Below are 137,011 nucleotides of genomic sequence, written 5' to 3'. Positions count from 1 at the left end.
GAGAGTTCATGCCTTTGGCCAGCATCTCCTCCTTCCCCAATTCCAGCCCCAGGTGACCACCACTCTGCACTTTCTCTAAACACTGGTCTCTATGCCTACCCCTCTCTACATTTTTGCAAGAGCTATTTGCAACATACACCTTTACTTGATGTCAGTTAACCCACAAGCAGCCTCACTTCATTTGGCTGTCCCAACTTCGTGTCGCTGTCCCATGATCCATCAATATTATTTTTGTTTTAGAAACTCAGTATCTTAACAGTGATTAAAAATAAGAAAAACGACACCGTGTATATTTACCTTCAAGTCTAGAAATAATTTTCTGTGTGCAGACCCAGGTCCAAAGAGCTTCCTTCAGCACTTCTCGTGCGAGTCTGCAGGTGATGAATTTATTCAGTTTGAAAGTCTTTCCTTTCTGAGATTTCTTCTGGGTATATTCTGGGAAGCCAGTTTCTTCCTTTGAGCACCTCAGAGGCATTGCTCCACTCTCTCTGGTTCCCAGTTTCTGATGAGACAGCTGCTAGAATTCCCACTTTTGTTTCTTTGCAATGTGTGCCTATAAATAATGTTTTTTAGCAGTTTGAAAATGTGTCCTGGAGTTTTCTGCTGTGGGCAGGTTTGTTATTTACCCTGCTTGGGGCTCTCTGAGAAAGCTTGCATCTGCAGTTTTTTTGTTTTTCATCATGCTGTCATCCTTTCAAACTGCCGGGTACTGCCCCTGGGTACTGCTGGGTACTGCCCCACACTGCAGGCACCCTGTTCTTTGGGCTTCCGCCCCGTCCCTCGCTTTGGGTGGTCCCAGCGCCGCCTCCCTCAGCTGAGGCCAGTACACGCCCTTGTCACACAGCGCCATCACATTTGTCCAAGGTGTCCTTGTCACCATGATCGGGTCTCCTAGGTCTTTCAAAGCAGCTCCCCCCACCACTCCACTGAGGGCCCATCTGTTCCACATGGTTTCCGAGGGCCTTCAACACATTAACCCTAATGACTCAGAATCTCCACTTGGCAGTTTCAACATTCAGGTCATCGGACTCTGGCTCTGCTGCCCTGTCTCTGGCAGGAAGCTGTTTTTACTTGCTCTTTTGTGAGTCCTGTGCTTTTCTTACCGAACACCAGATCTGTGTAGGACGCCAGAGACTGAGATACGAAGTTTCCATGCCTGGCACTGGCCAGCCTTTCTCTGCCCGGCCCTCAGTGAGGGGCCGAGTTGCTGAGTCACTGGCTGAGTTGGCTGGGTGGTTGTTGCTGGGATCACCCTGGGGCCCCTGGCTTCACCCGCCCTCGGGGTCATGCTCTCAGGTGGGAACGGCTCCCCAGTTGCTGTGTGCCTTCCTGCCTCCCTCAACAGTGCACAGTGTGTCACTCAGCGCTTCCCCCCATGGGGTCCTGTCTCGGCTGCTCGCCACCACACCCCCCCAGAGCAGGAGCCCTCAGCGTCCCGCCTGCTGGAGCCTCAGGGCCACACTGACCCTGCTTCTGCTTGGAGTCCACAGATGCATGGACCATCTCTACTGCATGGAGCATCACTTTGGCCCCCAAGCTGACAACGTCCTCCTGCAGACTTGTTTTGACTAGTTGCTACTTTAGTAACAGTGAACTAAATAAAGCACGATTTTGAAAAAAATGTACAAGTGAACTTACTTATGAAACAGAAATAAGAGTCACAGATGTAGCAAACAAAGAAGGATAAACTAGGAGATTGGGACTGACATATACACACTCCTGGACAACTGATAAGGACTTACTGTAGAACACAGGGAGCTCTACTCAAACTCTGTAACGGCCTACATGGAAAGATAATCTAGAGAGTGGGTATATGCGTATGTATAACTGATTCACTTTGCTGTACAGCAGAAACCAGCATGACACTGTAAATCAGCCACATTCCAATAAAAAAGCAAGTAAGAATTTAAAAAATTATAAATACATGAGAAACCCCCAAACTCATGGGGCCCCCGATTTGGTGGCGTTTCCAGGGATTCCACGGTCTGAAGCAGGAAGACAAGGTGCCGCACCCCCATACGTCCCGTGTGGACAGGCAGCCCTACTGACACGTTTGGGCATGTTAAGTCCACCTGCCCACACTGGCAGCACATGGCTCCCAGTTAAAGCGAGACCTGCAGGAGCACAAGCGTGCTGCACGACCACTGAGCCTTAGGGCGCATCAAGAATCCAGCAGGGACCCCGGGGCACCAGCACAGGTGCTACGAGCACACTGACCTCATCCCCCTTGAGGGTCCATCCTCCTCCACAGGAAGAGCCCCTGCTCGGGCCGAGCACGACGCGGACCCAGCAACCACACGGCCCGAGCGCCCTGCACACATGAGTGCGAGTGTGCGGCCGTGGACACGCACGGGCAGCGGGCGTGGTGGCTCCAGCATCCACACGCACCCTGTGACCAGGGTCCTGAGGGGCATCCCGAAAGACAGCAACAAAGGGAAGTCCTCACTCCAAGCAGAACTGAGTACTGTATCTCATCACCCACCTTGTCAGGAACGAGACTGGCCACAGGTACTGACCTATGTGGACGCCTGGGGCAGCGCCAACAGCTCGCTGGACTGTTAAAAGACTCAGAAGGAACAGGATTAAAAGGCCAGAGACAGAAGATGTGGGTGAGGACAGACCTCTCAGGTCAGGAACAGATTGTGCTCACCAAGCCCGACAGGACACTCACCAGGTGGATGAACCTGCCTGTTGTGGGTGCTGACGGCTCACTGCCCCCACGCCATTGCTCCAAGGGCCCACAAACAAAGGAGCCGTCAAAATGGGGTAGTGGGGGGCTACTGGAACAGGCTCCATGTCAGGCCCCGGGCCGAGCTCACCAGTCAATCCCGTGGGATGCCTGCCCAGCCCAGCTCCCAAACCAGCTCTGCAGCCTGGAGGTCACCTCCCCTATCACAGCAGCAGGTGGCCACCTGCTGGCTGGCCAACCACACAGGGGTCAGCATGTCTTTGTGGGATGGACCCATCTTCTGGACTCGGCTCCGCCTGCCCTGCCTGTCCAAACTCCCTAGGTCCCGACACTCCAAGAGCCCGACTGCTGAAGGCACGACTTCCAGGACAATTTAACACTTTTAACCAGACCACGGTCAGAGCGCACAGACCTCGGAACAGAGGGCGAAAGCTGGGGCAGGAGTGGAACACTACAGCTTTATACCAACAACCCCGTTGCAGGTCTTCATTCCCGGCCTGGACAACTCTGGATTGAAGGTCTAAGACCCTGGGGCCAGTTGGGGGCGGGGCGGTGCCTTTCTGCAGGGATACAGCAGTGGTCCTGGTTAACGTGGAGAGACTGGGGGGTAAGGCACGGACGGCTACTCTGGACCCCGTGGACTTCCTGGCGCTTCCTATTTCCGCGTGAGGGAACTCAAGAAGACTGCACCTCAGGCATCTTGAAAGGGACGCTTCAGAAATGAAGGGTGGATGGGCTAGAGGGGCCACAGCCCATGACAAGCGCAGAGTCAAACAGCACTGACCAGGCTAGGGATCTCCTCTGCTCACTGACTCACACCTGCCACCTGCTCAACAGCAGGGTGGCCCCCCACCACATCCCAGGTCCTGTGCTCAAAGTCTCCAAGGAGTCCTGCATTCAAAGCCCCTCAGGTGACATTAAATTCAAAATCTGACGGACCACATGGCCCTGAGCCCCAGGCTCAAGTCACCATCATGGCCAGGATGAGGAGACGCAAACGACACGGACTTCCTGGCCCAAGGCAGGTCAGGGCTGGAGCAAATGAAGGGGCTCGGGAGGGCTCGCAGAAATGGGAGACCACCAGTCTTCAGAATAAAATGTAGCTTTATTACGACACAGGAAAGACTACAAGCCATTAGGGAGGAGAGGAGCCTAATAGTCCCTCAGAACAGCAAGGAAAGGGACATGGAGACATCCCCATGATAAAACCCACAGCACGATCACTGGCATCTTGTTCTTATGATTTTGCTGTCAAAGTTACAGTAAATCAGTTACCTGAACTGTCAAAAGAACGGCAATTGGATACGATGGGAGCATCTACACCAAGCAAGCTACGACAGCACGAGTGTACACACGGCAGAAGGGCAAGTCCCAGGCGCTCTGGTGCAGGCAGGAGGGCCTCCACTCCCCAACTCAGGACACCCCAGAGAGAGCCAATGTCTCAGAGACAGTCACTTTGATACATGAGTGTAGGAGGAGGGGTCACCCAGGAGTCCTCCGTGGTCCGGACGTCAGCGCGAGTGGTTGTGAGAAACGGGAAGCTATTTCCAGCAGCTGCATCAGGAGCTGAGAGAAAGGACTCCCAAACGCAGCCTCTGTTCCTGCCATCACAGCAGGACCTCGGCACAGCCGAAGCACCACGCCCACCCCGCCTCCACCCCACGTGGCTCTAACAGTCAAGGGGCGATCTTGTCAGCAGACACAGAGGTAAGTGCTCAGAAGACCAGGCCAGAGGGAGTAAAGAGCATTAATCCGGATATAAAAATTCAAAAATAACATTTAGAAAAGAGAAACCTGGCTTCACTGTCTCCCCATCCAGGAGCTATGGACATGAGTGCAGGACCCAGAAGGGGTGCAGGGAGGGACAGAGTGACCCAACAGAAACCCAAAGCCAGAATATCCACTCCGTCCCCACTTAACACAGAGGCCCCAGGCCCAAAGCTCCATAGTCACCTCCAGCCCAGGGCCCAGCCCGCAAGGCCTCTGCCCAGAGCCCTCAGAGCAGGCATAGTGCACGGGCCACGCACGGTGGTTTCTGAGAACGGGTGCCCACCGCATGTCTGATGATGCTCACGGCTGTTTCAAAATAAGCCGAGCAACTTGTGTTCCTGGAATACAGAAACACAACCAAGTGACCCTGGCAGGCGCTTGGGCTGTATCGGTCGGGTATGCTGTCTCGACCTAGGAAGCCCAGCCAGCACCTTCCACCCTGCACAGCAACCACGCTGCTCCTGGACCTAAGCAGCTGATGAGCTGGACCCAGACCACTGCCCGTTGGCTGAGAACTATGCTCACACCTTTACAGAGTGAAAAAGGTTAACACCCTGTGACATGGGAAAAGTATGTGATATTCGTATTCCCACGCTCCTGTAAACTTCTCCTGAACACAGCTCCATCTGTCTATGTGTCAGCTGTGAAAGAGACCACCTGGCCCTCTGCGGAAGGTCCGCGGACCTAGCTGCAGGGAATGTGTTCCTCTCCAGGAAGTAGCCCTCACAGTTCAGGACAGATGGGCGTGTCCCCGTCTCCAGGCTGGACTCTCAGAATGGACAGTCTAAGTCAGGGTGCGGACAGACGGGTGCATCTGCCCCTTCAGCCCGTCCCACCGGCTCTGTCCGGTCGTCCTTCCTGCTGCAAGAGAAACAAGCAGAACGGAAAGCAGAGACCACCCTGCAAGGTCCCCCGATGCCATCCAACACGTCCACTGCCCAGCAGCGACTGGGAGAGCTCGTGGGCCAGGTGGCCAGGAAGGAGACACAGGAGAGAAGCAGTGAAACCACCAGATACACTTGAGTTACTTAAAGACAGAGACCCTACCCTGCCCAGGCCGCTCCTCACCCGCGGCTCTGACTTGGACACGGAGGTCCCTGGGGAGGAGGAGTGGGGGCAACAAAAGCAGCACCAGTGAAGAAGCAAGACCCACTCTCCAGAATCAAGGGACAACGATCTAAGGTTCAGTCTGAACTCGGTGATTCATTCACATTACCATCACTGCATTCATGAAATTCACGATCATGGAGGAAAGAGAAAGAGAGAATAAGAAAACGCCTATTTCTAGAAAACAGGGAGGTCCTTCCGCATGCAGGACAACGCTGGCGTCTGCAGGACAGACAAGCTGGAGGCTGCGCGGGGCTGTCAGCTCCGCAGGCTCCGGGCCCTGGATCCCCGCTATGCAAACTCAAGACCTCAAATTCACCAAGAAAGAGATCGCGAGGCCTGCGTCTCCCCTCGGCCCGCTCTGAGCCCCCAGCCTGGAGCCGCTGGCACTCCAAGGGGCATGGGAGACACGCGGGCACTGCCTCCTTTGCCCCCAAGCCCTGGGCCCACCTCCTGCCAAGTGTCTGCACAGCGTGGCCCTGGGCGTGCGGGGGCTCCCGCGGAGCTACTCGTACTCCAAGAACTGCTTGTGGTAGAACAGCAAGTACCTGTGGAAGAGAAGACAAGCTCACCTCCCACCCGGGGTGGCTGTGGGGGACCTGTCCCCGCAGAGCTGAGGGCCCCAGCCCACGCCCCAGCCTGAGACCGCCCTCCCTTGGCTGGGGGTCCCTCTCTGAAGAATGCCTGCCCTAGGTCCCACCCACCCAGCCCTCTCAGGGCCACCACGGAATCTCAAGGCTGCCCCACTGCCTGGAACTCCAAGCCCAAATGCTGTCAGGGTCACAGCAGGTCATCTAGGCAGAAGCCTCCCAGATGGGCACAGGGGAGCTGCAGTCAGGGGACCTTGGACCTGCGGGACGCACCCCTCGCTATCCAGCACATCCGCGATGCTGGCCTTGGTGATGATGGCGTCATCACATTTGAACCACTGGTCCTTGTGCTGTCGGATGAAGCTGGTGTAGTGGCCGCTCTCCAGGGTCCCCTGGTGGTTGACCACCGCAAACAACGAGTACCTGATGGAATAGCAGCAGGGACACAGAGATCACTCAACCCTGTCACCACCCAGGACCACAGTCCCCATAGGCAGCAGCCCAAGAATGAATGCTGACGGGGAAGGGTAAGGGGACAGGCCGCCTGGGAGACACTGGAGCGGCTGCAGCCTCCCCTCAGCCACCAGTAGGAAGGATGAGAAAGGAGGACAGGGCCTAGTCAAGGTGCTGGGAAGGTCAGGCTCCTGCAAAAGGAGGTGAGCTTAAATGCAGGTAGGGGGAGGCCCTGCCCTCACAGAGGAGGGGTTGCAGCACTATAGGAAGCCAGCCAGTGACCAGAAGACACACAGCCTGGCCACCCCCTCCCCATGGCCAGCCACACACACACACACAGTCTCCCAGGCAATGCAGGTGGGGCCTCCCTAAGGCCCAGGGCCCACTCTCACTCAAGACGCTGGCCCGCCCGCCAGGTGGAGCCACTCACTTGTTGTCATTGTTGAGACTGTCTGTCGGCTGCTGGTACTGTCCGTTCATCCTGCTCTCTTTGCTGTAAGGACAGCAGCACACTCAGCCTCGATCAAAACGTTAACTGATCACCCTCACCAGGGACTTGCGAGCCATGACTATGTGGCTTCCACGCATCTGGTTCTCCCAAAAACTCTGCCTCAGGCAGAGACGGCCTCCAGCTTACAATGAGGAAACAGGCCCAGGCTGGCCAAGTGGACCATCCACACCGAGGCACAGAGCTGGAGTCAGCCAGGACCCATGGTTCCCCCAACCCATCCTGTCTCCCCACTCCACCCCTTGCCAGGGGGTCAGCCTCACTGGACCCTCCGGCCTACATGGGCTCAGGTCTTTGCTGCTTCGACACCCCCCACAGTCGTCCACCACAGCAGCCCTCGTCTGGCACACTAGTAAGGGTCTGGGTGTTTTACGAAGGTAAATTTTAAGTGGTCCAGAAAACAAAGACTTGAAAACAAAGCAAATGACATCTGCAGCTGCAGAACCACCCTGCTGATTTGTATCCCACCCCAATGCGTGCGGCTGAAATGCTGTCGACGGGCAGACAGCCCCAGTCTCTGCCAGTGCTATGACAGCTAGTTGGAGGCCAGCCTCTCTCACACGGGGAGGGGTCAGGGGCTTCCATGACATCAGGGCTCACGGGGCCTCACCAGGGACCTGGCACCACCCCCGCCCGACTATGGACAGAGGACAAACCTGGAGGCCATGAAGGGGGTCATGTCCAGCTCCAGGGGAAAGGACACGTAGGTGGTGATCTTACGCCGGAGTTTGGCTGAGTGTTCAAACCGCTGCAGGAATGGAGGGATGGGGGAGACGGGTTAGGGCTCCTCCCATCGTGTCTCTGGGGCTTCTAACATGCCTTCCTGTGTTTTCTTAAGTGCCCTGATTCTGCCCAGAGCCAGAGCTCAGAAGTCACAGGACAAACCCCATGGGGCTTAGCCCACCACCCCTGAAACAATGGGCCTGACGACACGTGTCGACATGACATAGTGTGTGGCAGGAAAAACGGAGCCCACGCCCCATGCCCTGTGCCCCCTGCCAGATAGGAGACTTCCCCACAAAGAGGGACACTGGACCACTAGCGAGGCAGGGCTGGGGTTCTGGGTTGTCTTACACCTTTAAAGGTCACAAAATGGAAGAATAAGCAACATAGACCATTAAGAAATGCCCAAGAAGAGCAAACCCAGCAGCCCTGCTGCTATTTTTTCTCAGCTCATCACACAGGACTCACGCTTGTTACTAGCCCTTCACAGAAGGCCTGCTGACCCCAGGATTAGACCTTAGTGCAAAGGGTCTTTGCTTTTAAGTAAATCAGAAAACTTGGGGTGAGGATGGAAGAATTTGGAGGGAAGGAGCGGTAAACCCCTAACCACCCTGACCCAGAGTAACTTGCTCTCAGTTACAAAATAACTCCTTTTTGACTCACAGCAAACCTCCCGACAACAGACACAGCAGCCACTTACAGGAGGCACTGGCCTATGTGCGCCAGAGGCCAGGCGGGCACTGCACACCCACCTCGGGCCCGGGACGCACTCAGGGAACTCACTTTGAGGTGGAAGCAGGCCACAATGGGCAGCTTTTTCATGGTGAGCTGCTTGGTGGACTCTTGGTAGCTATGGCAACCACTGCATTTGATCTTGGCACTACTTCCTAAGTGCTCTGGTCTGGTAAATCTGCAACATGTCAAAAACATGCACTTTTAGTTTAAAAAAAAAATGAGAACGCTAAGAGAGGAAAGAGAAAAGTTTTTTTTTATCATTTTCAGTGGGTTCATTTTGTTCCTAAACACATGCACAACTAAGGATGCTTATGACATTACAATGAAAAAAAAAAAAGTTACTTCTTCCTCTTCTCTATCATAAAGAATTCTCATCCTAAGTAATGATTTTCTAACTACTGTAAGACACAGCAGTCAAATTACTCCCTGAAAACTGAAAACCAGCATTCACACAAAACTGTATGTGAGTGGTTACTAACTGCAGCTTTATTTGTAAGGGCCAAGAAAAACCTGGAAACAACACAGATGTCCTTCAGCAAATGAATGGTTAATCCATGCACACTGCAGAATACTACTGAGCAATTAAAGGGAAGCAACTGGTGATACACACAACCTGGATGAGCCTCCAGAGAATTAGAGTGGAAAAGTCAACCCTGAGAGATTAAATGATGTACAATTCCACTGATACAACATTCTTAAAATGTGCCCCCTCAGCTCCTATGTGGGAATGTGGGGCCTGGGGAGGTCTGGCTTTCTCAGGACTCCCCCCAAGCAGCCACAAGGAGGGCCCCCCTGCCCATGAGGCATGGCCACCTCACCTGCGCAGGCAGTCGGTGAGGGTCGTGGTTCCTGACACATGGCTCTCCCCATTTACCACACTGCTCTCGCTTCCAGGGCTCAGTGGCCAGAAGGGGGTGGAAGAGCCAGGGAGGTCCAGGCTGATGTCCCAGAAGGGGTCGATGGTGGTGGAAACCCCACTAGGAGCAAGCAGGGGCACATGTGAGCAAGGACGGCTCTGTGGGCAGCAGAGCGACAAGGCCCCAGAATCCTTGGGTGGGGAGAGCACTTACTGGCACACCTGGCAGGTGACATCAGACTGCAGCCCTCCTGTGAAAATCTGGTCTATGATACAGTTGCAGTGGTTCGGGTTGTTGGCCTTCTTCCCATTATCGTCACCTGGGGAGACCACGGCTCTGTGACCCTGGGCCCCAAGGCAGCTTGCCATCAAGCCGCTGAGCCTAGGGACAAGGTCGGTCCCCTAGGGCAGGTTGCGGCAGGAGGGCCTGGACCTGCCGTATGTTCTGTTTTCTCCTCTTGTTTCTCCCTAAGAAGACCTGCCTGCCATCTATCTGACACTGAATGTATCTCACGTCCAGTAACTGATCCAGGAGCAGCCCTGTCCTCACCCCTGCTGGGCCCTCACTTTCGCAGTCCACACCCCTGCAGAGCCCACCCTGGAAGGTCGACCCCTGCAGCCCCACCTTTGCAGTGCCGGTGCAGGACATCCAGGGCCGCGATGAGGAACTCGTGTGCATCCTGCTGCTCATAGCCTGCCAGGTGCCGGGCGTGCGTCCACACTAGGTGCAGCAGCTTGTACGGGATGTGGGGGGACCGGTGCCCCGAGTAGAACTGTGCAGAGAGAAGGCGCGGCATCCTCGTCAGGAGCAACACAGAGGCCCCGTGTGCACACCCGACGCATGGGCCAAGGTGGTCGTCTCCTCTCCTTCTCACGCAAACTGTGTTTTTATTTGGAGTCTGCACATAAGTTTTCTCCATTCCCACCATCCGTTTTCTAGAAATATGTCAAAGTGATGAACTGTGGCAAACTTTCATCGAAACAGAGAGGAGGGCATGCCAACCCACTCCAGTACTCTCGCCTGGAGAATTCCACTGGCACAGGAGCCTGGTGGGCTACAGTCCAAGGGTCTGCAAAAAGTTGGACACAATGAAGCGACTAACACTTTTACTTTGGTCAAATGTGAAAAAATGTAAAAAAAAAAAGCTGTTCTGTGTAAACTGTACCCCCATAAACCGGAGCCTAAAAAGCAATGTGACAAGATGAACTGACCACCAACAGTGCCTGAATGAGACCCCCACCAGACTATTCCAGCCCAATGATACCACTCAGCTTGTTCACTCCTGTAATGCCAGCCACTGCTGGCAGGCTGCAGGAACATGGGGACTGGATGGGCCAGGCCAGGGATCACGAGACTTCTAAAAAGGGCCAAACAGTGAATAACTCCAGCACCGCAGTCAGGCAGGCTCCAGGCAGCCGGGGTGCAACAGGGAAAATGAGAGGATGCCATCAAAGGCCTGGGGCCAACACCTGAAGACACCTGGGTCCTTACAGCACCCGAGGAGCAGGACCCTGTCCTACAGTCAGCCCCTGAGCCTGGAGGGTCAGCTCGCGAGCCCATCAGGGACAGGGACCTCTGGTGACACAGTCAGCAAGGCTGGCAACGAGACCCACCGCCCTGTGGACAAAGCGGCAGGTGACGGATGGGGGCTGGGGGTGGTAAGGGGGCCAGCGTCCGCTGCTCACACCCCGACTATGGCAGCAGTGAGCCTCTGAGAATGACGCCGAGTCTCTCAGCTGGAGACCCTCTTGGGAAGAACACGTGGTTTCACAACAGGGGCGTATATGAGATGCCCACCACAGGGGAGGTGACAGAAGCCCCCTCTGACCCCTCCCTGCCCCGCACCTCCTGGAACAGGGAGGACATCTCGCAGACCAGGCAGGAGCTGGGGCTCTGCATCTCACAGCGGTGCCGGTCAGACAGGAAGAAGTCGCGCAGCAGGGGCGTGTGCGTGAGCGCCTGCACGATGCAGTTCATGAAGCACGTGTTCCCCAGGTTGATGAGGCCGCGCAGACCTGGCGGCAGAGGGCTAGGTCAGCCGGCATCAGGACCCCGCCAGCCCACGGCCCCGCTCGTGTGAGAAGAACGGAGCCTCTTTCCAAGGCTTGTCCTCCTCTTACAGGAAAAGGCCCTGAGGAGTGCTGACCCCAGCATTTGGCCTCCAACTTCAGCATCAACCATTCTGGCAGAATTGCCTGAAGGCCTCCAGTAACAAGGGCACAGGTCAGAGAGAAGTCTCCCTGACAAGCTGGCAGCTACACCGCGTCCCCTGCAGTCTCGGCAGGGCCAGGGAGACTGCTCACACTCACACGTGCTTCCTGAAGAGCCCCACCCGTGGGCTCTGCTCTGCTCGGCACACCCCTAAGGCCCCACCGGGCATGCGGCCACCCACCGATGGTGCAGTTGGACGTGATCTTCCGCCGCTTGGGGTTGTGTTTCAGCAGCTCGAGCTCCCGTTTGGTCGGCTCCCACGTTGAAAACTTCTCCCCGACACCTAAGCGGTGGAGGGTGCTGTTAGCTACACTGCGTGTGTGAACCAGTGTGATGGTGGCAGTTTATTAGGCTGTGTTTCAAAGACGGGTTAATGCAGGGTCCTTCTAAGACCCTGTTCCAGACACTTCAAGGAGCGTCCTTCAGAGAATGTGCCCTGAGTAAGCCACATTCCCGGAGGAGAGGAGAGCAGGACCTGTTCAGAAGGGTGTCAGCGGTCCTGAGACCTGCATCTCCTCGGCCTTAATCTCTGAGTAGAGGGACTAGGGCTGAACCCCTCGGGGCAGTCGCAGGCCTGTGAGGACTCAGGCAAAAGCATGGGTCCAGGAAACTGTGGGCACCGCACTGCCTCCCTGGGCCCCTCCAGAGCTTGCAGGAGGGACCAGGCAGGTATGGGGGCTCCTCCCCTCTACCCCTGTGCCCGGAGAGAAGAGGGGCAGGGGATGCAGCCTAAGACACAACCAGGCTCACAGAGCTCCGGAAAGCCAAACCTTGCATCTTCCAAGCTTTCCGCTGCTCCTCTTTGGCAATGATCTCTATGTCTTTGTCATAAATGTAGTCCTGACACAAAAAGCAGTAGATGCCTCCGTACATGAGCTCGATGGCTGAAACAAAGGGGAGAAGAAGCAAAAATTAAAGATGGAAAGGCACAAACACACACGTAAGCTTTCTAGGCAGCACTTCTCTAACCAGAAAATCCCACTGTTACCAAAGGCTGTGCCCCCGCTTCAGACAGTGTGTCCAAAGCAGGTGAGGCAAGTGAATTCTCCCTGGAAGCTCCCGCAAGGGTTGAGCAATCTGAGGGAGAAAGAGGTGCCATGTCCGTACTTTACAAAAGACCCAGCCCCTCGGGGCACCAGGACCCTCTGCCTTTCCTGTGAAACAAGGGAAACTTACATTCCTATCAGCCCACAGAGACTCCCGGGACCAGAGCTCTGTGACCCGCCCAGCAGCCCTCACTGTGCCAAGATACAGGCAGCACAGCCGCCAACCCTGACCCGTGACACAGACACACACAGACACACAGACATACACACACACAGAGACACACACACACACAGACACACACACACACAGACACACACACACACACATGCTCTTCCGTAAACATGTAAACCTGGAGCCCCTGAAGGGGACAAACACACACCCCCTCTTCCGTAATTTTCCGTAAACACAGAAACCTGGAACACACACACACACATTCTCTCTCCCCCGTAAATATGTAAACCTGGAGCCCCTGAGCCGCGCGCACACATACACACACACTCTCCCTCTTCTGTAAACATGTACACCTGAGGCACCTGAAGAGCGTGCACGCGCGCGCGTGCACACACACATACACACGCACACGCTCTTCCGTAAACCGCATTCTAACACAGCAATGGGCGGGATCTTGCTCCTGTTCTGTGCTTTTGTCTCTTAAAACAAACTTTCTAAAACTGACTCATTCTGGCAAAAGTAGAGGCAGAGCTTATCAAGCAGGCTGATAACGTGAACAAATACCACGTTTCTAAAGTGACTTTTGTAGACGACACTGGGTTTCAGTAAGATTCTTCAGTCTTTTAAGCGTAAAAGTGTTCCCACTTTTGCACAGCCCTCCTAACCACAGAGACTCTCAGCCCACATGTGAGAGCCCTACGTGGGTCTGGTCTGAGAGTCATACTGCACGACCCTTGTAACCACAGAGACTTGCAGCCCACATGTGAGACCCTACATGGTCTCGCCTGAGAGTGAGATGGAATGAAGCACGAAGTTCTCTACCACACACCAGAGGATCCTACCCCCCACCATGACCATCAGCCCTTCTCTCTGGTCCCTCCAGGTGAGATCCCACTGCTGACTGCTGGCCCTACTGGGCGGCCACCCACCCATAGCCTATGAAGCACCATCAGTGTCATTGGCTCTCCTTCCGAAAAGGCCAGTTAACACCTCGTCCTGGGCTGCCCCTCCCCCGCCTGGTTCAAGCTCTCAGCTAGAGATGAAGCACGACCTCTGGAAATGACTGAGTTCGGATGCCATCTCTACACCGGAAGACTGGGTCACAGGAAGCTGTGTTGTAGGAAAGGACTTGTGGCCTGGACCTTGTGAAAGTGAGTTCCTTACAGGAATCCTCACCACCTCACCATCGTTTGACAGAAAACACAATTCTCAAGGAGAGAAAAACTTAGTGACAGCAGTCAGAAAATAAAGACTAGAGCAAAACTCAGCTTCATGTTAACCCCATCTTGATGCCAGCACCTCCAGCCTCTCCATGAACAAACAAGGCAAATCCCTCACAGACAGCGCTAAACTCACCCAGTGCCCCCAACCCCATAATGACACCAATAAAGCTGCATGGAAGGCCTTTGCAGATTTCTGTCTAATCTAACACCTAACCATGCTTTTCAGAAGGAAAGACAAGTCTCCGACGCGCAGGAAACGCACTCTTCAGAGAAAGTCGTCCTTTAGGGTCACACAGCTCTACGTGACCTCAGGCAAGCGGGACAGTAACACTTGGGGGCTCAGTTTCTCTCCCCTCCCCACAGGAGTTCCCAGGAGAGCACAGACCACTCCAGATAAGGGCAGGCTCCGGGGAGAGCGGACGGTCAAAGAGGCGAGTCGGGAAGATGACCCCAAAGCCCCGAGGCGTGCGTCAGGAGGGTCTCACCCAGGTTGTGCCTCTTGGACTTGGCGTGCTCGTGAATGTGCTTCTTCGTGAAACAGCCGAAGAAGACGCAGTGCAGGCAGGAGTGCAGCCGGTTCAGGTGGAGGCCACACACGTGACAGACGCACGACTTCGCCTACAAGTCAGAAGAGAGAATTGGGAGCCCGGGTTCTCAGAGGCACCGGAGCAAGGTGACTCCGACAGGTGCAGCTCGAGAGGAAGTGGGAGCCTGGGCTTCCTCTCAAGGTCTCTCCACCTAAAAGATCTTTTCCTTAATCTTGTCAGTTGACCCAAAAGGCACGTAGGTCACTTAGCTCAGACTGGCTTCTCGAAAGAGGACTCAGCCCAGTCTCAACCACCAATCCGAAGCCACTCAGACCAAGCATGTGAAACTTCAGGAGCAGAAAAGGTCTTTCTGCACCCGAGGGCCCCTCCACCCGCAGGGCACCCGTAACCAGCACACCGTTTCAAGTTTGATATTCCACAGAGACCTCAGCAAATCTATAATCAATCAACAGGGATATGAATCAAAGCAATACACAGAAACAAGAAAAAGAATGGTTTGTGGGTGAGAACTATACCACAGAAACCTGAAGTTTTATAACCTCAGCAATCATGAGCACAGTGGTAAACAATTCTCTTCCACCCAAGTATCTCTCCCCTCCCAGCAGGAAGCCCTGCTCCAGGGCAATTCCATAGGAGTAGGAGGTTCAAGGGAGAGACTTCTGAAATGTTGCAATACAAGAAAAAGTAATTGTATCTATTTATTCTGCCAAAGATCAATCTAAGGAATTAACTAATTCTAATTGTTCTCAGTAACACAAGGGAAGTTTTAAGTTACATAATGGTTGCTTGATGTGTAACAATGAAGGCTTCCCAGTAGTCTGGAAGTTTTCCTTTTATAAAAATAAGGTTAGGAACAGACTTCTGGAATCTGTTTACTGCTCCCAATGGCTACAGATGTAAAGAAAAGATTAAAAGGTGTTCCTTGTTTTTATCACTCTGGATACATTAAATGCATGACCATGGTTTTATTAAAAAAAAAAAAAAAACTCTTCTATGACCTTAATAAACACAAAATCCAATTGTTTATATAATAATAATAAAAAAAACCTCAAGACCAACATGACTCTTAAAATATAAGCATATCAGGTTAAGTACATAATTTTAACACATTATTTCCCCTTAAAACACACACAAGTTTTAAGAACAGATAAAAATTTAACCCCTGAATTTTAAATCCAAATCTGCATCACCTGTTCTTTTGCAGCACCTCCCAAAAGAAAAATCTGCTGAAAGAAAAAAGGCATCAAGAATTTTAGCTACACTAAAAGGGAACTAACTACAAGAATTAAACACAGGCAGATGGGCTACAACTAGAAAGAAACTGGTCACATCCTTAAACTATGAAGATCAGGGCAAGAAGGCCTGAGGTAACAAATACACACACACAATTTGACTAAGTCTTTTTCACACACAAAAAGCCCATGCTCAGGACTCATTGTAAGACCCTGATTCAGATTTTACAACTGGGGCTCCACTGGCAGGCAGTCCCAAGCACGAATCCATTTCTCATAAACACCAAGGATTTGCCCTGAGTAAACAATTCTTGGATTAACTGGTGCTCCGCAAATAAAAACAAACACAAACTGCACCTCTTACAAGCCACTGACTCCAGCTGATGCTGATGGGCCTGAGAAGGAATGGGAGCTGCTTTTGGAATTCCGTGAGGAAATTCTCGGAGAAGGGAATGGCACCCCACTCCAGTACTCTTGCCTGGAAAGTCCCATGGATGGAAGAGCCTGGTAGGCTGCAGTCCATGGGGTCGCTAAGAATTGGACACGACTGAAGCGACTTAACAGCAGCAGCAGTAGCAGAGGAAATTCTGGCCCAATTTGAGAATAAAAATGAGTAACAAAAGGAATGGATTATACACCCAACAACAAAAAATACCCAAGTCCACTCTGAAATTATACCAACACACACACTGCACAGTCTTTTGGTGGTGTTACATAAATGTAACAATGTTTCTAATACCACCATCTGAACAGGACTGCAACAGCTGTGGGCCACCAACATTTCACAATGGTTCATTCATAGTACACAGGCTAGGCTACTTGGCTACTGTAAGACAACCAATTGCTGCTTCTTTGTTACCAATACAGAATTGCTACTAAGAACCTCTTCTGCTCATTATCTTTTCATTTTTTATGTCCAGTTCCACCCCCTCATCAGCCTATAATTTAATCAGCCACACCTGTGTAATGATTTGATCACTGCCTGTTAATTGTGACTACATAATAAAGCCTCCATAAAACCCCTAAATAATGGTGTTCAGAGCGCTTCTGGGGAGGTGAATGGATCTCTGTGCTGGGGGATGCACCCCAAACCCACTGGGACACAAGCTCCTCTGCTCTGGGTCCCCCAGATCTCACTCCAAGTATCTCTTCATCCGGCTGCTAATCTGTGTTCTTCATAATAACCTTTACAATAAACATGTAAAACTGAGTAATGTTTCCCTGAGCTTTGTGAGCCACAGGAGGGGAGCAGAGTCTTATGACTGGAGACTCAAGTGGGGGTGTCCGCTGGAACCTGCAAAATCAGACACTAACTCCAGGTGGGCACAGTCAGACTAGGCCAGGTTTGTGTGACACCCAGTTGGTGTTGGTACAGACTGGACAATTACTTGGTGGTGCTGGAAAGCATGTCCAAATAATTTAGTGGGATCACAAACTTCAGAGTCAGACTGACTTAATTTCAAAGCCCAAACTTGGCATTTAATCTGCAACCTTGAACAGGCCAGGAGACTTAACTACCAAGGCTACCTAAAAAGTGTAACCTGAGTTCCAAAATCAACATGTAATACTGTGAGAGATGTTTTATAAGATGAAAAACACTATGTAAATACAAAGTAGTAGTATTAGAAATGAGAAATTTGTGAACCCAAGAGATGTGGGACCACACAAAGTCAAAGGCCACACACCTCGGCAGAAGCAAGACTCAGGCAAACACCCACCCCCCCACCTCAGTACTGACCACCTCAATCAGTCCTTAATTCACTTTTTGATCACCTTCCCCACTGTCAATTACAAGTGCCTCCAGGGAGCCACTGGATTCTCCTAGAACCTCATGTAACCTGCTGGTCCCACTTCATTCCCTAGAACCTTCAACAGGTGATGAAAGTGACTGACAGGCCCACTGCCAAAGGAGCTGCCAAGGTTAAGATGAGGCAGGTCAGCTCAGTCCCTAGAAACCAAGTTCTCTTATTTGTACCTCACCTCTCAAAATCTGCTGGACACCTGCCCCCTTAAGTATGGGTGCTCAAGACAGTAAAACCTTCAGGAAAGACACAGCACCACTCCAGATCTTGCCAGAGGATCAAGCTCAGGTCTGATGGAGCCTCTGAGTTGGCTGCCAGCTTACAGGAAATAGAACAAAACATGGAACCTAAGCCTGCAGCCAGCAAATCCAGACCCAGGAATGATCCTGGCAAAGCCTGGAGCTCTTCAGCAGGTCCCTGTGGGAATGAGAGGGTCAAGGAGACGGAGACACAACAGCCACACTGGGACAGCACCCAGGGAGGATGGGCGGTGGCGGGGGGAGGCGCTCTGACCCTGCACCGGCCACACAAAGCTCGGACCTTCACAAACAGGGCTCAGGATTCCCCGCAAACCTGGAACCACAGCTGTGAACCCTGAGAACACATCAGAGAAATCCAAACTGAGACACATCCTACAAGATACCTGATTAATACTCCAATACTTCTCAAAACCACTGCGGTCATTAAAAACAAACAAAAGGCAAACCTGAAAAACCATCACAATCCAGAGGAGCTGAGGGCAGAAAATAGGGGAGAGGAAAGACAAAAGGACTTCCCTGGTGGCCCAGTGATTAGGACTCCACTGCAGGGGGTGCAGGTTCAATCCCTAGTCCGGGAACTACGATCCCACAAGCAGAGGTGACAGAGGAGCCTGAGGAGACATGGACTAAATATCTCCTGAGACAGGATGAGAGAAGAACTAATCAGAGCTGAATAAAGTATGATCTTTAATTAATAATAATATATCAAGCTTGTGCATTAGTTGTGACAAAATGTACCAAAGAAATGTAAAAACTTCACCATCAGCGAGATACAGGACCTCTCTGTATTATCATTTTTTAAAAAATATTCGCCTACATTTTGGTTTTCCTAAATAGATAATCATATCTGTAAACAATAGGATTTTTGTTTCAGCCCCAACTCCCAATTCGTTATAACTTTTTGTTCCCATATATTGTCTAGAACTTCCATTGTCACTGCTGTTATTTAGTTGCTAAGTCGTGTCCAACTCCGCAACCCCTGGACTGGGGCCCACCAGGCTCCTCTGTCCATGGATTTCCCAGGGAAGAATGAATACTGGAGTTGCCATTTCCTTCTCCATCTGCATTACTTCTGGTAACTTTTCTGTAAATCTAAAATCTGAATCTAAAACTACTGTTATTTATTAATCTGCATAGAACTAAACACACACACACAAATAAGCAAAAGTGGAAACCAGGAAAATCAGGAATAAAGTTGTGGATTGTATCCATGTGGGCAACTGGTTTTAACAGTGAATTAGTCTTGCTAAATGTTACCATAAGGATAAACCCCAAAGGTTCTCTATTTTTCACTACAGCAGGTTAATCTACATTACCTCAAAAGGAACAATGTTTTCATTTTAGATCTTTTACTTGGAACTGCCTGTCTCCTGCTCCCTGTGAGTGCTGCAGTGCTCAGGTGTAATAACCTAATTCGTCAATAAATAAAGCACAAGTTAATTCCTCAAAGCAAGAAGTTCTGAAAAAGAAAACCTGATACCTAAAAGAACGGACATATCCAAACAATGAACTAAAAACCAAAACTGAATGGACAGGAGACAGCTGTCTGCAGCATTCTCACCATCATCCAAGTGCCTGGTCGAAAAAGACTAATCACTGCAGTCAGTAACACTGGACATTTAACAGCTAAATCTACCATCTATCTACCAGATGCTGTATGCTGTCACTCCAGGTATTTTGTCTAAGCCAGTGACAGCAGAACTGTTACTAAAGATGATTTCTACTAAAAAGTTCAAACATAAGAGATTCATTCAGATCTCCGACTCTAGAATTGAAGCAACACTGATTAAAAGAGGTGACCAGTAAGAACCCTAAACCTTTTTCTAAAATACACAGTCAAATAACACTGACTCAAGATAAATAAGACCATTTTCCATCTTAAATGCCTCCCTCAACCAAAGGCTTGAACCATGCTTCTAAAATATTGACTACCCAGAAACAAAAAGACAACGTCTCCAGCCCCCTTTCTCAAAAAACCTCTCAGAGATTTCCAACCCAAAGGATTAGGAATGCTGTCACCAAATGTTGCACTGAGAAGACTGCAAAAGTAGTTTGCCATCCCCCAGATTACTGTCCAAACTACACCAGAATCAGTAATGGCCCAAGAGTGCTGATGCTTCCTCACCTGTGGTGAAGTATTTCAGTAAAAACACTTATTATGACTACAAAAAGGGCTGTGTTTTTTGAGGACAAGTTGCTGGAAAACTTCAGAATCGCAGAAACAGTTCAGAGAGAGAGAAATCACTGCTTAAGAAACACTACCTGTCCCCCCACCCAATGTCTATATATTTAAATATAAAACAGACGGGGCTAACTCATAACCACCAGGGGAACTGAAAATCTCTGCTGTCCTCATTGCTGGTTTCCGTCCGTCTTCACATACGATCCCTCAAACGGCAAGAACCACGCCAGAAAAGCACAGCAGCACGGAGTCCTCAATTCTCAAATCTGATCGAGCCCACCAAGAGAAGAAGCAGAGTTTGGATACAGAAGTCATAACCCACCTCTACTTAAAGGAGGGTTTGAACTCCTGTAGTTGTTACACTATAGCTTAGACTTCCCCTGTAGCTTCTTTGAGCAACTTCAATGAAGTTTAACTTAGGTTTAAGTATTTTATAGGCAACTTTTCAGTGTTAAAACCAAGCTACTAAGCTTGCACCTCTTCTGAGAAACCTCTGCAAATTACCAAACGGACATTACTGTTTCTCAAACCAAACAGGATTCTAGAAGTACAGGGAGTCCCCAAAATTCAGGGAATAATGGATGGAGGACACAAGGATTCCCTGGCGGTATACGACCCTAATGCACGGCAGCAGGACAGACCCGAGTTCTGAAAGAGGCTAATACCTCACTTCTTATCTCTCTGCAGCTCAAGTTCTCACTAGCGAGTAATACAGACGTGTGTCAACAATTTTCAAACTAAGCAATTAACATTAGAAGATTAATCCAAGTCACATGTAACAACAACAAAAATGAATCTTTCCTCAGGAAATTCGGCAAAGTTAACGAGGGGTTAAACTTTACTCCTTGAAGCGATAGTTAAAAATTACACATCTTAACCAACAACATGGAACAGTAAGTAACAAATTATCGCCTTTACAACAGAACCAACCAAGTGATTTATTTTAAAGGCACACAACTCCATAAACAAGAACCTCATTCCCATCCTAGTAGAAGCCTGTTTTATCTCCGATTTCAGTTCATCCAAACAGTTCTTCCCAACACCCACACTGATAAAAAGAAAGAAAACTGGTGCTTAACATTCCCTACGTGCTCAGCAGATGTTAGTTTTACCATAAAAAATGTTATTCAAGGTGGACATTGCCTAACAGCGCCTGCCCTCGGGCTGCGAACTGCAAAATCGCCATACACGGAACAACATACTTTCTTCAGGTAGGAGAGGGAATAACGCCATTTTCTAATTTCCAAATAGCTAAGAAGCCCAAAGGCAGGACACCGAGTACAGCTCCCTGGGGGAGGCGCCCGCGTCAGATAGGAAGCACCTCGGCCCCCAGTGCCGTCAGACGGGCCCCCTTTACACGGCTCCTGCGCAGCGACAGGTGACCTGCAAATCCCCTCATGCCAAGAGCGACGCGACTCGAAGCGCAGAGCCAGCGGCGCTCCGCATCCGCGCTCGCGCACACCTGGAGGGAGGGGCCGCATCCTGGAACGTCCCTGAGGACCTGGGCCGGGGGCGCCCCGCGCTGAAATGGGGGGGGGGGGGGGTCTTGTGGACCCCGCGACCCGAGGGAGCCCCGCGCTTAAGTGGAAGAGTGGGGGTCCCTGCTGATCTGGGCCGGGGAGGCGCCCCACGCTGAAATGAGGTGGGGTGGGCGTCCTTGCGGACTCTGGCCCGCGCTTACGTGGAGGGGCGGGAGTCCCCGCTGATCTGGGCCTGGGAGGCGCCCCGCGCTGAAATGGCGGGGTTAGGTGTCTTGTGGACCGTGCGTCCTGAGGGCGCCCGGCGTTGAAGTGGGGGGGGGGGGGGCGTCCTTGTGGACTCTGAGCCCCGCGCTGAAATGGGGGGAGGGTGTCCTTGGGAACTCTGCGCCCAGAGCTGAAATGAGTGGCGCGCGTCTCTGCACACCCCAGGCGCGTGGCGGCTGTACTCGCGTCCCGGGGACCCCGCCCGACCTCTAGTCCCCGGCCCAGCGACCCCCAAGTACCCTCCTGGACCGCGGAGAATTAGCTCAGCGTGGGCGGCACAGGCCGCACCCTCCGCGGCTGCGTCCCCGCCCCGCCCCCACCGGAGGGTCCCCCAGGACACGCCCCGAGCGGCGACGTCGGAGACCCTCCCCCTCCCACCCGGCAGCCCCGGGAAAGACCGCCCCCAACGCCCGCCCGCGCCCACCCCGCCCCCGCCGCCTGCGGCCGGCGGGGGAGGGGACGGCGGAGGCGCGACCCCCGCCTCGGAGCCGCGCTGCCGGGGCGCACCTTGCGCTTGCGGGCCTCCGCCGAGCCGCTCCACACGAAGCACTGGTAGATGGCGCGCAGGTTCTGCTTCCAGTTGTCCACCTTGAAGCTGCCCAGGTGCGCGCAGCCCGGCGGCGTCACCACGAGCTCCGCGTCCATGGCCTCGCCGTCCGGCTCGGGCCGGGGCGCTGACGGGGACGAGGACGACGCCAGCGCGGCGCGAGGCTGCAGGCGGCCCGGCTGATGGACGGGCCCAGGACAAAGCAGAGCAGCGCGACTGAGTGGCGGGCACCGCCCGCGAGGCGTTTGCAGGTCGCCGAGGCCGGGGCGGCGCTACGTCATCGCGGCCGGCGCGCGTGCGCTAGGCGAGCCCCTCCCCCACGGGCTGGCCCGGCGGGGGTGGGGCTGCGGAGGCCCCGCCCCGTCCCCCCGCCATTGGTCGGCGGAGGAGACTTCTGACGGGAATTGGTGACTTCCCGCCGTCCGAGGAGGGGCGCGGGCGGAGGGGAGACTGGGCTGGTTTGCGCCGGCTGGGCTGCCGCAGGGACTGGCGGGCAGGGGAGGGCGGTTGCTGGGCGGGGCCTGGTAGCGGTCCGCTGAGCCGGATCCGGTGAGTTCGGACTGGAGCTCCATGTAGTCAGGGCTTCCGGGTAGGAAGCAGAGCATCACACACTCGCGGACTCGGTCCGGTTGGACCACGCCTCACCATCCCGCTGGGCAGCACGTTCGCAGCCCGGGGAGCGCGAGTCCCGCGACCTCCGAGCGGTCCTGTCCACCTGCGGGCCGGCCCCGCTGGTACGGGAGTTCCGTGAGGGCAGGTACGGGTTTCTCGGGGCCGGTCAAATGCGCCCCGCGCAGGCCCGCATCCCGAGAGAAAAGACAGAAATAAAAGATGCTGTCTGGCAGCTGGAGCTCGGGGCCCGGCGGCATGGGCCACCTGCCCGCCGCCTGCTCGGCGAGGCCTTCCTTCCAGCCTGTTGGACATTACGACCCCCTGCCCCCCGCCGCAATCCTTCATCTCCTTACCCAGAGAACTTACTCACTTTAAAAAAAAAATTAACTATTTAGCTCAGTAGCACGAAAACTCCATGATGGTAATTATTTTTCTGTTTTATTAAAGTCTGTATCCAGCAGTGCCCACTGGTTATATGGAGGTCTTAAAAAATAAATGTATAATTAGCTAATTAACCTAAAGAAACTTTTATAGGAGAAACTAATGCAGTCATTCTCAGACTAAAACACGAGTGAAGGCACATTACGGCTATGTTAAAGGAGTGTCATCTAAAAAAAGTGAACTCTGAAATTTTAAGTTAAGAATTACAAATTCTATGGGATTCATCTCTATTAATGTTGCATATGATGAGTATTCCAGTATTGTTGTTCTTACGAAAATGACTCGGTTTCAAGAATATGCCCTTAGAATTCAGGCCCCTAATATCAAGCACATTTTTTATGAATTTGGTCATCCAAACATGGGAGAATTTCTATGCTCTCTACTTGAATTATAAGTAATGATTTCAAATGCCCTGTAATCAGAACAGCCTTATACATAAATAAAAGTAAAGTACAGTATATCCTTGGAAAGCAATTCCAAACTGAGTCACAGTTAACACTGTTTAACACAACTTTTTCTTTTCCTAATGGGAAAAAAGCTGAGAACATGCTAACTGACCATTAACAGGCAAATGAATGACTCAGTAAACTGTTGACTAGACTTTGTAGGGAACGCTACGCAGCTGTTAAAATGGATGACGTAGGTCTCTTAAGTGCTAGTATCGACGTTGTGCTGGGCTCTGTCTGTCAGACGCCCCTGGCTCTGCGACCCCAAGGACTGCAGTGCGCCAGGCTTCTCTAGCCATGGGAGTTCCCAGGCAAGAATACTGAAGGGGATTGCCATTTCCTTCTGCAGAGGATCTTCACCACTTAGATGGAACCTGCATTGGCAGGCAGGTTCTTTCCGTACTGAGCCATCTGGGAAGCTGATAATAACAACACTCATATGGAAATTATATAAGATACATGAATAAAGCAAGTTGCAGAAAAATACAAGTAGTATGGTAATATTTATTGAAAAATAAGACTGTATGTAGGTGTATATTAAAGGGCTGGAAGAAACAAACAAACCCATCAATCATAGTTAATATCTGGTGAGGGAGAACTTCACCTGTAATATTTGAGTTATTTTATAATAAGAATTAATTATATATTATTTCATACTTAAAAATCACTAATGGGGCTTCCCTGATGGTCCAGTGGCTGACTCTACTTCCAATGCAGAGGACTGAGGTCCATCTGTTGTTAGGGAACTAGATCTCATGTGCCTGCAACTGAAAGATCCTGCCAAATAAATATTTTTTTTAATAATTTAAGGCATTTATTTTTAAAAAGTAAACTAATAAATAGGCATATGTTTATTTTTGATCATATTTGTGTATATTAATCAATTCTGGTGTTCTTGGTTGCTCTTTTCCTCAGCTATTTTAGATAGAAAAAGTGGTGGTGATTAATATCTTGAAATGTTAAAATTTCTCCAAATCATGTTACGAGTTTCTAACCATAATTGTGTTAATAAAGTCATTCCAAAAGTATTATTTGGTTTTCAGTTTGAAATTAGTACTGCCCACTATATTCAAACACTAAAACTGTGGTGTCAGGGGAAAAGTTTTTCTAGATGCTACTGTCAGCTTCTGTCCTGAGCAGTTTGAATGATCACAATTTCTTAATCAGCAGAGTTCATACTCTTCATCTAAACTCTCAAACCCACTGTTAAATAATAATCCTAGGAGAGTTGGACATTTTCTGTCATGCATGTGGGAAAAGGAAAGGGGCCAATGATCCTTGTGGTGAGATGTAACAGATAAATCCTATTAAGAATACACAGATTTCAATTACCAGACTCCCCCAGAGCCACAAACTATCAACTAATATAACCCTGTAGAAATAACGTCCTTTCTGTAGTTTTTTTTTTTTTTTTGCTTTTGCAGAATGTGGCAACAATTTCTAAAGATTCTGTGTTTAAATAACACTTGCAAGAAAAATTTATTTTCATCACAAACAAGTTATAGTCACACCAGTCCCAATTTTGCATCAGAGGATGGGATCTTATGACCACTCTCAACTCACCATCCTATCAAAATAATTATTTTAAATTGTGATTATAACAAACTGTTTAAAGATTACATTATTTAAGATCGGTTATTTTAAATAGATTATTTTAAAACATATTTTATTATTTATTTATTTGGCTGTGCCAGGTCTTGGTTGCAGCATGCCAGATCTTTGAACACCGTTGTGGCTTGCAAGATCTTTAATTGCAGCATCAGAACACTTATAGGCAGCATGTGGGATCTGGTTCCCTGACCAAGGCCACCTGCATTGGAAGCATGGAGTTCTAGCCATAGGATCACCAGGGAAGTCCCTAAGTAGATTAATTTAAATATTTTATGGTGCAGAATATTCTCTTTAACACTTACATCTTCAATTCTTTCTGAAGCTCCCTTTGTTAATATTTAAGATTTCCAGTTTTTAAGGCTTCGCTCTGAAATAGCCTCCTACTCAACATCACATGCAAAGAACATATCTATAAAGTGCCTTTTTGCTTGCAGAAATGGAGCAAAGACTGAATATGGATCTTCCTTAATACTGACATGAAACTGAGGAGTGTATTGATTTTTCTTCTTTGAAATTAAGCTATCCTGTATTTAACTTTCTTTGGGAAAACATACACGATAGTAATAACCTCTTATATTTCTTGATACAACCACTTTACCATCCACACTTTTGTGTAATTGTCACAACAGCCCTGTGAAATAGGCATTAATTTCCCATGAGGGGCCCTGTTTAGGCTCCGAGCATTTGTGGCAGAACGAGGATTGGCAGTCTGGTTTTGTCAGCCTTTGAGGACGGCGGTGATACAAATAGTAATGGCAACAACGAACGTTTATTGCATACTTACTCTGTACCTGGGCTTCCCAGGTGGGTCTAGTGGTAAAGAACCCGCCTGCCAAGGCAGGAGACACAAGAGACACAGGTTCAATCCCTGGGTAGGGAAGATCCCCTGGAGTAGGGCATGGCAACCCACTCTGGTATTCTTGCCTGGAGAATCCCATGGACAGAGGAGCCTGGCGGGCTACAGTCCATAGGGTCGCAAAGAGTTGGACACAACTGAAGCGACTTAGCACACACTTTGTACAAAGCAGTGTTCCATTAATATAAACACCCTCCCGACAGATCAATGAAGTGGTTACGGAAACTAGCTCTATCTTAATACTGATGCACTACTCTTAAGCCTGCCACACTAAAAGATGTTTATACTACAAAAAGTAAAAAGGTTTACATTTCTAAAAACCTTGGATTCTGAGACACGCCAAGATAAAGAAGCCTCCCCAAATTCTTGAAGCACAAACACCAAAAACCTGGCATCACAGACAAACCGTGTCCTGATTTTTATGAATAAGACAGGAATATCTGGTTTTCATAAAAAAGACTACACTGCTAAGTCACTTCAGTCATGTCCGACTCTGTGCGACCCCATAGATGGCAGCCCATCAGGCTCCTCCATCCCTGGGATTCTCCAGGCAAGAACATGAGTGGGTTGCCATTTCCTTCTCCAATGCATGAAAGTGAAAAGCGAAAGTGAAGTCGCTTCAGTCGTGTCCAACTCTTAGCAACCCCATGGACTGCAGCCTACCAGGCTCCTCCATCCATGGGATTTTCCAGGCAAGAGTACTGGAGTGGGGTGCCATTGCCTTCTCCAAAAAAAGACTACACTACCCCATCAGATTTTAGTGTATATAATAATTTGAACTCTATACAGTATCCCTGTTCATCTGCCAGTTTTTCTGGAAACCAGACTTTGTATGCATTACATGAAAGTAATATAGGCATTACCTCACTCATTGCTCAAAATTTGTACACAAGGAGACTTCCCTGGTGACCCAGTGGTTGACTCCACACTTCCTTTGCAGGTTTGATTCCGGGTCAGGGAACTAAGATCTTGCATTTCCCACGTCGGCCAAAAAAACAACCTCGTACACAGGGTTTTTTCCTTCAACCATTATCTTAGTCCAGAAACTGAACACAGAACAGCTAGGTAACTTGCCTGGGGTTGCCCAGCCGGAACAGGGCACTAGGCAATCTTTTCTCTAAGCTCACTCAGACCCTCTCTGCCACCTTCCAGCCATTGCTTGACTGGTAAGCCCCTGCTTTTTTTTGGTTGCTCCATGAGGCTTGGAGGATCTTAGTTCCCGAACCAGGGATGGAACCCATACAGTGGAAGCGCAGAGTCCTAACCAGTAGGAAGCCAGGGAAGTCCCTAGCTCCTACTTTTTTTTTCTAGCTCTGTCCTAGCCACTGGGAACACAGAGGATAAAAAATGCAGTCACTGTCCATAGAAGTTTAGTTTTAAGTGGGGGCCATCTGACAATTCGACAGTGGTTATCAGGCCTGGTGGAGACATAACAGAGGGGTGCACAGAGGCCGTACAGGTCCAAGTGATGGACAGCTCACCCAGTCATAGAGGTCAGGGTGGGTCCCTGGGACCAAGTCTTGAAAAACAAATAAGATTATCCAGATAGGGAAAGAGAGGGTGGGAGGAGCGCCCATGAAAGCCACTGCAGTTATCTATTTCTGTATGACAAATCCTCACGGTCAGCGGGGCTGGCCAGCACATCCTCTCTCAGGATCTCTCATGATTTCACAGAGGAGGCTGGCCCTGCGTTCATCCTTGAAACATTGGATAGTTGACAGCACCTGGAGCCACACATAGGGTTACCAGAACCTTTCATGCAGCCTGGACATCCTCAGCTGGGTTCCAAGAGTAAGCGTCCCGAAGGGTCGCTTACCAGGACACAGCTATCCCACCTTCACCTGGAAGTGAATGGCCTCATTTTGCAGTCACAAGTCCTCCCAGGTTTGAGGGAAGAGTCTGCCTCTCTCTCTTTTTTTTAATTGAAGGATAATTGCTTTACAGAATTTTGTTGTTTCCTGTCAAACATGAATCAACATGAATCCGCCAAAGGTGAAGAGTCTGCTTCTCAGTGGTGGTTATATCAACATCACTTCATCAGAGGATGTAGGATGGGCGATATCTTTGTGGCCATTTTGGAAAATACAATCTTCTCAGAAGGTCTGTAAGAGCCCCGAGTACTGGAGAGATGATGCTGTGTCTCTTCCCACCACTGAAAGGTAACCCAAATACAACTCTAGGCCACAGTACAGGTGCACTGCGGTTCAGTAAAGTATTGGCTCTCCCATAATAACTCCTATTCCATCCTGGGGGTTGGGGGATGGATATCAACCGTCAAACACCTTATGTATTTTTTTCCCTTGCTTTCTTTTTTTTGGGGGATCCCTGCTTTGCTGGTGCCCAAACTACATGTTAGGTGCTCCAGTGTGGGGGAATGGTATTCCAGGTAGAAGGAGGGGCACAGGAAAAGACAAGAAGTAAAAGAGCATGGGTAAGTTCACTTGAGCGAGTGGAGAGGTGATGGTGGGAGGCTGAGAAGGGGCAGATGATGAGGGCCTGGAGCACCAATGACAGCAGCATGCATTCCTCTCCTGAGCACTTTTCATACAGTAACTCATTTAAGTCAACATTCCTGTGAGGTATGTTATATGAGTATTTCATCTTACAAATGAGGAAACTGGTTAAACAATTTCTTCAGGCCTATACCACTAGTAGGAGGCAGAAATATGATTTAAGCCTAGGAAGTCTGGCCCCAGAACCTGAGCCTTTTAATACAATATATTTATTTATTTGGCTGCACCAGGTCTTACTTGCAATTGGATCTTCAGTCTTCATTGTGGCATACAGGATCTTTTAGCTGCAGCATGTAGGATCTTTCACTGTGTGGATCACAATAAACTGTGGAAAATTCTGAAAGAGATGGGAATACCACACCACCTGACCTGCCTCTTGAGAAATCTGTATGCAGGTCAGGAAGCAACAGTTAGAACTGGACATGGAACAACAGACTGGTTCCAAATAGGAAAAGGAGTACGTCAAGGCTGTATATTGTCACCCTGCTTATTTAACTTATACGCAGAGTACATCATGAGAAACGCTGGGCTGGATGAAGCACGAGCTGGAATTAAGATAGCCAGGAGAAATATCAATAACCTCAGATATGCAGATGATACCACCATATGGCAGAAAGTGAAGAACTAAAGAGCCTCTTGATGAAAGTGAAAGAGGAAAGTGAAAAAATTGGCTTAAAGCTCAAGATTCAGAAAACTAAGATCATGGCATCTAGTCCCATCACTTCATGGCAGATAGATGGGGAAACAGTGGCTCACTTTATTTTCTTGGGTTCCAAAATCGCTGCAGATGGTGACTGCAGTCATGAAATTAAAAGATGCTTACTCCTTGGAAGGAAGGTTATAACCAACCTAGACAGCATACTAAAAAGCAGAGACATTACTCTGCCAACAAAGGTCCATCTAGTCAAAGCTATGGTTTTTCCAGTAATCATATATGGATGTGAGAGTTAGACTATAAAGAAAGCTGAGTGCAGAAGAATTGATGCTTTTGAACTGTGGTGTTGGAGAAGACTCTTGAGAGTCCCTTGGACTGCAAGGAGGTCCAACCAGTCCATCCTAAAGGAGATTAGTCCTGAGTGTTCATTGGAAGGACTGATGTTGAAGCTGAAACTCCAATACTTTGGCCACCTGATGCAAAGAGCTGACTCATTTGAAAAGACCCTGATGCTGGGAAAGATTGAAGGCAGGAGAAGGGGACCACAGAGGATGAGATGGTTGGATGGCATCACTGACTCAATAGACATGAGTTTGGGTAAACTCTAGGAGTTTGTGATGGACAGGGAGGCCTGGCATGCTTTGATTCATGGGGTCGAAAAGAGTCGGACACAACTGAGTGCCTGGACTGAACTGAACTGTGGGATCTTTAGTTGTGGCATGTGGGATCTAGTTCCCTGACCAGGGATTCCCAGCCTCCTGCACTGGGAGCACAGAGTCTTAGCCCCTGGACCACCAGGGAAGTCCCAGAACCTACTCCTTTAACCACAATATTATATCACTAACCAACGGAATTTGCACTTCAGACTGAAAATGATAGGGAGTAATTTATTGAAAAACGAGACTTGATTATAACAAAAGCAGAGAATTCACACTGAAACCTCCTGGCCTAGTTTTGGAGGATATGGGAAGACTGACTCGAAGAAATGTTCCATCTTTCACATTTTTGGGGTGTAATGTGCACAGTTGTAATACACAATTGGTGAAATGCACTAAACTTGAAGTGCAGCTTGAAGGACTTTTCCATGTGTGTTCACTTGTACAGCCAGCCCCGCATCAAGCTGGAAAGGAATTCCCACGCTCAAGTCTCTCTCAAGACGCTCCCCACTTCTCTGGCCCCTGTCGCCTCCATCACATGCTCCTGGACTTCATGAAGTGATGCCCTGTGTGTCTGTGAAAGACCCCTGTCACCTGGTCGGCTGTTCACCCATGACCTGTGTTGTGCCTGTCACCGAACCCTGAGTAGGTATGGAGTGAGCTGGGGAGCTAGAAGATTCCTGATATGCTTTATTTGTGGGTGGCTGGGGCAGCAGCCAGGGACTTCCGCACGACCTTATACAGCTCTGCAAACAAAAGTGGCAGCTCTCTGAAGAGTTATGTAATGGTGCGCAGGTGCTGTATTCTGTACGAGTTCACTTGATACGATAGTATGCTAAGTCATTCTCTACAGGAAATGAGGTGGGAACCTGCCACCTACTGCCGCAATCTTGGTGTAGTAACATTTCTCTACCTTCCACCCATTCAGCGTCTCTCACCTCACAGTCTACGTGCAGTCTGTCTTCCACAATACCCCCTTGGTGAGTCAAACCAGCCCCCCTACAGCAGCCCACTACCGGGATGCCGGCTCTTCCACCAACGCACACTAAAGTCAGCGCCAGGTGCTGGATGATCCGGTCCACAGCTCCTGCAGGGCACCTCCAGTGAGCTGCTGTCCTTTCTCCATTTCCTGCATCATACCTTGCAAGCCCATTTTCATGTTCTTACAGTTATCTGGCATATACACACAACACTCAGTGCCTAACAGTGCACATACCCTGCCTTGAGCGACTTAGAAAATCTAGGGCCATTTAGTTCTGTAAAACCATTTTCCTCATTTGATATACTTCTTAATCTGACAGTGTTAGTGCTTGATGCATGTAATTCAAAGCACAGGCAATGTGCAATATACTATGGCCACTCCTTGGTGTACAAATAAGACCAGTGGGTAATACCACCATGGTGTCTGTTTTACCCTAAATTGTGTACAGACCGTGTCCCAGTTGGTGGTGTGGTGTGGAAAGGTTGTATACACCAAGGCAGGCAGGTACAGTTGGCCTCATGTACATCACCCTGTTTAGTTCCTAGGCAAGTATGGTCATCCATATGGCTCACACATCCACAAGGTCCCACAGGGAACAGGAACAACGCTATTACCCGAATGACGCCCTTGGACGATGCTAATGTTAACACAGAGGGTTAGGGGGGTCCAACCTGCTGGGCCAACCTGTCTCTCCTTTCCACACAAAGGAGACCATGGTCTGTACTTCAACACTTCCAGCAGGTAGCCAGGAGAGCCTGCCCCACGTCACATGATCCCCCCGGGATGGGATATATTCTGCCGCTTCTTCACATCCTGCACGGAAGAGCACCTTGTGTCATTCCATTCAGCTGTCACTGAGTCTGGTTGAAAGAAGGTTAACTTCCAAGTCCAATTTGCGAGCGTCAGGGGTTGGATCTGCCAGGGAAGTCCCATGGCAGCACCAACAAGCTGACACATTTTGTACTTCTGCATAAGTGTGGGTCCAATCTATGACTAGATTGCCATGACACACCTTTGGACAAAGACATTAAGAGTACCAACACAGGTAACTCAATTATTCAGACACAGGCAAGTTTCTTATCCTGGGAGAGAACAGTTCCTGGCATCAGGGACATATACATACCCTTGCAGGAATTTTCCCAATTTCCAAAGGTAAGGACACAGCCTTAACCTCAACTGTCTGCTTGCCATTTCCATCGGTTCCTGCACTAGGGCCTGGAAACTGCTCAGATTTACCATAGATGAGGCTACATTCGGCACTGTTTTCAACCAAGGCCATTACTCTCTCTGTATGTTACTCTAAGACCAGTGAACTGCAAGTTCTACATGGCACCTCCAGTCCCCGCTTACTCCTTTTGGGCAAGAACCTTGGCCTAAGCCCTATTCAAATTGGAAACGGGCATCCAAAGAGGCATCCTTAGAAGTTAGTAATCTTCTAACTGTACCGCTCATGTCTCTTGCATGGGCATGTCCCACACTTGGTGAACTGCTGTCACCAGTGGTCTCAGTTGCCTCCATAATTCTAGGAGCGCAGCATTTGGCTGCTTATCAATTTTATTCCTGTCAACTCCCACTGCAAACAAATTGGCCCACATTTGCATCCATGTGACCCAGATAGGGCCCCCTTAGGGGTCTTCACATCACTGGTACCTTTTGCCTGGCACTCTCCCTCTCCCCTCCGCCTTTCCTAGACTTGTTACAATTGAGGCCACTTCATAGATGGGGCACCCCACAGAAGGCACAAGAACTGAAGTCAGTGATCGAAAAGAGTTGGACAGGGCATTGTCCAAAATGGCATTTTGCATGCCGCTTGTAAATTGTTCATCATCCGAGCTCTTTGTGTTCAGGTTAAACACACAGGTTCAGGTTAGACTCTTTCATGCCTAATTCCCTTACGACCTGAGTCAATTTGGCAAATGTATGCCGTTTACTTAAACAGTATCTGGGAGTTCCCACATTAGTCCAAACTGGATGGTTGATCCATTCCATCAGGGAGTGTGTTTGGTTGGGAGGCCCCTGCATATGCTGCCTTGTGTTATGCAATTTCTGCTGCAATAAGGGGTGAGTGGTCATAGATGCCAAACACTCTATTTCATCCCCTGTGCAGATAATACTGTCTACCCCAGTGTCCCAGAGTTATGACACTAAATGACCACCACCCCGCGCCTCTGTCGAATGCTTCACCCAAATAGAACAACTCTGCTTGAGTAATGGCTGATGGGTCATAAATTCAGTCATATTAGGGGCCCCTTGGGATGATCCCCTTGAGACAAAGGTTGTTTATGTTTCATCTTCTGCTATACCTTGCTGTCTGAGGCACTGGGTTCATCAAGGCCACACATCTTTTGCTCCAGCAAAAGTTCGTATGCACTGTTCTAGCTTTTCTGCCTGTCTCTGCAACTCAAAACCTGTGCAGCATCACGCAGGGCATTGTCCATATTCACTTTCAGGGCAGTCAAGAATATCCAGCCCAAGGTGCCAGCAGCAGTACCTGCCACTGTATCAAGTAGATGGAAACTCACGGCCTGCAACACTTTTCACTTTTTCAAGGGTAGGAGGTGACCCATCCTCTGCCTCCCAGCCTTCTAATGGGGCCCACGCCAGGAGGACCATGGCCACCTGGTACCACATGCTGAGTGGTGGCCACTGGCTTCCTCCATCCATTGAAGCCTCTGGCTCTGCTACCTGCTGGGAATCCTGCCAACTACACCAATTGTCATGCTGATCACTGAACCCCAGGTAGGTAAAACATGAGTTGGGAGGCTGGAAGAAGACTTCAGATATGCTTTATTTGTGGATGGCTGGTGCAGCAGCCAGGGACTTCCTTACAGTCTTATATAGCTGAGAACAAAAGTGGCGGCTCTCCAAGGGTTATATAATGGTGTACATGAGTTGTAATCTATACGAGTTCATTTGTTACTTAGGTGTGTTGAGTCATTGCCTACAGGAAATGAATTTTGCAATAATAAGTTCATGATCTGAGCCACAGTCAGGTCCTAGTCTTGTTTTTGCTGACTGTATAGACCTTCTCCATCTTCGGCTGCAAAGAATATAATCAATCTGATTTCAATATTGACTATCTGGTAGTGTCCATGTGTAGAGTCCTCTCTTGTGTTGTTAGAAGAGGGTGTTTGCTATGATCCGTGCATTCTCTTGGCAAAACTCTATTAGCCTTTGTCCTGCTTCATTCTGTATTCCAAGGCCAAACTTGTCTGTTACTCCAGATATCTCTTGACTTCCTACTTTTGTGTTCCAGTCCCTTATGATGAAAAGGAAATCTTTTTTGGTGTTATTTCTAGAAGGTCTTGTAGGTCATCATAGAACCATTCAATATCAGCTTCTTCAGCATTAGTGGTTGGGGCATAGACTTGGATTACTGTGATCCTGAATGGTTTGCCTTGGAAATGAACAGAGATCATTCTGTCATTTTTGAGACTGCACAAAGTACTGCATTTCAGACTTTTTGTTGACTATGAGGGATTTCTTCTAAGGGGTTTTTGCCAACAGTAGTGGATATAATGGTCATCTGAATTTAATTCACCCATTCCGGTCCATTTTAGTTCACTGATTATTAAAATGTTGATGTTCACTCTTGCCATCTCCTGTTTGACCACTTCCAATTTACCTTGATTCATGGACCTAACATTCCAGGTTCCTATGCAATATTGTTCTTTACAGCACTGGACTTTACTTTCACCACCAGACACATCCACAACTGGGCGTTATTTCCACCTTGGCTCAGCCTCTTCATTCCTTCTGGAGCTGTTTCTCCACTCTTTTCCAGTAGCATATTGGGCACCTACCAACCTAGCGAGGTCATCTTTCGTGTCAGATATTTTTGCCTTTTCATACTGTTCACAGGGTTCTCAAGGCAAGGATGCTAAAATGGTTTGTCATTCCCTTCTCCAGTGGACTATGTTTTGTCAGAACTCTCCACCGTGACCCATCTGTCTTGGGTGGCCCTACAAGGCATGGCTCATAGTTTCATTGAGTTAGACAAGGCTGTGATCCATGTGATCAATTTGTTTAGTGTTCTGTGATTGTGGTTTTCATTCTGTCTGCCCTCTGATGGAAGAGGATAAGAGGTTTATGGAAACTTCCTGATGGGAAGGACTGGCTGTGGGGAAAACTGAGTCTTACTCTGGTGCTCAGGGCCATGCTCAGTAAATCTTTAATCCAATTACTCCTTTAATCCAAAACAAGACCAGGAGCTGACTGTGGCTCAGATCATGAACTCCTTATAGCAAAATTCAGATTTAAATTGAAGAAAGTAGGGAAAACCCACTAGGCCATTCAGGTATGACCTAAATCAAATCCCTAATGATTATACAGTGAAAGTGACAAATAGATTCAAAGGACTAGACCTGATAGACAGAGTGCCTGAAGAACTATGGATGGAGGTTCGTAACATTGTACAGGAGGCAGTGATCAAAGCCATTCCCAAGAAAAATAAATGCAAAAAGGCAAGATGGTTATCTGTGAAGAAAAGGAGAGAAATGAAAGGCAAAGGAGAAAAGGAAAGATATACCCACCTGAAGGCAGATTTCCAAATAGCAAGGAGAGATAAGAAAGCCTTCTTCAGTGATCAGTGCAAAGAAATAGAGGAAAAAAACAGAATGGGAAAGACTAGAGATCTCTTCAAGAAAATTAGAGATACCACGGAAATATTTCATGCAAAGATGGGCACAATAAAGGACAGAAACAGTATAGACCTAACAGAAACAGAAGATATCAAGAACAGGTGGCAAGAATACACAGAACTATACAAAAAAGATCTTAAAGACCCAGACAACCATGATGGTATGATCACCCACCTAGAGCCACACATCCTGGAGTGTGAAGTCAAGTGGGCCTTAGGAAGTATCACTATGAACAAAGTTAGTGGAGGTGATGAATTCCAGCTGAGCTTTTTTCAGATCCTAAAAGATGATGCTGTAAAAGTGCTGCACTCAATATGCAAGCAAATTTGGAAAACTCAGCAGTGGCCAGGACTGGAAAAGGCCAGTTTTCATTCCAGTCCCCAAAAAAAGTAATGCCAAAGAATTTTCAAACAACCATGCAATTGCACTCTCATATGCTAGCAAAGTAATGCTCACAATTCTCCAAGCTAGGCTTCAACAGTATGTGAACTGAGAACTTTCAGATGTTCAAGCTGGATTTAGAAAAGGCAGAGGAACCAGAAATCAAATTGCCAACATCTGTTGGATCATAGAAAAAACAAGAGAATTCCAGAAAAAAAATCTATTTCTGCTTTATTGACTTTGCCAAAGTCTTGATTGTGTGGATCACAACAAACTGTGGAAAATTCTTAAAGAGACGGAAATACTAGACTACCTTACCTGTCTGAGAAATCTGTATGCAAGTCAAGAAGTAATAGAACTGGACATGGAACAATGGACTGTTTCCAAATTGGGAGAGTAGGTCAAGGCTGCATATTGTCACCCTGCTTATTTAACTTATATTCAGAGTACATCATGTGAAATTCTGGGCTGGATGAAGCACAAGCTGGAATCAAGATTGCTGGGAGAAATATCAATAACCTCAGATATGCAGATGACACCACCCTTATAGCAGAAAGCAAAGAAAAACTAAAGAGCCTCTTGATGAAAGTGAAAGAGGAGAGTGAAAAAGCTGGCTTCAAACTCAACATTCAAAAAACTAAGATCATGGCATCCAGTCCCATCACTTCATGGCAAATAGATGGGGAAACAATGGAAACAGTGAGAGACTTTATTTTCTTTGGCTCTAAAATTACAGATGATGACTGCAACCATGAAATTAAGAGATGCTTGCTCCTTGGAAGAAAAGCTATGACAAACCTAGACAGCATATTAAAAAGCAGAGACATTACTTTGCCAAGAAATGTCCATATTGTCAAAGGTATGGTTTTTCTAGTAGTCATGTATGGATGTGAGTTAGACCATAAAGAAGGCTGAGGGCTGAAGGATAGATGCTTTTGAACAGTGGTTTAGAGAAGACTCTTAAAAATTCCTTGGACTGTAAGGAGATCAAACTATAACAGGAGGGAAAGAGACAGGGCACAACTTTTGAAAGAATGACACAGCCGAAGGACACAACATAAACTAATTACAATCAAATGGGACCAAGATGGCAGACGAGACTAGACCTTGATCTTCAATCAGCAAGTGAAATGACACACCCAGAGGTGCCCTGACAGTTCCAAAGCACTGTCAAAAGACCAAGGAGTGGGCAGTGGCCCAAATCCTGGCAATCTCCACCTCTTCCCAAAAATAGTTGGAATAATTCTCCCACTCATTAGCATATGAAGTTACCCAGCCTATAAAAACTAACCATGCCACATTTGGCGGCTGCACGGGCCCTCTGTGACGGCCCACACTTTGTCTGTTGAGTGTGCTTCTGTGTGAATCTGAATAAATCCACTTCTTACCTTTCACTTTGTCTCTCACTATATTCTTTCTGTGATGAGACATCAAGAACCTGAGCATTCAGTTCAGTTCAGTTCAGTTGCTCAGTCTTGTCTAACTCCTTGCAACCCCATGAACTGCAGCTTGCCAGGCCTCCCTGTCCATTACCAACTCCCAGAGTCCACCCAAACCCATGTCTATTGAGTCGGTGATGCCATCCAACCATCTGATCCTCTGTCGTCCCCTTCTCCTCCTCCCTTCAATCTTTCCCAACATCAGAGTCTTTTCAAATGAGTCAGCTCTTCGCATCAGGTGGCCAAAGTATTGGAGTTTCAGCTTCAACATCAGTCCTTCCAATGAACACCTAGGACTGATCTCCTTGCAGTCCAAGGGACTCTCAAGAGTCTTCTCCAATACCACAGTTCAAAAGTATCAATTCTTCAGTGCTCAGCTTTCTTTATAGTCCAGCTCTCACATCCATACTTGACCACTGGAAAAACCATAGCCTTGACTATTATTAGGCCCTGAAACCAGATACTGTGGGTTTTGGCTGGGTTCAAGTCCCAAGCAGAGTTTTGGCTGGGTTCAGGTCCCAAACTAGGTTTTGGATGGGTTCAAGTCCCAAGTAGGATTTTGGTTGGTTTCCAGTCCCAGCACATGGGTTCAAGTCCCACTAGGAGATAAAAGTTTCAAAACCAGTCAATTCTAAAGGAAGTCAGTCCTGAATATTCACTGGGAAGACTGGTGCTGAAACTGAAGCTCCAGTACTTTGGTCACCTGAAGAGGCCAGTCATTAGAAAAGACCCTGATGCTGGGAAAGATTGAAGGCAGGAGAAGGGCATGACAGGATGAGATGGTTGGTGTCATGGTCTGGGTGCACGTTGGAAAAGAATTTCCAGACATGAGACAGAATGAGAGGGGAAAAAAGTTTATTAGACTGGGAGAGGCTGTTAGAACAGTGGGCCAGCTAAAGGGAGAATGTTGAACAGGGGTCCTTAGCCCACCTTTATACCCAGGGTACAAGGAGTGGGATTGGGGTCTTGTGGGTCTTTTGCTGATTGGATGAGGCATGTATACTGGGTGGGGGAAGAGTAGGGCAAATACCTTCTCCCTATGGGGTAGGAGAGTGATTATACAGTTCCACTAATAGTTACAACATGGGGGAGGGTCTGGTTTTTCTGTTCCTATATTCCAAGACCCTATTTGGTTTTATAGGCTCTTTCCTCCTTGGGTCACCGCAGTTGTGTTGCAGGAAGGGGGACCCCTTCCAGGGCCCGAAACTGGGTTCTTGTCTAACACTCGGAAATGAATTGTCCGAGGAGACACATCTGCTGACAAAGCAAGAGATTTTATTGGGAAAGGGCACCTGGGTGGAGAGCAGTAGGGTAAGGGGCCCAGGAGAACTGCTCTGTCGTGTGGCTCACAGTCTTGTGTTTTATGGTGATTGGAAAATTTCCGGGTGGTCTTTGGCCAATCACTCTAATTCAGAGGCTTTCCTGGTGGCGCGCGCATTGCTCAGCCAAGATGGATGCTACTGAGAGGGATTCTGGGAAGTGGACGGACAAGCAGTGTCTCCTTTTAACCTTTCCCGAACTCTTCGGGTTGGTGGTGGCTTATTAGTTCTATATTCCTTATGAGGATCTCCTGTCATAAAACAACTCATGCGGTGCCTGACCAGGGTGAGCGGTTTCAATCAGTGTGCTTCCCCTAACAGTTGGATGGCATCAGAGACTCAACAGACGTGAGTTTGAGCAAGCACTGGGAGATGGTGAAAGACAGATAAGCCTGACGTACTGCAGTCCATGGAGTCGCAAAGAGTCGGACACAACTGTGCGACTGAACAACAACAGGAAATGAGGTGGAGCCTGACTGCCGCCATCTTGGTCCGGTAACAGTTCCCTTTCAGTTCAGTTCAGTCGCTCAGTCGTGTCCGACTCTTTGCAACTCGACAACGGGCCATTCACCCTTGCCGTCGATTTCCTGACAGCCCATTGAAAGATCATACCTCAACTGCCTGTTGGTGAATGATCTGGGCCGTTCCTGGGTTTGGGCGATTACGACTGGGGCAGTCAGGCTCATAGCGGCACTTCTGTTGGTGGGTTACAGGGTAGGATAACCCTTTAGCATCAAATCCTGAGACTTTCCCATAGAAAACGGGCGCGAGACACCGACCCCGAAAAGCCGGGCCCCTCCCTGGTTTCAGGGACCCATTGTCCCACCTCGTGGGTCGGGATCTCCTGTCTGTCACAGCTCCCAGCCGACGTGTCACCAGGACGCCGGAAGTGGTCGCAGGCTGCTGACGTCCTACTGCCCGCCTACCTGCGAAGCATTCTGGACGTGAAGTCTCCTGTGGGGCAGAGTGACCTAGAGGGACGGGTGGTCTCTCGGCGATGCCGGCTGAGAAGGGCAATGTTTCTTTCCCCTACAGTGAGGGAAGAGGGTTTTGTGGGGATGAAGGAGCAGGAAGAAAGCAGCAGCATCATGGCACCCAGTGCTGGGAAGGTCAGCCAACTGCCCTCCTTAGCGCTTTCGGAGCCCTGGCCTCGGAGCCTGATTGGCCCAGTCGCCAGGAGACTTCTTGATTGACAGTTGGGAGCCCTGACGGAAGGGCGATTCCTGAGGGCCATCGGTGGATCCGGGCCTTTGCCCAGTCCTACGGTGCTTCCCCAACCTCCCGCTCTAGTTTACGTCTCTGGTACTAGAACCCTTGCGAGCACCCGCTCGGAGGGCCTACCTCTTTAGTTGAGGGGCAGGCTTTGCATCTCCCCGCTTTCAATGTCAGTTGAAAAAGAAAAGTGAGTAACTCGTGGGATTTCAAAAATGCGACATCTGAGCAACAATAGCAGAGAACTGTACTGCATAGGGAACTATATTCAGTATCCTGGGACTAATAATGGAACAGAATGTTAAAAAAGTATGTATGTGTATCACTGAGTCACTTTGCAGTACAGCAGTAATTAACACAACATTTTAAATAGCCCATATCCTGGTGGCTCAGACCATAAAGAATCTGCCTGCAATGTGGGAGATGGGGGTTCGATCCCTGGGTTGGGAAGATCCTCTGGAGGAGGAAATGGCAACCCACTCCAGTATTCTTGCGTGGACAAAAACATGGACAGAGGAGCCTGGTGGGTCCATGGGGTTGCAAAGAATCAGACATGACTGAGCAACTAACTTTCACTTTATACAACTTTAAAAAATTAAGAACAAAACAAAAAAGAAAAATAACAGTAACATCCCATTCCCCAACAATTACCAGGAGGACGGTATCCATTTCACACAGAACCAGAAACCCAGAGGGAGGAAAGAGTCAGAATTTGAGAATTCCAGGCTGCAAGCATTTTCTGGTCCCTCAGTTATAAGGCTTACCACCTTCAGTCTGCATTCAGTAATACACCAGTTTAACATTTGGACCCCAAAGTGCCTTACAACCTCAAAATAACTAACCATCGTCCATATTCCCTTTGTAGATTAGTAGTCCCGAGGCAGGAGGCAGAGGAACCTCCAGGGTAAAGCAACTGGAGATTCATTCCCTCTGGACTGAAACTCTAAGACAGTAATAGCAGGACAATTAAGGGAGGAGGCTGGGCCATACCCAGACCACATATCTCTCATTACCGAAATTCAGAGACCTCCCCAACCACAAGTGGGCAGAAAGCCTCCAGATTGCAGGCCAAAGGGGGAGCTATGTCAGGGAATACCCAGACATGTCTGTGGTAGGATCCATTTTGGCTAAGAGAGATGTGTGCTCACATGGAAGGATCCTGAGATATATCAAATATAGACTGTGAACCAGGCAAATCAAAATTATTGGCCAAAGGAAAACTGGAAGAAATGTCCCATATAAGTGATTCAAACTGCCAAGAGGGCGCAACTCAGGGACTCTCCTTCTGAGTCTGCCCTTGCCTATGCACACGTACTGTACTTTTTTTCCTCTTAGTAAACACTTTACTTGCTTCACTACTTTCTGTCTTTGTGGAAATTCTTTTCTGCAAAACCAAAGGGCCAGGGCACTTGTCCCTGATCACTGGTCTAGTGGCTAGGATCTGGAGCTTTCACCTATGGGATCCAGCCCAATTTCTGGTTGGGAACTCAAGCTTTGCTCCAAGCCCTTGCAGGCTGAGGCCACTCAAGATCAGTCTTATGACTTCATAAATCAGAACCTGAATTACAAGGGGGGAAATTAACTATTCATAACCTCAAATTTATGATGATGCTTTCAAGTTTCATGTCTTAGGAGTTCCCTGGTGGTTCAGTGGCTAAGACTCCCTGCTCCCAATGCAGGGGGCCTGGGTTCCATCCCTGGTCAGGGAACTAGATCCCACATGCCACAAGTAAAGAATCCACATGTTGCAGTGAAGATCTTGTGTGCCACAAGAACCAGTGCAGCCAAATAAATATATTACAAAATAAAGTTTTATGTCATAAACTTTCCTCAATAAAAGGCTATTAATAGGAGGGAGAGAAAGGATAAATAGGCAGAGCACAGAGAAATTTTAAGGCAGTAAAAATATCTGATATTATAATCATGGATATACATCATTATACGTTTGTCCAAACGCTCAGAATATAGAACAAGAGTGAACGCTCAAGTAAAGTGAGCACTTGGGGTGATTATGATGTGTCAGTATTGTTTCATTCTTGGTAGAAAGGGTACCATCTGATGAGTGATGTTGATAATGGGGGAGGCAATGCATGTGTGGGTTCCCAGGTGGCTTAGTGGTAAAGAATACATCCGCCAATGTAGGAGACAGAAGAGATGCAGGTTCAATCCCCGGGTTGGGAAGATCCCCTGGAAGAGGAAATGGCAACCCACTCCATTATTCTTGCCTGGGAAATCCCATGGTCAGAGAAGCCTGGTGGGCTACAGTCCACGGGGTCACAAAGAGCTAACCATGACTGAGCCACTGAGCACGCAATGCATGTGTACGGGCAGGAAGTGTATGGGAAATCTACCTTCCCAAACTGCAATTTTTAAAAAGTCATTAAAAAGAAACGGTTTTTAACACTTAATTTGTGCCAAAAAGGGTAAGGTAGAGAAACACAGTTCCCACCCTCAAGAACCTGCCAGTTGGACTTCCCTGCTGGTCCAGTGGTTAAGAATCCACCCACCAGTGTGGGAAGGGAAATGGGTTTGATCCCTGATCTGGGAAAATTCCACATGCCATGGAGCAACTAAGCCTGTGAGTCACAACTATTTAGCCCAAGGTCTAGAGCCCATGGGGACTTCCCTGGTGGCTCAGACGGTAAACCGTCTGCCTGCAATGCGGGCGATGCGGGTTTGATTCCTGGGTTGGGAAGATCCCTGAAGAAGGAAATGGCAATCCACTCCAGTACTCTTGCCTGGAAAATCCCATGGACGGAGGAGCCTGATAGGCTACAGTCCATGGGGTCGTAAAGAGTCGGACACGACTGAGTGACTTCACTTCACTAGAGCCCATGAGCTGCAACTACAGAGCCCATGTGCCTCGACTACTGAAGACCATGTGCCTAGGGCCTGTGCTCCTGATATTCTGCAGTTAGCTGTTACTATCCACAGCTGTGTCTTTCACATTTAGGTCTACAATCTGTGGTGCCCTGTACCAGGTGTGAGGTCTTGTACCAAGGCCACAGATGCAGAGCTCCACAGCAAGGTCATCTCCGGAACTGACTAAGTCCCACTGTAACTGTTGCCAAGAACCCCCATAGGCTTTACTGGCCACCTCCCTGACCCCATATTAGGTAAAAATACCCACCCAGCTACTCACCCTATAGTGCCTTAACCAATCACCTAATGCCACCCTTCCAGCAGGAATTTTTCTCTCAAGTCTATAAAAATTGGCTACAAACCCATGAAAGGGGCTTCCCAAGCTCAGTGGTAAGGAATCTGCCAGCCAGTGCAGGAGACGCAGCAGATGCAGGTTCAATCCCTGGGTTGGGAAGATACCTTGGAGGAGGAAAGGGCACCCCACTTTGGTATTCTTGCCTGGAAAATTCCGTGGACAGAGAAGCCTGGTGGGCTACAGTCCTTGGGGTCCCCTAGAGGTGGACATGACTAAGCACTACTAACCCACGGAAAGGGTCTTTTCTCCCAGATCTGTCGGGATGTTGGCCCACTGTTCTAACACATCTCCTGCTCTAAGAAACTCTATTCTCCTCTCATTCTGCCTCATATCTGGAAATTATTTTCCAACCCTTGCACAGACCATGACACAACGCATTTTGGACTTATTTTCTTGCATGAAGTAGGGGTTCATCCCCCAACCCTGACAACCACATTCAACAGATCAAGCTCTTTTTCTTGCTAAGAACTTTCCTATTGCATTACTGGGACTCTTTTGTGAGAAAACACGTGACTACATACCCCCGGGTCTGTTTCTGGCCTCTCTCTACTTTCCCATTGATTTTTTAATTTATCTTTCAGCCAATATCACATGGCTTTAATCACTAAGGCTTTATACTACCTAGCATACATTCTCAAGACTTTCCAGGTGGCGCTAGTGGTAAAGAATACACCTGCCAATGCGGGACACGCAAGAGAGACGACTCCATCCCTGGGTCGGGAAGATCCCCTGGAGAAGGAACTGGCAACCCGCTCCAGTATTCTTGCCTGGAGAATCCATACAGTCCATAGGGTCGCAAAGTGTCGGACACGAGTAAGCCGACTGAGCACACACATTCCCCAACTCTGTGTTCCCTGCCCTCCCTTCCCCCCACGCCAGCAGAGTGCACGAAACTCACACCGTGACTTTCTTAATTTCCCTCCGGAATGTGGAAGTAAGGCCTGTACACCAGAGGACAGTTCAGACCACCCCTGTCCCGCAGCGCCTCCCTGTGGCTTGAGGGGCGCATGCGCAGTCCCACGGCCGTGATTGGACGGAGCCGTATCACCGGGCGAGGGAAAAATACGTCACGGGCTGTTGGCGTTGACGCGTCATGGTCTCCGCAGCAACCAGGTAGGGCTGCAAGCGGGGGAACTTCGGTGGCTACTGGGGTCCAGCTCTAAACTGAGGCGCGCGGCGGATCCCGATTCGAGCACGTCGCGCCCTCTTGAGGGGAACGAAGCGATGTGGAGGCTGAGCGGATCCGGAGGGGCGCCCGCGCCGGAGTTCGGGCCCGGCGGTTTTTGGTGCAGAGCCTCTCCTTTGCTACTCTGAGCCTCGGTTTGAATGTGAAAGTCGCTCAGTCCGACTCTTTGCGATCCCATGGACTATACAGTCCACGGAATTCTCCAGGCCTGAGTATTGGGGTTGGTAGCCTTTCCCTTCTCCAAGGAATCTTCCCAACCCAAGGATCGAACCCAGGTCTCCCGCATTGCAGGCGGATTCTTTACCACTGAGCCGCAAGGGAGCCTCGATTGGCTCGGCTACAAGTGGGTGTAGGCGGGCGGCTGATCCGGTTACCCAGGTTTCCCCGATTCCGCGCAAGGCATGGCCAGGGCTTGAGGCACCTGGCCCGTGCAGAGTTAGGGCAGCAGGTACCCTTGTTCGGAGGCAGAGCAGGTTGGTGCCTGCTTCGCGCCCGCGGGACGGCCACGGCGTCTCAGGCTCTTGCGGCCCATTCTCTGCCGTCCCCAAGTTGTGCGGCTTGGACTTGTGTTCTGATGTGCAGAATGCCCACCTATGAGTTTGTCGAGAAGTGTGATGAGGTTGCACGTAGATGGTACACGATCCAGGAAGTGCTTTTGATATCTCCAACCCGTGTGTGTGGAAAACAGAGAAAATCAGTTTTTAGATCTAAGGGAGGACGGAAACAAAGTTAAATGGGGTGTACTGAGAAAAATGGAATGCCACAGAAAGGGTGAAGCTGGTGACCCTGGGCTCTAGAACTGGAGGACACCAGAGCAAAGGGACATTTTGTCATTAAGACATGGAGTTTCCTACTAGGAAGGAACGGCAGTTGTCCTAAAAGTGAAAGCCAATTGTACCAACTACATGTGGCACAGAACAGACTCAACAAATGGTACCCATAGAACCCTATTTTTAGTTTGTTTTGCTGTAGTGGTTTGAGTTGACAAGTTACTTTTAAAATAACTTTTGACCTTCATATACACATATGTTTAGTGAACATAATACTTGGTTCTCTTAATGGAATTACCAGGAAGTGCTTTTCACATCTTCCAACCTGTATGCCGGGAAAACAGAAAGTCAGTTGTTAGAAAAATGGCAGATAGAAAAAAGGATCCTCAACGTGGTGATACAGGGATTGCTAAGTCGTGTCCGAGTCGTGTCTGACTCTTCGTGACCCCATGAAGTGCAGCCGGCCAGGCTCCTCTCTGTCCATGGAATTTCCCAGGCAAGAATACTGGAGTGGGTTTCCAGTTCCTTCTCCAGGGGTTCTTATGGACACAGGGATAGAACACATTTTGCCTCCTGCATGGCAGGCGGATTCTTTACCACTGACCACCAGGGAAGCCATGATTCAGGGATAGAATCAGCAAAAATGATCTAATTCTTAAGAAGGATAGGCAGGGAAATAACTTTTTTGAGAGCCCACCAGAATGACTGTGTGGATATCTCTTACTCCTAATGCAGGAGAGTGTAGTGAGTGGCATGACTGGTACTCCAGACCGTTTTGGGTGCTGAGAGCACCCACAGCCAATAAATGAGGGAAGCAGGCTTTTAAAGGTAGGCTTCTAAAAAATAAAATAAAATAAAATAAAAAAATAAATAAAGGTAGGCTTCTGGACTTCCCTGGTGGTCCAGTGATTAAAAATCCACCTGCCAATGTAGGAGACTCGGGTTCAATCCCTGGCCCGGGAAGATTCCACATGCTGCAGAGCATTGAAGTCTATGAGCCACAATTAAGCCCCTTCACCACAACTGCTGAGCCCGAGTTCTAGAGCCCATGCACCCCAACTGGAGAAGCCACCGAAATGAGAAACCCACATACCACAACTAGAGAGTAGCCCCTGCTTGTGGCAACTAAAAAAAGTCTGAACATAGCAACAAAGACCCAGCACAGCCAAAAATAAATAAATAAAATCATTTAAAAATATGACTAGTCTTCTATATAAAACATACTCATTCCAATATAGGCATTGCTTTTGAAGAGGTCTTTGCTCAAGAATTTATATTTAAAGGTAATCTGAATTGTTGCCATAATACATCTTACCAGCCAGATGGAGGTTCCCAACTTTTTCCTAAGGTAATGAGGCTTCCATTTTCTCCTGTGGCTTATGTTGGGTGGGAGTGAGATGGAAGGAAGGAGTAGGGTTGTCATTAGGCCTTGGTAAAAGGTGACCAGTGACACTGAGTGCTCCTTCTCTCTCGGATTCTCTTGGTGGCATTTTGCTATTCCCTGAAGCAACATGATGAGATTTCCAGATTAACTGAAGTATATGTTATCCTAATAGGGCTTGCTTTAAAGGAAGGCATCCTAAAAATGTGTATACATGGAACTAGAGGGCCATTTAGTTAATCATTTTTCTTTGCAACATTTGGAGAATCTTTGGGATCATATATTTTATTCCAGTTCAGTTCAGTTGCTCAGTTGTGTCCAACTCTTTGCAACCCCATGGACTGCAGCATGCCCGGCTTCCCTGTCCATTACCAACTCCGGGAGCTTACTCAAACTCATGTCCATCGAGTTGGTGATGCCATCCAACCATCTCATCCTCTGTTGTCCCCTTCTCCTCCTGCCTTCAATCTCTCCCAGCATCAGGGTCTTTTCCAATAAGTCAGTTCTTTGCATCAGGTGGCCAAAGTTTCAGCTTCAGCATCAGTCCTTCCAATGAATATTCAGGACTGATATCCTTTAGGGTGGACTGGTTGGATCTCCTTGCACTCCAAGGGACTCTCAAGAGTCTTCAACACCACAGTTCAAAAGCACCAATTCTTTGGTGCTCAGCTTTCTTTATAGTTTCACTCTCACATCCATACATGACTCCTGGAAAAACCGTAGCTTTGACTAGACAGATCTTTGTTGGCAGAATAATGTTTCTGCTTTTTAATATGCTGTCAGGTTGATCATAGCTTTTCTTCAGTGAGCAAGTGTCTTTTTATTTCATGGCTGCAATCACCATCTGCAGTGATTTTGGAGCCCAAGAAAATAAAGTCTCTCACTGTTTCCATTGTTTCCCCATCTATTTGCCATGAAGTGATGGGACTGGATGCCCTGATCTTAGTGTCCTGAATGTTGAGTTTTAAGCCAACTTTTTCACTCTCCTCTTTCACTTTCATCAAGAGGCTCTTTAATTCTTCTTTGCTTTCTGCCATAAGGGTGGTATCATCTGCGTATCTGAGGTTATTGATATTTCTCCCAGCAATCTTGATTCCAGCTCGTGCTTCATCCAGCCCAGCATTTTGCCTAATGTACTCTGCATATAAGTTAAATAAGCAGGGTGACAGTATATACAGCCTTGAGGTACTCCTTTTCCTATTTGGAACCAGTCTGTTTTTCCATGTCCAGTTCTAACTGTTGCTTCTTGACCTGTATACAGATTTCTCAGGAGGCAGGTCAGGGGGTCTGGTATTCCCATCTCTTGAAGAATTTTCCACAGTTTGTTGTGATCCACAGTCAAAGGCTTTGGTGTAGTCAATAAAGCAGAAGTAGATGTTTTACTGGAACTTTCTTGGTTTTTTTGACGATCCAGCGGATGCTGACAATTTGATTTCTGGTTCCTCTGCCTTTTCTAAATCCAGCTTGGACATCTGGAAGTTCACAGTTCATGTATTGTTGAAGCCTGGCTTGGAGAATTTTGAGCATTACTTTGCTGGCGTGTGAGTACAATTGTGCGGTAGTTTGAACATTCTCTGGCATTGCCTTTCTTTGGGATTGGAATGAAAACAACTTTTCCAGTCCTGTGGCCACTGCTGAGTTTTCCAAATCTGCTGGCATGTTGAGTGCAGCACTTTAACAGCATCATCTTTATTTCAGTATATTAATTAATAGGGTGGGTGGGGTTTTTATTGTAAAAAACACAGACTCTGGGGAAGAAAAAAAAACATTTAAACTATTGGCAAGGATCTTTGTTTTGATTTTTTTCTATGTTGTAGATGGATTAGGGATCTAAGATCATGGCATCTGGTCCCATCACTTCATGGGAAATAGATGGGGAAACAGTGGAAACAATGTCAGGCTTTATTTTTGTGGGCTCCAAAATCACTGCAGATAGTGATTGCAGCCATGAAATTAAAAGACGCTTACTCTTTGGAAGAAAAGTTATGACCAACCTAGATAGCATATTCAAAAGCAGAGACATTACTCTGCCAACAAAGGTCCGTCTAGTCAAGGCTATGGTTTTTCCAGTGGTCATGTATGGATGTGAGTGTTGGACTATAAAGAAAGCTGAGTGCCGAAGAATTGATGCTTTTGAACTGTGGTGTTGGAGAAGACTCTTGAGAGTCCCTTGGACTGCAAGGAGATCCAACCAGTCCATTCTAAAGGAGATCAGCCCTGGATGTTCATTGGAAGGACTGATGCTAAAGCTGAGACTCCAATACTTTGGTCACCTCATGCGAAGAGTTGACTCACTGGAAAAGACTCTGATGCTGTGAGGGATTGGGGGCAAGAGGAGAAGGGGACAACAGAGGATGAAATGGCTGGATGGCATCACCAACTCGATGGACATGAGTGTGAGTAAACTCTGGGAGTTGGTGATGGACAGGAGGCTTAGCGTGGTGCAATTCATGGGGTCACAAAGAGTCGGACACGACTGAGCGACTGAACTGAACTGAACTGAATGTGTGGCATATACCATGCCATGTAGTCAAAAAGAAAGTACGTTTTTAGTTAGTTTTTACAGATGAAGAAATTGAGACTTGGGAAAGTTAAATAGTGTGTCTAAAATAGGAAGATCTAAGCGAAGATGGAAACAAAGTTAAATGGGGAGTTCTGGGGGATGTGGAATGCCACAGGAAGGAGGAAGCAGGTGACCCTGGGATGCTGGAGGACACTAGAGCAAAGGGCCATTTTGTCATTAAGGTATGGAGTTTCCTACTAGAAGGGAAGAGCAGTTGTCCTAAAGGCGAAACCTGTTGTTCTAACTACATGTCCTGGACTGAGGTCAGCACTGCTGGACTGAGGTCCTTTAGGTTTTGAAGCCCAGGTTTGGAATTTCCTTCCCTGAAATAATGGATTCCTCATGTGCTTTGCTTTGAGAGAACGTGATGCTGTGCACAGAGTCCAGGAAGTAAATATGTGATCACCTGACATCCTCCAAGACGCTTGGTTCTATGCTGTTGCTCTTTAGTTGCTAAGTTGTGTTGAATTCTTTGAGACCCTATGGACTATAGTTCGTCAGATAGATAGGTCTATTTCATGATTCTTTTAGATGATACATTCCTATAGTATCATCTAGAAATACTTTTTTATTCTGTAACTTCCCTGGTGGTCCAGTGGCTGACTCTGCACTTCCAGTGCAGGGGGCCCAGGTTCAATCCCTAGTCAGGGAACTAGATCTCACATGCTGCAACTAAGTTCTCACACTGCAACTAAGAATTATGCTTGCAGCAATGGAAGACCGAAGGTCCTGCGAGCTGCAACTAAGACCCAGTGCAGCCAAATAAATAAAAATAAATAAATATTTTAAAGGTATTTTTTATTCAGATTTGCAACTATATGTTTGCATTAGGGAGCTATATTTGTGCCTGAGTCTAGAGCATGGAATGTGTCTTCCCTACCACATACACTCCTCTTTTTCTCCATTTTCTAAGAAAATAATAATATTTAATAGTCACTGAGAGTCTTAGCAGTATGCTAAGCAGTTATTGGATTATTCAATCCCTACAATAATCCTGTAAAGTAGGAATATTTATCTTCCTTTATAGTGGAAGAAGTGAACTCAGGGATGGGAAGAAGTTTATCCCTGAGATAGTAAGGGCAGTCAGTTTCATGTCACTCCAAAAGCTAGTCTGTATATTTCATTCATCCCTTTACTCACAGATATTTAAGGAACAGCTGGTTTGTACCAGCAGTTGCTGTATATTGGGGATACACTGATGGCCAAAGCAGACACAGCCCCTGTCCTCAAGTAGCAGCTTGGGTTGAAGTAGCAACTCATCAGCAATGAGTCTAGCATGGGAGACAGAACGGAAATAGAAAATGACCAACTAAATATTGACACTGGTGGTGGTACCCACCGCGGAGACAGTAGAGGGGGCTGTGAGGATATATAATGGGGCCACTGGCAGCAGCTGAGGTGAAGAAGGACAGGGTCAGCTTTCCTGAGCAGGTAATATTCAGCTGAGACCTTAAGGACAGACTTGGAGTTCAGTTGAGCAAAGAGTGAAGAGAAGGAGGACCCACGTGAGACCCCAAGTGTTGGAGGGGCCATGTCTGGTCCTTATGGGCCAGAGGTAGAGAGTGCTTCCAAGGCAGACACAGACGCAGCTTGGAACTCATTTGAGCAATGCGGCACTCCAGGGTGTATTTGCTTCCCTGGTAGCTCAGTTGGTAAAGAATCTGCCTGCAATGCAGGAGACCCCGGTTTGATTCATGGGTTGGGAAGATCCATTGGAGAAGGGATAGGCTACCCACTCCAGTATTCTTGGGCTTCCCTTGTGGTTCAGCTGGTAAAGAATCCACCTGCAATGCGGGAGACCTGGGTTTGATTCCTGGGTTGGAAAGACCTGTTGGAGAAGGGAAAGGCTACCCACTCCAGTATTCTGGCCTGGAGTGGACTGTATAGTCCATGGGGTTGCAAAGAGTTGGACACGACTGAGCAACTTTCACTTTCATATAATCAACTCCACAGACTGTATTCCAGCTCCTGGTCTCCTCCTTCAGACATGGTTAGGCCTCTGGTTGCCTTGGCTGGGGACCGGTGGCTGGAGGAGCAGAGACCTCAGTGTCGGTAACTTGTGTGGCAAAACTGAATAAACAGGTGTTGCCAGTGTTGTATTTCATCCTGTTTGTTTCTGGTTTGCAAAATTATTTAACATTTTTTAGTCTCATGATGGTCCAAGTCCTATGTTAGCTACCTAGGGTACAAACATATTTATTTGCGTTCCATTTAAGATGCTACAGTTGTTCTATCAATATTATTCTTCAGATGTGTTTATTTACCATCTGCTGTGTGCTGGGCATTGTACTAGGGACATAGCATGAGCAAACAGACATGGTCTCTGTCCTCCTGGAGTTTAAGGTCCCATTTGGGACTGGAGGACAGAGAGGGAGGGGGAGTGAGTCAGGGAGATGGGGCTGGACAGGTAGGCAGGGGTCAGACCTTGCAGGCCTCACAGGTCATGAGAGTTGTTCAGGGCTTCTGCTCAGAATGGTGGGAGGCCATTGAAGGATCTCAATCAGGAGACTAGAACCAGCAGGTGTATTTATGAAAGATCACTCTAGCTCCTCCTTTGGTGGAGGTGGAAGTCATGGGTGAGAGAGCTATTTAAAAGGTAGGATCAGTGGTAATACGTTCATTCTGGGCTGAGACAGAAGAGGGAAGTTCAGGGCTGATTTGTTTTCTGACCTGTGTGCCTGAGATCAGAACCCAGAGGAAGGACATAAATTCAGTTTTGAGTAAGATGTCTTTGCAGTAATCTAGGTGGGGTGTCACACAGCATGTGGAATCTTAGCTCCCCAGCCGGGGAGGGAACCTCTACCCGCTGCAGTGGAAACGTGAAGTCCTAAGCCCTGGGCCGCCAGGGAAGTAAGTCCCCACCTTTTCCTTATTGAGAGAGCTGTCAAAGTGGGACCAATGAAGTGATCTAATGACAATACAGTTTTGCTACATTGATGCTGAGGAAAGATAAAAATAATACCTCCCTCCACCCTGGAAAACACTGTCCACAAATGTGGAGAAGGAAGTATTAAACAGGCACTAACCGAAAGTGGGATACAATATAGGTAGTGTGCTAATGAGACTACAAAACAGAGAAACCCTTACCATTTATAGACCCCATTGTATACATAGTCTCAAGATTAATGATAGTTTGTCTCCTTGTAAAAAGATGAGACAGCACCATTTTCTGTAAGTGCTTTCATCCTAAATTCACCTGGTGATTGGGGTGGCCATCTGTGCTATTTTTCTGAAGGAAAAATAAAACATCCTTACTTTCTTCCTTATTTATTTGTTTGGCTGCGCTGGGGCTCCATTGCTGCGCATGCGCTTTCTTTAGTTGTGGCGAGCGAGAGCTACTCTCTAGCTGTGTTACATCGGCTGCAGTAGTTGGGGCTCGTGGGTTCCAGAGCACAGGATTAGCAGTTGTGGTGCACGGGCTCAGCTGCTCCATGGCATCTTGGAATCTTCCCAAACCAGGGATCAAACCCATGTCTCCTATACGGGCAGGCGGATTCTCAGCCACCGGACCATCAGGGAAGTTCATTTCTGGAAGAGGCTGAAACTAGTTAGGTGAGGTTTGGTTACATGGACCTCAGTATCAGTGACTCCATTTAACACCAGTCTCAAAGCACAAGACCTTTGGTAGGTAATGTTATGATTTTATGCAGAAATAAACCTTCCGTTTGTCTGCTCTGGAAGCTTGTAAATATGGGGATGGAAAGTGATATTGAATGGCATGTAAATTCTGCTCGGAAGCTAAGGAAATTCAATGGCCTCTCTTTTAGATTCTACCTGAGCTGTCCCTCCGGTCTTCTGAAGTTCAGGGTAACCTGAGACTTGGCTCCTAAACTGCTTACTGGAGGTTCAGATCTGTTGATGGCAGCTGAAGTGATTGAGTATTGCTTACCAGTAGTTTGAATTCATTTGCTGTAATCAGCTCTTTTTTTTTTTTTTTTTGGCTGTGCCATGTTCCAGTTCTCTCATCAGGGATTGAACCTGCACCCCTGTAGTGGAAGTCCAGAGTCCCAACCACTGGACTGCCAGGAAAGTCCTCAATAAGTAATTTTTTAAATTATGGTAATTTTTTTCAGACAGTGTTGCTCAAATGGTTACTCTTCAAAAAGTTTACTTAGAATTTTTTTTTTTAAATACAACTTTGTAGGAAAATGTCTGTTATATTCATTGGTGCGTTGCATGTTGTAGAATATTGTACTGTGTAGAAGGGTCTCGATTAATGAAAAAAGAGAAGGTTGATTTATTGTTCATTGGTGAATGAAAAGAGATAAGGAAATTTTAACTACAGTTGACCCTTGAATAACATGGGTTTGAACTACAAAATCCGTAGGTTTAGAATAGGCAGGTTATTAAACAAACAAACACACAAAAAAAAAAACCCCACCAGTAACTATACCAGTCTCCAAAAGGGAAAATCAGAATCTAGACTTGCCGCAGTGTAGTATCAGAAGGACACTGATGTAGTCGTGTCAGGTGTAGTATCAGTTGTTCAAAAGAAAGTTATAAGACGTGAAAAGGCAAGAAAGTGTGACTTGAGCTCAGGGGGTAAAAGCATTCCATGGAAGCTGACCCTCAGTTCAGTTCAGTCGCTCAGTCGGGTCCAACTCTTTGCGACCCCATGAATCGCAGCACGCCAGGCCTCCCTGTCCATCACCATCTCCCGCAGTTCACTCAGATTCACGTCCATCAGGTCAGTGATGCCATCTAGCCATCTCATCCTCTGTCGTCCCCTTCTCCTCCTGCCCCCAATCCCTCCCAGCATCAAAGTCTTTTCCAATGAGTCAACTCTTCGCATGAGGTGGCCAAAGTATTGGAGTTTCAGCTTTAGCATCAGTCCTTCCAATGAACACCCAGGGTTGATCTCCTTTAGAACGGACTGGTTGGATCTCCTTGCAGTCCAAGGGACTCTCAAGAGTCTTCTCCAACACCACAGTTCAAAAGCACCAATTCTTCGGCGCTCAGCTTTCTTCACAGTCCAGCTCTTACATCCATACATGACTACTGGAAAAACCATAGCCTTGACTAGACGGACCTTTGTTGGCAGAGTAATGTCTCTGCTTTTGAATATGCTATCTAGGTTGGTCATAACTTTTCTTCCAAGGAGTAAGCGTCTTTTAATTTCATGGCTGCAGTCACCATCTGCAGTGATTTTGGAGCCCCCTAAAATAAAGTCTGAGACTGTTTCCACTGTTTCCCCATCTATTTCCCATGAAGTGATGGGACCAGATGCCATGATCTTTGTTTTCTGAATGTTGAGCTTTAAGCCAACTTTTTCACTCTCTTCTTTCACTTTCATCAAGAGGCTTTTTAGTTCCTCTTCACTTTCTGCCATAAGGGTGGTGTCATCTGCATATTGGAGGTTATTGATATTTCTCCCGGCAGTCTTGATTCCAGCTTGTGTTTCTTCCAGTCCAGCATTTCTCATGATGTACTCTGCATAGAAGTTAAATAAGCAGGGTGACAATGTACAGCCTTGACGTACTCCTTTTCCTATTTGGAACCAGTCTGTTGTTCCATGTCCAGTTCTAACTGTTGCTTCCTGACCTGCATACAGATTTCTCAAGAGGCAGGTCAGGTGGTCTGGTATTCCCATCTCTCTCAGAATCTTCCACAGTTTATTGTGATCCACACAGTCAAAAGCTTTGGCATAGTCAATAAAGCAGAAATAGATGTTTTTCTGGAACTCTCTTGCTTTTTCGATGATCCAGCGGATGTTGGCAATTTGATTTCTGGTTCCTCTGCCTTTTCTAAAACCAGCTTGAACATCAGGAAGTTCATGGTTCACGTATTGCTGAAGCCTGGCTTGGAGAATTTTGAGCATTACTTTACTAGCATGTGAGTAAATTGTGCAGTAGTTTGAGCATTCTTTGGCATTGCCTTTCTTTGGGATTGGAATGAAAACTGACCTTTTCCAGTCCTGTGGCCACTGCTGAGTTTTCCAAATTTGCTGGCATATTGAGTGCAGCACTTTCACAGCATCATCTTTCAGGATTTGAAATAGCTCCACTGGAATTCCATCACCTCCACTAGCTTTGTTCATAGTGATGCTTTCTAAGGCCCACTTGACTTCACATTCCAGGATGTCTGGCTCTAGATGAGTGATCACACCATCGTGATTATCTGGGTCGTGAAGATCTTTTTTGTACGGTTCTTCTGTGTATTCTTGCCACCTCTTCTTAATATCTTCTGCTTCTGTTAGGTCTATACCATTTCTGTCCTTTATCGAGCCCATCTTTGCATGAAATGTTCCCTTGGTGTCTCTAATTTTCTTGAAGAGATCTCTAGTGTTCCCCATTCTGTGGTTTTCCTCTATTTCTTTGCATTGATTGCTGAAGAAGGTTTTCTTATCTCTTCTTGCTATTCTTTGGAACTCTGCATTCAGATGCTTATATCTTTCCTTTTCTCCTTTGCTTTTCACGTTGGCCCAAATGTTGGACTTAGAGGACAGAGACTCCAAAACAGCTGTTATAAATATGTTCAGATAACTAAAGGAAACCATGTTTAAAGAGTTAAAGGGAAATATGATGACATTGACCCTACAAATACATAATCTGAATAAAAAGAGCATATAAAAGAGAACCAGATACCAACTGGAGCTGAAAGGCACAATAACTGAAATGAAGAACACTTTAGAGGGACTCAGTAGCATATTTGAGATGGCAGTCAAACTTGAGAAAGATCAGTAGAAATCATCCAATCTGAAGAGCAGAACAAAGGTGGAAGGCAAATTAAGAGAGCTGCAGATGTCCACAGGATATCAAGGGTCCCAAGCTTTGGGAGTCCCAGAAGAAGAGGAGAGAGAGAATGGGTGGGAAAAAAGTATTTGAAGAAATAATGTCCTGATATCTCCAAATCTGATGAAAAATGTTATATTAGTTTCCTATTGTTGCTGTAATAAGTTACCACAAACACAGTAGCTTAAAACCCCACAAAGCTATTATATTATGGTCTTGGTGGTCAGAAGTCCTAAAATCAAGGTGTCAGCAGGCCATGTCCCTTCTGTAGGCTCTGGAGGACAGTCTGTCCATTTGCCTCCCCCTGTCTCCAGGCCACCAGCATCCGTTGGCCCAGGGCCTCCTCACATCACTTCAACCTCTTGTTGCTCAGCAGTTGTCATATCTAGTCTGTGACTCAACCCTCCTCCCTCCCTGTGTGAGGACTCCTGTAATTATACTGGGCCAGATATATTCAGGATAATCTCCCCATCTCAAGGTCCTTAATTTCACTACATCTGAAAGTCCCTTTAACCGCATCAGTTTGATAACATTGTTTCTGGAGGTCCACATATGGAATCCCCCCATCTTTGGGGTGTCTTATTCAGGTTACTATATACATTAATATACACATCCAAGAAACCCACGTTAAATATAAAGACACATATAGATGGAGAGTGAAGGGAGAGAGCCATACCAACACTAATGAAATAGGAGTAGCTATATTAATTTTAGACAAGACTTCCGAGTAAGGACAGTGATCAGGAATAAAGAAGGACACGGCATAATGATAAAGGGGTCACTACTCCAAGATGACATGACATTCATGAATGTGTGTGTACCTAACATCAAAGTGTCAAGCTACACGAGGCAAAAACCGATAGGACTCCGAAGAGAGATAGATGAATTAGTGTCACTGGAGACCTCAATACCACTTATCAGAAACAGACAGATCCAGCAGGCAGAAAAGCAGTAAGGACTTCTTCGAACTCAATAGTACCATCAGTCACCTGAGTATCACTGACATCTGTAGTCTGCTTCATCCCACAAAAGTACATCACATATTCCTCTGAAGCTGGACCATGTTCTGGGCCATAAAAACCCACCTTAACAGATTTAAAAGAATAGAAAACATACTGCTCTGAGACCACGATGGGATTAAAGTAGAAATCAGTAACAGAAAGCTGGAAAATCCCCAAATGCTTGCAGATTAAACAGTACATGTCTAAATAACACATGTCAGCAAAGACATCTTTAGAGAAACTTAACAATATTTTGAACTCAGGGAGTTCCCTGGCAGTCCAGTGGTTAGGCCTTCGTGCTTTTCCTGCCGTGTCCCGGTTTCAGTCCCTGGTTGGGGAACTAAGATCTCACAGGCTGCACAGAGTGGTAAAAATTTGGGAGGGGGGAACTAAATAGAGATGAAAACACAGCTTATACACAACGTGGAGGAAGTAGTGAAAGCAGTGCTTAGAACTGTATAGCACTGAATACACGTATTAAACAAGAAGATCTGAAGCAACACTTTAAACTTCCACTTTAGGAAACAAGTAAGCAAAAAAAAAATTATAGAAACTAGAGTGGGCCTGGGACAGTCAGGTGACTTGCTCTGCAGTAACCTGGTCTCAGGTACTATCGAAGGTCCAAATCAAGGCCCACCCACCTTGCTGCCCATGAAGATGGCGCCAGTTTGTTCCTCTTGATGTTCTATTTGGTAGTATTTTTTAGCTAGATTTGCTTTACAAGGTTGATACTTAGAATGTAGCTAATTATTCACTTTTCTAACCTTATTTTAGCAAAGCTGAGCATGAAGGAGAAATTATAGAAACGCTCGAAGAGAAACACACAGCAAACTCCCATATACCCACTGCCTGGTGTCAATCCCGGTGTCAAAGGCATCGGCATTTTGTTACACTGGGAGCAAAGAAACTTAAATCTTGCATTTCCTGGTGCATAAATTTGATTTTAAAATGTGTTTGCTTTCACCTTATTCTGTGGCTAAGCTTATTAATGCTAACATGACCAGAAAAATTTGTTATTTAACAGTGTATATTGACTTTCTGGTTTAAATGCAGTTTAAAAAGATAGCCTTTTTGTTGTTACATACTCTAACAATAAATGTGGTGAAAGCATGAAAGACATTTTTGATTTAAGGTTTTGGTTTTTTTTCTTTTACTATAAGCTCTGGACTTTGCCAAGTAATTTTTTCCAAGCCTGAAAAGGCTCTGAGTGAGAAATATGGGGGGAAATCAGTGTGGGGAAAAGTAAAGCTGCCAACAGTGTTTGTTGAGATAAACAGCTTGACTGATGGCCGCTGTGCCCTGACCTTTGGCGACAGGGCTGTGTCCTTGGGGAGTGATTGGTGGGGTGCTGGAAATAGTGACAGGGCCCCGGCAAAGCTATTTTTAAGTGAAAGCTTAGCGGCTGGCTCTGGGAAACCCTCTCTGGTTACTCTGCTTCTTTAGTCCTTCCAGGATGGAGGGTCCTTTCTGGCATTAAAGTGAGGATGCTTCAGGTGGAAGCATTATAAAAACGGCCTCAGAGTAAAGGGCCTTTCATAGTTACATTTCACAATTATGTTTTCAGTTCTAAAAATAACTTGGAGTTGGAAATCAGAGTGAACCATCATCCTAAGTAAATTGTCTAAGAGAGAACAGTGGGCCAAGGCAAATCTATCCAAATCCATGAGGAAATTAATGTTAGAATTTTTAAATTATCTGATTTCAAGCATGAACCTACTTGAAATTAGATAGCATTTAATGTTTTATCCTTTATGAGTGACATACTTAAATATTTTTATTGTAAAAAATATACATAATTTAAATTTACATCATTAACCATTTTTAAAGGTATAGTTTAGAGGTGCTAAATACATTTATAATGTACCACTATCCCCACCATCTGTCTCCAGAATTCTTTTCATCTTGTAAAATGGAAACTTTGTACCCATTAAAACACATTTCCTTCCCTGCCCCCAGCGCCTGGCAACCCCCAGTTTTCTGCCCCTAGGGATTTGACTACAATAAGTAGCTCATATAAGTGGACTCATGTAGTATTTGCTTTTGTGTCTGGCTTATTTCACTTAGCATAAACGTCTATAAGGTTCATCCATGTTGTAGCGTGTGTCAGAATTTGCTTCCTTTTCAAGCTGAATTGTGTGTCTATATCCTATTGTCTTCATGTATCACATTTTGCTTGGGTAGTCTCTCTGTGTTTTCTCTGTTGTGCCTAATGCTGCTGTGAACATGGGGGCACAGGTGTTTTTTCAAGACCCTTCTCTCAGTTCTTTGGCATGTGTATCCAGCAGTAGAATTGCTGGATCATATGATGATTCTATTTTTAATTGTTTTGAGGACGCTCCATAGTGTTTTTTTCAGTGGCCATACCATTTCACATTCTCACCCATGGTGCATAAGGTTCTAATTTCTCCATATCCTCCCACTTTGCATTTTCTGGTTTTTTGATAATGGTCATTCTAATGAGTGTGAGGTGGTATCTCATTGCATTCATAGTTATTATTTGCATTTTACTAATGACTAATGGCAACCCACTCCAGTACTCTTGCTTGGAAAATCCCATGGATGGAGGAGCCTGGTGGGGTACAGCCCATGGGGTAGCGAAGAGTCGGACATGACTGAGCGACTTCACCTTCACTTTTCACTTTCATGCATTGGAGACGGAAATGGCACCCCACTCCAGTGTTCTTGCCTGGAGAATCCCGGGGACGGGGGAGCCTGGTGGGCTGCCGTCGATGGGTTCGCACAGAGTCTGACACGACTGAAGCGACTTAGCAGCAGTAGCAGCAGCAGTAATATTAAGCATCTTTTCATATACTTATTGGCTGCTTTTATATCTTCTTTAGAGAAATGTCTATTCAAGTCCTTTGCCCATTTTTGAATCAGGTTGTTTTGTTTCAAAGTTTAGGAGTTCTGCATATTAGATATTTGCTCTCTTATCAGATATATGATTTGAAAATATTTTCTGCCACCCTGTGCATTACCTTTGTACTCTGTGAATAGTGTCTTTTAATGCACAAGACATAAATTTTCATGAACCAGGGTATCTAGTTTTTCTTTTGTTACCTCTGCCTTTGGAGTCTTATCCAGGAAATCATTACCAAGTGCAATGCAAAATCAGCTTTTGCCTGTTTTCTTCTAAGAAATATGCTTTAGGTCTTACATTGAGGTCTCTGATTCATCTTGAGTTTATTTTTGTAAAAGGGTCCAAATTTGAACTTTTGCATGTGGATATACAGGTGTTTTTTTTTTTTTTTTAGTTTAATTTTTTGTTTTTGGCTGTGCCACACAGCATGAAGAGGGCATGAGATTGAGCTTGTGCCGCCTGCAGTAGAAGCGTGAGGTCTTAACCACTGGACCACCAGGGAAGTCCTTGGATATCCAGTTTTCTCAGCGTCATTTGCTTAGAAGACTGTCCTTTCCCCGTTGAATTGTCTTGACATCCCTATCAAAAATTATTTGGCCATATATGCAAAGGTTTATTTCTGGGCTCTCTATTCCATTGGTCTATGTCTGTCTTTGTGCCAACACACTGCTTTGATTACTCTAGCTCTGTAGTAAGTTTTGATATTAGAAAGTGGTTCTTCCAGCTTTTTTGCTCTTTTCCAAGATTCTTTTGACTGTTCAGTTCCTTTGAGATACCATGTGAATTCTGGGATGAGTTCTTCTCTTTCTGCAAAAGACATAAGTGAAATCGCTCAGTCGTGTCCGACTCTGCGACCCCATGGACTGTAGCCTACTGGGCTCCTCCGTCCATGGGATTTTCTGGGCAAAGGTACTGGAGTGGGTTGCCATTTCCTTCTCCAGAGGATCCTCCTGACCCAGGGATCCAACCCAGGTCTCCCTGCACTGCAGGCAGACGTTTTACCCTCTGAGCCACTAGAGAGAGAAGACATAGTAGGGATTTTGATAGGGACTGAATTGAATCTGCAGATTGTTTTGATTAGGATTGACATCTTAATAGTAATAAGTGTTCCACTTCATGCACATGGGATATGTCTCCATTTATTTATGTCTTGTTTAATTTCTTTCAGCAATATATTGTAGTTTTCATTGTGTAAGTCTTCACCTCCCTGATGTATTCTTAAGTATCTCATTCTTTTAGTTGTTATAGTAAGTGAAATTGTTTTTGTACGTTTTTTCAGACTGTTCGTTTTTCATGTATACAAATACAGCGGAGTTTGTGTGTGTGTGTTGACTTTGTGTCCTGCTGCTGAATGGATTTATTCTAACACATTTTATTTTACTTAAAATTTTTATGGATTTATTTGGCTACACCGGGTGTTAGTTGTGGCAATGTTGTAGCCACGTGTTCTGGGAAACAAACTCACTCAGAAGGACAATGCAGATAGTGGAATGCAGTTTATTACACCGGCGGGCCCAAGGCAGAGTCTCCTCTTAGCCAAGGACCCCGACCAGTTTTTGTGAAAACCTTATATACCCTAAGTGTACACGCTCAAAGCCACCTCCCCAAATTCTCTGAAACTAGTCTGAACAAAGGAAAAGAAAGATACAATCAAAGTTAACCTGTGATTTGTATGCCTTAAGCCTAGGTAGTTAATAGTGGCCAATTATCAATAGGCCTGTGGTCATACCCCAATAAGCATAATAGAATTTATGATTCTATTTGGTTACACAGATAATTAGGGTATTCTTTTAGGAGACAGAGAGTCTAGGTGCAAGCCCTGGGGCTCTCCCATTGGGGAGGGGGGTCTGGTTTTCCAGTTGGTATGTCGTTTCCATAGATACTGGGCATATAGCTCAAAGTCCACACTCCCACCCGAGCTGGAGTCCTGCTTTCAAGATGGAGCCTGTTCTGTCTGTTTCCTCCTTCAACAAGTGGGACTTTTTAGTTGCAACGTGTAGGAAGATGACGCAGTAGAAGGACATGCACGCGCCTTCTCCTGCGAAAACTCAAACTTACAACTTGCTGCTGAACACCCATCAACAGGAGAATGTTGGATTCCACCAAAAAAAGATATTTCTCATCCAAGGGCAAAGGAGAAGCCCCAACAAGACAGTAGGAGGAGTAAAATCATGTTTAGAATCAAACCCCATACTTGCCAGAGACATTTGGAGGTCTCAAACAAAAAACCATGTGCACACCAGGACCCGGAGACCCCACAGAGACTGAGCCAGACCTGCCTCTGAGTGTCTCCTGCGGAGGCATGGGTCAGCAGTGGCCTGTTGTGGGGACAGGGGCTCTGGCTGCAGCAGACCTGGGAGGCACTGCATGTGACATAAATCCTTTTGGAGGAGGTGGCCATTAGCCACACCATAGAGCCACTGAGCAGATGACTGGAGAACAATTATATGAAAGAAGTTCTTTCACTGATGCGAAAGTTCTACGACACACAACAGATTCCCCAACCTATGGATCAGGCAAAGGGACTGAGTACCTGCAGGGAATTTTACTTTGGAGGCCAGTGGGATTTGATTTCAGAACTTCCACAGGACTGGGGAAACAGACTCTTAGAGGCACGAACAAAACCTTGTGCACACCAGGACCCAGGAGAAAGGAGCAGTGACCCACAAGAGACTGACCCAGACTTGCCTGTGAGTGTCCAGGAGTCTCCGGCAGAGGCGTGGGTCAACAGTGGCCTGCCATGCGGCCGGGCCACTGAATACAACAGTGCTGGCATAAGTCCTCTTGATCCCTACCATGTTTGGCCTCAGGCCAAACAACAGGAAAGGAACACAGCCCCGCCCATCAACAGAAAATTGGATTAAAGATTTATTGAGCATGGCCCCACCCATCACAAGACCCAGATTGCCCCACAGCCAGTCCCTCCCATCAGAAAGCTTCCACAAGCCTCTTATCCTTATCCACCAGAGGGCAGACAGAATGAAAACCACAATCACAGGAAATTAACCAGACTCATCACATGGATCACAGCCTTGTCTAACTCAATGGAACTATGAGCCATGCCCTGTAGGGTCACCCAAGACAGATGGGTCATGGTGGAGAGTTCTGACAAAATGTGGTCCACTGGAGAAGGGAATGGCAAACCGCTTAAGCATTCTTGCCTTGAGAACCCATGAACAGTATGAAAAGGCAAAAAGATGACACTGAAAGATGACCTCCCCAGGTTGGTAGGTGTCCAATATGCTACTGGAAAAGAGTGGAGAAATAGCTCCAGAAGAAATGAAGAGGCTGAGCCAAGGTGGAAACAGTGCCCAGCTGTGGATGTATCTGGTGGTGAAAGTAAAGTCTGATGCTGTAAAGAGCAATATTGCATAGGAACCTGGAATGTTAGGTCCATGAATCAAGGTAAATTGGAAGTGGTCAAACAGGAGATGGCAAGAGTGAACATTGACATTTTAGGAATCAGTGAACTAAAATGGACTGCTCCTGCTGCTGCTGCTGCATTGCTTCAGTCGTGTCCGACTCTGTGTGACCCCATAGACGGCAGCCCACCAGGCTCCCCCATCCCTGGGATTCTCCAGGCAAGAACACTGGAGTGGGTTGCCATTTCCTTCTCCAGTGAAAATGGACCGGAATGGGTGAATTAAATTCAGATGACCATTATATCTACTACTGTGGGCAAGAATCCCTTAGAAGAAATGGAGTAGCCCTCATAGACAACAAGAGAGTCTGAAATGCAGTACATTGGTACAGTCTCAAAAAGGACAGAATGATCTCTGTTCATTTCCAAGACAAACCACTCAATATCACAGGAATCCAAGTCTATGCCCCAACCACTGATGCTGAAGAAGCTGAAGTTGAATGGTTCTATGATGACCTACAAGACCTTCTAGAACTCACAGCAAAGCAGGAAGTTAAGAGATACCTGGAGTAACAGGCAAGTTTGGTCTTGGAGTACAATATGAAGCAGGGCAAGGCTAACAGAGTTTTGCCAAGAGGATGCACTGATCATAGCAAATACCCTCTTCCAACAACACAAGAGATGACTCTTCCGTTCAGTTCAGTCGCTCAGTCGGGTCCGACTCTTTGCGACCCCATGAATCACAGCACGCCAGGCCTCCCTGTCCATCACCAACTCCCAGAGTTCACTCAGACTCAGATCCATCGAGTCAGTGATGCCATCCAGCCATCTCATCCTCTGTTGTCCCCTTCTCCTCCTGCCCCCAATCCCTCCCAGCATCAGAGTCTTTTCCAATGAGTCAACTCTTTGCATGAGGTGGCCAAAGTACTGGAGCTTCAGCTTTAGCATCATTCCTGCCAAAGAAATCCCAGGGCTGATCTCCTTCAGAATGGACTGGTTGGATCTCCTTGCAGTCCAAGGGACTCTCAAGAGTCTTCTCCAACACCACAGTTCAAACGCTTCAATTCTTCAGCACTCAGCCTTCTTCATAGTCCAACTCTCACATCCATACACGACCACTGGAAAAACCATAGCCTTGACTAGACGAACCTTAGTTGGCAAAGTAATGTCTCTGCTTTTGAATATGCTATCTAGGTTGGTCATAACTTTTCTTCCAAGGAGTAAGCGTCTTTTAATTTCATGGCTGCAGTCACCAACTGCAGTGATTTTGGAGCCCAGAAAAATAAAGTCTGACATTGTTTCCACTGTTTCCCCATCTATTTCCCATGAAGTGATGGGACCGGATGCTACGATCTTCCTTTTCTGAATGTTGAGCTTTAAGCCAACTTTTTCACTCTCCTCTTTCACTTTCATCAAGAGGCTTTTTAGTTCCTCTTCACTTTCTGCCATAAGGGTGGTGTCATCTGCATATCTGAGGTTATTGATATTTCTCCCGGCAATCTTGATTCCAGCTTGTGTTTCTTCCAGTCCAGCGTTTCTCATGATGTACTCTGCATAGAAGTTAAATAAGCAGGGTGACAATATACAGCCTTGACATACTCCTTTTCCTATTTGGAACCAGTCTGTTGTTCCATGTCCAGTTCTAACTGTTGCTTCCTGACACATGGACAATACTTTGGCCACCTGATGTGAAGAACTGACTCATTGGAAAAGACCCTGATTCTGGGAAAGATTGAAGGCAGGAGGAGAAGGGGACGACAGAGGATGAGACGGTTGGATGGCATCACGAACTCGGTGGACATGAGTGTGAGCAAGCTCCGAGAGCTGGTGAGGGACAGGGAGGCCTGGTGTGCTGCAGTCCACATGGTCACAGAGTCAGACACAACTGAGCGAGTGAACTGGTGGAGGATCTAGCTCCCTGAACAGGGGTCGAATCCAGGCCCCCTACATTAGGGGCGTGGAGTCTTAGCCACTGGACCACCAGGGAAGTCCTCTATTCTAACACATTTCAAAACACATTTTGTGTGTGTGTGTGTGTGTGTGTTGTAGTCCTTAGGGTTTTCCACAAACAAGATCCTTTCATCTGCAAACAAATAATTTTACTTCATCCTTTCCAATTTAGATGTCTTTTCTTTCTTTCTCTTGCCTAATCGCTCTGGCTAGAATTTTCAGTCTATGTTGAATAGAGGTGGTGAAAGTCAGCATCCTTGCTTTGTTCCTGATCTTAGAAGCAAAGCTTTCATTCTTTTATCATTGAGTCTGATGTTTGATGGAGGTTTATTAGTATATGACTCTTAATTGTGTTGAGTAGTTTCCTTCTGTTCCTAGTGCTTGCATCATGAAACAGTGTTAAATTTTATCAGATGCTTATTTCTTAATCAGATGCTTTTTCTGCATCAATTGAGACAATCATATGTTCTTATTTCCTTCAGTTGATGTGGTGTATTACATCGCTTACCTTCATATGTTGAACCAGTCTTACATCCCAGGAACAAACCCCACATGGTTGGGATGTATAATCCTTTTACTATACTGCTAAATTCGGTTTGTTAGGGGTTTTTTTGTGTCACTGTTCAAAAGGGATATTGGTCTGTAGTTTTCTTACAGTGTTTTTTCTTGCTGGTCTCATAGAATGAGTTAGAAAGTGTTCTTTCCTAAAACTCGGGTGTTGCAGCTGGCAGCTGCCCTGGGGTGGGCTGTGTGCGGTGTGGCCAGCATGCCTGTTTGGGTGGTTTGACTTTGAATCAAAGATTCAGGTGAGGCTTGTCCTCTAGACAGGCTACCTTATCACAAGTCTAGTCATTTAATTTTTTTTTTTTTTTTTTTTTATCATCAGTCTGTCTGGGCTGTGAGCTCTGTGAGGTCAGAACCTGTGTCTTACCGGTCCATCACCCTACAGCCCTGGCCCGCCCAGCTCCTGGTGCAAATGGCAGCCGATGCGCCATAGATGAATGGGTGGGCCAGAGCCATCCTGGAGCTGAGCTGAGAGGCACTGCACGTGACATGTGGTTGGAAAGTAGAGAGCTTGGTCTTTTTGCTGAACGGCCTTCAAGATGGCTGCCTGTGTGCAGTTCCTGTCTGAAATCCTCCCTGGAAGTGCTTTTTTTCAGTCACTTTATGAGTCAGCAGGACGTTAGCATTTACAGAGTGCTTCCCATGTGGTTTCTCATTGGAATAGTCAGCTCCATTTTGTACGTTAGCACAAGTTAGTTGCAGAGAGTAAATCTGCTCCCGTGTCAAGGACACAACAGGTGAACTTGAACTCCCCTCCCCAGTGCCAGCTTGGTACTTTTTCTGCTTTACCACTGCAATGACCGCCTTGTGTGGTTTCTTGTGGGGTGATGGTGCAGGTCTGGTGTGTGTTCTAGGAAGAGGGCGAGGTCACGTGGGCATCTTCTAAAATGAATACCAAATTCATTTTATAAAGCACGTTAGAAACCAGAATTGCTTTTCGTGACATGGTGTCTGGGCAGCTATCGTTAAGTGTTGTTTTTAAAAACCGAAGGCAGACTTTGGCCTGTAGCCTCCAGCATCCTGTGCTTGTGTCAGCAGTCCCCCTTCAGGGTCTGGAGCTCTGTTTGGCACCCCTCTTGCCACCTTCCCTGCCAGGCTGTGGGCAGTCGGTGCTTAGCGTCTTACTGCAGAGCAGTGCCCACTTCAGTGTGGTTGCTTTTCCAGGACGGGACGCCCCAGAGCTGGTCTGAAATACTCTCAGGCCTTCCTCTTGGTTCTGTCTTCACTAATGCTGGCCTGCACTCCTTTAAACTGGGGGCCCTAAGGCTGGCATCTCAAAATACACCCCAAAGGCCACCCGTCTGTGGCTCGTTCCAGCATTCCAGGGAGGGCCTGCTGACCTGAAGGTATCCTCTGGCCTTCAGTCTGAGTCACTCTGCTTCAGGTCAAAAGATCAGAGAAGATTCGGTGTCGGGAGCCGCCACTGGTGAAGCGCCTGCCGCCTGAGGTAGGTGCTGTCTCGTCTTCCCTGTTGAAGATGGCCTTCGCTGCTGCTTCTCGTACGCTTAGGACCACAAAAGAGTGGCTTCACTCTGTTCTTACTTTCTGAAATTAGATAGGTATTTTCAGATATGGGTCACAAGCATGACCTGTAGCTTAGGTCACCTTTAGCAGAACAGCTGTGTGGAATTAAATGTGGGCTGTGGGAACGGGAGCCTGACTCCTATCGCTGCCAGGCCCCTCCTTGCCGTGTGGCCTCCGTGTCCTGCCGCCCGGTTGGAACCCTTCTCTACCCTTTTGCCCCATTTTCTTGTACTTAACATGGTAAATTATTTCATGACTGACCCTGACAGACCTGAACTCATCATTATCTTTGACTTTGGAGGGTTCTCAGATCCCTGCCTTTGATTTTCAGATGTAGCTGTTAATGGTTTAATGTCTGTATGTGGTTTTTGAGTGGATTCTAACAACCTGTTTTTAGTGAAGTTTCAGTTGATTTTATTTTTGTAATTGAGAGAAGAAAGGGATCTTAGGAACCGATTCCATCTGTGAAATGCAGTGTAGGATTTTGACTGAAGGATGGAAGATGGAACAGATGGCATAAGCAGTGACAAGCCTACTTCAGGTTGATTCCTCGGAGCTCCAGAGTGAGGTTCTGAAAGCCCGTCTAAAGAGCCTCAGTAGAGAGCAGGAGAGCAGTGCACACCCACGACCTTCCTGCCTCCCGTGAAGGGGTTCTTCCACCTTCATGCGCTTGACTTGGGCCTGAAAACACCAGCCCATCCTGGGCTCCTGACTTGCCCTGGAGAGAGTGGGCGTGGCTCTCAGTGTGTGGTCGTGCTTCCATCAGTTCCAGTCCAGGGGACACCTGGCTGGTGTGTGCCCCGCCTCCCCTCTCTCCACGTGCTTCCCATCCTGTCTGACTGCACCTCGTGCTATAAGCTCATCTCCAAACGCTGGGAATCATGAGCAAGATTTTTTTCCCCAGTCCCCCCCCTTTTTTTTTAACCTCCAGTCTTGTATTCCATTTATATCTACAGCTAGCAGTTAAGCATTTTGATATAAAATGCAAAACATATAAACACATGTGCCATGTTAAACTGTGTCCCCCCCACCCACCAATACACACCCTTTGGTTTATATAGGAGATTTCTTTCCTGATCAGGAAATATGGCCAGCCGAGACTCAGTTCTTTTCTGCTCTTTTGCTCAGAGAAGGCCCAGACACCGCACCAAGGCCGCTAAGTTACTTCTGTGTCTCGCTCTCTTGGCCGCCCGCACAGGTGGGAGTGAGACAGAAAGGAGTTGGCACAGCTGCCTCTGAGAGTCTGGGAGACCCAGGGGCCCATTCGTGTGGCCGTGTGCATGGCAGAGCAGAGTGAAAGCTGGGAGATCTTTAAGAATTTGAAAAACTCCCAGAGTGAGATTGTCAGTGTTTGCAGCTTCACCTGTTCAGGGAAGTGACGCTGAAACTGAACTGACTCTAAATAAGTGGCTTGCTCTGGGGGGTCCCTTTTCCCACCATCGTCCTGAGTTGCTGTGCAGAGTGGGTGCTGGTTTCCAGTTTACTTTACGTTCTGATTTTGAGAACTTGCCAGACTGAATGCAGGTGCACTCTCCTTACAGAAAGTGGGCCGAGAATGGACCCCCTTCACCTGGTGCCATATTTGCCTCGGGCAGAGTGGTCCCCGGGGCCGGAAGACGCAGGCTGGCGAGCGATGTTGTGTCAGGGGCTCAAGGAACGCCAGATGTGTCCAAGACGGTGTGTGGCTTCTCTTGTCTTTAGCTCAGAGGTGCTGACTTGGGCTTTGAACAGGTGCATGGAGCTGTGTTTGTGTCAGTGGTGTGCTTTGCTGGGTGAGCTCATCTTCATCCTGCTCCTCCTCGGCTGTGAGGAAGGGGTGGACGGGACGTTGCAGTCCTTGTCCGCTCTCTCCTTGCTGTGTCGGCCTCCGTGACTGTTGTGGCAGCCACGTTTTCTTTTTTTTTGTTTTTAAACTTTGATTTGGTGTTGCGTTAACTTCTGCTGTATAACAAAGTGACTCAGTTGTATATATACTTCTTCATATTCTTTTCCATCATGGTTTATCATAGGATATTGAACATAGTTTCCTGTGCCGTACAAGTAGGACCTGGTTGCTAATTCATTCTATAGGTAGTAGTTTGCATCTGCTATTTCCAAGCTCCCAACCCTCCCCTCCTCCCCCCTTTCTCCCCTCGGCAACCAAAAGTCTATTCTTTACGTCTGACTCGTTTCTGTTTTATAGATGTGTTCGTTTGTGTCACGTTTTAGATTCTACATAAGTGATATCATATGGTATTTGTCTTTCTCTTTCTGACTTCCTTCACTTGGTATGATAATCGCTAAGTCCGACCATGTTGTTGCAAATGGCATTATTTCATTCTTTATGTGGCTGAATAACGTTCCATTGCGTGTGTGTTTGTGTGTGTGTATATACACCACATCTTCTGGATCCATTCATCTGTTGGTGGACATTTAGGTTATTTCCAGGTCTTGTAAACAGTGCTGCTCTGAACCTAACGATGCGTGTACCTTTCTGAATTAGTTTTGTCTGGGTGTATGCCCAGGAGTGGGATTGCTGGATCACATGGCAACTCTAGTTTAATTTCTTAAAGAACTTCCATACTGTTTTCCATACAGGCTGTACTAACTTACATTCCCACCAACAGTATAAGAGGGCTCCCTATTCGCCAGACCCTCTCCAACGTTTACTTTTAGTTGTGGCCCTTCTGACTGGAGAGAGTTGGCCCCTCACTGTGGTTTTCATTGGCGTTTCTCTCATGATTAATGGTGATGAGCGTCTTTCCATGGACCTGTTACCCATGGACGTCTTCTTCGGAGAAATGTCTATTTAGGTCTTCTGCCCATTTTTTTGATTGGGTTGTTTGTTTTATTATTTACTTCGGTGAGCTGTTTATATATTTTGGAAACTAAGCCTTGTTGGTCACATCATTTGCAAATATTTTCTCCCAGTCTTTTCATTTTTTTTTTTTTAGTCTTTTCATTTTGTTTGTGGTTTCTTTTACTGTGCAAAAACTTGTAAGTTTGATTAGTTCCCATTTGTTTATTTTTGCTTTTATTTTTATTTCTTTGGGAGACTAACCTAAGAAAACATTGGTACCATTTATGTCAGAGAATGTTTTGCCTGTGTTTTCTTCAAGGTATTTTATGGTGTCTTATATTTGGGCTTCCCTGATAGCTCAATTGGTAAAGACTCCACCTGCAATGCAGGAGACCCCAGTTCTATTCCTGGGTCAGGAAGATCCGCTGGAGAAGGGATAGGCTACCCACTCCAGTATTCTTGGGCTTCCCTGTGGCTCAGCTGGTAAAGAATCCCCCTGCAATGCAGGAGACCTGGGTTCAGTCCTTGGGTTGGGAAGATCCCCTGGAGAAAGGAAAGGCTACCCACTCCAGTGTTCTGGCCTGGAGAATTCCATGGACAGTCCATGGGGTCACAAAGAGTCAGACACATCTGTAAGTCATTTTGAGTTTATTTTTGTGTATGGTGTGAGGGATGTGTTCTAACTTCGTTGATTTACATGTGGCTGTTCAGGTTTTCTAGCACCACTTGCTGAACATACTTTTTTCCCCCATATTGTATGTGCTTGCCTCCTGTGTTGAAGATTAACTGTCCATAAGTTTTTTTTTTTTTTTACTTTTATTGCATTTATTTTTTGTGGCATTTATTCCCAAGCCATATGTTTTTGTTTCTTCAGTTTCCTCTGGGATATCTTTTTCTCTGTGCAAGCTCCTCTTCTGGTTTAGGAACACTCTGTTCTTTTTCAGTAAGGATCATCTCAATGTAGCAGGGAGAGCTCGGGTAGGGGCTGATCCAACCGTGAGCTCTCTTAAGTCCTGCGTCGCATCTTGGGGGCTTTGTTCACCTGGATGTGCTCAATGACCAGAGAATCTACATCTAAGCCCTTAAGTTCAGCATTACTCTCTGCATTTTTGAGCATGTGTAGTAAAAACTCAGCCCTCTTTTTGGGCCCCTGACCCTGCATCCAGCCCCACTGTTTGGCCTGTGCACACCTACCAACTCCACCATTGTGATGACGGAATGGCACGCATTGCTTCTTTAAAGTGACATCCTTCAGAAACTTGGTGGCTTTTTGGATATGCATACCCTTTATGGCCTGGGCAGTTTTCACGAATGTTCTTCAGGTGAACACGAAGATTTGAACCTCTTGATTTGCATGATTTTGTGGGGTTTTCTGGGTCAAGTGAATAGCGCACCATTTTTAGGGGTCACCTCAGGCTGCTTACTGGAAAAGTGTCCATAGGCCTTTGAATTTATTTCTGGGCTCTGTGTTCTTTTCCTGTGATCCATGTGTTTATTTCTGTGCCAATACCATGCTGTTTCGATGACTGTAGCTTTGTAGTATTATCTGAAGGCTGGAAAGTTTATGCCTCCTGCTGTGTTCTTTTTCTTCAGGATTGCTTTGGCAATTCAGGGTATTTAATGGTTCCATATAAGATTTAGGATTATTTGTTTTAGTTCTGTGAAAAATGTCATAGGTAAATTGATAGGGGTCACATTAAGTCTATATATTAGTTTGGGTAGCATGGCCATTTTAACAATATTCTCCCAATTGAAGAACACAGGATATCTTTCCATTTCCTTGAATTACCTTCTGTTTCCTTTATTAATGTTTTATGGTTCTCAGCATATAAATCTTCTACCTCCTTGGTCAGGTTTATTCCTGAGTATTTTATTTTATTTGTTTCATGGTATTTTTAAAGGGATTGCTTGTTCATTTCTGGTATTTCATTGTTAGTGTAAAGTGATGAAACCAATTTCTGTGTGTTAATATTCAGTGTTATTTATTTCTAAATTTTTGGCTGTGCGGGTCTTCATTGTGGTGCAGGCTTTTGTCTAGCTGTGGTGAGCTGGGGCTGCTGTCTAGTTGTGGTATGTGAGCTCACTGCAGTGGCTTCTCTCTTGTGGAGCACAGGCTCTAGGGAGCTTGGGTTTCAGAAGTTAGGGCACATGGGCTCAGTAGGTGCAGCTCCCGGGCTCTAGAGCACAGGCTCAGTAGTTGTGGTGTGTGGACTTAGTTGCTCCATGGCATGTGGAATCTTCTGGGACCAGGGGTTGAACCTGTGTCCCTGTATTGGCAGGTAGATTCCTATCCCCTGTACCACTAGGGAAGTCTGGGATATGGGATTCTGTCTCTTTCTTCCTATTTGTTACTTTAATTAAACCAGGAGGTTTATGAGTCATAAACATTAAATTATAGCAATATTTGATGAATTTCCTTTATTTCATAAACCAGAGACCCCTTCAGACAACCTTGGAGATCTGATTGCTGTGAAACTGATTCCTGGGCTTTCAGTTAGTGATGGGTCATGATGCTGCTGGTGGTGCCAGCTGTGTTTACTGAGCTCTTACCCTTGGCCAGGGACCGTACACATACTTCTATGTGTTAATTCATCCTTTGTAACAAACCTGTTTTACAGACCTCGCTTTACAAACTCAGGTGCCAAGACCCGAGCGGAGTGGTCCCCACTCAGGCTGGTAAGAGGCCGAAGCAGGTTGTGCCAGCCAGGCAAGGTCTCGTCTTTGAGCCCCTGTGCTGCCACCACCGTGTGTTTGTGTTCTCCAGATGGTCTCGGAAACCTCGGAATTTGGGAGGCAACAGGGCTGCATGCTGGTGCTTGGTGCTTCACTTTTAGCCTTCGGTGAAGCCTGAGATGAGCAGACTCCACAGGGCTGTGGTCTCCGGAAAGCTGAGCCTGTTGTCCTTCCATAAGCAGTATCCCCACCTCCTGGGCTTCCTGGGCAGTGGCTGGGCCTGGGTCCTTTGAGCCAAGCAGTGTGCTCCTTCTTGGGACCTACCTGGTATGAGGATCTGGGGTTGCCAAGGGGATAAAGCTCTTCCCGCACAGCCGTTCTCCTGGGTGGAAGTGTACCCACAGTGTTCAGGGCTGGGCCCTGTGAAGGCTCCCAGGCAGCACCCACAGATCCATGGGTGCCAGAGGCGCTCCTGCCTGCACTGAACCTCTCTGAGAACTTCCTAGGTGCCAAACAAAGGACGTTTAGGTCCTCACCTTGCTTCTGGAGATCAGCCCCACCTGAACGTTCAGTTGAGGGCAGGCATTGATGCCAGTCGTACCCAGGTAAAGAGCTAGGTGCTTTGGAAGCCACTTGGATTGCCAGGACATCCATGTGTGGGCTTGGCAGTGTTGGGTGAGAGGGGAATGTGCCCACTTAGCAGACAGTAGCTGAGGTGTTTCAGAAGTAGATTAAGGAGAGGTTGATAGGAAAGAGTCATTTTTGCAGATATTTGTCCACAGATGTTAATTTTTTATGCTGATTAAGAATTTAGGTGTATGGGAAAGGCAGGTGAAAAGTTAATCTGAATACTGAAATAGCTTCGTTGACAGTTCCGATTGGAACAGAGCCTGTAGCTTAGATCACGATGGCCCTCACAAACCTGGACGTCAGGGTCAGTGCAGCACAGGCACACACACACAGGTGGGCCCGTGAGGATTCCATGTGTTCCTACCTTTGAGGCACCAGAGTGGATGCTGTCATGGGAAGAGGGGAAACACATCCTTATATATGTGGGGCTGAGTGCTGAAGAATTGATGCTTTTGAACTGTGATGTTGGAGAAAACTCTTGAGAGTCCCTTGGACTGCACAGAGATCAAACCAGTCAATCCTAAAGGAAATCAGTCCTGAATGTTCATTGGAAGGACTGATGCTGAAGCTGAAACTCCAATACTTTGGTCACCTGATGTGAAGAACTGACTCATTGGAAAAGACCCTGATGCTGGGAAAGATTGAAGGCAGGAGACGGGGACAACAGAGGATGAGATGGTTGGATGGCATCACTGACTCGATGGACATGAGTTTGAGCAAGCTCCAGGAGTTTGTGATGGAGAGGGAAGCCTGGCGTGTTGCAGTCCTTGGGGTTGGAAAGAATCGGACACGACTTAGCAACTGAACTCAACTGAGGGCTTGGGATTGGGCAAGGACACTGTAGTCATTCAGTCTGACGAATGATTGAAGTCCCTTCTGATTTGCAGCCCTTCTTCTCTGAGCCCCTAATCTCATGGTCCTGGAGGGCCTGGGGCCACCTTCTCTGGGCGGCACGCACGGTACTGCTCCCCTCAGCTCCTCCTCAACGTGCCTTTAGGCCCGTGTCTCCCCTCTGGGCATGGGGGTGTGGGGAGTCGGGGGGTAAGTCCTGGAAGGAGTGGACAGTGTGCACGCTGTGTGCCCACTGCCATGGCCTCCCGATTTTTGGGGGGACGTGGCTCACCAGTGACACTGGGCGGGCACAGGCCACAGTGTGCAGGGCCTCCGCTCCAGGCCTGAGTCTGCGCCTGCATCGCAGAGGGTGCTCACCATGCTGTGAGTCCCTTGGGGCGTCCTGAGGCCCATAGCCACTGAGGACACCGTCCAGAGGATGTCTCTTCTGAGAGGAGTGTAAGGATTGTATGGCTTCCTTTTTCCTTTTTTACAGAAAAACTTTTCTCATTTCACAAATACCAGGAATTGGAAATAATATTCAGTTCAGTTCAGTCGCTCAGTCATGTCCGACTCTCTGCGACCCCATGAACCGCAGCACGCCAGGCCTCCCTGTCCATCACCAACTCCCGGAGTTCACTCAGACTCACGTCCATCGGGTCAGTGATGCCATCCAGCCATCTCATCCTTTGTCGTCCCCTTCTCCTCCTGCCCCCAATCCCTCCCAGCATCAAAGTCTTTTCCAATGAGTCAACTCTTCGCATGAGGTGGCCAAAGTACTGGAGCTTCAGCTTTAGCATCATTCCTGCCAAAGAAATCCCAGGGCTGATCTCCTTCAGAATGGACTGGTTGGATCTCCTTGCAGTCCAAGGGACTCTCAAGAGTCTTCTCCAACACCACAGTTCAAACGCATCAATTCTTCGGCGCTCAGCTTTCTTCACAGTCCAACTCTCACATCCATACATGACTACTGGAAAAACCATAGCCTTGACTAGACGGACCTTAGTCGGCAAAGTAATGTCTCTGCTTTTGAATATACTATCTAGGTTGGTCTGCAGTCACCATCTGCAGTGATTTTGGAGCCCCAAAAAATAAAGTCTGACACTGTTTCCATCTATTTCCCATGAAGTGATGGGACCAGATGCCATGATCTTTGTTTTCTGAATGTTGAGCTTTAAGCCAGCTTTTTCACTCTCCTCTTTTACTTTCATCAAGAGGCTTTTTAGTTCCTCTTCACTTTCTGCAATAAGGGTGGTATCATCTGCATATCTGAGGTTATTGATATTTCTCCTGGCAATCTTGATTCCAGTTTGTGTTTCTTGCAGTCCAGCATTTCTCATGATGTACTCTGCATATAAGTTAAATAAGCAGGGTGACAATATACAGCCTTGACATACTCCTTTTCCTATTTGGAACCAGTCTGTTGTTCCATGTCCAGTTCTAACTATTGCTTCCTGACCTGCATACAGATTTCTCAAGAGGCAGGTCAGGTGGTCTGGTATTCCCATCTTTCAGAATTTTCCACAGTTTATTGTGATCCATGCAGTCAAAGGCTTTGGCGTAGTCAATAAAGCAGAAATAGATGTTTTTCTGGAACTCTCTTGCTTTTTCAATGATCCAGCGGATGTTGGCAATTTGATCTCTGGTTACTCTGCCTTTTCTAAAACCAGCTTGAACATCAGGGAGTTCACAGTTCACGTATTGCTGAAGCCTGGCTTGGAGAATTTTGAGCATTACTTTACTAGCATGTGAGATGAGTGCAATGGGGTGGTAGTTTGAGCATTCTTTGGCATTGCCTTTCTTTGGGATTGGAATGAAAACTGTGGTATCAATTTCCTCGAAACAGGTTTCTGAGGGGACTCCGGTGGGTGCTGACACACTCCAGGAGCGGGTCCTCAGCCACCCAGCTCAGCCTGCGATGCCCACTTGTGTCCCTACAGAGAGGAAACTGGTTCTATCATGCTGAACGGTCCACACGGGTGCGGGGCCTGGGGAGATCCTGCTGGGCTCAGAACTGAGGCCCAGATGCGGGATCTGGGGTCTGTGTCAGACTCAGGGGCAGAGGGTGGCCAAGTCCCTGGCATCCCCCCAGCTCGTCACTAATTTATGTGCTTTGTTCTTCCAGGAAGAGTCTGCTGAGGGTGCGGGTCATGGACTTCATTACCTCCACGGCCATTCTGCCCCTGCTCCTGGGCTGCGTGGGCCTCTTCGGCCTCTTCAAGCTGCTTCAATGGCTGCGCATGAGGGCCTACATCCGGAACGCCGTGGTGGTCATCACTGGCGCCACGTCGGGCTTGGGCCGAGGTGGGTCGTGGGGCAGTGCTGTTGGGGAGGGGCCAGGGGCGCGGGTGCAGACACGTGAGGTCAGTTGGTGACTGGGCAGCGAGGGCCTCTCTGTCCCTGGTCCAGGAGGAAAAGGCCGTGGGAGCACCAGGGCTGGAGGTGGCAGCCAGGGAGAAGGCCACACAAGTGTGCGGGGCGGCCTCAGTGCCGGTCAGTGTGGAGATGGGTGTCTGTATGTGGTGGCACCCAGCTTCCCAGTTGTTGTTCAGTCGCTCCTTTGTGTCCAACTCAAAGAGGTCCCCAGAGATGGACTGCAGCACGCCAGGCTTCCCTGACCTTCACCGTCTTCCAGTTTGCTCAAACTTATGTCCATTGAATTGAAGAATGTTTTTGCTTCTCTGAGGGTCTTTACTGGATTCATCCACATCCCTGGTTTAAGGCTCTGGCGTCACCTTCTCCTCACTGCTCTTCACGGGGCCTCCACCTGTATCCGGGCAGATCAGGACAGCATCAACGAGGCATCAGCTGTTCCTTAGCTGGTCTCCAGTTAAGCTTGGTTCTAGTCTGGTTCTAGATCCACATGGAGCTTCTGGGTCCCAGGCTGCCCTCAGCAGTGTGCTAGTGCAGGTGTGTCGGAATCCGCACGTGTGCCATGCCACCCTACATACTCCCCATGCTGGTGCTCAGTTCCGTGGAAAGAGGCCGAGAGGCGCCCTGCGCTGGGGTATACCCAGCACCTTTGTGTCTCCCACCACGTGCTGGGACAGATGATGGGAGGCAGGGTCCTCCCCTCGGGGAGCCCGGGTCCTGCAGAGAGGAGGGACTTCTGCCCCTGTGTACCCCATGTGTTCCCCGCAGCCGGCAGGCACGGCACCCAGGTGTGTGCTGGCTCGGGCTCATCTCCCAAGTCCTCCACATGCTCAGAGAAGGCGTGACTCCTCCTGGGATCTGTAGGCAGAAACCTGAAGCCAAATGGGAGCCTGCATCTCCTCTCCCTGGGGAGGCGGCGACAGGGGCAGGAAGGGCCCAGAGTAGCAGGGCTGTGCGGGGGCTGCAGGAACATGGGGGAGCAGATGAGGACTGGACTGCTGGTGGCCAGGGGGCCTGCAGGCCTCGGGGAGCAGGGGTCCGTGCGTGCGCCAGCATGGTGTTCAGCTGAGGTCTTGGGGGTGACCTGAGGTCTGTCATCAGATCTCCCGGTCCCAAGCCACAGCCGAGCCTCTGACCTTACTCAGCTCTAAATATAGATTCTTAGCGGCCTCAGCTTCGCAGCAGAGGAGCGTTTTTTAAATGTCCTTGAAGAGCACCTGAGGGTTGGCTGTGCGGGAGAGGCAGGCTGCGGGGCCAGCGTGCGCATGCGCAGGGGAGAGGCCGTCCTCTCTTCGCCCGGTTTCTTCCGGCAGCACTGGGGCCTTTGTGGCCTTGCGTGACTGCTCTTCCTGCTGTTTCCTGGGTCTCATCAGAGGGCCAGGAGGCCGTGTGTCTCTTCCCCTCCGGCCTCAGTACAGAAACCCCTTGGCCACTGCCCATGGGTTGTGGGGAGGAGACCTCGCCCACCCTCGTGGCTCTGCCCACGTCGGCCACCTGGAGGCCTGGCAGACCTGCTGGGTGCTCAGACGGCCCTCTGTGTTCCTCCTGCTGTGTCTGCCGGCTTGTCCTGTAGATCACAGGGCACCCAGTGAAGGGACACATCTTGGTTCTGCGGCTGTGAGCAGCTGGGGGGCTATAAGCCAGCAGGGCTAGAGGCCTGGGGACTGGCTGGCAGCCGAGCTAAGTGTGCTCCTTCTCCCTCCACCCTTCTTCCTCTCTATCAGCTTTTCTCCCCAGTCTGTTTGCATCCCCGTCACTCCTGAACAAGCTCTAATTTCCTCCCTTTGTTTCTCTGAGATGTGGATGACAGTCTCCGAAGCCGTGTGGACCCCTGTGTCCCCCACCTTATGTCTTGGTGGCAGCTCACAGAATGTCCCCTGTGGTGGTCAGGTCAGGATGAAACGGGATGAGGAAGCCAGCAGGGCTTTGGGAATGGTAGGAAACTGGCCTCGGGAACGCTGAGGGTCTCTGTGAGAGCACCCCCACCCCTACCCCACCCCACCCAAGGAGACTCATCTGGGCTGTGGCCCAAGCAACCCACCCAGGGCCAGAGCAGGGGCTCAACTCAGTCTGGGTTTGAGCCCTTGGTCAGGGTGGGCTTCAGGGAAGATGACACCACACGACCTGAACCTCCTTCCAGAAAGCTCCACCTGGATCAGGGGAGCGAGCGAGACTGCCGGAGGAGCTGTGTCTGGAAAGAGGGCGTTGTCACCTGGAACCTCCCCCCTCCTTTCCTGAGGGATGCTGGCATTAGGCCCTCACTTTGGCCGGGGAAGGATGTCGCCTGGACCCCAGAGCCTCCTCCATCCCTGGATCCGTGCCCCTCCTGTGAGCCCACAGCACCAAGACTCCACTTGACCACTGGGCCCGAGACTCAGTCTGATACCTCGGGTGGCTGCATGGTCAGCTGGGGCGGTGGGGGCTGCACAGACCTGCTCGTGAGCACCTGAGCGAGGCCAGACCTCCAGTGAGGAAAGGCTGTGGCCCTTTAAACCCCACGTTTCCATTTTTGCCAACATCCAGTTTTTTAATTTATTTTTTGGCCTTGCAGCATGGCATGAGGGATCTCAATTCCCCAACCAGGGATTGAATGGTCGCCCCCTGAAGTGGAAGTGGGGAGTCCTCATCAGTAGACCACCAAGGATGTCCCTTGAGCAGTCTAAAAAGGCGGCTTAGAAACACACTTAGCCCTGGCTGGCACTTTCTGTCTGCCTGAGGCTGCTGTGATGCGCTCAGTCCTCACAAGAGGGAAGTGAGGATGTGGAGGCCTCTCAGGGAGACTGAGTCCGTCACAGGAAGTCTCGCTCACGTCCGTCCTCTTGACCTAGGAGCTTTGAGCTTCATGGCAGTCACCACTCGGCCGTGTTTGGTGCATCACTCCTTGCTCCTGCCGCCCTTCCCATTGTGGTCTTGGGGTTCCCAGGTAACCCTGGCTGGCCCAGTCCTGGTGATTCTGCCCCCACCATGGCCAATCTGGCCCTTCCCTCAAATTCTAACACCAGAGCTTGGAGGGAACGGGTCAGAGGGCCCCTTGTGGGGCTGGGGAGCGGTGTCTGTGGGACCCCAGAGTTGTCTGCAGCCCCATCCCCTGTGTGGAGAGGCTGGGGGATGAAGTGGGGAAGGGACCTGCCAGCATTCAGAGAGCTGGGCTCCTGCTGCCTGGGACCCTGTGCAGCCCACTCCTGTCCCCCTGTCTGGACCATTCAGCTCCTTCTCTGAATTTCTGAGCTGCCTGGAACCCTCCTGACAAGCCCGCTTTTTGCTTTGCCTCCAAAGAATGCTGATGTAGACAGGTGCCCAGGCAGTTTCAGACTCTGCCCTGCCACGGTCTTAGTTGTCACCTGGATGCCCTAGTGACTCAGAGGAGCCTGGTCTCACCCCCCTGCCCCCGATCATTTTAAAATGATGTCCCCCCTTATTGTCCCCCTGCTGTTCTTTAACCTCCTTGCAAGGCTGTCAGCCTCCCCACTTTGTCCTCACTGTGTGGAGAGGAAATGGCAACCCACTGTGGTATTCTTGCCTGGAGAATCCCATGGACAGGAGCCTGGCAGGCTACGGTTCGTGGGGTCACAGAGAATTGGACACAACTGAGCAATGTAGTGTGCAGAGAGCATGTGTCTATGAGCCCTTGGGCCTGGGCAATCTCAGGAGGAACAGCCCTGGGGGGGTCTGGGGGGTCTCCCCACCCCCTCTCACCAGAGTCCTATGTGTCCACAGAAGCGCCCCTGGCAGACATGTGCCTGTTGTATTGAGGTGACAGCAAACCACTGGCCTCGGTGAGGGGGTGCAGGGGAGCTGTTCTGGCATTGCTGACTGTTGGGCACGTCCCTTGCCTCATGGAGCTTCTTTGCAGTGACAGTGGGAATCCTGCTCACAGTGGGGGTCAGAGCTGAAGACTGTTGGAAAATCCTGAGCCTGGTACCCAACAGTCTGTCCCCCAGCTCTAGCCTCCCTCCTGCCCATAGATGTGTTGCAGCCCTGAACACGGCTCTGCGAGGGCCCTGACTCCCAGCCCCACACCCCTCCACGGCAGGGCTAGTACCAATGCTTGGGGAAGAAACGGCCCAAGGTTTGAGGCTGGGGAGCTGGGAGCTGAGCTGAGGGGCCGAAGGCCTGGGTCTGCCCAGACGACAGGCTGCTTTCTTGTCCCCTAGAATGTGCCAGAGTTTTTCACGCTGCTGGTGCTAGGCTGGTGCTCTGTGGCCGGAATGCTGAGGCCCTGAAGGAGCTCAGCCAAGAACTTGCTGCTTCCCGGGCTCCGGAGGTGAGTGAACCTGGGGGACTTGCCTGGGGAAGAGGTGCAGCCCGTCCTCTGCGGGTCTTCACAGTAGACTGGGCTCATTCCCACCACTCTGTACCACTGCATGCTTAGAGAGGTCTCTCTGCGAGTTCTCCCGGTGCCCCCCAGTACCTATTCATCTCTTTTTGGTGGTGGGAGGTTGGCAATGACTTTTAAAGTTTTATTTGTGGGCGAATACACATATTTACCGTCTTAACCTCTTCCAAGCTTACAGTTCAGTGATAGGAAGTGCATGCACCGTGTTTGTAATGATCACCTGTCTGTCCCCAACAAAACTTGGGTTCCCACTTAATCCACTTTTTCCTCCGCTTTCCAGTCCCTGGAAATGTCTATTCTAGATACCTCATAAAATTAAACTATTTGTCTTTCTATGACTAGCTGTTTCTCTAAGCATAACGTCTTCAGGGTTCATCTACCTTACAGCATGTGTCCGAACTTCTTTCCTCTTTCTGAGGGACTGGTATTCCGTTGTGAATACAGATGTCCCACACTTGGTCTGTCCATTCTCTTGGCGCACTGCAAGGCATCCCCACCTTGGGCGATTGTGAATAATGCCGATGTGGACACAGGTGGACGTGTGTCCGCTCCAGTCCCTGCTTTCAGCTGTTTTGGACATCCCTGGGAGTGGAATGGCAGGGTCTGTGGCAGATTTAGTTTAACCTTTTGAGGAACTGCAAACCGTTTTCCACTGCAGCTGCACCAAGTTACAGTCCCACCAGCACCGCACAAGGGTCCGGACTTCACATCCGGCACTTGTTTTCTGTTTCTTAATTATCCTGTCCTAGGAGATACAAGTGGAATCTCATTGTGGTTTTGACTTGCATTTCCCTAATTACAGGTGGTGGTGAGCATCTTTTCATGTGCTTATTTATATATCTCAATAGGAGAAAGGTCAGTTCAAGTCCTGTTCCTGATTTTTAATCAGGTTGTTGTTGAGTTCTGTGTATATTCTAGACATTGAGTGTGTGTGCTCAGTCATGTCTGACTCTTTGTGATGCCATGGACTGTAGCCCGCCAGGCTCCTCTATCCATGGGATTTTCCAGGTAAGAATACTGGAGTGGGTTGCTGTTTCCTTCACGAGATATTCCTGATTTAGGGATCAAAACTGACTCTCCTCCTCCTGCATTGGCAGGCGGGTTCTTAACCCTTAGACCACCAGAGAACCCTTGAGGCCATGTTTGTACAAGATGATAGGTAGGACTCCAGCTTCATTCTTTTGCACGTGGATATCTAGTTTGTCCAGAGTTCCTTTCCCTCTTGAATGGCCTTGGCAACCTTGTCAAAAATCTAAATTTGAGGGTTTATTTCTGAACACTTTATTCTGTTCCACTGATCTATATGCCTGTCGTTATGTCAGTACCATATTGTTTTAATCCACATAGTTCAGTAGTTAAGTTTCAAAGGCTGAAAGTGTGAATCTTCCAACTTTGCTCGTCTCCAAAATTGTTCTGCTATTCCTGAATAGCCACTGCACGTCTATATGGATTTTAGGATTTTTTTTTTTCCTGACAAAAATGGCATTGAGATTTTGATAGGAATTGTGTTGAGTCTAGATCACTTTGGATAGTATTGTCACCTCAACAATGTTCAGTCTTCCAATCCATGAACATGGGATGTCTTTCCATGTGTTTAAATTTTCATTTTTATAATGTGTCTTACCGCCTTCCATGTACAAATCTTTCACCTCTTTAGTTAGATTTATTCCTAAGGGTTTAATTCTCTTAGCTGCTATTATAAATGGTCTTGCTCACCTAATACCCTGTTCAGATTATTCATTGTTGGTATGTAGAAACATGGCTGGGTGTTTTGTATTTATCTTGTATCCTGCAGCCAGGACAAGAAGACACAGATTGGCCATCAGAACAGCATCCACCATTGGAACACAGCCCCAGTGTTTGGGAGACAGGGTCTTCCTTGGCTCCTGAAGCTGCACGAGAAATGCGGGTTGCCTTTCTCACAGCTTCTCATCACAGGGGCGTGGTCAACACAGAGCTTATGGTTGAAATCAGGCAACATTTTCTATACTTTGCTGGCTGAGCAGGCCCCCTGGAAGCTGCAAGTGTTCAAAGAGTTTGACCTCAGAGCTGAGGCGCTGCCATTGAGCTGTCCAGGCAGAGGGCAGCTCCCGAGCGTCCTCTCCAACTCCACACCCCTCCCTCATCTGCGTAGGTTCAGGGCATCCTCTGAGTCAGAATGTCCACTGGTCATTTTCTTCTTGCAACGTTCTTTACAGCTTTAGTGTGTCAGTCTTTCCCATGAGACCAGATGCTTTGGGACAGAGACGTGTCTGCCTTGCTTTTACTGTCTCCAGCATCAGGCACATAGGAGTGTATAACAATGTTTTGTGAATAAACTGACTTGGCTTGAGAGGCATAGCAGCTCTGTAACATGGGACAGTATACAGCATCCTGCTGGCCCAGGGCAGAGGGGGCCCTGCTCACCTCGGCTGTGACCCCTGCCCACAGCGCTGCCCAGGTCAGGTGTGAGCGTGACGGGCAGGCCACGTTCTTCAGGGAAGCTGCAGCCTGTCCTTCACGCTAGGCCGCCCCCACCACGAGGAGCCAGGCCAGACCATCACTCTGAAGGTATGTCTGGCTTCTGTCGCACTTGACCAGGTGCAGACACATAAGCCTTACACGGTGGCCTTCGACCTCGCAGACCCTGGGGCCATAGCAGGGGCTGCCTCTGAGATCCTGCAGTGCTTTGGCCATGTGGACGTGCTCATCAATAATGCTGGGATCAGCTACCGAGGCACCATTGTGGACACCAGCCCAGACGTGGACAAGAGGGTGATGGAGACAAACTACTTTGGTCCAGTAGCTCTGACAAAGGGTAAGACCTTGGGTCAGAAGGGAGAAGCGCCCAGGCAGGCTGGCATTGTTTCCATTTCCTGTGGCTCTTTCTTCCTGGACCTGCTGTCTTCCTCCACACTGGTGTCAGTGCTGTCCTTGCAACTCGGGGTTGGCTTTTCTGGGCCTGGGCCTGCGCTGTCGCTGCCTCCACGTCCCACTGTGTTTGGCGACCCACCGGGTGCAGGCAGGGCACAGCAGAGGCATGCTGTCGTCCTGCCACGGTTCTCCCAGCAGGGCACAGGGGCCCGAGCACTCAGATGTGGCCCTCCCCAGGCTCTCCATGTGAGCAACGGTGACCTCTGCCCTCTCCCCACAGCGCTCCTGCCTGCCATGATCAGAAGGCGCCAGGGCCATGTGGTTGCGATCAGCAGCATCCAGGGCAAGATCAGCCTGCCTTTCCGATCTGCGTGTGAGTGCTTCCTCCTCCCGTCAGGCGCTCCTGCCCCCATGTCCATTGCTGTTTACCCCTGTTGTGAAGACAGCAGGCTCCTGGTCCAGAATTCAGACACGAGGGACGCTCAGCACAGAGCATGTGGGGACCTGAGAGGCGTGTGCCCCTGAGTAGAAGCCTGGGCTCAGTCCCAGCTCCACTCCTCACGCCACGTGTGACTGCGTGCCAGGCCCCCTCCCAGTGCCACCACCACCATCAGCCCACAGGTGCTGCCCCTCCGTCCGGTTACTGCACATGCCTCCAGAGTTCTGCATGTGATGAGATGTGCAGCGCTGGGGCCCTTATATGCTGTTCTGTGCTTCCAGTATCCCGCTTGACAGTATCTTTCCACTCAGCTCCCTACTTGCTGAACGGATGGGCGTCACGTAACTCGGGAGTTGTCTCGGTGCCTGAGGGAACTGCCTTCCTCAGTGGCCAGCAGCAGGGATGTACTGCGTGCAGCATCCTTCAGGTTTCTCTCTGGGCACTCAATCGCTGTGAGAGGGTTTCAATAAGATTAGTTCCAGAAAGTGGGAATGCTGCCGGCTCGACCTCAGTTTAGACTCACCTCCCAGTGTGCACAGCTGTGCCAGGATGGTGGGACTGCACCATCACGGGGCACCAGCAGGCAGATTCTACTTTTGTTTAAAAATGTTAGAGGTAATGTCACAATTACCTCTAAACTGTCCTGGTAATTACGTTCTTTGGTTCACTGTCTGCAAGGAAACACTGTTGTAACCGAGCTCCCCACCCCCAGATACCTGAGGCAGCTGCAAGGAGGGAGTATGTGGAGGGGAGAGGGTGTGTGGAGGGGAGGGGCAAAGCCTGGCAAGGACGGCCACATGGCACTCTCAGCTGGATGCATCCCAGCGCTCCTGGTGCAAGCGTGTATCCAGGGCCAGCTGTGGGGCTTGTGAGCCCACACCAGCTCCCTCACCCCCGCGGCCACACTCAGGATGCCCTGAGATGCCATGTCTACACTTGTCCCGGGCTGGTGGGTGGCTTCCTCAGGAAATGTGTGGGCATCACAGCTGACAGCAGGGGCCACACCAGGCATTCGCAGGTGGCTGGGGGCGGGGGCGGGGTGCACAGTGCTCTTTGTACCGAGTTGTTTCTAGATGCCACTGGATTTGGTCTTTCTGAATTGTATCGTCCTCTTGGCTGTGACGGCGTAGGTCACACTTGGTCGGGAAGCTTCATAACCCCCAGGCTGGACAAGGTGGTGCCTCCTGGGCGCACTGGCCAACCCACAGGCAGCGCTCCCCAGTCGTGAAGTGTTGGGGGTGGGGGGCGCTTCATTCTCTCGCGGCTGTTGTGAGGCCAGGTGGGAGGATCCAGGAGGTGAGCACGTGGAACTCTGGGGACTCTTCCACACAAGAGGCTGCCCCGTGGGAGCTGACAGACTTGAGGAGGCCTGGCGTGGGTTTGCACACATGCTGCCATGCAGGCAGGGAGCATCCCTGGACATTGATTTTCAGCGATGAAACCTAAAACAACGCTGAGCCCGTTCTGTGGCTGTGACCCTGAGCCACATGGCAGCTGCCCAGCCAGCCTTCCGCACAGAGAGAACCCTGAGCATGAGTAACATGGACCATAGGAGCAGCCTGTGGCCATGTCCTCATGTGTGCAGGGACCTGGCTGACGTGAGACACCAGCAGCCTGGCCCCTCTGAGGAACTGCGCTGAAGGTGTGGGGAGGACTTTCGCTTTCTTACTCTAGTTTCTTCTCAACTATCTGAATGTTTTACACAGTAGACTTTTTTAACTTTTAATTTAGAGAATTCACACTTAGAACTTGCAGGAGCAAGAATGCCCATGAACCTTTGACCGTATGTGCTATGTCATGTTCTGTGTGAGGGAGTACATGTACGTTAAGATGCACAGGGTATTCCCTGAACTGGAGTGGGAGACCTGATGCCCTCCTGTTCAGGGTCCTGACCAGCATCATCCTATCCTCCCTGGTCACCGACCTTTGCAGACGCGGCCTCCAAGCATGCAACCCAGGCTTTCTTTGACTGTCTGCGGGCTGAGGTGGAACAGCATGACATCGAGGTGACGGTCATCAGTCCTGGCTACATCCACACCAATCTCTCCCTTAATGCAGTCACAGCCGACGGGTCCAAGTATGGAGGTGAGGCCCCAGCGTGCGTTCCTCTGTGAAAGCTCCCTGATGATCTTACAGTTTTCATTCAGAGTATCAGTTTAAACCACCTGACATTGTGAGGTTGGTCATATATACTGATGACCGACCTCAGCACCAACCATCTCTACCCTGAACCCTGCAGGCTGGAGGAAGTTGTGGGAACAAGCCCACACCAGCGCTTGGGAGACGCTGACAGGACTCCAGCTAGCCCGCTGTTAGTGCTAAAGTGACCAGGCCAGGTCTCTTCCCGTGAGGTTCCCCTGCAGTGTTGGGAGGACAAGACTTCAGGGGTAGGCAGAGGCCAAAGACAGCACAAAGGTGACCTGCAGTCACCACTAGTGGCTGGATCGGCAAGGCCCAGCATGCAGGTGGGGCCAACCAGGACCAGCTGGCTTTTGCCTCCCCAGCTGGTGGACCCATGAGTTGCCTTCCTGCGCTTGCTCAGGGCCTGCCTCCTGGGACATGCTCCTGGGAGTATGCTGGGTGTTCAGCAGGGGCTTCCTGGCCAAGTCTGAACCAAGACCACCCATGCCCAGGACAGCAGCCCCCTCACTCAGCAAGGCAGCAGAAGCCGTACAGAGGCACGGGGCTGGGTAAGTTCATATGTATTTATTCCCAGGATGGCGGCCACGGCCCGTGACTTGTGGCATCTAGTTCCCTGACCAGGGATTGCACCCATGCCTCCAACATTGAAGTAGAGTCTTAACCACTGCACCACCAGGGAAGTCCCAAGAATCTTTCTTAACGATTTCCTCTGTGGCATTTAAAAATGAGCAGCCACCAGAAACCTACTGTTCTGTGTTGATGGTGGAGGAAGCCGGGCAGCATCGTGGCGGTGGGTGGCCTCCCCTCTGCCTGCTGCTCCTGCTTTGTGGGCACAGTTCACCAGTGACAAGGGAAAAAGTAACATCTTGTGCCCCTGCATTGACCTCTGGTCCACAAAACCAACCAAGGCTTCCTTCCTGCCTGTCACCCATACACCCAAGACAGAGGCCGTGCCACCTGCCTCGCTCCTCTCACTCCAGCCAGCGTGCTCTGCAGCCCTCCCACCCACCTGGCCCCCTGCCCTGGCACAGCACCCTTAGTCACTGGTTACCCCAACTGGCTGAAATGCCCCAGGTCAGGGAGTGAGTGAGCATCTGCTGGGCACCCCCTGGCTATGGACCGAAGTTCTGAGCTGTCCACCTCCCTCCTTGGACTGCAGGGATGGTCACTGCACCTGCTGCCCAAGCCCCTGGGAGAGCTTCCTGGGGGACCCAGTGTCCAGAGTTGACTCAGGTCCTCCTTGGGGCTTCTGCCCCCAAGCTCAGTGAGTTTCCTGTTTCATTTCAGTGATGGATGAGACCACGGCCCAGGGCCGAAGTCCTGTGCAGGTGGCCCAAGACATCCTGGCTGCTCTGGGGAAGAAGAAGAAGGATGTGGTGCTGGCTGACCTGATGCCTTCCCTGGCTGTTTACCTTCGAACTTTGGCTCCTGGGCTCTTCTTCAGACTCATGGCCTCCCGGGCCAGGAAGGAACGGAAGTCCAAGCACAGCTAGTGCCCGTCCTGGTGGGCAGGTGGGGCAGTCACTGCTCCATGGGGACTGTGTTGGACTTCTGCCTCATGGGTGTGGAAGGAGGGAGACACGTTTTCCCTGCAAACCCCTGGCCAGGCCTGCTGGTGGGGGACGGGAACTAGGAGGACGGCTGGGAACCAAGAAGGGTGAGGGACAGCTTCCTCCAGGTGGAGGGTCTAAACTCTGGGACATGAAATAAAGGAAGGAGCCTGAGAGCTGTGGTCCCCGAGGGCAGGCAGAACTACGCCTCTTTCATACCTCAGCCTCTGCATCTTAGGGTCAGAAGACACCCTCATGTCACCTGAACCTGATTCTCAGGGAGGAGGCAGCGGCCTTCACGTTGTTGACGGGACCCCCAATGTCTTGGTCAACGCAGCAGATGGTCAGCATTTGACTGGCCTCCCTGTTGTTCAGTGCGTGGAAGCTGCCCTCCTGCACCAGGCTTGTTTCAGTGACAGCTTCTGCTCAGCTGCCCTGACGTGGCCGCTGTTTGTCTGCCTCTGGCCACCTCCCCCAAGTCTGGTCTGCAGGCAGAGCCAGGATCCCTTTCCAGATCTGGCCCCCACTCCGTTCCAACCCCACAGGCTCAGGAGGGTGGTGGGCACTGCACGGTGGACACGAGGTCCAAATCACTGCCAGGTTACCTGTGGACCATATGCCACCCAGCTGAAGACTAGCATTCCCAGGCCTCTTGGAATTAAGTCAGAGTTTCTCTAACTATTCTAAAATTTTTGGCTCTCCCCCAGTAAACAAATGGCCCCGTCACCCCATGCACCCCGATGCCTCCCCTGCACCCCCTCTCACTCTGGTATCTGACCTTCCCGAGGGGCCCTCTGAAACTCCAGGTGTCACTCACACACGTGCCCTCAGGGGGGCCTGAGCAGAGTCTTGGGGTGGCAGGGCCCCCTCTTTGGTGGAAGACGAGGGGAGTCTTCCCTCAGCCTGGGGCAGCAGGTTGAACTCAGGGTCCACAGCAGGACAGCTTCGATGCTTAAAAAAAGACACAGGCATTAGTTTGTTTTCCTAAATCAGAACCTGGACAAGAGACCCCAGGCCCCAGCTCTCTAGGCAAACTCAGCAGAGACCCAGAGGCTGGCAGGCCTGGCCTTGCCCCGCCCCACCCGAGCAGCCCCGGGCAGTGCTCCTTGAAGAGAGGCCCAGGTGAGACTTGAGGCTCCTCTGGGAGGGGCTGGGCCTGCCTGGTGAGAGGTTTATTCTTGCTGCAAGTGGTGCCCGCTCCTGCTGCCTGCACGCTCCCACCAGGGCCGTCACGAGAGAGCAGACACCTGGAGCTGAAATTCTCATCATTTTAATGGTCACTAGCCTCTGGCTGGCTCTGGATGGTACAGTTAAATGACACACTTAACGACCCCCAAGCGCGTCCACACCCCCTCCGGAGCCTCGCTTCCATCACATCCTGCTGCCCAGTGGGACTTCCACAGCTGCAGGCCCCATGGTGGCGGAAATCCACATCTTAGTGTGACGAGCTGAGGAAGCCCTTGGTGCACTTGTCACCTGCTATTTCTTTAAAATCACGGCCGTGACGCCAGACGCCTGCCCAGCCTGGCCGCCTCGCGGCTCGGCGCAGCGCGGTCATACAGCGCAGAGCTCGTAGATCTTCTTGACACAGTACACCAGGGCTGCCAGCGCTATCGTGTTGTGCAGTCTCTTTCTGTGCAAGTCGTCCTTCCGGACCAGCACCACCGGGGTGGACGAGGTGAGTGTGTGCAGGGGCAGGCGGGACAGTCTGTAGGCGTCGTACTCCACCTGGTACTTGCAGCAGGGGTCAAACTGCCAGGAGATGCCGTAGAGGGTGCAGCAGGCCAGGCTTAGCACGCCTGCGGGCAGGGAGATGTAGTGGGAGTAATCCAGGGGCAGCGCCAGCGGGGTGAAGAGGCAGGCGGTGCCCGCCAGCACAGTGGTCTTGTGCAGGCAGTTGCCCACGGTGATCCAGCGGGCCGTCTCGTCGCCGATGCGGGTGGGCTCGATCACGATGTACTTGTACTGGGCTTCCAGGGCCTGCTCCAGCTCATACTCAAACTGATCTTGGGCGTTCTCCCCGTTGTAGATCTCGTGCACAATGTAACAGTCTGTGGCCGACAGGCTCACCCTTAGGAAGGAGAGATGAGGAGAAAAAGGAGACAGTTAGGCACTGGTGGCTGCTCTGTGGCCCGGAGATACAGAGGCAAGCCTCCCACCACCCCGCGCATACCCAAAGGCCACTGGGAGCAGGGCTCAGAGCTTCCCAGTCAGCAGCCATGCACGTTGGGACCAGGGAAGGCGTGTGGAGTGAGGTCACCCCAGAATCTCCATGGTCAGTGTTTCCTTTGAAGCGGGAAACAGTTGTGTGTTCAGGGCAGCAGAGGCTGGACTGTCGGGCAGAGCTCTGGGAGGATGGAGGGGCAATGGGGAGCTGGCTGCTGGTGCCCTTCTGTCCATGCTCCCAGGGGATTTGGTGGGAAAAGCTACCCAAGCAAACAAGTGTGCACACTCAGGAAGCAGAGCTTCCTTCCAGGTGGATGAACCGTGGGCCTGATGCTCTCCTGAGGCTGCAGTGGGCACGGTGAGGAGGCACCACTGGCCTCTGGGAGTCAGGCAGGGGCTCTTTATCCTGGAATAGTTAACTGTAACTAAGGTGGGCTCAGGGAAGCCCCCCAATTAAGTCACAGGCCCCCATTAAACTGTGTGTGTAGGAAGAAGCCGTCCCCTGGGGATGGGACACCCCCAGGCACTCACTGGCTACAGGGTCCAGTTAGCAGGGCAGCCTTTCTAGGCAGTTAATGAGCTGAACCACCGAAATCAATGAACCTGGAAGAGATGGTCTTCCTCTGGGGCGTTGCTGGAGTCTCCCCATTTGGTTTTTTAAACTCAGAAAGGAGACAGGCTCCAGGTGGGACTTAGCTCCTCAGCAGACAAGCAGACCTATGAGGCATGACCTCAGTCTCAGAGGAGCCATCCTGGCCGGGGATCTCCTTTGCGCTCTCAAGTTCATAATTTAGACAGGCAGCCAGGCAGCGGGAGAGGAGCTCGGGGAGGGCAGGGTGGGGTCTGTACACCCTGCTGACCCACAGAGGGGGTTCTGCGGGTAAGGCCTTGCTGTCAGACTCCAAGTGGAGCTTTCTGGCCACTGAGTCCCTCTGGAGCACTGAGAGCAAGACACACAGACAAGGTCGGAATTACAGAGCATTCTTGCCCAAACCCTGATCTACCTGAGTGCAGTGCTCTGCTTGCCTGGCAGACTGTGCAAGTGCAGTAACAAGACAGGCCCAACAGGAAAGCATCAGTTGAACAGACTGTTCCATCTCGGGGGCATGTCAGTGGGCAGGCCCCACCCTCACCTGATTGCTCACCCAGCCCTTCCCAGCTCCCTGGCCTTCACCTCTCTGGCTGAGCTAGCTCCCACCCTGGAGGAAGGCTTCTCTGGCTCCTCCCACAGACATGCTGGGCAAGGCCATCCCCACTGACTGGTGCGTGTGCCACAGGTCCCTCCAGGCTCCTGGCTCAGCCCAGACAGGACAGAGAGCAACAGTCAGTGGACAGGGGCAGTCAGGACGGCCCAGCTGAGGGGGTGTGGACCAGGTGATCACCCACTGTGGACTCCTGTCCATCACCACGAACCAACCCTCCCAGGGGCCCTCTCACACAGCAGGCATGCCACCCTGGGCTCACCACTACTTCTGCTTCAGAAGCCAAATCTCTTTACCCTCAGGAGAGGATGGACTGCAACACCCAGAGAAACAGGTCCCGTGCAGGGATGGGGACAAGTGCAAGGTCCACACAGACTCACAAGAGCCACTCACTCAGAGGACCCACCCTGTGGTCAGCACCCACACCCTCAGCTGGGGTGCCTTCCTCCCTGCCTAGACCCCCAGATCCAGCTAGTCCCCCCGCTGACAGACACTACTGCTTCAGAAGCCAGGGGCCATGGCCACCAAGCCTGGCTACCCCAGTGCCCACTGGAGGTATCAGCCTGTGTTTCTGGGTCAAAAGTAACCCAACTAAGGAAAGAACCCACTCAGAGGGTTACCTTGAACCATCTCAGCATCACCAGCCAACTTGAACCCTGTACACAAAGGCAAATTAAAAACAACACCAATAGCTAACTGGGGTCCTTTGAGCCTTACTAAGGGACTATATTTTTTCCTTTTGTTGAAGGTGAGAAATGAACAGTAAGAGAACACAGTAAAAGGAGTCCATATTTAAAAACAAAACTGACAGCAGGCTGATAATGGAAAAACCTTCAAAGAAAGTGAAAAAGTCAAGTAGAGGACAGTGTTTGTAGCCTGCCATCTTCAGTGCTTTTCTGTGAAAGAGTTACGTTTTCTTCTACATGCACAGAACGCTGCTGAGCAGATTTAAGACCTGAGAGTTATGACTGTCCCTGGGGAGGGAGCAGGGTGGTTCCAGTAAGAAAAGGAGCTGATTTTACTAACTGATTCGGAACCCTCTGAATCCAGTAGGTTTTGTGGAACTAATGGGACTGGCCAGTGCACAGCACGGCCTGCCAGGCTCCTGCTGCTGTGGGGTCAGGGGCTGATCATCTTGCTTCCAGCTAGTTGGTCTCCCCTCTCTTCATATGAATCGGCCCCAGCAGCACCCAGGAAAATCATCAAAGGCACCCTGGGGCCCCCACGAAGAACCCATAGGACAGACCCCACACCCTCACAAAGCCAGTTTCAAAGGAACCTGGGATTACAGGGACCTCAGGCATGGAACCCCCAAAGTCTGGAGACTCCTCCCAAAGTCAGGGTTGCACAAGAACGTTCACAGCAGTACTGCTTGGTGAGAGCAGAAGGCCCCTTACAAGAGCAGAGAAAGAGACACACACACACGATCAGAAGCACACAGAGCCAAACAAGTGTCTCTCTCACACACGCACACACACATTGTCATGGAGACGATGGAGAGTTTAGGAGTGAGGTGGTTGCTGTCTGCAGGGAGGGACGTGTGGCCAGGGAAATGCTAGCACTCGGTTTATTGATCTTTTCTTAATTATGGTAAAATACATTAACAGGAAATTTACTCTCTTAACCAGTTTAAGTATATAGTTCAGTAAGGTTAAATACACTCACACTGTTGGGCAACCAATCTCCAGAACTTTTTTGTCCTGCAAAACTAAAACTCTGTCCCCATTAAACCACAACTACCACGCTGCCTTCTGCGGTCTCTCCATGAATCTGACTGCTCCAGGGCCTCGTATAGGTGGAACCACGTGATACTTCTTTTAGCAGCTGGCTTATTCCACTTGGCATAATATCCTTACGGCTCATCCACATTGCAGCATGTCAGGATTTCCTTCCTTTTTCCTTGTATGTAGAGACCACATTCTGTTACCGATCCATGGTTGACGGGTAGGTCTCACCTTCTAGCTGCCATGAACATAGGTGTAAAAATATGTCTTGAGTCCCTGCTTTAATTATTTTGGATATATACTTAGAAATGGAATTGCTGGACCATATGGTAGCTCTATTTTTAATTTTCTGAGAAACTTCCACACTGCCATAGTGGCCGCACCAATTTACACTCCCACCAACAGTGCACAAGAGTTCCCTTTTCTCTGCATCCCTGCCAACACTTTTGTTTTCTGTTTTTTCAACAGTAGCCCTACAGTGGTGTGAGGTGGCATCTCATGGTAGTTCTGATTTGTGCTTCCTACATGACCGCTTTTATTGAAATAGGTTCACCCACTTACACCGCACAAGTCAGTGGCTCGACACCGTCACCGATTTAACACACAATCAGTTTTAGAGCATCTTCTTCATTTCAAAGAGGAACCCCGCTGCTCCCCATCCCCCACGACCCCCGTTCCTGGCAATCACCAACCATTCCTGGCAATCACCAGCTGACTTCCCGACTCCACACCTGCCTCTTCTGGGTGTTTGGCAGGAAGGCATCGCAGGGCGCGTGTGCTGGGGCTGCTTTCTTCAGCCTCATGCCTCCAGGGCCCCACATGTGGTAGCAAGTTTGTAACTTTTCATGTTAGAGAGGACTTTTGATGGATTTAACATACAATTTTTATAACTCCAAGACAAGATACCTGCTGGAAAGCATTAAAGATGCTATGTATGAGAAAGGCCAATTTGGATGGTGGCCCAACAGGTAACTTTTGAAATTTTACTTTTCTTCATAGTTTTCTGTACTTTTCAAAAACAAAAAACAAATACACATTTATTTTATAATGAGAAAGTTTTATAAAGTTTTTTCTTAAACCAGTAGCTTTGTATCCCTTGGGGTGGAGGAGACCAGATAGGCTGAGGCCTCCAGCTGAGGGGAAGGAACCCCTCCTGCCCCAGCAACTTCCTGGGCCCCACGAAGAGGCCTGCACTCCTGGGGCCAAGGTGGCCTCACAGCCTTGTGGTCTGTGTCCCGGTCCCACTAAAGTGGGCACTGGCCCTGCAGCCCACCGTCTTTTCTGGTCATGCTGGAGCCAGGTGAACCGAACCAGGACAGGGACCTACATTAGGGACCTTTTTTGGAGTGGCCCTGGGCTCCTGTACTCAGCTCAAACACAGAAGGAGGTGACGCAAAGCTCCTTGAGGGCTGTGACTATCTTCATCACAGTCACCCTCTGCCCCCGCCCCGGGCCCAAAAGTGCCAGGTTCCCAACAGACTTAGAGAAAGTACTTTGGAAGGGAGTGACAAGAGGGCTTCCTGGGTGGTCCAGTGATTAGGAATCTACCTTGTAATGCACGGTCCTGGTCTGGGAGGATCCCAAATGTGTGGGGCAACTAAGCTGGTGCACCAACTACTGAGCCTGTGCTAGAACCTGTGCCCCCCAGCAAGAGATGCCACCACAATGAGAAGAGCACGAGACGCAACTAGAGAAAGCCGGCGTGCAGCAATGAAGACCCAGCACAGCCAAAAAGAGTGGCAAGAGGAGAAAACTGCAGTAATTAGAGCACCTGTGGCTGAAAAACTGTTAAATTATTGTAAAAATTAAACGAATATATTGTTAAAAACTATTAACGAAGTTGCTTCCCACCCAGGAAGTATGGGTTCATGTGACCACACCAGGTGGTGGCCTTTACCAACCCTCCCCTCCTCCACCTCCCTGGGGTCTAGGACAACCCACTTTGGGTAAACACCAAATTACTTCCTCAGGAGCCAAGGAAATCGGTAAAATCCTATGCTGTGGACTCAAAGGCCAGTTAGGGACTTTCCAGGTGGTCCAGTGGTTAAGCATCCACCTCCCAATACAGGGCACACAGGTTCAAGTCCTGGTTCGGGAAGATCCCACATATGCATTGTTGATGGGAACGTAAATTGGAGCAGCCACTGTGGCAAATGTGTGGAAGTTCCTCAAAAAAATAGAGCTACCATATTATCCAGCAATCCTGCTTCTGGGTATAGATCCAAAATAATTAAAAGCAGGACTCACACTCAAACACATTTTTGCACCCATGTTCACAGCAGAATCAATCACAACAGTTCGAAGGGGCAAGGAAGCCGATGAGCTGCAGCAACTGATACTCGAGAGAGGCGGGCCCACGTGGCTCAAGGGAAGAGTCCGTGCTCCACAAGCAAGACCTGATGCAATAAAACAAAAAAAAGGGCGGGGGGATACTTCTCTAATAGTCCAGTGGTTAAGACTTTGCCTTCCAATGCAGACAATCTGGGTTTGATCCCTGGTTGGGGAACTACGATCCCACAGGCCTCATGGCCAAGAAAACAAAACCAAACATAAAACAGAAGCAATTTTGTAATAAATTCAATAAAGACTTTAAAAGGGTCCAGACCAACAGCTTCTACTGGAAGCCTAGGGATTCTCTTAAAAAAAATTAACACAACATTGTAAATCAACTCTACTTCAATAAAACAGATGTTCAAAACATGCAAGCGGCTCTCATTCTTTATTTCCATCCCTCTCTTATCCTGGTCTAGACCACCGCTGACTTTTCTGTTCTCTATCTTCACCATCCAGTATATGAGCCACAAGCCATGGTTGGCTACTGAGCATTTGCAGTGTGAGTACTGTGGCTGAGGAGCTGAAGTTTTCACTTTAATTTAGATTTAACTGCTGCAAATGACAAGTGGGCACTGAATTAACACAGCTCTAGACTCAACCAGGTAAAGCCAGAACCCACACAGTGTCCCTTCTAAACTGGACAGCCACTAACACAGAGATGACAGCAGCAACTCCTGCCAACCGTCGGGCACCAGGCAGGGCCTTCAAGCACAAGGCAGGCTTTGGAGTTTGCGGCCACGGGCAAATTTGGAAAGCTTGCCCAAAGCACTGCTCTGCTCCAGCCAATGCCCCACACCAGACCATGTTTCCTAGAGTGTCAGCATAAACCAGATTCCAACCAAGGGTGTGAGACAACTTGGGAAAGTGGTCTTACAGTGTGAAGCTGAAATCTGAGTCAGCACAAATGTGACATGGAACAAAGTCATTTAAGAGCGCCATAAACAGCCTACTGTAGTCATGGAGCCTCTAGTCTGCCTGGGCTTCAGTCTATGCTGTGGGCAGTTAATCCGCCTGCCCCACCCCAAAGTCCTCTCACCCACTGAGCAGGAATGGAGGTGTGCCTGGGAGGGTTAGGTTCCACCCCCGGCCTCAGTGTGCAGCTCAGGGAAACCAGGCCCAGGCAAACGCTCCTCCAGCAGAGCAAACAGAGGGGTCGCACAGCCACACCACGTTATCTAAGAGGAGGGCAGATGGTGCCACCCAAACCACAAAACTAGACGCCCCATTCCTGGCTGACACACAACATGTGCATGTACAAGCAGAGTCTGCTGTTTAGGCCAAAGGGTGTAGTGGGAACACTTAAGGAGACCCGGCATGTAACTGCAATGAGTCAAGTTGTCAGGTAGGAATGATGAGCACCTGCCCTGACCAAAGAGAGCCAATGAGAGCTTTCCAAGGGGGCTTTAATGTGAAGTCTTTCCATTTACAAGCACTGGTAACTTAAATTCTCTTAAAAACTGAGGGTCACAGTCAAGGACTAGATTCAGCCTTTGGGATCTTCGTTTGCAAACTCAATTTTGAATTAACACTTGTCTTAAACAAAAAAGAAAAAACCCCCCATATCTAATTTCTTAGATCAGTAAAGGCTTCTGTTTTGCCAGCACGGCCCTGTATGAAGTCTGGGTCTCCCCATTTGGCTCTTTCTGTTGTTTCTATCCAGTAAGGTGATCACCTCCTTAACTTTTTATGGTACGATCTAAGAAATGCTGGGTGGGAGTTGGAAAAACTAAAGTACCTGCTAGTCATTTACTGCTGCTTCTTCAAGGAAGAGGAAGTGCAAAAGAGACAAGGTTGGATAACTCTGGGCTCAAGAATAAAATGCAAGCTAGAGGGTTCTATCAACACCACTAACCTCAGCTGGTAAAGAATCTGCCTGCAATGCAGGAGACCCGGGTTCATCCCTGGATCGGGAAGACCCCCTGACGAAGGAAATGGCAACCTACTCAAGTATTCTTGCCTGGAAAAATCCAATGGACACAGGAGCCTGGCAGGCTACAGTCCATGGCGTCCCAAGAGTGGGACACGACTTAACGAACTAAACCACAACCAAACAGAAGGCGACCGCAAAGAGTAGGTGGTGCAAACAATCAAAGAAAAAGAATAACGCAGAGTAGTTGGGAGAAAAGGCGGCGGGGGGGGGGCGCCCGGCAGCTAACTTTTCTGTTTAACAATCCTCACTGGGGGAAAAAAGAAAACAAAACACCACGGAGATCATGCTGATTTCTGCCGCACCAGGCCACCAGTAACAGAAGGGTCAGGACAGCACAAAGCGTATGACTCCACCAGTACATCTGCTTTCCCAAACTTCTGGTGTCTGAACAGCTTCTACTAAGCTGAAACTGTTTTCCAGAAGCAAAAACTGTAAATTCAACACGAAACACGACAACTACTCCAATCTCATCTAGAAATGAGTCCTTCACATCCAGATCCACCTTTGAAGAACCAAGCCCCCGGTTCCCTACTCACGCACATTCGTTAGGGAAGGTCACTGCAAAGGACTTCCACAGCAGGGGCGCTCACGGAGACGCCTCCAAAGTCCCAAGTATCACCCCCGGGGGAAAGCGGTCAGCTCCCCGCCCGGAGCAACAGCGCGGAAGGCTGAGGCCCCTCGGTAACCGTGCGGTCCGTCCCGTCCGCCCCGCACCGGCTCCCTGAGAAAGCTTCCCCTTCTCCGTCCCGAGAACCACTCCTCGCTGCGGCTTGGAGAAGACTACGCGCGCGGCCAGGCGGGCGGGGGCTCCGGCGCCGCTCGGCTCGCTGCATACAGGCGGGTTCTGCCGCGGCCCGGCAGTGCCCAGCCAGCCATCACCCCTCCCCGAGCCGCCCGCTGAGACCGCGTCGACCGGAACTGAGACCCCGCGCGCCCGGGGGCGGACCGGGGAGAACCCCGGGGCGGAGGCGGGGACGGCGCTGCAGTCCAAAGAGCCCCGCCGGTTTCCCGCCCTAAACTGCTCGCGGGTAGCAGCCCGCGCCTCACCTCTCTCGAGCGCCGCCACCGCCGCTGCCCGGGCCGAGACGCCTCCTTCCCCACGCGGCCATCTTGGAGACTCTCCGCTCGCTAACGCCTCGCGCCGGGCGGCCTCGCGACACCGCGCGGGCGGGAGGGAGATGTAGTCCAGCTGCCTTCCCGGACGGCGCGCGAGGCGGGGGCCCGGCCCTGCGAGACTACAAAGTCCACAATGCACAGCGCCCCGGAAAGCCCGCCCCGCGGCCGCCTGGGAACGCGGGCTCAGACAGGCGGCGCTGAGGGTCCACTTCCGGACTAGACTTCGCCCGGCCGCCTGTGCTTCGAGAGCTTCGACCGCTGGGGTCACCGAAAGGCCACTGCCACTCATCCCCCAAATACTCGGGAGGCAAAAGAGACTAGGTCCCCGCCGCCGCGGAGTCCCTGCTGCCAGACTGTTGGCCGAGTGGGTTTGGAAGCGGAGAAGGGGGAGAACGTAAAGTGCTATGGCTGCAGAGAGAGACGGCCGCGCGCATGTCCCACCCGCGTCCGGCCCCCGTAGCGAGGACACAGCCCCACTCTCGGGTGTCTTCGAAGGCGGTTGCTGGCTCCTCACCCCGCCGGCGGGAGCCCTGCCTGGACTCTGCCGAGTCGGGAGTGCAGACGGAGCCCAGTGACTCCTGCCGGCTGTCCCTTCCTAGTGGGGGCTGATCTGGGGGCCCCTCGCAGCTCTGGAACGTATAGTCCCTCTCCTGCTTCCGACCGATAGCCTTGCTAGACATTAATTAGACCTATGAGTATTTGAGCAACTCTGCTGTCGAAATTTGCTCCGAGGACAGAGACGGGAGAACCACGGGCCTGCTCTCAGCCTTCCGGGCTGGCGGAACCTGCTGAGCCAGGGCCGATGGGCTCTTTGGTGTAGGTGCGGCTCCTGTCTTTGAGGATTCCCCAGGATTTCCTTCCGGCTCACAATCTACAATAGTCTTAAATGTCAAATCCTGTTAGAAGCTCTCAGTACCTACAAGATGCAACTCAGGCTCCTTAGCGCAACCCGGAAGCCCCTCCAAAATAGAGATCGCGCCCCACTCCAGCTTCAGCTACCTCCCTTTCCTGCCTAAAGCTGGCCAGGTTAGCAGATTCAGAGTGCGAGTTGAACCACAGACGGTCCATGCTGTGCCCAAAATGCCTTTCTCTCCCCACCAACCGCCCCTCAGCAGTACCTGCTCTTCAGTTGGGTCACAGTTCCACCTCCAGATGCCAGCACTACGAGAGACAGATGAACGATGACCACATTGTCTTGTGGTTAGTCTGCTTTCTCTAGTTTGCTGATTCAGAGGGTTTCCTGGGGTTCTAGAACAGCTGGGTTTGAAGTGTGGATCTCCATCTGGGACTGCTTATTTAACTGCTGTTTCTTTGCCTCCTGGTTTCCTTGGAGTGATACTAGCTAGCACCTCTCCTAAGAAGACCAATATGAGTATTACATAAGGTGACACCTGAGGAACTCGGCACACAAGTAACAATCAACTGACTTAAGTCAGGACAAGCCCTGTTCTAAAAAATTGAGTGACTTTTATCTTCACAACAGCCCAATGAAAGTGATACTGTTATTATTAACATTATCATTTTGCAAATGAGAAGAACCTACCTGATTCACTCTCTGACCTCATGTGCCAGGATTTGAGCCCAAGCTGTCTGGTTGCTGAGATTTTGCTCCTTATGGTACCACTCAGGAAGAGTCAGGCTGGGGTCTAGTGCACAGGGGAAAGTGCTCAGAAGCTGTGGACCTGGGATCCTCTCCCTGCGCTTGCACTTAACTTCTAACAGGCTGTTTGCTTCAGCCTGCTAACTTGAGCAGAGACCCCTCAGAATGTCACCTCTTGATCACTGCTAATGCACAGATACCTGGAAGCATCACAGTCATGTTTCCCTCAGCATATAGTAACAGCTCCCACTGAGGGCACAATCTGAATGGCTGGAGTTGGAATTCCTGTAGGCCCCCAGGTACCACTGACTGCTGGCAAAGAGGTAGCCTACAGGGCAGATGGGTTCTAGCTGGTCTGGTGCTCAGAAATCATGTGCCACTTCCCTTACCACCCTTTTCTTCATTCTTTTTTTTTTTTCTTCATTTTTTAAAGGATGTATATATATATATAACTGGAAAAGGTAAGTTTTCATTCCAGTGCCAAAGAAAAGAAATGACAAAGAATGTTCAAACTACCGCACAAGTGCACTCATCTCACGCTAGCAATGCTCAAAATTCTCCAAGCTAGGCTTCAATAATACATGAACAGAGAAATTCCATATGTTCAAGCTGGATTTAAAAAAGGCAGAGGAACCAGAGATCAAATTGCCAACATCCCTTTGATCACAGAAAAAGGAAGAGAATTCCAGAAAAATATCTGCTTCATGGGCTATGGCTGAAGCCTTTGACTGTGTGGATCACAACAAACTGGAGAATGAGAGATGGGAATACCAGAGCACCTTACCTGCCCACTGAGAAATCTGTATGCAGGTTAAGAAGCAATTGTTAGAACTGTACATGGAACAACAGACTGATGGACTGATTCCAAATTGGGAAAGGAGTACATCAAGGCTATATATTGTCACCTTGCTTATTTAACTTCTATGTAGAGTACATCATGAGAAATGCTGGGCTGGATGAAGCACAAACTGGAATCAGGATTGCCAGGAGAAACAGTAACCTCAGATATGCAGATGACACCACCCTTATGGCAGAAAGTGAAGAGGAACTAAAGAGCCAGTTGATGAAGGTTAAAGAAAAGTGAAAAAACTGGCTTAAAACTCAGCATTCAAAAAATGAAGATCATGGCACCTGGTCCCATCACCTCATGGCAAATAGATAAAACAATGGAAACAGTGAGAGACTTTATTTTCTTGGGCTCCAAAATCACTGCAGATGGTGAGTGAAATTAAAAGATGCTTGCTTTTTGGTGACAAACCTAGACAACGTTTTAAAAAGCAGAGACATTACTTTGCCAACAAAGGTCCGCCTATTCAAAGCTATGGTTTTTCCAGTAGTCATGTATGGATTTGACAGTTGGACCACAAAGAAGGCTGAGTGCTAAAGAAGTGATGCTTTTGAACTGTGGTGTTGGAGAAGACTTGAGAGTCCCTTAGACTGCAAAGAGATTGAACCAGTCTATCATAAAGGAAATCAGTCCTAAATATTCATTGGAAGGACTGATGCTGAAGCTCCAATACTTTGACCACCTAATGCGACTCATTGGAAAAGACCCTGATGCTGGGAAAGATTGAAGTCAGGAGGAGAAGGGGATGACAGAGGATGAGATGATTGGATGGCATCACCAACTCGATGGACATAAGACTGTGCAAGCTCCGGGAGATGGTGAAGGACAGAGAAGCCTGGCGTGCTGCAGTTCATGGGGTCGCAGAGAGTCAGACATGACAGAGCAACTGAATAACAACAGTATATACATACTTATATATAATTTTATTTTTGGCTGTGCTGGGTCTTCATTGCTGTGAGGACTTTTTCTAGCTGTGGCTAGTGGCAGCTGCTCTCTAGTTGCAGTGTGAGCTTCTCATTGCGATGGCTTCTCGTTGCGGAGCACAGGCTATGGGGCACATGGGGTTCAGTAGCTATGGCTCTTGGGCTCTAGCTGTGGCACATGGACTTCGCTGCCCCGCGGCACGCGGGATCTTCCTGGATCAGGGATCGAACCTGTATCTCCTGCATTGGTGGCAGATTCTTTACCAGTGAGCCATTCATTCTTATAGCAAGTAATTACCATGTGCACGCTTAGTGCCGGGTACTCTTAGGCACTGGAGTCACAGCATTTACTAAGACAAACACTTCCTGGTCTGGGACTTCCCTGGTGGTCCAGTGGTTAATACTCTGTAATTCTAATGCAGGGTTTTGATCCCTTGTCAGGGAACTAAGATTCTTCATGTTCTGCAGTTGGTCTCAGAGTTTCCAGTCCAGTGGGATTAACAACTATTTCCAGAGTGATAATAAATTAAGCAGAATGAAGTAATAGATGACTTGGAGGTTACAGGTGGTTAGGGGTCCTTTCAAGAGACGGCATTTGCATGGGGCCTGGAGGAGGAGTGTGCAAGGAAGAGCTGAGGACAAAGCATAGTGACTGAGTAACGTGACTAGGGTGACAGGAGAGATACTGGGTTTGCCTTCGGTTAGTCATTTTCTCTCTGAATATCACCTTTCTCAACTGTAAATGGAGTAGTCAGTGTCTAATTAGGGGGGAAAAATCCACCCTAGGTATTTCAAACAAAATGGATTTAATACAGGGCATTGTTTGTCGAAGTGTTGGGCAGGCCAACTGAATCACTATCTTGAACACCTGAAACTTATTTAATTGTATAGTAACTATACCTCAGTTAAAAAAAAAAAAAAACTGCTTTCTTTTAACCAGAGACTGAGATCTGTGTGTGCTGGTCTCTCCTGCCATCTAACTCCGGACTTTGAACCACCCAGGTTCACCTTGCCAGCCAGGCTGCCTTGAGGAGACCCTGCCTCATGCTGTGAGCAAAGAGCCCTCCCCAAGTCCAGATCCCAGCGGGCTTGTGCTGTCTTCTTCCCATCCAGGCCTCAGCACACAGGCTCCTTGTTTGTATGCCTGGAACCTGTCCCCAGCCTCCTCCACAGCAGGTCCCATCCCACATGTGCGAGAGACAGACAGCTGTGAGGATGGCAGCTCTGCAGGCTAGAGGGGCATTGGGCCCGAGCTGCTGCTTGGAGGAAATCCTGCTGACACGTACGTGGGCAGGAAAGTGAGCAGACTCCCGAGAGGTGGCTGCAGGGGACACCAGAGGGAGAGGACCAGTCAAGTGGGTATCTGTAGCACTCAACACCCACCCTGGAGCCACCTGGCTGCTGGCTCCTGCCCTCCCTTCTCCCACTGGGACCTCGCTGAGCCTGTCCTGTCCCTGCCCCGTTTCATTCAGGTTTGGGTGGAGAGTAGCATGGGTTTTACTTCTAGAGCCCAGGCTGCCGTAGGGCAGTTGCTTGGACGTGTCCCTAGGTATCACCCTGCAAGGGCCCACCACAGGACACGGGCATAGGGGGGCAGGAACTGGGTATGGGTCCTGTTGGCCTCACCTTTCTGTAGCCTGCTGACCCCCCACCCCCAGCCTCCGATTCCCAATACCTGGTTTCTCACGGAGCTGCTATGGAAGCCAAGCTAGTCATGACCACAGAGGGCCCCAGGGGGGCCTAGAGGAACATGCTCCATCCTGGAGTCCTCGGGCTCCAGACTCCATGCAGGAGGCTCTCCATCCCGTGTCCTAAGTGCTGCTGGCCCTGGCCTGCCTGAGTGCTCTGCCTCCCCCACTGGACAGAAGCCCCGAGAGGGTTCCTGGGGGAAGAGGGGCAGATGACATGATGTGGCATTCTCCTCCTGGTCCCCCCGTCCAGCTGTTCCCAGCGAAGGGAGCCTCCTGCTGGAGGCCTGACCATGACCTCAGTCAGAGGGACCCACGCCTGGGAGGAGGTACAGGCGAAGCCGGCAGACCCCCGGATCCTGATGCCACCTGCACCTCAGGGCCTCACTTCCCTGCCAGTGAGGATGCAGGAGTCCAGATACCTGCCAGGTCTGCCCTTCTCGCTCCTCCCACTCCCGAGGGCTTCCCACCCCAGGGAGCCTGGCTGCCCTGGGGGTGGAGCGGAGGCGAGCACCCCTGCCTTTCCAGAAGCAGTCCTAGAGCCACACTGGGTCACACCTTTTATTGAAATGTCATGCACTCCATCTGGAGACCAGCTCTGGCCCAGACGCCACCTGCAGCAGGTCCTGAGTGGGAAAGGCACATGGGTGGCCGCCTGTCTCAACTGGGTGAGACCTACCGAATGGTCCTGGCAGAAGAGCACGTGACCATGGGGCCATCTGCTGGGGGCCTGGTAGGTCTCTGAGCTTTCCCGTTCCCTGCTGGCGGCACACAAACTGACCCACGTGACCTGCCTCCTGAGTAAGGGTTCCCCAAGTTTCCTGGGATGGGTGGGGCGGGAGGGCGAGGCTGAGACGTCACACAGTCGGGCTAGCACCGGCAGTGTCAGGACTGGGAGTGCTGGTGGAGGAGATTGGGGTTCCGGGGTTGGGTCTGCAGCACACCCACCTAATTGGGAGTTGGCCGTTGCTGCTGTCAAGGGCCGTAGTGAGAGCAGCGGCATTTTGTAAGGCAGCCTGAGGCAAGGGGGCCCAGGTTGCACCTGCAGAAACTGGGGACGAGCTGTCCCTGGCCCAGTGCCGCAGGGCCCTGGGGACCCTGTACATCCCTGGTTCAAGTACTAAGTGCTGTGTGTGCCAGCCGGGTAGCCAGAGTCACCCACTGGGAGAACACAGATGCAGGCTGGGGCATGGTGGGTCCCCTTGTGCCACCCAGCCCTCCGGTCCCTCCACATGCAACTTGCCCTGGGGTCCCCTGTGCCACTGTTGCAGGACACCCTCCCATGGACAATGCCTCCTGGAACCAGGTTTCCTCGCCCAGAAGGCCGCAAAGGCATCAGCACCAGCTCTCTGAGCTACTGGAGAGTTTTCATGACAGAATCTGTGCTTGAACATGGGGACTGTGGATGGGGAGGGGGTGATGATGGAGAGGGAAACGGCCCAGAGCCTGGGCTGCCTGACAGTCCACCCTCATGCCCACTACCTACTCTGCTCTTACGCTGCACCAGGAGGGCACATGTGTGGCCTTGGAAGGGCTTCCCCTAAAGCTTTCTGCAAACACAGCCAGGGGCAGAGAGGGAAAGGGAGGGTGCTCTGCAATCTTTAAGGAATTCCTGGAGGCCAGAAGGGGGCTGGGCGCTGGGAAGGATGTGGGGGTCGAGGACAGTGACTCAGGGCTGCCAGGCCTTTGGACACATGTAGATGGAGATGTCCCCACTTCTGGGTGAGATGTATATAAGTGGGAGCACCCTGGAGAGGACTGCCGAGGTCAGAAAGGGAGGGGTCACTGGGGCAAGCAGTCCACCCCAGCCAGTGGCCTGAAGGGGCCGTGTCATCCCAGGGGTTCACCGTTAACTCACATCTCAGCCCCAGAGGGACGGGACTCCTGAGCTGCCCTCTGGCCCCACAGGGGAGCAGGCATGAATTCGGACCTTGTGGGGAGCAGGACACAGGAGGCTGTACTCTGAGCCTCAACCAGCCCCCAAGAGAAGTCCCCAAAAAGGCAGGCCCCACAGAACAAAGGTGCCGAGGTGCTCCCCAAGCTGTTCCCAGGAAGGCAGTCTGGGAGGGGCCTCAGACTCCTGATGGGCCATGGGCTTGCAGAAGGGAAGGACGCTCTGATGTGTGGCATTTGCACAGGAATCCCTCCGAACTGCTTCTTCCTCTGGGTGGTGAGAATGGTCTGTGAAGGACAGCTTTATCCCTCCCACCCCAGCTCAAGGGTCCTCTTTGAGAAAACTCACCCACAATGAGGGGCAGGAATCCCCAAGACACTCAGATGGAAAGGGGAGGGTGGGCATGGGGGTGGGGTGGAGGGAGAGGACCACTATCCTGCAGGGTGGGTTGCCAAGGAGACACCAGCCACGTGCAAGTGCATGTGTGTATGTAAAGGAGACACCAGCCGTGTGTGTGTGTGAGCCTGAGCCTGGACTGGCACCCAGCCCATCCCTGGCCCTGTTCATCAGGGAGGGCTCCGTGGTTGTAGTCATCTCCTGCACCAGGCACACAGTCAAGAGCAGGGGCAGCATGGGGGCCACCTCGCTTGGCCCAATGGCCCTGGAAGTTGGCACACATAGTTCCTTATTGCTCCTCATCTGGGGAGAAGACCCCCTGCTGCCCCTCACAGAGCACAGAGCAGCAAGGGGGAGCCGGCATGGCCAGAGGGACGCCCCCATCCACATGTTCTGATCTCGACTGCAGGCCCTCACGCCGTCTGCAGAGCAGGAACAGCCGGGCTCCGCTTCGCCATGGCAGCTGGACCACGGCTCACCCTTGGCCAGCCGCCTCCCAGGGCCACAGACGAGTGTCTTTACAAAAATAACTCTGAGTCCGTCCCCCGTGGGGACCAGGATTCCTGAGAGCACACGGAGGCCAGGGCAAAGCCTGGGGGTCCGACAGGCGGGCTCGAGCCCTGTGGAGCCAGGGCTACGGCTGCAGGCGCTCCAGGTACTGCGGCAGGGGGTTCTCCTTGACGAACTTCTGGATGTACCAGCATGTGACATGGGCTCTCAGGTCCTCCTCCACCACAAAGTCCAGAGCGGCCTGGCAGCCAGGCAGAGAGAAGAGTGGTCACAGCCCCAGTCCCTCACACCCCAGGCTTTCCCTTGGGTCTGTGATGGAGGCAGAGGTGCTGTCACCACTCCTGTTACAGCTGGGAAACCCAGGCAGACTGATAAACTGCCTGAGGGACATGGCAGGGAAGCGAGGGGGCCAGGGTCAGATCCGCCCCAGGAGAACCCTCTTCTCCACTCATTCTTCACCGGATGCCTCCTCCAGGAAGCCACCCCGTGGGCTGGATCAGGGCACCTGGGGCCCCCTCTGCTCCCAGCAGAGGTCGCTCAGTGTTCACAGGGATCCCAAGGCCAGCGGTAGGAGCGCTCAGCCTGCAGTTGTTGAACCAGTGGGTCTGGAACCGCCTGAGCACTCAGCACCCCACACACCTGACCCCCGGTTTCAGCCTGAGACCCTCTGGTGATAGGATTCCAATCTCTTCTCCCATTCTGCGGATGAACTGGGGGCTGCAGGTAAGCGCCCTCATGCCCAACAGATTCCCACCCCACTCCTGTTACCCAGGGCTCCTTATTGGTAACAGGATGGCCCCACAGACCAGCACAGAGCTGCTCCTGAAAAGGGGCAGTGGGGCAGTAGAGACAGGAGGGTAGCAGAGGGCAGGGCCCCGAGCAGCTCTTAGGGGACTCACGGCCACCCTCACCCTTGGCGCCAGGCTCGGCCCCCTGGAGAGTTCACTGGGCACCTACCATCCATGCACGCTGGGTCCCAGCAGTGAGCGCCCCACATAAGGCAGGCGTCTGGGTCCCTAGGGGCCCAGCCTGGGAGGTGGGGGCGTAGAGGTGACAGGGGGTAGGTGGCAGTTGCAGCCCATGGGAGGGCAGGGCCTGGCCACCACTGGGCCTGGTCTCCTCTGAGTGGGGTCAGCCTCCATGCCCTACCTTGGCCAGGTGCTTGGCGATGCCGCGCCCACGGTAGGCGTCAGGGACCTCTGTGTGCTGTAGGTCCACGATCCGCTTGCCCACATACTCATAGAGCAGGACTGCCCGGTCATGACATCCTGTGGGGAGGGGGTGGGAGGGTGAGGCCCTGAACGAGCAGGGAGGCCTGGGGGGAGGGTCAGGGGTTCGGTGCTGGGTCTGGAATCACCTCTCCATGCCTCAGTTCCTCATCCACAAAGTATGGATGCAACGGAGCACTCCTCAGGAAGAGTGTCTGGAGGATTAGTGTGCTTAAAACAGCATCTAGAACACACCGAGCCCCACGTGGCCTTTTCTGCTATCATCAAGCTTAGCATCCCAGGGTTCCCGGTGCCCCCTAAGGCCCAGCTCTCTGCACCCCCCACTGGAGCACCTGCCCAGTGCTATGGGAGCCCCAGGCCCAACACTGGATGTAGAGCAGGACTCAGCAGGTTGCCAACTAGACCAGAGCCTGAACAAACCAGAGAGCTGGACCACCCACTAGACTCTGGGGAAGGTCAGAAGCAGCAGACACTAGCGTCCGCAGGAAAGTGACCGGGCCCAGGAGGCACAGGCCACTGACCTTCACACCCTCTCAGGCCTCGTGCACCAGTCTGCCCCAGTCCCCTGCTGGAGAAACACTTAGCTGGAGTTCCAGCCTCTCAGCCAGCCTGTCTGTCCATCCAACCATGTGCTTACCCACCCCTCTGCCCCCTTGACAAAAGTTCACTGAGCCCGTCCGTGGCACTTCTCGGGAGCTGGGGACATGGCTACGAACAAGCCAGGCCAAGGTGCTTCGAGTCCTTCTCGCACATCTCTCAGATGCCAGTCTGAGCCTTCAGCAGGCCCGTGGGCAGAACTTTCAATCTCTGCCTGGAATCTGACCACTGTTCACATGTCCACCGGTCCCTGCAGCCCCGTGGAAGCAGAGTCAGACCCCACCCATCCTCAGCTCAGCGGCCTCCCTGCGGCCCTCAGGGCCACCTGCCTCAGCCAGCTGCTCCCTCTTCCTGGCACCTCCCCTAAAGTCCCCCAAGGCTGGGTCCTCACTATTTGAGGTTAGCCCACGTGTCACCCCAGCATTTCAGGCCCTGGATCTGGCAGTCAGGCAAAAGCCTGAGCACCCATGTCCTCTCACACCCCATGTCAGCACCCCGTCCACGCTTCCTTCAGCAAGCACCAAGGAACTGGGCTTTCTCCCCATCTGCTCACGCTGCCTGCCCCCAGGCAGTCTGAGGGAGCCCATGACAACCGATCCACCCTCTGCTCAGGACCCTCCCAGGCACCCACCTCACCCAGAGTCAAGGCCAAGTTCTCATAATGCCTGCCACAGCCCCGCGCCACCTGCCTCCATGCCTCTTGATGCCCTCTGTCCTGTGGCCTGGCTCTGTTTCTCCCCTCTCTGCTGCTCCCAGTACACACCAGGCACCCCAGGTCCTTTGCACTTGCCGCCCCCTCCACAAGGAGCACTCTTGCCACCGTAGCTCCCTTCTTTGCCTCCTTCTGGGGTGGTCCTCCTGGACACCTGACTCTAAACAACAGCCCTTGGGACTTGCCTGGTGGTCCAGTGGTTAAGACTCTATGCTTCCACTGCAGGGGGCAGGGTTTGATCCCTGGTTGGGGAACTGAGATCCCACGTGCCATGCAGTGTGGCCAAAAAAACAAAAACAAAAAGCACCGGCATCTTCCCAACACCCCAACCTTATTTCTCACAGGTCTTGTTCTTCAGGACGGTCTATGCTTTATTGTCCAGTGACCCTCAGATGGCTGAGCCCCCAGCACTTACAATAATGTGTGGCACACGGTAAGCTCTCAAGAAGCACTTGTGGCATGAATCCTAGTTCTTCTACCTCCAAGGTGCAAGACTGCAGGCATGTTGGTCACTCTCCTAGCCTCAGTCTCCTCCTCTGTAAAATGGGCAGAGCAGCCCCTCCACCAACACCGCCAGCAATGCTGAGGATAAAATAAGTGACTCCAGTGCGAGGGGCAAGCCGGAAACCCAAGGACTGAATGCACACAGCTGCTCTTTCCTCCCCAGACCTGGAACTTGCTGGGGACTCACCAGCCTAGCTCTGCCAGGGGATGGCTGGCACACACCTGCGCTAGGAGCCACAGGGCTGCTCCACCTCTCAGCCTCAGTGTCCACCTCTCTCACTGGGCACAGTGAGCTGGCTTCCAGGGCCTGGCTGAAACCATGGCAGGCCATTCCCCTCCCCAGCTGAGGCAGGGTTGGGGCCTGGGCACAGAGGAGCCCTCGGCCCACCCCTATACACACCCAGACCATTTCAGGCCTGGATGCACAGCCCAGTCTTGTAGACTGGTGAGAACTTGGCCAAGGATCCTGGTCCACTTTAGAGTCAGCCATCTGAGCAGGAGGCAACAGACGGGACAAGTTTACAAATGCAGCTGGGCTCATCCAGTCCTGACCCCAACCAACTCAAGAGAGTGTCCCTAATGGCTGTACTCATTAGGGAAAAAAAGTAGGAACACCCCCAAAGGTCCCCTTTTTCTTCATTCTCTGAGTGTTGAGGGTCTCCTGAACACCCACAAGGAAATCAGAGGCCTCTCAGGAGCCTTGAAAAGCCAGGTGGCCTCTTGGAATGAGAGTAGCAGGGGAGCCCTGAGAGTCACGGCCAGGGGCGCCAGGGTGGGCACTACAGCGTAGAAGAGGAAGGAAAAGGTGTTTGAGTTCTGGCCTGCGGGGGCCTCAGCTTACTCCTCTGAACACAGGGTGGTGATGGCCACGTCACGAGTGGGTTGTAACAGAGGTGTGTTGGGGCCGGGTTCAAAGCCGAGCACAGCCAAATGGGGTCTGAGAAGGTGAAGTCCCAGCTCCGACAGAACCTCCAAGCGCAGGTGGGAGGAGTCAGCCCAGACAAGACCCTATCCGAGTTCTGCCCCTCCCCCCATCGCCTGACCTCAGGAAGCCTCGCCCTTCCCTCCTCAGACAAGGGCACAGTGGCCCATACGGGCCCATCCAGCTTGGGCACTACCACAGAAGGTCCAGCTGGGAGGGAGGAAAAAGTTATTAACAGAGAAGGGTGGGATGCAAGGAATTCAACCCTCCATTTCACAATCAGGCGGAGGGGGCGTGGACTAGTAAGCGGTGAAGGGCCTGACTTCGCTTCTGGTTTAAAAAGTAATGCCCAATGACTTCCCTGGTGGTCCAGTGAGATCCCAACGCAAGGCGCCCGGTTGGTCAAGGAACTAGATCCCACAGGCCCCAACTGAAAAATCAAAATTGCCGCGACTAAAAGTTCGCATGCTGCAACTAAGATCCTGCCAGCAAAAAAAAAATAAAAAAATCAGTAAAGCCCAATCCATGTCCTCCAGCACTGACTACCTGCCGCAGGCGCTGTTCTGAACCTCACTCTTACTAGGGCATCCAATTCTTCCCACCAGCCAGGAGTTAATCCCACTGTAGAGGCGAGAAACGGGCGCACAGAGATGAGGCAAGTTGGCCAAGCCCCAAAGCTGCCGGGGTCTGAAGGAGACGACGTCCCTCCCCGTACACGCCCCGCCCCGCCCCTGACGGGCCGAAGCCCCTCAGTCCGTCAGCCCCCGGTCGGTCTAGCAGGGTCTTCCAGCCCTCTCTGCGCAAAAAAGCGAAGGTTCGCAGGGGCAGCCAGAAGCCACTCAACGCCGGGAATGGGGAAATGGCGGGACACCCGCTCCCCGGGACCTCGGCAGGATCCCGGAAAACAGCCGGGCCAAGCAGGTGCGGGTTCCCCCGGGCCGAGGCGGGACCGGAGCCGCCCGGCGCCTGCCTCCGCCGCTCCCAGGCTCGCGCCGCCCCGGCGCCCGCCCCCACCTGGCCCGCGAGTGCGCCCCCGGCCCAGCTGCGCGCAGACAAAAGGCGGGGGCGGGCGGGCCCGGCGTTACCGTTGAGCCGGACGGTGAACTGGCGACGCCGACGGTCGTGCTCCACGAGGATGGGGCAGCCTTGCTCCGGCGCGCCCGGCGACGCTGCTGCCGGCGACTGCGCCATGGGCGCTCGGACCCGGGCCAGGGGCGCGCGGCGGGCTCGGTGGGCGGCGCGCGGAGCCGCACTGGGGGGCGACCGCAGGCGGCGGCGCGGAAATTGACACTCGGCGGCGGCCGCAGCAACAAAAAGGGGGGAGCAGGAAATCAGCTGTGCGGTCACGTGCGGCGCGCGACCAGTGGGCGCGCAGCCGCTCTGTTTTGATACATTCCGTTCGCCTCTTAAAGGCGCAGCGCCGCGCACAGCTCTGTGCTGGGGCCTTTGGGCCTCTGGCCCCGACCTGCAGGAGACTCTGGGGCACCCCCAAGGACCCCATCTCAAACACACGTTTCGACCTGTAGGGCAGTTCTAACCGTCCCCTCGCAGCCACCACTTACTCAGTGCTTGCTGTGTGCCTGCGCGCAGCAAAGCCCCGGAAGCTGCAGAAAGCGCTCATGAAGCCGGGAAGTAGGTGCGCTTGACACAGGCGCCTGGGGAAGACCTGTAAGGGTCACACACCGCTGGAACGATTGTCCCGATTGTCCCGAGAAGCCTGGCTTGCGATCTGGTGAAAGGCCACCTCTAACCCCAGAAACAAATGCGGGAAGCTCCTTGGAGATCCCTGGACCCACTCACTGGGTGGTGGTGGTGGGAGATTGAGTCCCAAGAGGGCCAGGGACTTGCTTGAGGACACACAGGACTCTGGGTGGGTGAGTGGGGAACAGACTACATTTTTGAAACGGGACTGGACAACACCTCCGCCCCACCCCCTCCCCAACCGCTGGGATCCAAAGCCGCCCACCGAGTCACGTGACTGCAGGGTTTATTAGTTTGCTGAAGGCGTGAGCATGACGTCACTCCCACGTGACCACCGCCCAATTTAAGATGCCCACCATTTGTGTTTCCCCCTCCAGCCATTGCCCCACCCTGTGACTAATTTGCTTTTCCTAAAACTTCATGTAAACAATATCATATAGTATGCCCTTTAAGGATTCAGTGTTGTTTTTTTTAATAAAACATTTTGTGTGAGATTAACCCACGTTGTTGAGGGTATCTTTTTCATGACCGAGTAGTATTCCACCAGATGCATATTCCACAATGAACTTATCTGCCTACTGTTGATGGGCGTTTGGGTTGATTTTGGATTTTGACCGTTAGGATTACACATGCTGTGACCATTCTTGAACATGGTCTTAGGACCATGAGTTTTATGAGAACTAACCAGACCTTTTCCAAAGTGGCTGGCTACCTCATTTTACACTCCTGCCAACAGTTCTGAGTGTTCCTTTGGTCACCAGTCTCTAGTTCTAGCCGTTCTGGTGCACGTGACGTGGTGGCTCACAGGCGTCAGTATACCTTTCCCTGACGACCCCTGAGGCTGAACCTTCTTCATCCACTTCTTGGCCCTTTCGGTATCTATTTTTGTGGGTGTGTTTTTTTTTTTTTTAATTGGAGTCCTTTTTGTTGTCTAGTTAGGAGTCCTTTGTCACATATATTTATTGAGAATATCCTATCCTAGCAGACGTTTTTTTTTGTTGTTGTTTTAAAGAAAAACATGTTCATTGTGTCACAGAGTTTGGAAACAAAACAGGGTTGAAGAATGAGTCATCATTTACAAGGAAATAGAAAAGGATCCTGAGATCAGAGAGGGCTTTGACTTGAGCTGAATCAGGGCTGACTGCAATCCTGGAAGAGATGTAACCTTGTGTATGTCTCAGGAGACTTCTTTGTCTCCAAAGAACTTGAGTGGTGTGGGGAAGCCAGACAGGCTTCTGGAAATCCCATCACCTGGCTGTGCCATTTCCCACTCTGGGACTTTGCATGTGCACTTCCCTTGGAATGTCCTCGTCGAAGCTCCCCTGCCAGCCCGGGTCCAGGGGAGATTCCAGGCAGGGCCAAGTGCACATCAGGTCCACCGTGAGAGCCCAAGATCCTACCTGTTTTTGATTCCTTTATTTCTTCTCTGATTTTAAATGTCTGTTATCTTGTTGGAGTCTTCAAATATTGCAGAAATCCTTTGTGGAACAAGGCAGTGGATCAATAAAAGAATGAAGCAAGAAATTGGTGTTTACAGAATTGTCTATCTTTCGACCCCAGAGCATACTGGTTGTGGAGGAGCGTCTGGGAGGGGCTGCTGAATGAACCTGTGACCCCCCACCCCAAAGTTAGAAAGCAGAATCGGGTCCCAGAAGTCTTGGGTGGATGGTCCTGAAAGCCCTCATGACCAAGGCTGAGCAGGGCCACGCTGAGACTGGGTCCCAAGTATGTGAGCAGCCACTGTGTGCAGGTCACTGTCCTAGGGGTACCCAGCGAACAAACAGACTGAACTCCTTGCTCTTCAGGAGGTATGTTCTAAGGGAGGGAGACACCAAGCCAAGAAGGAAACAGAGACCAAGGGTTTGGAGCCTCAGTGTGGGGAGGGGTGAGTAGGTACCTTGGGAAGCTTCAGATGGTACTGAAGACCTCAACCAATTGTGGCTCATTCATTGAAAGACTTGAAGGAGGTGAGGGACCCCAGTCCAGGCAGAGAGAACAGTCAGTGCAAAGACCCTGTGGTGGGTTTAAACCCCTGAGGCCACATGGGGTCTTCAGCTTTCATTCTGAGTCAGAAGGGGCTATTGGAGGATTTTAAACAGATAAGGATCTTAGGTTTTTGTCTGTTTCTTAATATGGGACAATTTCAAACCTGTGTGTAAACAGAATTATAAAATGAAGCCCAGCACACCCATCATGGCGGAGGTTTTTGTTTCTGTATTTTTTCTTTCTTTTGTTAAAAACAAATTTTAAGGTGGTGTTTTGTTGTGGTTGTTGTTGTTTAGTCAAGCTGTGTCTGACTCTCTGTGACCCCCATGGGCTATAGCCCTCCAGGCTCCTCTTCCATGTACTCCTCTTGCCAGTAATCCCAGGCAAGAATACTGAAGTGGGTTGCCATTCCCTTCTCCAGGAGATCCTCCCATGTTTCCTGCATTGGCAGGTGGATTCTTTACCACTGAGCCACCAAGGAAAGCCCAAGGTAGTGTTTACATACAGTGAAAATGATCCCTTTCAGCATGTAGTGTTTTTTGTTTTAATCATTTATGTATTTTTGGCTGTACTTGGTTTTCATTGCTTTGCGCGGGCTTTCTCTAGTTGCAGCGAGCAGGGCCTACTCTTCATTGAGGTAGCAGGCTTCTCAATGCAGTGACTTCTCTTGTTGCTGAGCCCAGGCTCCAGGCACTTGGGCTCCGTAGTTGCGGCTTAAGTACCCTAGAGCGCGCAGTAGTTGTGGTGCATGGGTTTAGTTGCTCCAAGGTATTAGCATATGGTTTTGACAAAAGTGTACTCCCTGCAGCTGCCATCACAACCCATTTATAAAGCAGTTTTATGACTCCCTTAAGCCCCCAGCCCGCCCCTTCCAACTTTCCCCAACCCGACCTGTTTTCCATCCCCGGAAAGAACTGCATGGTGATCCTTCCAAAGGGGGCTGCAGGAGGTCTTTTCCACTGTTTCGAGGCTCCTGCCCACCACGTGGGTGTGGACTGTGCAGGGGAAGCACGAGGCTGAGGACCAGCCTGAGCTCCCAGTTCTCACAGAAACCCAACAAGAACGGTTCCACAGATGAGTTGTGGCAGCTGGGCGTGGGTCCCACCATTGGTTCGTGGCAGAGTCTACTTCAAACCCACCTATTTTCTGCTCCATCCCAAATGTGAGTGGTTCTCCATGGGCCCCCAGTGGGCTCTGTGGACACTGGAAGGTGCTCTGACCCCACTGAAGGGCCAGGGGCCACCAGCACCAGGGAGGCAGCCAAGCTTGACCTCAGAATCCTGGAGGCCAACCCCAGTGGCTTCAGGTGCCTGGGGACCCTGCTGCACGCAGTGCAGGTGGCGGGAGGGTTCGGCGCCCACACCACTCTGCATCCTGGGCTCCAGTGACTAGAGGGACTGAGGCTGCATGACGAGTCAGAGAAGAAACATATCTAGAATTTGCACTGGTGGATCCAGAGCCTCGCGCTTAAGGGGTCAGAATAATGTCATCAAGTGTCTGGTGTCCTGCGGCAGCTCTGCTGTGGACCTCAGGGGCCCTCCACCCCCTCCCTCTGGCAGCCCCAGGCCTGTGTGGAAGGTGACCACCCGGGGATGGCTCCTCTTCCATTCTTCCTGCCTGAGTGGACGAACAAGGGGGCTGATTTACAGTCTTCAGAATGAGCAGGAAAACACCCAGGAGACCAAGCCCCTTGCAACCCACCAGGTCCTGCCGGGTGGCCCTGATTCTATACCCAGAACTTGGCAAACAAGTCACTGAAGTTGTTGGTGTGAGCTCTTTACACACAGGAAGTGTTCCCTTCCAGCACAGATGGGCTCATGCTCACCGTCTTGTACTATAAAAATAAAAAACTATGAGAAATTTCCTTAGGAAACCACAGAATCATTTGCTGAGTTTTTTTTTTTTTTCCCGTCTTTAATTTTATTTATTTATTTATCTTGGCTGCGCAGGGTCTTCGTTGCTTCGAGGGGGCTACTCTCTAATTGCTGTGCGCAGGCTTCTCATTGCAGTGCCTTCTCTTGTTGTGGAGCATGGCGGGCTCTGGAGCAGGTGGCCTTGCAGCTCCTGGCATCTAGAGCACAGACTTCATAGTTGTGACGCCCATGCTTAGTTGCCCAGAGACATGTGGGATCTTCTCGGACAGGGGATCAAACCCATGTTCCCTGCATTGTGGATTCTCAACCACTGGACCATCAGGGAAGTCCCACAGAATCATTCTTTAAGGATATTCTAATGGTTAAGTTTTGATTATGTAATATTTTCACATGTTTCCAAAAGTAAAATAAGCCCCAGGGCCCACTCCACCTCCTTCTCCCACTTTCCTGGTCCGAGAGTAAAACATTCTCGCTTTGTGAATTTTCCTGGTTTTCCATACATAAACCCACTAAATACAAATGTATATTCTTTCTTCCTCTTGCTATTTAACCCCAAAGTGAAGCCTGTCACTGAGCCATGGGGACCCAGTGACAGTCACTGCCCGGTGCACGGTAGGTGGACACCATGACGACATTAGCAGATGATGAGGCCCTGGCAGTGCCCCCGCCCCTCCCCCACCCGCAACCCCGGCCTCATGAGTCATTTCTAAGTACAGTCTCTGTCGCTGCTGAGACTTCCTTAAGGAGACAATGACCCTCTGACGCCCTGCGCTGGGCCATCGCAGTGGGGGCCAAGGCTCTTGATGCTCTGAGTGCCCCCAGGCAGGGTCTCAGTTCCTCTCCCTCCTGCCTGAGGAGCCCGGGGTCCCTCGAGCGAGGGCACTAGGCTGCCTGAGCTTCTCCTGGGCAGGAGGTGGCAGAGCTAGGACTCAAGCCTGGTGAGGCTGAGTCTGAGGCTGAACTTGCAGGTGAAGGAAAAACCGAAGCCACTCGAGGCCCTGAGATCCTCTCGGGAAGATGGGGGTGGAGAGTGCAGTGGGCACAGGGAGGTGGGCCAGGTGCCAGGCAGGAGGGGGCAGTGCGGACTGAGGCGGAGTGGGGTGTCCTGTCCTACCCCCTCCATCTGACGGGTCATGTACGAAACTTGTCCCAGATCTTCTGATTTTCCAGGAGGAGACAAAAATAAAGTGAGGTCTCCTGTTGCTTAAATGATGGCAACTGATTAAATACACAGTTACATGTAGCTGCTGCTACTCTTACTGGGGAGAGAGACAGAGAATCTGGCAGATAAAGTCCACCAGCATGTTCATTGCAGGATTCCAGACATTTTTCTGGAATTGTAAATTTTTCAAAAATAAAAAATTGCGGGGGGACTTCCCTGGTGGTCCGGCAGTTAAGACTGTGTGCTTCCAAGGCAGGGGTGTGGGTTTGACCTTCATCAGGGGCCGCAGATCCCACATGCTGTGTGGCAAAAAAAAGCAAAAAAAAAAAAAAAACAGAAACCACCGTGGGGCAGAAGAGATAAAATCAGATAGAATATGGGAATATTGGTCAGATCCTGGTCTGAAACAAATCAGCTGTAAAAGGCACATGGGGCTAATGGGACATTTGAATTTGGCCTGAGTGTTACCTGCCTGTGGAATGATGGCTTTTGTCCCGGATGGGATAATCGTCTTGTGCTTTTGAGGAGAAGGTTTCTGTTCTCTGGGGACACATACTGATGGGTAGGAGAAGAAGCTTATGCCAGTGACCCTCAGGAAACAGTGGGATCCTATGGAGTCACCTTTTAGGTCTGGCGCCTTGGACTCAACCACCTTGGGGTGCATCGTCTTGTTCCTGTTCCTTGGTTTCTGAGCAGCCTTCCGTTGACAGACTGACTGCCTTTGTCTGTTCATTTGCAAGTTCACGGGCATCTGGGGCCTTTCCAGGATTTAGTTATAATAAATAAAGCTGCTCTTAGTACTTGCATACAGGTTTCTCACGTGTGTCAATGTAGGTTTTCACATCTCTTGGGAGTAGAACGGCTGAGTCGTAGGCAGGTATAGGTTTGATTTTATAAGAGACTGCCAACCTGTTTGTAGCAGATGTAAGCTTTTATATATAGGATGGATAAGCAGCTAGGCCCTACTATAGAGCACGGTGAACTATATTCAATATTCTATGATATGGGACTGCTCTGAGGGTCCATTGGTTAAGAATTTACCTTGCTATGCAGGGGACTTGGGTTTGATCCCGGGTCAGGGAACTAAGATCCCACATGCCACAGAGCAACTAAGCCCGTGAGTGGCGACTAGAGAATCCATGCGCCACAAAGAAAGATCTTAGCTGCAACTAAGACTCAAGGCAGCCAAGTAAATAAATAAATAAATATTTAAAAAAATTATTTTAAAAAATCTGTGCTATACCATAGTCCATGGGGTCTCACAGAATTGGATACAACTGAGCATGTATGCACAATATGAGAAGAATATGAGAAAAATAATAGATATACATGCACAACTGAATCACTTTGCTGTACAGCAGTAATTAACACAACACTGTAAATCAACTGCATTTCAATTCTTAAAATTCTGTGAATAAGAGAAACCTTAGCCATCCTAACAGGTACACAGTGGACACTCTCCACGGTCTCAGTTTGCAAGCCCTGGTGACTGGTGATGAGAGCGTCATTTCATGGGCTTGTCTGCTGTCTGGATAGCTTCCTCATGAGGTGTCTGTTCAGGTCTTTTGCACACTTTTTATTGGGTTGTTTGTTTTCTTATGATTGAGTCGTAAGAATTCTTTGTATATTCTGGGTACAAGCCCTTTATCAGAGATGTGTTTGGAAAATATTTTCTCTCAGGGCTGTTTTGAGGATTAAATGACATCATAAACACTAAGTCAGTGGGTTGTTGTTTAGTTGCTGAGTTGGGTCCCACTCTTTGGCGACCCCATTGTAGCCCACCAGACTTCTCTGTCAGTGGGATTTCCTAGGAAAGAATACTGGAGTGGGTTGCCATTTCCTCCTCCAAGGGATCTTCCCGCATCTCCTTCCAGGCAGGGAGATTCTTTACCATGGAGCCACCTGGGAAGCCCGAGTCAGTGGGTAGTCTTATCCTTATGAGTCTTTTCACTACTGCTGTGTATTATTCTGTTTTGTCCCTCAACAGAACAAGACCTCACGTGTCTGCACCTGGAGCTCCCCATGGCACCTGCAGTGAGGCTGCCCACACCCACACCCAGGTCCCCACTGCTGGAGCTCCCTTGGGCGGGGGCAGCCTCTGCTGCAGCCCAGGACATCTGTGTTGTTTGTTGTTTACATGTTCACTTATCAAAACCACCCAGCTGGCCCTGGCTGCCCAGCTGGGCCCAGAGGAAGCCCCAGAGGTGGCCTCGCCCTCCTGCTCTGCCTGCAGGACACAGACACGTCCCTGCCACCCCCAGTCCATGCTCCTAGTGCCAGGTGGGCCTGCACAGACATGTCCCCTCGTTTGTGCTTCATGGTGGCACCCAGAATCCAAGCCCTGTCTGCCAGACAGCTGAGGCTAGAGGTGGCAATGTGGCCACCCAGAGCCCACCACCCACCACCCAGAAGACCCTGGCTCTAGTGCCCGACTGGGTGGTCTGCAGCACTGGCACTCAGCAGATGCTCCTCAGGCTGAGGACGAGTGGAGGCAGACAGGGGCTCCTGAGCACAGGGCTCTGCGTGGACGATCTCCCTCCAGGAAGTAGCTGTTATGGTCCCATTTTACAGATGAGGAAACCGAGGCTGGGGGAGCCCAGGTGACTCACTGAAGAAATCAGTGTCCCCTTAACCTGAGTGCTTGACTGCTGGGCCAGGCTGAACCTGTGGCCTCTGTCCCCTCCTTTGGGCCTTCCCCAACTGGTGGGGGTGGCATGCGCCTCACTGATGATGCCCACTGGAAGTTGGTTATGGCAACCCACTTCGCCCATGACTCCCCCACTTCCCTTCTGCCTTCAAGCTCATTGCGACATCCCTGTCTTTGCACCCTTATCTGTGGGCTGCTTCCCAGCTCCCTCCCCATCCAAGGACCCCCACCCCCCACCCCATTCAGCAGAGCCTCCAGTGGATGTGGCTGACTGACAGCCTTTGCTGGCCCCGAGGTGTAGAGGGTGATATGGTCAGATCTGACTACGTGGAGGAGTGTGCTCCTTTTTCTGGCCCCCTTGGGACTGTCTTCCTTGAAACACTCATGTGAGTGGGACATGGTGTTTACATGGCAAACAGTGCAGAAGACTGGGAGGCACCCAAATGCCTTCAGCAGGGACCACTGAGCACCTTGTGGGAGAGTTACCCGGTGGACACTGATGGCAGCTGTGATGAAGATGGCTGCTGTCCCCAGGCTGAGCTGGAAGGACACCCGTGGCCTCTGAGTCACAAAGGGACAGTGTGCGGAGAACAGAGGCTGCCTGGCCCTGTAAAGGTGCCCACTGGCCACGCCCCAAGGGCTTCCAGGGGGTGAGGAACAGAGTGGGGGACACTTTTCACTCCACATCATATCACTGCTCGAATTTCAAACTAACATTTCTCCCTCCTCCAGAGGCTGCCTCTGGTTCCATCTCCTGAAATGCCTATTTTGAATAACCTGGGGGTTGGGAGAGGGGCCCCTTTTCTAAATTTGCTCCCCATAAGTTCTAGAGCGGCACCTGCCACCAGTCCTTCCCTTGTGGCCTTTGGGCACCCCCGAGGGAGGGGCCTGGTGTCCAGCTCAAAACCCTGACAGCCACTGGGTTGATGCCTGGCCTGCCTCTGCCCGGCCTCAGGAGGGGGCTGGTTTCACAGCCCAATCTCACTGAGCTCTGACTGTGTGCCAGGCACCTCTGATCCTCACCCTAACTTTTAAAAGTGAAGACCCCCACTTTATAGAGGAGGAGACTGAAGCTCAAAGCAGTTCTGAAGTCCTTTAATTAGCCGGAGGCAGAGAAGCAGGAGTCCTGTCTGTGTGGCTCCTGGCAGCTGTTAGAGGGTCCGGCTCCTCCCCTCGGGGCGGCAGAAGGCCTCTCAGCTTGGAGGTGCCTTTCTCCTGTCCTGGGTCACTTGGGCCCCAAAGATGCCCTGGCCTGGGACTGAGGGGTCCGACCTCGTGGGATGAGGGCAGCACAGCCCTTTCAGGAGGCCAGGGGAGGGAGCAGTAATTCCACCTGGAGCAGCTGGGAGGGCTTCCTAGGGGAGGTGGTGCTGGCACTCAGCCTGGGAGGATGAGGTAGCCATCAGATCTTCAGTCCAGCATGTTCCCTACCAAGCTCACTATCTTCTCTTCCCACACCTACTGCCCTGCCCCGTTTTATCTCTTAATTGGCACCCTCCTCCAGGGCCTGGAGGTGGCCTCCTGCCTCATCCTCTCCCTTCTTCCCACTAGCCGCTCAGGCCTCTGAATCTTTCTCAGACCCTGTCCCCACCCTCCTCCCCCTCCTGGACTTGCTCCTGCCTCCTCCCTGGAGGAGGAAGTCCTTTCTGGGGTCTTTCTGACTCCCTGGGAAGTGTGGTAGGTAACTGTGAATGGCCACTGCCCTTGGCAAGCTGCAGAACGGGTTTTGAAAGGTTTTGAAAAATGGCTGCAATTCTCATTCCACTCACTGTGGGGCAGGCTCAGTGTCTCGGCCCCTTAAAACCAGGCCCATTGCTTTGGCCAGTAGAGTCAGGCAGACGCAACACCAGCAGAAAGGGCCACGCAGCTTCCAGCCTCTGTCCACTCCCTGCACAGAAGCCCTGAACAGGGGCAGAAGCTGTGTGGAGGAGCTCCAGCCCACTGCATCCCCGCAGGGCCCAGCCCTGGAGTCCTCCTGGCCCAGGTGCCAAACTTGGAAATGAATGGAAACGAAGACTCTCTGAAGGAATCCAGCAGAGGCCCCAGACGTGGTGGGACAGAGACAGCATCAGAAAATAGTTATTCCACACCAATGGTTTAGGGCTGTCAGGCAGCAGGACACAAGCAGAGGCGGATTTTGTGACTCTCCCCATCTCTGATGTCGTTCCTTTCTCAACCCGTTTCTGCTAGGACCTGTGAGAGGCTGGGGACTGCCAAAGTGGCACTGGCTTGGAACTCAGCCTGTTGGGGCCAACGTGAGGAAAGCAGGAGAGACTCCATCTTGAAGTCTGTCGTCCCTCTTAAAGACAGGATGTGCACTGGGCCTGAACCCTGCCCAAGAGTGAGGAAACCGATGCTAACAAAAACCAGGTCTCCTGGAGACTTCCCTCCCTACAGAGGGCAAACGGAGATAGTTGAGATCAGGCTGCCCCTGTTAGATTAACCATGCCCTGCCTTGATGTATAATCATTGTTCCCCACCTTTAACCTTAATTGTTTGTTCTCCTAGCACCTACTTGTTATAAAACTCAATCATATACAACACAGAGGTTGCTAACATGTAACCAGTCACGTAGTGGGGGAGGGGGGATATAAAACTGGGCCTCTCAGAAACATCAGGGTCTTTGCTGGGAACTGATTCCCCTTGGACCTGCTGGCGTAGTAAACTGTACTCCACTGTCTTGAGTATCCTCCGAGGTGTGTTTTGCAACTCCGGATTCCACAACAAGCCTAGGGTCAAATCCTAGAGCCACTGTTTACCCTTCCCCTGTAAAACTATGGGACTGGATTAGAATCAGGGGACACCGGCCATGACCACCTTCCCCACACCCCCACCCAAACCACTACATATACTCAACCCCTGACATCACTGGAGTTGAGTCTTGAGTCAGGAGATATGGTCAAGTCTTTTGAGGATCAGTTTGGGTAATCCAGGAAGGCTGCATGTAAGAGGCAGGATTTGGTTGCAAAGAATAGCCAGAGTTAAAAATAATCACGCCATATTGCTTGTTTACATTAAAATATCAAAGTAATATATGAATTGACTTTATTAGTGTATTAAAATACTATATATTTAATTTAGATTAAAAGTAAATGGCAGGGGGTAATTGCTGTGGCTCAGATGGTAAAGAATCTGCCTGCAATGCAGAAAACCTGGATTCAGTCTCTGGGTAGGGAAGATCCCCTGGAGTAGGAAATGGCAACCCACTCCAGTATTCTTGCCTCAAGAATTCCATGGACAGAGGAGCCTGGTGGGCTACAGACCATGGGATGGCAATGAGTCAGACACAGCTGACTGACTAACACTTTCACACTTTCAAAAGCACATAATTCTTGCAGCAATGTTAGACAAGAAAAGCATAAAGAAAATAATCACATTCCTTGTGAAATTAGGCCCAGAAATCACTATGGCTGGCCTGGAGTACTTCCTACCTTCCCACCTTGCATCTCGGACCAGGCTGCAACTTTGGGCAAATGCTCCCTGTGGTTCAAACAAGGCACAAACTAGCTGGCAGAAGCAGGCATTCTCACCAGCCAGAGGAGGCCAGGCATGGGGCACATGGTCCCTGAGGAGGTGCTGATGTGCTGCCCTCCTCCCCTGATGCTGCAGAGCTGCCAACAGCAAGGTCATCACGCAGTTGGTGCCCTGGTCGTCACAGAGCAGCCCAAGGGTGCCAGCTCCAGTACCCCTCCCACAACCTCTGGGCTCGCCCCAAGCGTAGTAGACCCAGGTTGGTGGAAGTCTTTGATTAGGAGGGCTTGTCCAAGAAGCTGGGCATCTCGAGGGCATTAGAAACAGTCCGAGTGCAGGGCCTGGGCAGCCGGAGGGGAGTGCACTTGTGGAAAAAAGTCGACATTTATAGCATTTTCCGCTGCAAAGCACTTGTCACAGTGCCCCGTGGAGCACCATGCTGGACAGATCTGGGGCTTGACTGGGAGTCTGATGGCCGCTTGGCCTGGATTCCTCCCCATTCCCCCGCCCCCGCAGACTGCTCACTGGCCTTGTGCCCACCTGACCCACGCCCCACTCAGGCTCCACTGGAAACCAGGCTGTGGGCAGAAGGGCGGCGCCAGGCGTGGCCACAGGGCCAGCACCACAGAGGCTGTGGGAGGGCGTCTGGTCCGCAGGGCTCTGGGGAGACTTGTATCTTTGTTCCTGAGGTGAGGGTGGCAGGCTGGACAGTCCAGATATTCTAAAAATATTCCATTTTTGGCTTTCCACGACCGAGGCCTGTGACCTCCGAGCCTCAGGCTCTCACTCCCCGATCTTCCTCTCCTGCTCCAGACACGCTGGCCTTTAAGTGCTGCTTTGAGTTGATTTCCAATTCTCCTAGAAGCCATACAGGCACATAGAAGTCAGACGGCATTGCAAGAACCATCTGGAGCGCAGGAATATCTATGGACAAACAGGAACTGTTTGAGCACCTACTGTATACTGGGCTCTAGGTGCTGGGGGTGCCGCAGAGACCCCAACACATGCTCCCTCAGCTGACATTCTTGTGGGACTGCTTCCAACCCTCGTAGCCCCCTTACTTCTCAGTCACATGCTTGTTTGAAGTGTGAGACAGTGTCTGACGCTTCCTATTGCAGACAAAGACTTCGTCCCTTACACGTGGATCCCTGCACTTCCCCTCCCCCAGTGCCCACTCTCTTTCCGGATACATTAGCATTTGGTGCTTTGGTTTACATATTGTGATTATGTAAATATTGTTCACAGCTGAGCTGTGCAGTAGTTTATGACTACACTTTCTATTTCGTGTTGTTTTTCCGGGAATTAATCATTGACTTGTTTTCTTCTTACATCTCTCTGGGCACTCAAGGGGGTCCTTTCAACCTGGGACTCATGGGCTTCAGTTCTGGGAAGTTGGAGGGCATAACTGCTCCTTTTACAAACTCTTAGCTTATTTTGTTTTCATCCTTACCTGTATACCCACCCTCAGCGGGACCTTGTGTCTCCCAGGCTGCTGTGTCCAAGGGGACGTCTGTATTGGTGTATTGGTGTTAGTGTTCGTATTGTATTGGTGTCTGGCCTCAGATCGGCTTCCTCCCCTGCAGACATTAATTTCACCCTCCTCCACTCTACTAAGTTGGTTACCATTTTTCTATTCGACAGCTTCAAAAATTTTGTAGATTCTGTCCCTGTCATTGACTTTCCTGTTTTCTTTGCTCTTGTGAGTTTGTGTTTTATAGTTGTTAAGTCACTAAGTCCTGTTTGACTTTTTGCGACTTCATGGACTGTAGTATGCCAGGCTCCTCTGCCCTCCACTATCTCCCGGAGTTTGCTTAAACTCATGTCCGTTGAGTCGGTGATGCTTTCCAACCATCTCATCCTCTGCTGTCCCCTTCTCCTCCTGCATTCAATTTTTCTCAACATCAGGGTCTTTTCTAATGAGTCAGCTCTTCGCATCAGGTGGTCCAAGTATTGGAGCTTCAGCTTCAGCATTGGTCTTTCCAATGAATATTCAGGACTGATTTCCTTTATGATAGACTGGTTTGATCTCTGTGCAGTCCAAGGGACTCTCAAGAGTCTTCTCCAACACCACAGTTCAAAAGCATCACTTCTTTGGTGCTCACCCTTCTTTATAATGGTCCAACTCTCACATCCGCACATGAGTACTGGAAAACACCATAGGTTTGACTATACAGACCTTTGTCAGCAAAGTGATGTCTCTGCTTTTTAATATGCTGTCTAGGTTTGTCATAGCTTTCCTTCTAAGGAGCAAGCATCTTTTAATTTCATGGCTACAGTCACCATCCACAGTGATTTTGGAGCCAAAGAAAATAATATGTCATTACTTCCACTTTTTCCCTTTCTATTTGCCATGAAATTATGGGACTGGATGCCATGATCCTTGTTTTTTGTTTTTTCAAATGTTGAGTTTCAAGCTAGCTTTTGCACTCTCTTCTTTCACCCTCATCAAGAGGCTTTTTAGTTTGTACCTTAAAGTTTTCTTAGTTTACTATTATTTTAGTGGGGATTTAGGAGGGAAGGGAGAAAAATACCCTGGTTCAGTTCATGGTTAACTAAGTAGGAGTCCCCCTCATCTTGTCTCTGAGCATCTGCTGTGTGCCATGGAATAACTTAAGTTGGCCCCTACAGCCAGTTTCACATAGCTTTTTTTGGTCATCCAAGTTTGAGCTCAGAAGACACCTCCTCCAAGAAGGCCTCCTTGGCCATCCATCTAATGAAGCCACCCTGTCATGTTGCCCTGCTTACTTCGTTTTTAGTTCTTATCACTATTTGAAATTATTTTATAGATTTCCTTTCACTGATGTATTTGGTTTCTTTTTCAATCTCCTCCAGAAGGCTTGCTCCATGAAGGCAGGGGCCCTTTCTGTCTTGTTCTTCACTGCTTCTTCAGCACCTAACATGATATCAGGCACAAATAGATGCTCAGGAAATATGTGTTGGACAGATGCATGGAGTTGAGCCTGGGGTCTCCAAGAAGCAACTTTAGCATAACTTAAGGAAGAAGCTGGTAATGGTCAGAGTTTGCTGGGATTGGAAGATACTGCCAGTGAGAAGGTGAGACCCTCATGGAGGCGGGGGGTGAGTTCAGGCCTGGGGATGGCTGACAGGGGACACAAGAAGGACGTGATCACTTCCAACGCCTGACTGAGACAGGTGATTGGTGTAAGGTCACTCAGCTACTTCCTGGTGGAGCCAGGACTCCCGTCAGACCAGAAAGCAACCCTTTGCAGACAGATACTGGGATATGTCTGGTAGTGGCATCAGCCCAGTCTGGACACAGTTCTTTCTCTCTTCCCCCTGGTCCTGTGATCTTGGGCATGTGGCGTGGATCTGTTTGCTGTACTTCTCCCCCAAACCATGGGATGAGAACAGCTCTCAGGTTATGGGTTCTATGTTGAGCCTGCTAGTAAAATGCCTGGTACATAGCAGGTTGTTCCTGGTCAAGGCTAAATGGCTGATGTCATCCTTCCTGGTGGTAGGACCTGGGCCAGGTGCTTGAAGCCTTGAGCCTCAGTTTCCTGCTCTGTGGGATGAAGGTTTGTCCACACTGGCCTTGCCGGGTCACGTGAAGTCTTGGACTTGGAGTGCAACGCCTGTCAGTGAAACCTTGTCCCTGCCTCCTGGGCATGAAGTACTTCACATGAGGACTTGGGGACAGACAAGCTCCAGGCCAGGGCTCCTGGGATGCTCAGAGGCCCCTGGCACCTGGAAGGTTCCTGGGGGGATGGCTTGGGTATCTGTGAAGCCCTGCAGGGTCCTGGGCAGGACAGACCCTAGGGCCCAGTCAGAAGCAAAGTGCTTGGCATCGTCCCAGAAAGCCATGGCAGGAGTTTGGGGCAATGTGATTTGCCCAGAAGGGTGTCGCAAACTGGAGGCTTGGGCAGGGAAAACTCCATCTCCCTCTGGCCGTTACAACAGCAGCTGTGCCACTACTAGCAGCCTCCGCCCCTCTCCAAGCCTCGTCTCTCGTCTGATACACAGAGACGATGGCGGCAGCGCGCACCCTGCTGCAGCACTGTGGGCCTTCCACATGAGTTTACGGTGCACCTGTGGTGTGGTGGGGACACTGCAGTGACCAGAGCAGTCATGCCTCCACGCAGCTTGCTTATAGTGAGTCCACAAAATGGTGCGCTTTGAGGGATTAGCACATAGTAAGACTTGCTGTTTTTCTCATAGAGCCACCTAACTGGTGTGAACTCACCACTGATACTCAAGAGTGATGACAGCTTAGATAGAGCAGGTGAGCCCCTGCACCCCCACCCATGACCTTTCCTCCTGTGTAGACTGCAGCATCCAGGCCTGACCCTGAGTAAGAGGCTCCCATCTCCTTCCAGGCTCAAAGGTAACTACTTCCATCCCTAAAGCACCACTTCTAGCCAGAAAGAACTCAGCCCCCACCTTGGAGCAGCTCAATTCTGCTGGAGACGCAGGTGGGGTTGCAGCCACTGGCAGAGCTGGGGTCCCTCGGGGGCAGTGTCAGGGAGAGCCTCCCCTCCCTGTTTCAGAACTGGGCCTTGAGGGGTAGGAATGAGTCAGGTGGAAAAGGCAGGAACGGGCATTCCCAGCTGAGGGAACAGCCTTTGCAAAGGAAGGTTCAGGGCGGAGAGCTGGGGCTGGGAGTGGCTGGGGCTGAGAAACCTTGGGGAGGTTCTCTGATGAGCGTCAGAGCGTTCTTGGCCAGCCCTGTTTTGTAAGGCTCTCTGGCTGCTGCGGAGGAACTGGGGGCAGGAAGCACGGGGAGGGGGCCAGAAGAGGTCCTGGCAGTGTCCAGGGCTCCACAGAGTGACCAGCTGAGGTCCAGCCACCATGCCAGGACTGGCCACCAGAGGGCACTGTGGGCGCAAGCTGAGGATGCCCTGCGGCATCAGGGCTGTGTGTGTGCGCGTGCGTGCGTGCGTGTGTGTGAGTGTGTATGCGAGTGTGGATGGTGCGTGTGGATGGTGTCTGTGAACGTGCCTGAGCCTGAGTGGCCGCTCCGCGGACAGGTAGACGCTTGTGCATCCCGCTGTGCTCACGACTGTATGCATGTGTATCTGGGGTGTGTGCACTTGCGAGTAGGAGGGGGCCGAGGGCGTGAGATTGAGCAGGGCGCCTGCCTCTAGGCCTTTGCACACGCCGTTCCCTTCCCTGGTATGCTCTTCCCTCCCCTCCCTCACCTCCTGAGGCTGCAGTGAGGCTCTTCCCCCGTCTCTAAAATCACAGCCCCGCCTCCAGACGCCTGCCGGTCTCTTCCCTCCTTTACCGGGAACACATCCCCTGGCGATTGTAATCTAATTTGACCATTTCGCTTGTGAGGTTCCCTCAAGAGTCACCTCCCAGAGGGCTGCCATCCTGGGCTCAGCCATCCTCTCTCCAGCCCCACCCCCCACCCTGAACCCACCTCCGGGCCCACATCCTGATCTGGCTACACCCCTTTCCCTGAGTCCACATGGAAGGGTTTGGGGACTTATTTTCTGCTACAGGCACCCTGTCCAAAGTCCCTCCTGGCTTCTGAGTGGTCGGGGAAACCCAGCTTCGCTGTGCTGCTTAGAGGCAGAGGGAGGCCAACAGCCATGGCTGCAACCAGGGAGCTCTGCATCCAAGCTGGGCTCTCACAGGTGGTCCCCTGCGCAGCTCCAACCCTCTGTTTCTGGCTTCTCTGCCTGATGAGCTCCTCCTGGTTTTAAAGGCCCAGTCTCAAAGTCACCTCCTCTGAGGAGCCTTCCTGACCTCACCCAGGTGGAGTCTGGCACCTTGTTCACATGTCTATTTATAGCAGCCCACACGGAGTTTTGTGATTCTCCAGCTGTATGTCAGGCTCCCCGACTAAGCGTCACCTCCTGCAATGGCAGGCCTCGTCTGAGTCATAGGTGCCATAGGAGCAGGCTGGGTTGGGACAGGAGTTGCTTCCAGTGTCTGCGGCATGCTTTCCATGCTTCCTTTGTTCATTCCTTACATATTTTTTAGGCACCTACTATGTGGAACAGGGTTGTGCAACATAGCATAACATGTCCACAACCCTGGGCTGTGCAACAGGAGTGCTGCAGAGAGCGAGTTGGCAAGATTCCTGCCCAGGATGGTCTGACGGTCCAGAGGAAATAGGAAACGTGTTGGTGGCGTGAGTGCTGTGCAGAGGAATACAACTGATTTGGGTGCATGGCCGGAAGGCCTCTTAAGGTAGTTCATTGAAGAGGATACCTGCAGGGGACTTCCCTGGTGGCCCTGTGGTTAAGACTTCACCTTCCACTGCAAGGGGTCAAGTGTTCAACCCCTGGTTGGGGTGCTAAGATCCCATATGCCTCCCAGCCAAAAAACCAACAGGTAAAACAGAAGCAATATTGTAACAAATTCAATAAAGACTTTTAAAAAAATGGATCACATCAAAAAATCTTAAAAAAAAAAAAAAAAAGAGGAGGCCTACGGGATGAAAGGGACCAGCTCCAGGAATCATGGTGGAAGGCTGGGGGAAAAAGATGTATCAGGCTGAGGGAACAGCAGAGGCGCAGGCCTCACGGTAGGACGGGTATTCGTGTGTACAAGGGGCAGCACTGAGAACCCGCTAACAGTGCGGAGGGAGCACAAGTCCCAGCGGTTGGCAGGGGTCTAAACCCAGAAAACCCACCGGACCAGGCTTGCAGTCTTGGTGGGGAGGTGTCTGTGCTGTTGCCCATTTTCCAGGTGGGTAAGCAGCAGGTCCCGAGGTCACAAGACCCATTTGGGACCAAGTGCTCTGGGCCACTCCAGACACCCAAGAGTGGTGAGCCCGGGTCAGTTTCCCATAGGAAGTTCACAAACACTTGCTGGGCATCTAGTGAGTGCCAGGCCCTAAGCCAGGCACTTGTGAGCTCACACTCATGAACCCATTTCAGAGAGGTTGCCCTGTCCCTGTAGCACAGGTATGTCAGCAGGCATGGAGATGCTCAGCACCCACCTCTGAGTGGCACGGTTGGCATTTGAACTCATAACCTGCTGAATCCATAGCTCCTGTCTTTCTGTCCACGCCCCGGGTGCAGGAGGAAATAATGATAATGAGGCCTCACCTTATCTCATCGGGCCTCCTCATCACTGTGAGGGTGGGCCCTATGGCCACCTCATCTTACAAACGAGAAGGCTTCAAGCCTTTCTAGGAGGTGGTGGAATCTGCTTCCCTCACGTGAGGTGCCTGGCAGGTGACACACTCTCGCCCACGTGAAGTGAGGGACTAACCTCGTGACCTCTGCTAGACTGTTCATTCTAGTGACCTGGTCCCAGTGCCAGATTAGTGAGTGGCTCTTGAAATCCCCCAGGCTCCACGTGGGAGCAGTAGAGAGGGCTGGTCCGTCCGGAATGAATAGTCAACAAACCTCTTCTGAGTGTCTGCGGAAGCCTGGGTCCCTTCCTTTCAGCAGCGCCTGGAGGCGGGGACGCGGAAACAGGCTCCGGGGTGACATGACTTGCCCAGGTCAGCCTGGCCAGGAAGTAGTCAAAGCGGGATGTGATCTCGACCCCACCAGGGGCGGGCGCACTTTGACGCCCGCAGCACCCACTTTTCCGCTCCCCGGGCCGCAGCTGGGCGGGCCTGGGGTACACAGGGTTTCTGGGCACTGCAGCGGGGCGTGCCCAGGAGTGGGCTGGGCTGGTTTCCTGACCGGCAGCGGGAAGGACCCGCCCGAGCCCCGAGGGGCGGGGCCTGACGGGTTTCCCGGTGAGGGGCGGGCTTGATAGTCTGTGGGAGGAGCCGCGCCCCGGGCCAATGGAGAGTGAGGCTTGAGTTTGACGGGCAGGCCCCGGAGACTGGAGGGCCAATGGGTTCGCGGGGCGGGGCCTACGTCGGTGCCGTCCGGCCGGGGCCCTGCAGCACTGCCCAGTCTGGCACCGCCGCCTGCCGCGGTCAGTCCCTGTTGCCGCCCTGCCCGCCGCCCGGGCCGCCCGCCTGCCCGTAGCCATGAGCGCGCTCCGCCCGGGCCGAGCCCACCGCCCCCTGGACTAGATCTGCCTCCGCCCGGACCCGCCCGCACCATGGAGTCTCCTGCCCCGAGCCCGCCCGCCGGCGTGCCCACGTCCAAAGGTAGGAACGCCCGGGCTGCGGACCCGACCTCTGCGCGGTCTCCTGGCCGGGCCCGCACCCGGGCAGCTTCCCGGCCCGGAACCCCTCCCTGATCGGTCTCGGGCCCGAACTCTGGCGAAGGTTTCGTTCTGATCACCCCACACCGGGTCAGAAACCTTGCTTGGACCTCCCCATTTGGGCCTTAACTGCAGCATGGACAGGAACGAACACTCCCAGTCTGGGTCCCTCAGTTGGGTCCCAGGTGGGATTCACTCCCATCTTGCACCCAGACCCGCTCCACTCCTGAGTCCCAGGGCTGTATCCTGGCTGGGGTTTAACTGCCCTTCTGGGGATCTCTCTTTAAACGCCTCCTCCCATGTGGGTGTCCTGGCTACAGTCCAGCTCAGATCTCCCCTACCTCTCCCCCAAGGCTCTCCATCCTAGTAGGCCCCACCATGGCCCCATTCCTGGCCATCCTTCAGCCCTGTCTCGGTGAGGGGGAACCTCTCTTGGCCTCGCATCACACCCCACTGCATGGCCTCTCCACTGGCTCCGCTCATCTGAACTTGCAGGCTTCTCTCTGCACCAGGGGAGCTCACCTCCTCTTGTGCAGGTTTGATTGCTACCAGGTCTGTCCCCGCTGTCTGTGGGTCCAGGGCCAACTGCCAGGCGGTTGCTGGCTATGCAATGGTCTTGCTTTTGTCTTCTCCAAGCAGCCGGCCTTCTTGGAAATTTTTGTGAGGTGGCGGCTGCGGCAGCAGGATTTGTCATGCAGAGGGGGAGGACGAGACTTGGAGGGTGAAAGGGGGATTTTTTTTTTTTTTTTGGCAGGAAAAGGAAAGGATGTTTTTGGCATGTCAGAGTCTCAGAGGGCTGGACTGTGTGAGAGATTTCCAAACCGGACACATCCGTAATGAATGGGCTGCCCCCGCCTCCCTAACCTGCTGCTTCACGCCAGCAGCAGGAGTGTCCTTATCACACCTACCTTCCGTGGACTTCAGGCGTAGGATGTGAGATAGTGAATACTAAAGAGTTCTAGGCAATTGTGGGTGATGATGATGAGAAGCCTTAGCAGACAGTCTGACTGTGTTACTGTTACCATTTTTCTTGCTGGAAAGGCCCCAACCATGTGGGATCCAGGCCTTGCCTCTCCTGGATTGTAGCTGCAGAGTGAGCAGGAGAAAGGTAACAGCTGGCCCTTAGGGGCCCTAATCAGGGGTTATCCCTGCCTCTCTGGGTGGGGCTGGGGTGGCAGCTGGAGTGCTTGTGGGGTCACAGGGAGGGTGTGGGTCCTCCTTCCCTGCTGCTGCTCCTGGTGGCTGCAGTGGCTGTGGACCTGAGCCCAGCAGGCCAGGTAGAGGGTAATTAAGTCTTAACCTAAGTGGGAGGCTGGGTCCCTGACTGCTGCCTAGCTACTGTGAGTACCCGGCAGGGACTTGCACCGCGCCGACCTCATGGAGCTTGGGAACCGGGAAATCAGACATTTCTCTTCCCCAGCTCCAGGTTTAGGCCTAGCCTGGCCAGGCTGTGAGACCTCAGGCAGGTCCATCAACCTCTCTGGGCCACAGGGTTTTCATGGGCAGAAAGAAGAGATTCAAAGCAGTGTTTGTTTTTGAAGTCCCTTTCTGCTGTTCCAGGCAGGGGATGCCTCATCAAAATAAAAATTAAAGTTGCAAGGTTGGGAACGGAGAGGAGTCAGGCATATGAAGGAATAAAGCACTTTGGGGCAACACTCATATGCTGTGTGACTTGAGCCCTGGTATTGTCTTCTCTGAGCCTCTCAGCAGAGAGAGGGCCAGGATAAGTTTCCAGTTTCTGAGTCTGGATAACGGATGATGTTGAGTGGGTTGGATGGAGGGTCAGGGGTCTACTCAAGGCTCAGGGACACCCTTAACCTCTTTGGGGTTTGTGGCAACACGTGGCAGGGAAGCCATAATGCCTACCCCTGAAAATCCCAAACTTTTCCCATGTGCCATGCATTCACCCATTTATGGTTCACAGCCTCATTCACAGACAAGGAAGCTGAGGCTCAGAGGTGTTCAGCACCTTGCCTGAGGTCACACAGCTGTGACAGATGGAGGTGGGGTTCTAGTACTCAGTGCCCAGTGCTCCCCTGTGTCCCTTTTCTGTGCTGGGTGCTTGGGCTGAGCTGGTGGGACACTTCCCCTTCCCCCATCACACCTCTGTCCAGAAGCATCTCCTTGAGTCCATGCCTGACCTGGAGGATGGCCTGAGCTAGAGATGGTGCCTTATGTGTGCACAACCCTTTACAGCTGGCACACTTCATGCTCACTGCAGTGAGGCCCATTTGACAGGTGACAAAACTGAGGTCAGACAGGAGGAGTGGCTCGACCTAGCCCCTCCCATAGTGATGTCCTCCTTCACGCCTTCTTGAGGAATTTGGACCAAGCAGGGTGTGGTTGGCACCTGACCTTAGGGAGCTTTACCTCTGAGCTTCCTGCCCTGCAGGGGTGCCCTGCCCTGCCTTCTCTGCCACTGGCCTGGGGAGTTTCCAAGAGTGCATGAGGCCCCAGGCCCCATAGCCCTGATATTTTCCCAGCCCCCCTTGTTCACAGGCCATCTCTGCCCAGGGTCAGAGGCTGAGAGCAGCCAGGGTCAGAGGGCATAGCACAGTCTGGGTCTGCTGCCTCCAGCCACATTTGTCCTTGGGGTGCCCCCAGCTGCACTGTGAGTGCTGACCCCATGGGCACTTCCTAGTTGATCCTCCTGCTGCCCCCTGGGCACACTGAGGCTGCAGACGCACAGTGTCCTGGCCCTTCCTGCCATGTGGCTGCCCTCCCCTCCCTGTCCTGTCCCTGGCTCTTGGAAAGATTGGAAGGTGGCATCTTGGGGACTTTCCCCACCCCTGGCGTGACGCACAGGAAACTGTCTATCAGCCAGCCTGTGGCTCAGGGCCTGAAGGGAGCAAAGTTCTCAGCCACTTGTGCGGGGAGAGGGCCGGGGCAGCAGGAGGCTTCCGGCGGGTGAGTCAGCGGGCACTGGGCACTGACTCACTCTTGGGGCATGCCAGCCTGCCGGCTGCAGCTTAAAGGGCCAATGCCTGGCTGCTGGTGGATGGGAGGGGGGCTGAGTCCCCGCCTCATGGGCCGGCCTCTGGTCATGGGTTGGGCGTGGAGGCGGCCCCCTCCTTGGACCTGGTACTGGGTGGCTCCAGACCCCTGCTCCTGGCCCCTCGCCCATCCCCCCAGGAACTTCCTCTTGCTCATGGAGCTGGAGCAGGTGGTGGTGACTGCCGCCCTCAGCCCAGGGGCTCCTCCTGCTCAGATGTGCAGCTGGGGGCTCCAGGCTGCAGAGGAGCAGAGGTGCCCTGAACTCCCACAGAGGCAAAGACTGGTCAGATCCCAGCCCAGCCCCTCCGCTGTAATGTTGGACGTCCACTGCCCGCTGTAATGCTTTCAGTCCCCTGGCATTGCCCAGCTCTCAGATGCAAGGCCTCAGCTTCTTCACCTGCAGAATGGGTATGGGAGCCCTGCATGCTGGCAGCTGTGAGCATGTGTGTAGACAGCCTCATCCCCCTCGCTAGTACCAGGTACAGGGACAGCAGAGACTGCCCTCTGCCTACGAGGAACCTCAGTGAGACAGGAAGTGGGGCAGAGCCTGGGCTCAGGAGTGGATGGGCCTGTGTTCAAATTCTGACTCGCTCCACTGCTTCCCAGCTTCCTCAAGTGCCCTCTCTGACCCTTAGTCTCCTCTTCTGCCAAGTGAGAGTAACCAACCCCCCATCTCAGAGTGGTGGTAAAGGTGGGAGATAGTGTTTGTCAAACAAATGTCATCTGTTATTTTCTCGTTGTTATGGTGGTGGCAGTTGTTCGTTGGTGGATGAACAAACAGAACAGGGACCTTGATGGTGGACTTTAAGCCCTATGACACGACTCTGGCTGCAGCTGGCACCTGCCAGGCTCTGGTCCTCACACTGGAGCCGGGAGCTTCATGGCCTTTTGGGCCTTCCTGGGGAGGGCTCGTGGGGAGCAGAGAGAATGGGATGGTTGCCTCCCCCACAGTGTGGGGCATGTGGCACCAGGAGTCAGGAGAGTGGGAACTTCCTAGGCCAGCCGCTCAGTGGGCAGAGCCCCTTCAGGGCCAGGCAGGGCACTTGCTGTGGGTATGCAGGGTTGGGTGAGGACTGTCTTGACCGGGGAGCACCCTGGCTGGAGAAAAGGAGGCGGTGGGGGAGTGATGCTGAAGGTCCAGCTTCAAGGTTCGCCATGGAGCTGATGGGGAGCAGCCGGGAGGCAGGGCCTTGGTGGCCGTGGGGAACATTGCCAGTGTCTTGGGAGGGGTCACTGTTGGGCTGCAGGGGAAGAACAACACACAGAGAGCCCCATGCCAGCTGGATGAGGGAGATGGGGTGGGCCTGCCCGGAGCTCAGCTATGCACGCTAGAGCTCATCGCCTCTAGGGACTGTACCTGCTTCCCCTTGGCGGTGCCTCTTGGAGGTGCCCACAGCATTGCCCACATGAGTCAGGCTTCTTGCCCAGATGCTTCTGTGGTTGCTTCCCCCTCAGTGGCTCTGGGGACCCCTGCCCCACCAGAAAGGGTCACCAGACTCATCCTGATGGGGACAGGTACCTGTCACCCTCCCCCTGCCCTGAGGACCCCGCTCTGGGGTGTCACTGCAGGCTGAACTGGCAACCCAGAGGTTGTCCTGGCTTCTCTGGGAGGCTGTGTCCAGTCACCCCTCCCCCCGCCCGGTGCCCCTCCAGGCAACCCTGAACTGTCCTCCTGTGGTGTGGGGGCTGGGCCTGCAGCCGCTGCTGATGCCTCCCAGCAGGTGGGCATCCATTCCTTTTATGTTTTAATTGCACATATATCGCAGACACCACAAGGTTATATAGAATGTACCTCTGCATTTTAAGGAATAAAGAAAAGGGAATTCTGTACTCCTGACACCCAGCTAAAAAAAATCTCACATTTCTGTGCCCCTGAAGCCCTTCAGTGTTGCCTCTTTCTGATAACTGTCCTGACTTTTGTGCTCATCATTTCTGTATTGTTGTTTTAAATCGAGCCCTAAGGTACATGTGGTGTATTTAAGTTCACTGACTTGCAGGAGTCCTGGGCCAGCATCAACACCATGGTCTGTGGGGCCAGCGCTGGTGTGTGGTCGGGGTGGGGAGAGGCCGGAACTGGCCGGCAGTGAGGAACTGCACCATGGGTGATACTGGGGCCTCCGTTGAGGGTCAGCGTGTTAACATGTGGAAGCACTGAGCGTCTGTAGCTGTTATTGCGTCAAGTGAATCTCAAGTTCCCAGTGGTACAGTGTTCCACCTGGGCAGCTGTACCACCAGCCCTGACTTTCATTGACTTGCATCATTGTGTAGCTTCCAGGGTTTGTCTTAAGATTTTCACAAGCGAATGGTCCAAGGGGATGAGTGAAGGGCCTCGGGCGTCAGCAGAGGTGTTTGGGCGCCATCAGGGAGTGTAAAGGGATGCACTTCGAGCCCAATGTCTGGGTCCCAGCAGCGGAGGCTCAGTCCTGGCCAAAGGCCCTGACCCAGGCGGTGAGCATGTGCCCTGACAGCACAGCCCGCAACCCCAGAGCTGGGTCTCCACTCACTCCACACTTGCCTCGGCTCTTGTGCAACCCTGTCGCCACAAGCAAGGCTCTCTCTGCGACAAGTTCAAATCCCACCTTTGTGCCTTACAGGCTGGGTGGTCCTGGGTAAGTCCCTCCTCTTTCTCTGAGCCTCAGCATCCTCATTCATACAGTGGGGATGAAAAAAAGCACCTGCCTGTTGAGTAGTCAGATACAGCACTTAGAGCAGCGCCCAGCCTGCATTGAGCTACGTCCCCGCCTCTGTGCCTCCAGCCCAGGCCTGCTCAGGACCTGACTGGGCACCTGGAGCCTGCCCCTAGCACAGGGGTGTGCCAGCTGCCCAGCCATGACCTCAGTGTGGAGTGATTTCATCCCATTTTTACAGACAAGGCAACATGGCTGGTTGTCGGAGGTGGGGGCCTCACTCTTAACGCCCTCTT

The 137,011-nt window shown here is 50.7% G+C and overlaps 5 protein-coding genes, 1 long non-coding RNA gene and 1 pseudogene across 10 annotated transcripts in view; 3 read left to right on the top strand and 4 right to left on the bottom strand.

Moving 5' to 3' along the window:
- Positions 1 to 3,775: 3,775 nt before the first annotated feature.
- USP22 (ubiquitin specific peptidase 22) lies at positions 3,776 to 22,707 on the bottom strand. The gene is made up of 13 exons (XM_040245765.1): positions 22,361 to 22,707; positions 14,570 to 14,702; positions 12,414 to 12,527; positions 11,825 to 11,926; positions 11,278 to 11,447; positions 10,057 to 10,204; positions 9,646 to 9,751; positions 9,394 to 9,552; positions 8,624 to 8,750; positions 7,774 to 7,865; positions 7,040 to 7,102; positions 6,430 to 6,579; positions 3,776 to 6,114 (listed from the first exon to the last, which is right to left on the bottom strand). Exons 1-13 carry the CDS (start codon positions 22,496 to 22,498, stop codon positions 6,072 to 6,074), a joined length of 1,545 nt encoding a protein of 514 aa, XP_040101699.1. The 5' UTR covers positions 22,499 to 22,707; the 3' UTR covers positions 3,776 to 6,071.
- A 21,727-nt stretch (positions 22,708 to 44,434) lies between these two features.
- On the top strand, positions 44,435 to 88,067 carry DHRS7B (dehydrogenase/reductase 7B). Of its 5 annotated transcripts, XM_040245757.1 has the most exons (8): positions 66,848 to 67,194; positions 68,813 to 68,948; positions 76,310 to 76,488; positions 80,712 to 80,821; positions 83,474 to 83,690; positions 84,027 to 84,119; positions 86,118 to 86,270; positions 87,615 to 88,067. In XM_040245757.1, exons 2-8 carry the CDS (start codon positions 68,827 to 68,829, stop codon positions 87,818 to 87,820), a joined length of 1,080 nt encoding a protein of 359 aa, XP_040101691.1. In that variant the 5' UTR covers positions 66,848 to 67,194; positions 68,813 to 68,826; the 3' UTR covers positions 87,821 to 88,067. The 5 variants fall into 5 exon arrangements, with proteins under 5 accessions (XP_040101692.1, XP_040101694.1, XP_040101691.1 ...); XM_040245758.1 differs by lacking the exons at positions 66,848 to 67,194; positions 68,813 to 68,948 and adding an exon at positions 44,435 to 44,493; XM_040245760.1 differs by lacking the exons at positions 66,848 to 67,194; positions 68,813 to 68,948 and adding an exon at positions 63,449 to 63,467.
- LOC120867365 lies at positions 70,847 to 71,504 on the bottom strand (annotated as a pseudogene).
- A 1,064-nt stretch (positions 88,068 to 89,131) lies between the features above and the next one.
- On the bottom strand, positions 89,132 to 98,396 carry TMEM11 (transmembrane protein 11). The gene is made up of 2 exons (XM_040245763.1): positions 98,281 to 98,396; positions 89,132 to 89,948 (listed from the first exon to the last, which is right to left on the bottom strand). Exons 1-2 carry the CDS (start codon positions 98,340 to 98,342, stop codon positions 89,432 to 89,434), a joined length of 579 nt encoding a protein of 192 aa, XP_040101697.1. The 5' UTR covers positions 98,343 to 98,396; the 3' UTR covers positions 89,132 to 89,431.
- Positions 98,397 to 103,950: 5,554 nt separating this feature from the next.
- Positions 103,951 to 111,439, bottom strand: NATD1 (N-acetyltransferase domain containing 1). The gene is made up of 3 exons (XM_040245764.1): positions 111,257 to 111,439; positions 107,357 to 107,475; positions 103,951 to 106,448 (listed from the first exon to the last, which is right to left on the bottom strand). The coding sequence occupies exons 1-3, from the start codon at positions 111,360 to 111,362 to the stop codon at positions 106,332 to 106,334; spliced, it is 342 nt and encodes a 113-aa protein (XP_040101698.1). The 5' UTR covers positions 111,363 to 111,439; the 3' UTR covers positions 103,951 to 106,331.
- Positions 111,440 to 127,957: 16,518 nt separating this feature from the next.
- On the top strand, positions 127,958 to 130,526 carry LOC120867362. Its single transcript, XR_005721864.1, has 3 exons — positions 127,958 to 127,997; positions 128,959 to 129,168; positions 130,278 to 130,526. It is a non-coding gene; the product is annotated as an uncharacterized LOC120867362 (long non-coding RNA).
- Positions 130,527 to 130,814: 288 nt separating this feature from the next.
- Positions 130,815 to 137,011, top strand: part of MAP2K3 (mitogen-activated protein kinase kinase 3) — an 18,366-nt gene continuing 12,169 nt past the window's right edge. Inside the window, exon 1 of the mRNA XM_040245756.1 lies at positions 130,815 to 131,038. Within this exon, the coding sequence (XP_040101690.1) occupies positions 130,990 to 131,038 (49 nt within the window). The 5' untranslated portion in view covers positions 130,815 to 130,989. The remainder of the gene's footprint in view (positions 131,039 to 137,011) is intronic.

Source organism: Oryx dammah, unplaced genomic scaffold, assembly GCF_014754425.2.
Source record: "Oryx dammah isolate SB20612 unplaced genomic scaffold, SCBI_Odam_1.1 HiC_scaffold_8, whole genome shotgun sequence".
Taxonomy (NCBI): Eukaryota; Metazoa; Chordata; class Mammalia; order Artiodactyla; family Bovidae; genus Oryx; species Oryx dammah.
This window is presented reverse-complemented; position numbering and strand designations above follow the sequence as displayed.

Excerpts from the sequence above, each read along its gene's own strand:
- NATD1 (XM_040245764.1), bottom strand. The coding sequence starts at position 111,362 with ATGGCGCAGTCGCCGGCAGCAGCGTCGCCGGGCGCGCCGGAGCAAGGC. Across the intron at positions 107,476-111,256 it reads GTTCACCGTCCGGCTCAACG|GATGTCATGACCGGGCAGTC; the intron begins GTAACGCCGGGC and ends CCCTCCCCACAG. Across the intron at positions 106,449-107,356 it reads TCGCCAAGCACCTGGCCAAG|GCCGCTCTGGACTTTGTGGT; the intron begins GTAGGGCATGGA and ends CCTGGCTGCCAG.
- TMEM11 (XM_040245763.1), bottom strand. The coding sequence starts at position 98,342 with ATGGCCGCGTGGGGAAGGAGGCGTCTCGGCCCGGGCAGCGGCGGTGGC. Across the intron at positions 89,949-98,280 it reads GGTGGCGGCGCTCGAGAGAG|GGTGAGCCTGTCGGCCACAG; the intron begins GTGAGGCGCGGG and ends CTCCTTCCTAAG.
- DHRS7B (XM_040245757.1), top strand. The coding sequence starts at position 68,827 with ATGGACCCCCTTCACCTGGTGCCATATTTGCCTCGGGCAGAGTGGTCC. Across the intron at positions 68,949-76,309 it reads CGCCAGATGTGTCCAAGACG|GAAGAGTCTGCTGAGGGTGC; the intron begins GTGTGTGGCTTC and ends TTGTTCTTCCAG. Across the intron at positions 86,271-87,614 it reads CGACGGGTCCAAGTATGGAG|TGATGGATGAGACCACGGCC; the intron begins GTGAGGCCCCAG and ends GTTTCATTTCAG.
- USP22 (XM_040245765.1), bottom strand. The coding sequence starts at position 22,498 with ATGGACGCGGAGCTCGTGGTGACGCCGCCGGGCTGCGCGCACCTGGGC. Across the intron at positions 14,703-22,360 it reads CGGAGGCCCGCAAGCGCAAG|GCGAAGTCGTGCGTCTGTCA; the intron begins GTGCGCCCCGGC and ends TCTGACTTGTAG. Across the intron at positions 10,205-11,277 it reads TGTCCTCCCTGTTCCAGGAG|TTCTACTCGGGGCACCGGTC; the intron begins GTGCGGGGCAGG and ends CTCTCTGCACAG.